A 144,179-nucleotide genomic window follows, 5' to 3' on the forward strand; every position below is an offset into this window, starting at 1 on the left:
CTTGTGTTCGAGTAATTATTGCAAATCGAGCTCTATGCGCTTAATCAGACTGAGTTTTTCCGTTATTTGAACATACAAGACCGCCGTGACTGTTAGAATCCTTTTTTAGAGAACACGACCGGTTTCGGAAATTAAATTTGCATCTTCATGTGCTTCAAGTCGAAGGATTACAAGTTCTATTTAAACCTTATAAAGCCATTCCCAACATTTGTATACAGGTATTTAGAGCTTCTGACTTACGTATGGGCAAGTGTCTACGATAAATTGCATCGGGGGCTAAGGTCATCCGCAACTCCACTGTAGACAGCCTGTGGAGGAAACGTCGCTGTTGCCGGTGCGCACTCATGTTGAGAAAGGCTAAACAGTTATCCACAGACAAAATTCCTGTCTAATACCTCACGAACCATTAAGAGTTCTGGCTTCAAAGACACACTTCAACGCTGAGAGAAATGCTTTCTGCAAGCCGACGCGTGCCGGTGTTGTGAACAGTAGTAAAGTACCTCTCTGCTGACCGCCCCGTCCTAAATGGACATCGTGTCCTGTACTGACACCGAGGAAACACAGGTTTTCCCAGTTACATTTCCTGTAAGTATTCTCTCACCCGGGGATTGCCTCACTTAGTAAAAAATTTTGTTCTTATCTGTTGCATCACGCAATGAAAAACGCCTGATTATAGCTGCAACTCAGGAATAAATCCGTAGTCGCTACCGTCCTCCGTCACAAAGTCCGAAGTATATGCTGCGTAGTGGGAACACTCGCGTCTTTATTTAAATAAATACCTTGACGGGAGAGCACACCATTCCGGGATCGTAAAGTTTACAATCACCAAGCAGGTCGAGGAGTCCACCACGGATCTGACGCGTAAATTCACCGATTTACGTGGAAAACTGATTATTTGCTGATTTCAGTGAGTTAAATGCAGTTCCAACATGAACAGAAATGTGTAACGTTACATCATCTTTATGTGGAAGTTTCACGTTATTCGCTGATTTTACAGTGAAAAGTCAGCGACTTCCTGTAAGTTTGTCACCTGATGTCATTTAGAAATTTGGTGGAGAGGTCTGATGTTAAGTATACATCATTAAACACGGATGGGTTCTACTTTTCGCGTGACAACATCGGAAAGTATCAATGCTGTCAGCAACATTGTCTTCCCGCGTAACACAGAATCGTCATTGTGATGTACACCGATATGATGTCCAACAGTCGTTCCCACTTTTTCAAGAACTGACAGTATATCTCGTATTTCTGACTTCTGTACAAATTATATCGCTTTGCTCTCGTATTTCGACGTTCGGCTTAGAAATCCAGTGGAAACATCTGATGTCATTATAGCGCAGGAGTCCTTATGTGGCACATATGGAGTACGTCGTATACTGCTGTTGTCGTTACCGTTGAGATGGTCGCGTTCGAGACGGGACCACGTCAGCTGCATGACTCATATAACAGTAATGTGTATAAACAGCAGCACTAGGCTTTCTTGGTAATGAGCGAGCCTGCTGGAGGACAACCATTCGGGCGCACTGTTTGTCACAGGGCGCATGACTTCCATCACATGAAGACGCTCGCTACTACTCTTGCAGATGAAAGCGGCCGCCACGCTTTGCACTATTAGTTGACGTGTTTCAAAAGTCAATGGAATTCGCGGTACAGTCATACTGACGGGAAAATTGGGAAACAAGACAAAGTCTTCACACCCTCCTTAAAACGGCATGCATACGAATACCCTGCAAGAGGCTGTACAGTGAATGGTGGAGGGTACATCACATCGGTATTACCGTTTATCCTTCTGTCCGAATCTCACACGCTGATCGAGTAAAAAATCGATTATATACATCCATACATACCCTAACCCACCCCTATGTTTCCGAGAGAAATACGTCGTCCTTCTCAGATTTTTCTCCCCTGACACAATTGAATGGAATATGCCAACGTATATGATACTAGCAGCATGCATATGATGCCTTTGCTTCACAAATCAGTCACGTAACACCAACAAATATGGGCTCACAGGACTGGTAGACCGCGTCTGTCCAGTGTCGAGCTGTCGTATCGATGTCACTGTTCACAAGTATGTATCGTCTACCGACAAACTTGTCTGTGCCTGTCAGCTTCGGGATAGCAGCTGACAGTGACCTCAAAGTTAGAATGTATAATGAGGTACGAGGGTGGGACTCGTTCAGATAGTGGGGGAAGCTGTACGGTAAACTGGCGTATATATCGAGGAGCTGTTGACGGCTAAGTACGACACATTCTGTCTCGGCATATCCGTTTTCGTCAGTAGCAATTACTCAAAGTGCTTAGTGTTGCCATTTTAAAATTAACAGCCTGAGATGCGTCGTTGTTGTTGTTGGGGTCGTCAGTCCTGAGACTGGTTTGATGCAGCTCTCCATGCTACTCTATCCTGTGCAAGCTTCTTCATCTCCCAGTACTTACTGCAACCAACATCCTTCTGAATCTGCTAAGTGTATTCATCTCTTGGTCTCCCTCTACGATTTTTACCGTCCACACTGCCGTCCAATGCTAAATTTGTGATCCCTTGATGCCTCAGAACATGGCCTACCAACCGGTCCCTTCTTCTTGTCAAGTTGTGCCACAAACTCCTCTTCTCCCCAATTCAATTCAATACCTCCTCATTAGTTATGTAATCTACCCATCTAATCTTCAGCATTCTTCTGTAGCACCACATTTCTAAAGCTTCTATTCTCTTCTTGTCCAAACTTTTTATCGTCCATGTTTCACTTCCATACATGGCTACACTCCATACGAATACTTTCAGAAACGACTTCCTGACACTTAAATCTATACTCGATGTTAACAAATTTCTCTTCTTCAGAAACGCTTTCCTTGCCATTGCCAGTCTACATTTTATATCCTCCCTACTTCTACCATCATCAGTTAATTTGCTCCCCAAATAGCAAAACTCCTTTACTACTTTAAGTGCCGCATTTCCTAAACTAATTCCCTCAGCATCACCCGACTTAATTCGACTACATTCCATTATCCTCGTTTTGCTTTTGTTGATGATCATCTTATATCCTCCTTTCAAGACACTGTCCATTCCGTTCAACTGCTCTTCCAAGCCCTTTGGTGTCTCTGAAAGAATTACAATGTCATCGGCGAACCTGAAAGTTTGTATTACTTCTCCATGCATTTCAATACCTACTCCCAATTTTTCTTTTCTTACCCTTACTGTTGCTCATTATACAGATTGAATAACTTTGGGGAGAGGCTAGAACCCTGTCTCACTCCCTTCGCAACCGCTGCTTGCCTTTCATGTCCCCCGACTCTTATTACTGCCATCTGGTTTCTGTACAAATTGTAAATAGCCTTTCGCTCCCCGTATTTTACTCCTGCCACCTTCAGAATTTGAAAGAGAGTATTCCAATCAACACTGTCGAAAGCTTTTTCTAAGTCTACAAATGCTAGAAACGTAGGTTTGCCTTTCCTTAATCTAGCTTCTAAGATAAGTCGTAGGGTCAGTATTGCCTCACGTGTTCCAATATTTCTACGGAATCCAAACTGATCTTCCTCGAGGTCGACTTCTACCAGTTTTTCGATTCGTCTGTAAAGAATTCATGTTAGTATTTTGCAGCTGTGACTTATTATACTGATAGTTTCGTAATTTTCACATCTGTCAACACCTGCTTTCTTTGGGATTGGAATTATTATATTCTTCTTGAAGTCTGAGGGTATTTCGCCTGTCTCATACATCTTGCTCACCAGATGGTAGAGTTTTGTCAGGACTGGCTCTCCCAAGGCCGTCAGTAGTTCTAATTGAATGTTGTCTACTCCCGGGGACTTCTTTCGACTCAGGTCTTTCAGTGTTCTGTCAAACTCTTCACGCAGTATTGTATCTCCCATTTCGTCTTCATTTACATTCTCTTCCATTTCCAGAATATTGTCCTCGAGTACATCGCCCTTGTATAGACCCTCTATATACTCCTTCCATCTTTCTGTTTTCCCTTCTTTGGTTACAACTGGGATTCTATCTATGCTCTTGATATTCATACAAGGGGTTCTCTTTTCTCCAAAGGTCTCTTAAATTTTCCTGTAGGCATGATCTATCTTACCCCTAGTGAGATAAGCCTCTACACCCTTACATTTTTCCTCTAGCCATCCCTGCTTAGCCATTTTGCACTTCCTGTCGATCTCATTTATGAGACGTTATTATTCCTTTTTGCCTCCTTCACTTTCTGCATTTTTGTATATTCTCCTTTCATCAATTAAATTCAGTATCTCTTCTGTTACCCAAGGATTCCTATTAGCCCTCGTCTCTTTACTTACTTGATCCTCTGCTGTCTTCACTACTTCATCCCTCAGAGCTACCCATTCTTCTTCTACGGTATTTCTTTCCCCCATTTGTGACAACTATTCCCCTATGCTTTCCCTGAAACTCTGTACAACCTCTGGTTTAATCAGTTTGTCCAGGTCCCATCCCCTTAAATTCCCAAATTTTGCAGTTTCTTCAGTTTTAATCTACAGTTCATAACCAATAGATTGTGGACTGAGTCCACATCTGCCCCTGGAAATGTCTTACAATTTAATACCTGATTCCTAAATATCTGTCTAACCACTATATAATCTATCTGATACCTTCTAGTATCTCCAGGCTTCTGCCTTGTACGCAACATTCATTTATGATTCTTGAACCAAGTGTTAGCTATGATTAAGTTATGCTCTGTGAAAAATTCTACCAGGCGGCTTCCTCTTTCATTTCTTTCCCCCAATCCATATTCACCAACTATGTTTCCTTCTCTCCCTTTTCCTACTCTCGAATTCCAGTCACCCATGACTATTAAATTTTCGTCTCCATTCACTACCTGAATAATTTCTTTTATCTCATCATACATTTCATCAATTTCTTCATCATTTCCAGAGCTAGTTGGCATATAAATTTGTACTACTGTAGTAGGTGTGGACTTCGTGTCTATCTTGGCCACAATAATGCGTTCACTATGCTGTTTGTAGTAGTTTACCCGTACTCCTATTTCTTTATTCATTATTAAACCTACTCCTGCATTACCCCTATTTGATTTTGTATTTATAACCCTGTATTCACCTGACCAAAAGTCTTGTTCCTCCTGCCACCGAACTTCACTAATTCCCACTATATCTAACTTTAACCTATCCATTTCCCTTTTTAAGTTTTCTAACCTACCTGCCCGATTAAGGGATCTGACATTCCACGCTCCGATCCGCAGAACGCCAGTTTTCTTTCTCCTGATAACGACGTCCTTTTGAGTAGTCCCCGCCCGGAGATCCGAATGGGGGACTATTTTACCTCCGGAATATTTTACCCAAGAGGACGCTATCATCATTTAACCATTAAATCTGCATGCCCTCGGGAAAAATTAGGGCTGTAGTTTCCCCTTGCTTTCAGCCGTTCGCAGTACCAGCACAGCAAGGCCGTTTTGGTTAGTGTTACAAGGCCAGATCAGTCAATCATCCAGACTGTTGCCCCTGCAACTACTGAAAAGGCTGCTGCCCCTCTTCAGGAACCACACGTTTATCTGGCCTCTCAACGGATACCCCTCCGTTGTGGTTGCACCTACGGTACGGCCATCTGCATCGCTGAGTCTCGCAAGCCTCCCCACCAACGGCAAGGTCCATGGTTCATGATTCATGCGTCACACGATGTATTTCTGAAGCAGCAATGTGATGTGAACATACATGGCCTGCAGAAAGTGGTATGTGTTGCAATGGAACGAGAGTGGATCTGTGGTGTTGTTTTCCTTAAGATGGTGCGAGCATTGAGATGGAGCAGTCTTGTACGCGATTTCGGTCATTCAATCATTCTAAGATCAAGTTCATTGCAAGATGGTGTACCTTCTCCAACAGGTGTTACATGAAATATATATGGAATTCTAAGCCTACAAGATAGTTAGTGAAATACTGTCGTATAATTTTCAAACGCCAGTCAGTGCTATTTAAGTACAGTGATGGTACGAGTGATTCTCGCTTCAACTGTTAACAAATGTTTAATTACAACTAGACAGTTCCATGCCACGTCTAATCTGCTTATGGTTAAAAAAAAACAGCCCATCCAACGAAGCAAAGGTATCAGATGTCTGCAACGTAGTTATCACATGTATGCAGTTGGACATTCACTGAGTCGTGACAACTGGCTTTCTCAGGTAACAGCCATTGACGAGAACGGCGAGAAACGTTTGAAAGCAAACACCGTGCTACAATCGTCGAAAGGGTCCGCCAGGAGGAGGGGTCGTTTTTGTCTGGGCAATGTTTTCTTGGCATCCCCTGGGTGATCTCGTCATTTTAGAAGGCACAATAGGTCCGGATACGTATGCATCTGTCCTTGAGGGCCATGTTCATCGCTACATGTAATATGCTTTTCGGAACGATGGCATCTACCAGCAGGACAATGCAGCGTGTCACACAGCTCGGACTGTACGTGCGTGGTTCGAAGAGCATTGCGATGAGTTTACCGCACTCCCCTGCCCATCAGACTTCCCACACTTCAATACAATCGAGAATCTGTGAAACCACATCGATCAGGCAGTTCGTGCCATGGATTCTCAACCGAGAAACCTAGTGCAGCGGGCCACAGCATTGGAACCGGCATGGCTTCACGTCCCTGTCGGCACCTTCCAAAACCTTATAACTCTCTTCCTGCACGTCATGCAATGGTTCGCTCTACAAAAATTTGGTAACTGAGGTTTTTGACAGGTGGTCACATCAAAGTGACTCGACAGTAAACATGAGTCTTTGAGACGTTGTTTGAAACCTCAGCATATGCTCTTTAAGAAGTTAAATGCTGAACATTAAGTACCTACAGCATGGCCCACTCAAAACAAACATGGAACATCCTTTACTGACGGTGAATTAGTAAAGGATTACATGATAGCAGCAATTTAAGGAAATATGCTTAAGTAAAGGGAATTTATTTAAGAACACCAGTTTGTCAGCAAACACTACGGATAGAGGATGTTTTTGAAATATATTCACTGAATTTTCTGAGAAAAATCAATATTCAGAGTGATTCTTCTTGACTCTGGCTGCGTCAACAGAAGTTTCATATACTGTACATGTATTAACTTTTATTCAAGAGATAAACAAAATTTATGAAGTTCGTAGCATTCATAGCACTGTAACGGCAGAAAAAAATTTAAAGGAGTAGAAAACGCTGTTCACGAAAACAACCCTCACTGGAATAACTTAAAGTGTATCATAACCGATCGTGGCAAAAACATGTGCGGAAGAAGTAAACGAGCTGTTGCTCTCGTGACACGAGTGGTAGAAAATGGCGGTGGATCATAACCATTAATCTATTTCTTTGTCATCAGTCTTCTGACTGGTTTGATGCGGCCCGCCAAGAATTCCTCTCCTATGATAACCTCTTCATTTCAAAGTAGCACTTGCAACCTCTGTCCTCAATTATTTTCTGGATGTATTCCAATCTCTGTCTTCATCTACATTTTTTGCCCTCTACACCTTCCTCTAGTACCATGGAAGTCATTCCCTCATGTCTGTACATATGTCCTATCATCCTGTCCCTTTTCCTTGTCAGTGTTTTCCACATATTCTATTCCTCTCCGATTCTGCACAGAACCTCCTCATTTCTTACCTTATCAGGCACCTAATTTTCAACATTCGTCTGTAGCGCTTTGATTCTCTTCTCTTCTGGTTTTCCAACAGTCTACGTTTGACTACCACACAATGCTGTACTCCAGAGATACATTCCCAGAAATTTCTTCCTCAAATTAAGGCCGATATTTGATATTAGTTGACTTCTCTTGGCCAGGAATGCCCCTTTTGCCATTGCAAGTCTACTTTTGATGTCCTTGCTCCATCCGTCATTAGTTATTTTACTGCCTAGGTAGCAGCATTTCTTAACCTCATCCGTAATCATACATTGCTTCATTGATCAACAACAGACAGTGCGGAAAATGCCTGGGTATTTCCGAAGTTTTAAGGACAATCACGTCAGCTATTAATTACATTAAGTTTCCTGAGTCATCGTCAGTTCCGCGAGTTTATTGAAGAGGCTGAAGAAAATTACACCGTATTACAAACAACTACGCTGGCGTAGCTGTGGTAAAGCTCCGGATCGATATTTGGAGCTTCGAACAAGAACAGAACTTTCCTTCAAAGTAATGACTGACCTACCTGAGTTACCAGACAGTGAGTGGTTAGGGAAGTCATCATTTTATACAGATTTAACTAAAAGTATGAGAGACTTAAATTTAAAAGTACAAGGAGAGCACCAGTACTCTCTGATGTGTATAATCAGATTAAATCCTTTGGACAAAATATCCTTTTGTCTGAACTGAACACAATATGTTTTAAGCATTTTAATACATGCTAAGCATTCAGTCAGAAATCAAAGACTACAGTTCTGATAGACTTCGCAATCGAAACATTTGAGTACTTTAAAAATAGATTTTAATGTTTTTCATATTTTGATACAACGATATCAAGATTTTTCAAAATCACTTTAACGCTAATATAGAAATTCCTGCCCAAATACTTCAAATGGAAATAGTTGATTTGGAAAGCAGCCTCTTTTATAAGGATACATATTTGAAATCATTTTTGCTAAAACTTCTTAAGACTCTTCCTGAGGTAGAGTCTTACCAATTGCATAGCTTTTCCTCATGTTCTTCCTTTCTGCTCTCAACATTACTTATCTCTGTGAAAAAAAATTTTCCATAACGAAATACACAAACTATATTTACAGATCTAAACTAACTGATCAGCATTTGAAGTCGCTGCTGGTAATTTCCACTAGGAAACTTGATCCACAAATGCAAACAATTGTGAGTGGAGAGCTCCAGCAAGCTAATTCTAATTAATCATAACTAGAAAGCTTAATTTCATAATTCATCTTGCGAATGTGTGCCACTTAGTTACGATCAACGTTCAGAAAATTTCATTTAATTAGTTACAGTTAAAATGTTGAATGACGTCCTATGTGTTCTTTACGTGTGTCTTAATTGGTCATAAAATAAAAACAGCTCATTATTATACGTATTTACATGATTTATACCCATTGTAGATTTTACACTGTATGTTGTTACGTCACTGAAAAAGCATGATTCACTTGTGAATACCACTCGCAATTAACACTCATTAAAGGTTCAAATGGCTCTGAGCACTATGGGACTTAACATCTTAGGTCATCAGTCCCCTAGAACATGGGACTATTTAAACCTAACTCACCTAAGGACATCACACACATCCATGCTCGTGGTAGGATTCGAACCTGCGACCGTAGCAGTCGCGCGGTTCCGGACTGAAGCGCCTAGAATCACTCGGTCACAGCGGCCGGCTAACACTCATTAACTGCAATGCTTTTTTCGATAGGAATTCATGTAGAACGGCTCATTGCGCTCCGGTCCAAAACTTTTGTACTCCAACAAATTTATAATAAAGTACTGTAACTTCTTATTTACAGTAACTTCTTGTTTATTGTATAGTACATTTCGTTTTAGAAGAAAGTTGTCTAAAGTCATTTGTTTATGTCTGTGCTTCAAAATTTGTCGAACGAGAGACCTAACATTAACGTTATTTAAATTCGAAATATGCATAGCTACTGCCTTATGACAAATCAGAATTGAAATTTACTACAAGAGAAAGGGCTACCATGTGCCGACGAAGAAAAGATTTAGCAACGTCGTTTCAGAGAATCTGCAACACCAACGCGAAAGCCTGAGCAGTGGTACGGGTGAAAACAGCTGCAGAGTGAGGCGTATTGCGATCAGTACTGCTCACCGAAGCTTCTAGTTAACAGAGTGATAATTTATAGAAGAATGCGTGACTTACTGTTCATGCACAGGAGCCAAAGAGACCGAGGGAGGCCAGAAGATGGTTTTTGAAACGGTTATTAAATACTGAAAAAAGTAACACTAAACCGACACTTTATGCGAAACATCGTTCGTTAAGAGATCCAGTTTCTCGCCTCGTATTCATGTGAGATAGTTTTATCAGCAAGTGCCAATGTTTGAAAGGAACCTCTTTATAGGTCCCCATTTCGTCGACTGCTTTAAATCGTGCAAGATCCATATTTGTGAAGCATTTGGACCTTGACCCAGTGCTGAACTGGGTAGGAATCTGTGCGCAGGTATACTAGTCGACATGGTTCCGCTGGACGAGCCCTGTCCACCACAAAGGAGAGCTAACGAGTTGTCCACCAAGTACATCGTAGCCTCTTCACATCTATGTCTGCCTCTCAGCTCGTAAGGTTTCGTTTCGTTTCCCTCTCCCCTTGCGAGTGATATTTTGAGAGAGAGAGAGAGAAGAGAAGAGAGAGGGAGAGAGAGATGTCAGGCATTGTAGATGTAAGTCCAAGAAGTGGTGAGAGACGGCTAATATACTCATTCAATGCGTATAAGAAGAAAGAAGGAAGAATAATAACTGAAATCCAAGAACAAATTTCTCAGTGAGACCGGGAGGAAATATTTAGTCATTACAGTTAAGTTTCTACATAGAAGAAACAACGACGGAAATAAAAAGGAAGAAAAGATTCACCATCGTCGGTGAATTTGAGAAATAATTACATGACCTGCTGTATGGAATGAACATTCTAATTAGAATATGGACGGGTGTAACCCGAAGGAAGACCAAAGGAATGAGAAGTTGAAGTAATGATACTACCTAGAGATATAGGAATTCTGTTAAGCAGTTGGAAGCGAAATAAACCATGACGGACAAAAAAGCAGACTAGCACAGCATCAGCATCAGTCTCAATTCGAAGAGGATATTTCTGTATTGTGCGTTCTGAGAACAGCACTGTGTGGGAAACTGAAAAGCTGGCCGCGGTGGCCGTGCGGTTCCGGCGCCGCAGTCCGGAACCGCGGGGCTGCTACGGTCGCAGGTTCGAGTCCTGCCTCGGGCATGGGTCTGTGTGATGTCCTTAGGTTAGTTAGGTTTACGTAGTTCTAAGTTCTAGGGGACTTATGACCTAAGATGTTGAGTCCCATAGTGCTCAGTGCCATTTGAACAATTTTTGAAACTGAAAAGGAGAGAGTCGGATCAGTCCTACCCGAGCATCGGTCGTAAGCGGAGCTAATTCTTCGATCTCAGTGGGTAAACGCCATACTCGTGCAGTTCCGTCGGATTTTTGCTTACAATAAACATACTAACAGTCAGAGTAGTGGTGTCTAAAGAGGGGGTAAACACCCCTGTTAGACAATCCATTAAATTTCGGGCATGCAGCCGCGCAAATAAAATTTCTTCTACTGATATTTCGGCCGCGTATCGTCCGGCCATCTTCAGAGCGAGTCACAAGACTGATGACAAGGTGCCAAGCGCGGCCTTATATGCTCCACCGCGGCGGTACTGCGCATGCGGGTCACAGATGCTGCGCCGCCTGTGGCGAAAGCGTACGGACGTTCGATGTGCTTATCGATGTTTGATCGGCGGCGATGACACGGTGACGACTTCTCTGCAATTTAATTAGTCCAAGAGCCGGATTCCATGCTTTGTCCAAATTGAAACCTTTATCTCTGTTTATTAAATTGTTGGCTAATCGAATTTCTATGGCTTCCTTGAATACAGAATCCCAAAAAGAAGAGGTGGATGTTAAAATCTTCACATCACTGTAATTCATCGAATGACCCGTATCAATACAATGTTCGGCCACAGCTGACTTGTCTGGTTGTAATAGGCGTGTGTATCTTCGGTGCTCCACACACCTTTCATGAACGGTGCGTGTTGTTTGACCTATGTATGACTGCTCACAATTTCCGCAAGGAATCTGGTACACACCCGCCTTACGAAGCAATAAATCGCCCTTTACAGAGCCGAGTAAAGCCGCAATCTTCGTGGGGGGCCGGAAGATCACCTTAACACTGTGTTTTTCTAGAATACGGCCTATCTTTGAAGAAAGAGCACCCACATAAGGCAGAAACGCCCTAGATCTGAAGAAATTACTATCTTCTTCCGCATCGTATACCTTCTTTTTAGGTTTTACATCGAATGCTCTACGAATTTGTTGCGGAGAATATCCATTCGATTTAAAAATACTCTTGAGGTATGTTAGCTCTCCTTGTAAATTGTCTTCATCGGATACACAGTGCGCCCGATGCACTAAGGTCTTAAGGACACCCATGCTCTGAGAAGGGTGATGGCAGCTACTGGCATGAAGGTATAGATTTGTATGCGTTGGTTTCCGATGTACGGCATGTCCTAATGTGCCATCACTTTTACGGCGAACGACAACATCCGGAAAGGGGAGGCACCCGTCTTTTTCTATTTCCATGGTAAATTTAATGCTAGCATGGATAGAATTCAAATGCTGAAGAAATCGATGTAATTCATCCATACCATGGGGCCATACCACGAATGTGTCGTCCACGTACCTCCAGAAGACCGTGGGTTTAAAACATGCTGAGTCCAGTGCCTTGTCCTCGAAGTCTTCCATGAATAAATTAGCTACCAGAGGGGAGAGGGGGTTTCCCATGGCAACACCGTCAATTTGCTCATAAAATTCACCATCAAACTGAAAATAAGATGATAAAAGCACATGTTCAAATAAGGCCGTAATGTTCTTATCAAAATGTTGGTTGATAAGAGCTAAAGAGTCCTTTAAAGGTACCTTGGTGTATAATGATACTACGTCAAAACTAACAAGAACATCCATACTATTTAGCCTGACATTGCTAAGTCTCTGAATAAAATCCATAGAATTACGAATGTGGTGACTACATTTTCCTACCAATGGTTTTAATAAGGAAGCTAAATATTTGGCAGAAAAATATGTTGGTGAACCAATAGTGCTCGTTATAGGTCTCATAGACAAGTCCTCTAGACGCTCATCCTTACCCATCTTGTGAACTTTAGGAAGACCATAAAATCTCGGTGGTACTGCACCTCGTACTTTTAAACTTCTTATGACTTCCTTCGGTAGTGATGAAGCGTTCAGCAAGGCAGCAGTCCTTATTGTCACCTTGTTAGTAGGATCTTTGTTAATCTTCCGGTATGCACCAGAACTAAGTAGACCACATATCTTTTCCTTGTAGACTTCCTGAGGCAAAAGGACGGTAGCATTACCTTTATCAGCACGCAGGACGACTGTATCAGTATCCTCACACAGCTTTCGTATCGCACGTCTTTCTTCCTTGGAAACGTTGCTTCTTTGTGGACGATGCTTCGTGATTGCTTGACAGGTTTCTCGTCTGATTTCTTCCGCAGAATCCTCTGATAGTGGTCGGACCGCTTCTTCAATGGCACTGATGAAAGATGATATCGGCAAAGTCTTGGGAGTAGGGGCAAAATTTAGCCCTTTACTTAAGACAGACAACGTAGCTTCGTCCAATTCCTTACCCGTCAAATTTATGACAGGGCGTCGAATAACTGAGTCCACCTGAGAAGGCTGGTCCAATCGGCTATACTTGGTAATCTGCCTTTTCGTGGCCACTTCGCGAACCCAGTCAGACTTAGCCCATGTCGTGCCATCGATCCAGTCCCAGGAGTCAGGAGATAAAACAGCTGCAACCTTCAGATGCAGATGATACAGATGTTCAGAAACATTGTCCAACTTCCGACGAGTAAAACGAATTCTTTCTCTGACAATAGCGGAACCAGCTCTATGTAAAATTCTATTTACTGCAGCATTCTTAACAAAGTGAACCAACCTTGCAAATTTTGGGACAACTCCATTGTCGCGGCACTTCAGTAAGAAACTCAAGGAGCTCAATAGTCTTGCTCTCTGGTGTCTTAATTTGTCCAAACTATGGACCCATGAAACCATTTCCTCCCCGAAGAGGTACTTGATGTGCATTTTCAACTTCTCGCGGCGTAATGAATAATCCATTAAATTTCGGGCATGCAGCCGCGCAAATAAAATTTCTTCTACTGATATTTCGGCCGCGTATCGTCCGGCCATCTTCAGAGCGAGTCACAAGACTGATGACAAGGTGCCAAGCGCGGCCTTATATGCTCCACCGCGGCGGTACTGCGCATGCGGGTCACAGATGCTGCGCCGCCTGTGGCGAAAGCGTACGGACGTTCGATGTGCTTATCGATGTTTGATCGGCGGCGATGACACGGTGACGACTTCTCTGCAATTTAATTAGTCCAAGAGCCGGATTCCATGCTTTGTCCAAATTGAAACCTTTATCTCTGTTTATTAAATTGTTGGCTAATCGAATTTCTATGGCTTCCTTGAATACAGAATCCCAAAAAGAAGAGGTGGATGTTAAAATCTTCACATCACTGTAATTCATCGAATGACCCGTATCAATACAATGTTCGGCCACAGCTGACTTGTCTGGTTGTAATAGGCGTGTGTATCTTCGGTGCTCCACACACCTTTCATGAACGGTGCGTGTTGTTTGACCTATGTATGACTGCTCACAATTTCCGCAAGGAATCTGGTACACACCCGCCTTACGAAGCAATAAATCGTCCTTTACAGAGCCGAGTAAAGCCGCAATCTTCGTGGGGGGCCGGAAGATCACCTTAACACTGTGTTTTTCTAGAATACGGCCTATCTTTGAAGAAAGAGCACCCACATAAGGCAGAAACGCCCTAGATCTGAAGAAATTACTATCTTCTTCCGCATCGTATACCTTCTTTTTAGGTTTTACATCGAATGCTCTACGAATTTGTTGCGGAGAATATCCATTCGATTTAAAAATACTCTTGAGGTATGTTAGCTCTCCTTGTAAATTGTCTTCATCGGATACACAGTGCGCCCGATGCACTAAGGTCTTAAGGACACCCATGCTCTGAGAAGGGTGATGGCAGCTACTGGCATGAAGGTATAGATTTGTATGCGTTGGTTTCCGATGTACGGCATGTCCTAATGTGCCATCACTTTTACGGCGAACGACAACATCCGGAAAGGGGAGGCACCCGTCTTTTTCTATTTCCATGGTAAATTTAATGCTAGCATGGATAGAATTCAAATGCTGAAGAAATCGATGTAATTCATCCATACCATGGGGCCATACCACGAATGTGTCGTCCACGTACCTCCAGAAGACCGTGGGTTTAAAACATGCTGAGTCCAGTGCCTTGTCCTCGAAGTCTTCCATGAATAAATTAGCTACCAGAGGGGAGAGGGGGTTTCCCATGGCAACACCGTCAATTTGCTCATAAAATTCACCATCAAACTGAAAATAAGATGATAAAAGCACATGTTCAAATAAGGCCGTAATGTTCTTATCAAAATGTTGGTTGATAAGAGCTAAAGAGTCCTTTACAGGTACCTTGGTGTATAATTATACTACGTCAAAACTAACAAGAACATCAATACTATTTAGCCTGACATTGCTAAGTCTCTGAATAAAATCCATAGAATTACGAATGTGGTGACTACATTTTCCTACCAATGGTTTTAATAAGGAAGCTAAATATTTGGCAGAAAAATATGTTGGTGAACCAATAGTGCTCGTTATAGGTCTCATAGACAAGTCCTCTAGACGCTCATCCTTACCCATCTTGTGAACTTTAGGAAGACCATAAAATCTCGGTGGTACTGCACCTCGTACTTTTAAACTTCTTATGACTTCCTTCGGTAGTGATGAAGCGTTCAGCAAGGCAGCAGTCCTTATTGTCACCTTGTTAGTAGGATCTTTGTTAATCTTCCGGTATGCACCAGAACTAAGTAGACCACATATCTTTTCCTTGTAGACTTCCTGAGGCAAAAGGACGGTAGCATTACCTTTATCAGCACGCAGGACGACTGTATCAGTATCCTCACACAGCTTTCGTATCGCACGTCTTTCTTCCTTGGAAACGTTGCTTCTTTGTGGACGATGCTTCGTGATTGCTTGACAGGTTTCTCGTCTGATTTCTTCCGCAGAATCCTCTGATAGTGGTCGGACCGCTTCTTCAATGGCACTGATGAAAGATGATATCGGCAAAGTCTTGGGAGTAGGGGCAAAATTTAGCCCTTTACTTAAGACAGACAACGTAGCTTCGTCCAATTCCTTACCCGTCAAATTTATGACAGGGCGTCGAATAACTGAGTCCACCTGAGAAGGCTGGTCCAATCGGCTATACTTGGTAATCTGCCTTTTCGTGGCCACTTCGCGAACCCAGTCAGACTTAGCCCATGTCGTGCCATCGATCCAGTCCCAGGAGTCAGGAGATAAAACAGCTGCAACCTTCAGATGCAGATGATACAGATGTTCAGAAACATTGTCCAACTTCCGACGAGTAAAACGAATTCTTTCTCTGACAATAGCGGAACCAGCTCTATGTAAAATTCTATTTACTGCAGCATTCTTAACAAAGTGAACCAACCTTGCAAATTTTGGGACAACTCCATTGTCGCGGCACTTCAGTAAGAAACTCAAGGAGCTCAATAGTCTTGCTCTCTGGTGTCTTAATTTGTCCAAACTATGGACCCATGAAACCATCTCCTCCCCGAAGAGGTACTTGATGTGCATTTTCAACTTCTCGCGGCGTAATGAATAATCCATTAAATTTCGGGCATGCAGCCGCGCAAATAAAATTTCTTCTACTGATATTTCGGCCGCGTATCGTCCGGCCATCTTCAGAGCGAGTCACAAGACTGATGACAAGGTGCCAAGCGCGGCCTTATATGCTCCACCGCGGCGGTACTGCGCATGCGGGTCACAGATGCTGCGCCGCCTGTGGCGAAAGCGTACGGACGTTCGATGTGCTTATCGATGTTTGATCGGCGGCGATGACACGGTGACGACTTCTCTGCAATTTAATTAGTCCAAGAGCCGGATTCCATGCTTTGTCCAAATTGAAACCTTTATCTCTGTTTATTAAATTGTTGGCTAATCGAATTTCTATGGCTTCCTTGAATACAGAATCCCAAAAAGAAGAGGTGGATGTTAAAATCTTCACATCACTGTAATTCATCGAATGACCCGTATCAATACAATGTTCGGCCACAGCTGACTTGTCTGGTTGTAATAGGCGTGTGTATCTTCGGTGCTCCACACACCTTTCATGAACGGTGCGTGTTGTTTGACCTATGTATGACTGCTCACAATTTCCGCAAGGAATCTGGTACACACCCGCCTTACGAAGCAATAAATCGTCCTTTACAGAGCCGAGTAAAGCCGCAATCTTCGTGGGGGGCCGGAAGATCACCTTAACACTGTGTTTTTCTAGAATACGGCCTATCTTTGAAGAAAGAGCACCCACATAAGGCAGAAACGCCCTAGATCTGAAGAAATTACTATCTTCTTCCGCATCGTATACCTTCTTTTTAGGTTTTACATCGAATGCTCTACGAATTTGTTGCGGAGAATATCCATTCGATTTAAAAATACTCTTGAGGTATGTTAGCTCTCCTTGTAAATTGTCTTCATCGGATACACAGTGCGCCCGATGCACTAAGGTCTTAAGGACACCCATGCTCTGAGAAGGGTGATGGCAGCTACTGGCATGAAGGTATAGATTTGTATGCGTTGGTTTCCGATGTACGGCATGTCCTAATGTGCCATCACTTTTACGGCGAACGACAACATCCGGAAAGGGGAGGCACCCGTCTTTTTCTATTTCCATGGTAAATTTAATGCTAGCATGGATAGAATTCAAATGCTGAAGAAATCGATGTAATTCATCCATACCATGGGGCCATACCACGAATGTGTCGTCCACGTACCTCCAGAAGACCGTGGGTTTAAAACATGCTGAGTCCAGTGCCTTGTCCTCGAAGTCTTCCATGAATAAATTAGCTACCAGAGGGGAGAGGGGGTTTCCCATGGCAACACCGTCAATTTGCTCATAAAATTCACCATCAAACTGAAAATAAGATGATAAAAGCACATGTTCAAATAAGGCCGTAATGTTCTTATCAAAATGTTGGTTGATAAGAGCTAAAGAGTCCTTTAAAGGTACCTTGGTGTATAATGATACTACGTCAAAACTAACAAGAACATCCATACTATTTAGCCTGACATTGCTAAGTCTCTGAATAAAATCCATAGAATTACGAATGTGGTGACTACATTTTCCTACCAATGGTTTTAATAAGGAAGCTAAATATTTGGCAGAAAAATATGTTGGTGAACCAATAGTGCTCGTTATAGGTCTCATAGACAAGTCCTCTAGACGCTCATCCTTACCCATCTTGTGAACTTTAGGAAGACCATAAAATCTCGGTGGTACTGCACCTCGTACTTTTAAACTTCTTATGACTTCCTTCGGTAGTGATGAAGCGTTCAGCAAGGCAGCAGTCCTTATTGTCACCTTGTTAGTAGGATCTTTGTTAATCTTCCGGTATGCACCAGAACTAAGTAGACCACATATCTTTTCCTTGTAGACTTCCTGAGGCAAAAGGACGGTAGCATTACCTTTATCAGCACGCAGGACGACTGTATCAGTATCCTCACACAGCTTTCGTATCGCACGTCTTTCTTCCTTGGAAACGTTGCTTCTTTGTGGACGATGCTTCGTGATTGCTTGACAGGTTTCTCGTCTGATTTCTTCCGCAGAATCCTCTGATAGTGGTCGGACCGCTTCTTCAATGGCACTGATGAAAGATGATATCGGCAAAGTCTTGGGAGTAGGGGCAAAATTTAGCCCTTTACTTAAGACAGACAACGTAGCTTCGTCCAATTCCTTACCCGTCAAATTTATGACAGGGCGTCGAATAACTGAGTCCACCTGAGAAGGCTGGTCCAATCGGCTATACTTGGTAATCTGCCTTTTCGTGGCCACTTCGCGAACCCAGTCAGACTTAGCCCATGTCGTGCCATCGATCCAGTCCCAGGAGTCAGGAGATAAAACAGCTGCAACCTTCAGATGCAGATGATACAGATGTTCAGAAACATTGTCCAACTTCCGACGAGTAAAACGAATTCTTTCACTGACAATAGCGGAACCAGCTCTATGTAAAATTCTATTTACTGCAGCATTCTTAACAAAGTGAACCAACCTTGCAAATTTTGGGACAACTCCATTGTCGCGGCACTTCAGTAAGAAACTCAAGGAGCTCAATAGTCTTGCTCTCTGGTGTCTTAATTTGTCCAAACTATGGACCCATGAAACCATCTCCTCCCGAAGAGGTACTTGATGTGCATTTTCAGCTTCTCGCGGCGTAATGAATAATCCATTAAATTTCGGGCATGCAGCCGCGCAAATAAAATTTCTTCTACTGATATTTCGGCCGCGTATCGTCCGGCCATCTTCAGAGCGAGTCACAAGACTGATGACAAGGTGCCAAGCGCGGCCTTACAAGGAAAAGATATGTGGTCTACTTAGTTCTGGTGCATACCGGAAGATTAACAAAGATCCTACTAACAAGGTGACAATAAGGACTGCTGCCTTGCTGAACGCTTCATCACTACCGAAGGAAGTCATAAGAAGTTTAAAAGTACGAGGTGCAGTACCACCGAGATTTTATGGTCTTCCTAAAGTTCACAAGATGGGTAAGGATGAGCGTCTAGAGGACTTGTCTATGAGACCTATAACGAGCACTATTGGTTCACCAACATATTTTTCTGCCAAATATTTAGCTTCCTTATTAAAACCATTGGTAGGAAAATGTAGTCACCACATTCGTAATTCTATGGATTTTATTCAGAGACTTAGCAATGTCAGGCTAAATAGTATGGATGTTCTTGTTAGTTTTGACGTAGTATCATTATGCACCAAGGTACCTTTAAAGGACTCTTTAGCTCTCATCAACCAACATTTTGATAAGAACATTACGGCCTTATTTGAACATGTGCTTTTATCATCTTATTTTCAGTTTGATGGTGAATTTTATGAGCAAATTGACGGTGTTGCCATGGGAAACCCCCTCTCCCCTCTGGTAGCTAATTTATTCATGGAAGACTTCGAGGACAAGGCACTGGACTCAGCATGTTTTAAACCCACGGTCTTCTGGAGGTACGTGGACGACACATTCGTGGTATGGCCCCATGGTATGGATGAATTACATCGATTTCTTCAGCATTTGAATTCTATCCATGCTAGCATTAAATTTACCATGGAAATAGAAAAAGACGGGTGCCTCCCCTTTCTGGATGTTGTCGTTCGCCGTAAAAGTGATGGCACATTAGGACATGCCGTACATCGGAAACCAACGCATACAAATCTATACCTTCATGCCAGTAGCTGCCATCACCCTTCTCAGAGCATGGGTGTCCTTAAGACCTTAGTGCATCGGGCGCACTGTGTATCCGATGAAGACAATTTACAAGGAGAGCTAACATACCTCAAGAGTATTTTTAAATCGAATGGATATTCTCCGCAACAAATTCGTAGAGCATTCGATGTAAAACCTAAAAAGAAGGTATACGATGCGGAAGAAGATAGTAATTTCTTCAGATCTAGGGCGTTTCTGCCTTATGTGGGTGCTCTTTCTTCAAAGATAGGCCGTATTCTAGAAAAACACAGTGTTAAGGTGATCTTCCGGCCCCCCACGAAGATTGCGGCTTTACTCGGCTCTGTAAAGGACGATTTATTGCTTCGTAAGGCGGGTGTGTACCAGATTCCTTGCGGAAATTGTGAGCAGTCATACATAGGTCAAACAACACGCACCGTTCATGAAAGGTGTGTGGAGCACCGAAGATACACACGCCTATTACAACCAGACAAGTCAGCTGTGGCCGAACATTGTATTGATACGGGTCATTCGATGAATTACAGTGATGTGAAGATTTTAACATCCACCTCTTCTTTTTGGGATTCTGTATTCAAGGAAGCCATAGAAATTCGATTAGCCAACAATTTAATAAACAGAGATAAAGGTTTCAATTTGGACAAAGCATGGAATCCGGCTCTTGGACTAATTAAATTGCAGAGAAGTCGTCACCGTGTCATCGCCGCCGATCAAACATCGATAAGCACATCGAACGTCCGTACGCTTTCGCCACAGGCGGCGCAGCATCTGTGACCCGCATGCGCAGTACCGCCGCGGTGGAGCATATAAGGCCGCGCTTGGCACCTTGTCATCAGTCTTGTGACTCGCTCTGAAGATGGCCGGACGATACGCGGCCGAAATATCAGTAGAAGAAATTTTATTTGCGCGGCTGCATGCCCGAAATTTAATGGATTATTCATTACGCCGCGAGAAGTTGAAAATGCACCCCTGTTAGACATTAGTGAAATGGTAGCGGCCAGAATTGCGGCTTGTTAAGCTGATCCCACTACTGTTTAGGTGAGTGTACCCTGTAGTCAGAGGTTTAGCTATACTGCCAATATTTACAAATCAACGAACAAGTATTGCAGTTACCAGGGCAACAAGTATTTCCATTATAACAGACGCAGAACCAATCAAATGTATTGCAACAAATCGATCAGTTGCAGAGGACTGTGTTCCGGGAAATGCACACTGTCGGCAGTGGCAACAACAACCACGGCAGCAGCAGTCCAGTCCTCCGGAGCTGCTGCCGCACCTTTACGGAGAATTTCATCAGCTGATTCGAGCCCTAGTGGGAGCTACAATGGCAGCTGTTGCAGGCAGGAGCGTGTTTCCAACTCTGCTAGCAAGGGCGTTCGGGAGCAGATAATGGGAGCGCCGTGCAGCAGGAAATGCGGCAAAAGCCTTACGTTGGGACGTCGTCGATAGAGGAAAGCAGGAGTGCCTAGGTGCGAAAATAGTTAAATCAACGTATCCTTTTGAATCAGCTCTACTGCCAGAAGGTAATGAGTATTAGAGTTCGCACCACAGTGAGGACAAAAGCACTTGCATGTGTGCTAGTGTTGTTTGTTCTGTGTACCTCGAAAATTCGACTATAATATTAGGCAAGTACAAAATAAACGTACAGTTAACATAGCTAAAAATAATGTTACGATTGCTTCGATAAAGGTGTCTATGTTGTCTGCATTAAGAGCAAATTCAGAAACGTGAGAAAACTCCATCCTATGGCAGTAAGCAAATTTTTATTTAAAGAAAGTTGCGACTGGACAAATGGTATTGCTGAATCAAGAGAGCCGGAAGGAATTGGTATACTTGCGACAGCATATGCTTCAAAACACAGTGCATCAAAAAAGGATTTTTCCGTGGTTCATACCTCGGATCCTATTGGTGGCAGAGATGCAGAGTCACTAGACGAATGATACTGTTGATATAAAGATAGCAGAAAGGAATTAGTGCGCATGAAATGGCATACGCGAACGATGTGTTCCAAAATATCGCGCACGAAAACGGGTTTTTCCAGGGCTCATACCTCTCACTACTAGTGATAGAAAGGTGGGGGTCAACTGTTTTCGGGAGTCGTTAAGCGGGGAACATTAGTATACTTGACAGAGGGCTAGTCTTAGTATAACTAGCCTACAGTAAAGAGCTAATTTTTGAATATTTCAGTCTTTCGCTAGCCCAGGCAAGTGAAAAAAAATCAGTTGGTTCTTCTGCATTAGTTGAGCTCTACGGTGCGCTTCAATGAAATTATGGAGACACAATTAAGTTCATAGGTGGTTCTGAGAAAGAAGTGTTTTTCCCCATTTTTCCACAGTCAGCAGCTAACTGTTCAACTAACTAAGGTATGTCTTCTACACATTTATCTCCAAACGCCATCTTTGCGTTTCAAAAATCTTTATGCATTATCAGGGAAACGTGTCATAATTTTAGTTTTTGATCACCAAAACCGCGGCGCGAATTCCGAGATAGATATGATCAGCAAATGGCTGTTATTTTTATCATAAATTTATACGATCCAGATCTCGGACAGCTCAAAGTTAACCTGCTTTTCCACATAACAGATGGACGTAAATTCCTGTGCGAGGTGTGAACTTAGTTTATAAAGAGAAATATGCTGCAAAGTATCTCCGTTATCATCAGAAGGGTTCTGGCAGCCCCATGTTAAAGTTATGAAACACATGCAAAAATTTTTTGCACGTAAAATCCGGTCTGATGTGTAATATCTGTATTGATCGTTATTTCAACGTCAAATATGTAAAATATGATTGTTTTACTAACCCATAAACCGCTTTTAATCCGCCTTACATGCCAAACTGTAGCAAGGAACGGAAAGGAACAAACAGAAAATTGCTTCTTTTAGATCACAATAAAGGCGAATATGCTCCTGTTTAAAAGAAATGGACTGAAAAGTGGGGTACCAGCTGCCTCAATCCACTTTTCTCAGCACCTTTACAAATTTTTTCCAAAACAGATTCGCGTGTTTTTACGCTGACAGAGAACGAGACAGCAACGCTGAGACAGAGCCGGAAAAGTAAAAAATATTGAAGATAGTAGACAATGGTAGTGGTATAGAAAGAGCGAACGAAACAATGGCGGTGTGAGATAGTGAAAGGTACATAGTGCTAGTAGAACAAAGTCGCCACTGACAGAATAGTGCTAGGAAATGAGTGAAGGAGACAATGCCAGTGGGAGAGGAATAAGGAGAAGGAGAAAGTGGGAGTCGGTGAGAGTCACTGATAATGAGAGACAGTCTATGACAGTAAGAACTAGGAGGAGATAGACAGTGACAGGGAGAAGAGAGAGAAGCAGGGGGAAGAAATGAATGAGACAGCTGCAGTAGGGGAGGGTAAGAGGGTGATGGTGACAGTGAGAGAGACGTACAGAAATAATGACAATGAATTGAACTATGTGATTTAGTGAGACTGGCCAAGTGAGAGTGAATGGGTATGAGCGATGGATTAGTGTGTGTGAGCGAGTTACAGTGGGGGACACTTGTACGAGTAACGGATGACATGTATGTCAAATAGAGCCCAAATATATTCGCATGCCCAAACATGTGAGGAAGTGTTGTGATGTTAGGAGAGTAGAAAGAGGCAGCTGGTATCTCAATTGTTAGTCATAGTCTTTCAAACTGGTTCGGATTTACCTTTTTGTTGCTCTGATAGGAACATTTTTCTCGTGATGGGACGGTAGTAGAACTTATGTGCGTCATCGTTATTGCTGATAGAGAAAATTTTGGAAAATTATGTAGTTACACAAATAATAGATAAACTGGTAATTAATCACAGTGTCCATGCGGATGTCAATGATAAACACGTAATAACTGAAATACAGTCCCAGTTTCCAGTTGTTAGAATTGAAAGATAGTCCACAAACCACGTGGTCTAGACCAAAGCCTCCTACCGACTGAACCAACAGATCATGTGACATTCGCGTAAGAGTGGCTCCCACCATGTGTCTCCATGTAAGGCTAGTTGAAAATTTCCTAATATGTACTGACTCGACGAGTGCCCCACAGTCTGTTACAAGAGCAGCCGGGGGAAAGGCAGCCGAAGGAAAAGCTTTAGATACATTTTCACACGATGTACTAGGAACTCTCAGTCGAGTGAACGGGGTGTGCCATCAGAATCATCTACATTGGATACCGGGACAAGTTGGTATTAGCGGCAACGAAGGTGCAGACCAGTTGACGAAAATGTCGCAGCATCTAGTTCCTACCGAGGTACTCCTACCACGCAGTGATTTTCGTCATCCACTCGTCAATGAAGCAAAACCGGAAATGGCAATGACCATGGAACAAAATATCAAAAACCCAATGGTGCTGGGCGATTCAGAACAGAGTCCTTCCCTTCGTTTCACAGCTCTGTGCTAAAGAGAAAAGTAATTGTTACAATAAACGGTCTGTGAACTAACCACAAGAATAATAATAAAATGAGACCTTTTTCTCAATTAATATCCTCTCCAACCTGTTGTACCTGCCTCACTGACGCTGACACTGTGAAAAATTCAGTCATTCAAGAACGATTACACCGTACACCAACGGGGATAAAGTGATAAATAGACTTACGCAGGAACAATTACGCTTAATTTTAAAAATCAAAGATTATTTTTCTCTTAGACTATCTCTTACTTCCGTGTGTTGGTCTGTTGCCAAATCTCCACTCTAAGAAAAAAGAGTAGGAGGGAGAGAGAGAGAAAGAGAAAAGAAAAAATAGGAAAAAAGGCGCACCACGAAGGAGTTACCTGAATGGGACGGAAATGAGTAGATGAGATGTACATCTATAGACAAACAAAAGACTGCAATGACAGACAAATTGGATGAGTTATTAAAGAGAAAGAGCTTTGCAAACTGAGCAAGTCAATAACGTGCTGGTCCACCTCTGGCCGTTATGCAGTTCTTCCGCATGGCATTGATTGGCAGACTTGTTGGACGTCCTTCTGTGAGGTATCGCGCCAAATGCTGTCCAAATGGTGCGTTAGGTCGTCAAAATCCCGAGATGTTTGCAGAGCTCTGTCCACAATGCTCAATTGGGTAGAGATACGCCTACCGTGCAGGCCTTGGGAGGGTTAAGCAAGCACGAAAGGAAACAGTACAAACTGCCGTTATGTGTAGGTGGACATTATCTTCCTGAGTTGTAACCCAGAAAGGCCTGCAACCAAGGACAATAAAATCGGGCATAGAATGTCGTCAACGTACCGATATGCTATGGGGGTGTCCTGGATGACAACCAAAGGAAATCTACTACGAAATGAAATGGCACCCCAAACCACCGGTTCTGGTTGTCGGTCCGTATCGCGACGGTTAGACTGGTACCCTATCCCCGTCCAGGGAGTCTATAGACGAGCCTTTCCTGGTAATGGGGGCTCTGTCCGAAGCAGTAGTGATCACTGAAGTCAATTCTACTTCAGTCAGTGAGATTACAGGCCGAAGACAGCCATCTGCGCTGAGAAAAGCACCTACTACCGTCTTTTTCGACACCTTTTTTCTCCCTTGGGCCGTCGAAATGGTGCCTGAACCACGCCGTGAAATACGGCGGCGTTCGTTGACCGCGGATTTACCACATGACGAGGGCGTGTTTCTACAGCTAACAAGGCGCCACTGAGCCAAGGCTAAAATAGTACCTACGATGTGTACCAGATGAACGCTCTTGATATGCAGATCGCCTCCCTGAAACTAGCATGTACTGTGATAAACTGTGTGCAGCGGAAAGCTGATGGGAATTAATGGTCCTGACAAGTGAGTCGCTGGCGTGGTCCTTGTGGAAATTAGTGACACTGCATGGAATAAAGGTGCTTTAGGCACTGAAATTAAAGATAGGTCTACTCTGACCACAGTTTATTGTAAAAAAAGCCACAGGGGAAACAACACATGATTAACAAATGCAATGGTTCACTCTGCTTAGCCAATGGAAGTGAGCGGGAGTTGGGTAATAAAGTCCTCACAGTTAATATAACTGACAAAAAGTAAGTGGCATCATCTGCTGGGAGGGTGAGAAAATAATCTGGCAACTAGCTTGCGATATAATCAATATTACGTAAATTTATGTGGGAGAAACATCCAACTGTTCATAATTTCAACTTCTGCTACCGCTGTACACAATTTTTATTATTGATATCTTACACAGCCCAATTTCGGGGCGACTAGTCTGGGCTGTGGTTTCTCTAACAAAGGTTTTGCTTGAAGGAAATTTTCACTCTGCAGCGGAGTGTGCGCTGATGTGAAGCTTCCTGGCAGATTACAACTGTGTTTCAGACCGAGACTCGAACTCGGAATCTTTGCCTTTCAAGGGCAAGTGCCCCAACGACTTATTTTGTTTAACTAAATACAGTAAACTCTGGATTATCTGGAGACTCGAAATACTCGGATAGTCGAATCCCGCAGATAATTCGCAATAAAGTACTCAGTAAATTATTAAGGTTGTTCCGAAACAAAAAATAATTATAATATCATAATTAATATCGTTAACTAATGTTTATGATAAATTCTGCGCTAATCATCATAATGTAGCTATGTGAAATACAATACAATACAACTGAATTTCACATTACATTACACTACTTTGCAACAAAATACAGCCCAGCATTTTAGTGTGAGAGCGGTACATTGTTCACCACACTCGTTTTGTAACGTGAGATTAGTGCTCACTTGCGACCACTTCTGGGTTCTGGGTTGGTCGAAAATTTTCAGCAAAAAGAAAAAAAAAAATAGACGAAGAAATAGACAGCACATAATAAGCAGAGTGGATAATCTGCCTGCGGGTAATCAAGAGTTTACTGTACTTCTATTTCTTACAACTATAACTTCTTCTTCAGAAGATTTTGTTCGTTTATCTATAAGGTTACATCAAATAAATTAATTGTTCTTCTGAAAGTAAAGCTTCTTTATGGTAAATACCTAATTATTATTATATGAAGATGATATCTCTTCTTTCGAACATGTCCGTCCAAAACCCAAATGATTCTGTTCAGATACCTGACTAAAGAACGAAAATAAAACACAGAAGACATATAACTGACGGTCTGGAACACCCCACTAAGATTTGATGACACTGCCAGTTACCTAGGTGTGTACCTAGACAAACTTCTTTCGAGCATAAAACCTTCCTGGCAGATTAATACTGTGTGCTGGACCGAGACTCGAACCTGGGACCTTTGCCGTTCTCGGGCAAGTGCTATACCATCTGAGCTACTCAAGCACGACTCACGCCCCGTGCTCGCAGTTCTGATAGCAGAGCACTTGCCCGCGAAAGGCAAAGATCCCAAGTTCGAGTCTCGGTCCGGCACACATTCTTCATCTGTCAGGAAGTTTCATACAAGCGCACACTCCGCTTTAGAGTGAAAATCTGATTCTTCTTTCGGACATGTCCGAAAGAACAGATTCCATTCGTGATCTCTCAGCTCTCGAAGAATGAAATTACAGTGTAATCTAGACCATTAGCTGCCTACAAGCGTTGATAAATATCAACGGGGACAGATGAAAATGTGTGACTCGACAGGGCCTCGAACCCGGGATTTCCTGCTTATATGGCAGACGCTCTGTCCGACTGAGCCATTAATTTTAGCAATTTCTACTGGGACAAAACCTCAAACAATACAAAAAATCTGCAGGATGCGTCTGGAGATTTTCTTTGCCTCCCTCCAAGGCAATCAATTAAAAATAAAACAAAAGAAGTCATTTCGACAAAAACAAAAGGGTTCAATCATAAAAACGTATATGAAGGAATATGGCGTTAATTTTAACGTTCCCAGACCTTTCTTCCTCCGTCACTTCTACATTATTTAACATTTAAATCCAAACAATAGTTTCCACAAATAAAGGGGGATTTCAACTCATTCAACTCCTTGTCGATGGAAAATAAGATACAGCATATTAGAAAAAAGCTATCGATAACGTGGCATCTTGAGCCACGTCCAATGGCCATATATTGGGTAAAGGTATTCGGATCAGCGTCATACCCACTCACCATCACGTAGTGGACATAATGTCCAACAAGCCACATGATGGCGTTGTTCTACGATCTGGGAAAGAAGGTTGAATCGGGACGCACGAGAATCTCCTCCGAGAAAGCCGCCTCCGACGTCCTGAGAAGAAAAGCCAGTTGTCGGTGAAGCCATCTTCAATGGCCATGACCACAGGAGATCAACGGATGATGTAATGTATCAGTTTCATGGCAACGATCGGAGCGATCCTTCACACTGAGGCTAATACGAAAAAGTTGCACGTTGGTAGGTGCAATATCATGAACAACTTGGTACCACTAGTACGCCACTTCCATCGGGAAAATCGGGAGGCTAACGTTAGACCAAACAATCTTCCATTTCGTTTCTGGCGACAGGGCTTCCACAGAGGGAATGCTATGAGGAATTTGCCAGGGACATAATAGCATTTTTAGGGAGAGATTTGCTTGGGAAAGGATATTTGTTCCTAAGTAACTGACTTCAAGAAAAAATTTCTTAAGTTGCCTTAGTTTATAACTAATCCTACCAATATCTACTGGAGGTGTTAAACTCGCCGGTCGGAAACAGTCATGAAGGCGAGCTGTTAGTGACTGGGGGGCGCGTAGACATGTTAAAACGGTGCGACGGATGAGGAAGGCAGAAGCCTTAACTCGAATTTCAGGGAAACTCAAACCACCCAACAGACCAGGGCGCGCCATTACCCCATAACGCACGCGAAATATAGGGTTGCCCCAGATAAACCTGCCAGTTAAACTTGGCAACTGGCGGTACATCATCACAGCAAATGGAAAGATTTGTGCAATAAAATAAGCCTTACTTAACACATACGTTTCCATAACCCTGACCTTATGAAGAAGTGAAAGAGAGCGACGCTCGTATTCAATGATTGCTCCCTTAATCTTATACGTGACAGATTTCCAGTTTATCGTTGCCATCTTTAGCGGACAACTGTCAATTAGAACATCTAACGATCGATATAGGGTGACTTTCAAAGCCCGTGGAATTTCAACAGCGTCAAATCCTCGCAAACTGAGTAAGCGACGTTTCTGATCATTAATCCGCGCTCCCATAAGACGACAAAAAGCGTCCAAAACTTCCTTCAGCAGTGGTATATCATCAGGGGTAGGGAGAAGAACCATAACGTCATCAGCATATGCACGAACGGTAAACCTTTCTCCCAACAGGGACTAGCCACCAAAACGAGCAGCTATATGTCGCTATAAGGGTTCCATAAACAGAGCGTAGTGCGACATAGATAATGTTTTCCCTTGAAGGACCCCGTGACACACCGCGATGGGGGAAGTAAGAAAGCCATTTACGTCAATGGACGCCCACATGCCAGTAATTAGAGAGGTGAGCCGACGGGGGAGGCCCAGCGATTCTAGGCGCTACAGTCTGGAACCGCGCGACCGCTACGGTAGCAGGTTCGAATCCTGCCTCGGGCATGGATGTGTGTGATGTGCAAAGCCATACCCGTAAACTTTTCAGGCGCGACATTGAAAAACATAACAGTATCCAGGAAGACAAACACACATATATTGGGAATCGTAAATAAACTGGTGTAAGGTAACAAGCCGTAATTGGGAACATATCGTATCAACATCGATGGTTAGAAATGTATATGCCTGCATCCGTCAGCACATGTAAGGTCAATGAAACAACGCTAAGGAAAATGCACTCATCATGTCCTTCTCTCCTCAACACCCGGAGGCGGTGAAAGAAGGTATAATTCTAATCGTCCCCACCGGAAGCCGAGGAGTCCTCGTTTTTATTTTTACCGCACGTCGTTGCACGTGCAGGTTGAAAACGCTGTTGCACACCACTCCGTGAAAACATACAGTCTTTATGTGGAAGGGTTGGGAGTGCGTGACGCTCCGATTTGATACAGGAGCCATCGAAAATGCACTCATCGGATGTCGGGGAGCACAACTCAGAACGACTTACAGCAACATCAGGTACAGAATACACAGGTAATGCAGTCCCGGTGTGCGATTGCATCGCCTGATTATCAGGATGAGAACCCGTAGAATACCGTTGCCCCACCGTCTCAGAGTGTGGGAAGGGTGGTACTTCACTGGAACCGCGAGACCGCTACGGTCGCAGGTTCGAATCCTGCCTCTGGCATGGATGAGTGTGATGTCCTTAGGTTAGTTAGGTTTCAGTAGTTCTAAGTTTTAGGGGACTGATGATCTCAGAAGTTATGTTGCATAGTGCTCAGAGCCCGCACCGGGACGCGCCGGTAACGGTGGAGATTTGCGAGAAGTAGGGGGTAATGTTTCCCCCTACATCTCTTAAAGCAGGAGATTGACTGTCAGTAGACTGCGAAGACACTATGTCTGCTAATGTTAAAGGAAGGCGTTTTTGATAAGACGTCAGGACAGTAGTATGGCGCGGACAATCGGATCTGAGATGACCGCTTTCGTTACAGAGAAAACAGGTTCCTTCTCACCCTCCATACGTAACATGGATCCTGTAACCACAGACAGTTAAGTGGGGACGAGTATTCTTTTTAACACACAAGTCCACAGCCCGGATACCATTATAGCACTGGAAGCGATGTTGTGCTGACCAGCGTTCCCATCGGATATGCCGTAATACTCCTAACAGAGGCAACGCTGTTTCAAAAAATGAATCGTCCACTTTAGGAGGAAGGTTTTAAACTCTAACCGGAGTATACTCGAGTGCGGAATTTTCTAGGAGGACTTGACTAACGGAACCATCTCGATGTGTAAACAACACTTTAGAATCAACTCGAGAGAGAAGCCGTTCTGCTTGAACGGTATCATAAAACTTCACAAAGAATGCATACAAATCAGAATCAAAGTAAACAGTATCCACCTGATCAGGGGGAACACGAATAACATCAGCCAACCTATCGTGAATTTCTAAAGAGCCGGGCTGTCAAAACTGAAACGAATCGTGGCTCGACGAGGAGCTCGACAGACACCATGGCGCGAGCCGAAAACGCCGCCGCCGAGAGAAAAACGACAACAAACTCCGCTACGCAACTACGATGTGACTCCGGCCGATACACCAACAGGACTTAGTAGCTTCGACCCAAGCGGCGCGGCGGCACAGGCGGAAGTTAACTATGACCTGCTCGCTCGACGCCCAAGGCGACACTAGCCATCGAGGATTCAGAGTATAGTGTGACTCCAGGGACTTTTCTCTGGCACGCACCTCGTGAGACCCACGTTTCCAACTTACTGTCCACACACTACATTTGTAGTGCTTCTGCCCACTGTACTCATTACTCGCGGCAGTCAATCTACCGATTCCCGTGAGAGTTTGAGCAATGTTAGTGCATCCGCACTGAGGTAAGCCTTATCTATGTGGAGATGGTATCTGTTCTTTCGGACATGTACAGACGTGTATCAGAAACAGAAAGTGCACGAGGTATGTCGGCGATGCGTCCTCTCAAGAATCCACACCTCAAGCAGGAGTGCCCCGTTACTGTACGCGCTTTACACAGCTGAGGTACCAACGACAATAACCAATTTGGAAACGGTAGGACTTTACTCTGACCACACCTCTTACTGGCGCACAGAACTGAAGATGACAACCATACAACGAAAGATACAGACCTACCTGCAACGACTAGAAACCTGGATGGCAAAATGGAGAAACCGTCCAAACCCATCCAGAACCCAAATGATTCTGTTCAGTCATAGACACCTGACTAAAAACGAAAATAAAAGACAGAAGAAGACAACTGATGCTCTGGAACACATCACTAAGATCCAATGACACTGCCAGTTACCTTGATGTGTACCTAGACAAATTTTAGAACTGGAAAACACACCTCGCATACCTGCTTAACAAGACAAGACAAGATGAGTACAAGGACGATCCGACGGAGGTGACGACCAAACCGCAATCCACACATACAAGACGTACATTAGACCCGTGGTGGGGTGTGCATAAACCGGTAGCAGAAAACGACCTCACTCACCGACAGACGACTTCTACGTAGTATCTCGTGAACTAAAATTCTACAATAGATCGATGTCAGAGATATAGGCCTGTGGTTTTGCGCATGTGCTCGACGACCCTTCTTGAAAACTTGCAATACCTGTGCTCTTTTCCAATCGTTTGGAAACTTCCGTTCCTCTAGAGACTTGCGGTACACGGCTGTTAGAAGGGGGCAAGTTCTTTCGCGTACTCCGTGTAGAATCGAAATGGTATCCCGTCAGGTCCAGTGGACTTTCCTCTGTTGAGTGATTTCAGTTGCTTTTCTATTCCTTGGACACTTATTTCGATGTCGGTAACTTTTTCGTTCGTGCGGGTGTTTAGAGAAGGAACTGCAGTGCGGTCTTCCTTTGTGAAACAGCTTTGGAAAAAGGTGTTTAGTATTTCAGCTTTACGCGTGTCATCCTCTGTTTCAATGCCATCACCATCCCAGAGTCTCTGGATATGCTGTTTAGATCCACTTACTGATTTAACGTAAGACCAGAACTTCCTAGGTTTTTCTGTCAAGTCGGCACATAGAACTTTACTTTCAAATTCACTGAACGCTTCACGCAAAGCCCTCCTTACGCTAACTTTGACATTGTTTAGATTCTGTTTTGTCTGAGAGGTTTTGGCTGCGTTTAAACTTGCAGTGAAGCTCTCTTTGCTTTCGCAGTAGTTTCCTAACTTTATTGTTGAACCACGGTGGGTTTTTCTCGTCCCTCCTAGTTTTCCTCGGCTCGTGGATCAATGGTCCACAAAACGGTGTCGCATGCGTAGAAGATACGCTGCCGATGTCAAGTTAATTTATACATCCAATCACTGTGTGATGTACATGAAGTAAACATAGTGAGCAATACCTCAAAGTAAATTTTGCTTGAGCCATCAGACTTCTGAGCGGTCTGTTGAGGCTCGCCACGAATTCCCCTGCTGTGTCAACCTTTTCGTCTCAGAGGAGCAGCTGCAACCCACGACCTCAATTATTTGCTGGATGTGTTGCAGTCTCTGTCTTCCTACACAGTTATTGCCCCCTAAAGAGTCCTCTAGCACCATGGAAATGTTTCCCTGGTTTCTTCCCAGATATCCTATCACCCTTGTCATTTTTTTCTCGGTGTTTATCATACATCCCTTTCCTCTCTGACTCTGTGGAGAACCTTCTCATTCCTCTTAACTTATCAGACAACCGACTTTTGAACATGACTCTGTAGCATCACATCTCAAATGCTTCGATTCTCTTCCGTTCCGGTTTCCCCACAGTAGATGTTTCACTACTGTACAATGCTATGCTGCAAACATACGTTTTCAGAAATCTCTTCCTCAAATTAAGAACTATGTTTAATACTGGTAGACTTCTCTTGGTCGGAATTCGCTCTTTGCCAGTGGCAGCCTGTTTTTCATGTCCTCCTTGCTCCGACCGTCACGTGATTTTTATTGCCTAGGTAACAGAATTTCTTAACTTCGCTAGCTTCGTGACCCCCAATTGTGACATTAAGTTTCTCTCCGTTCTCGTTTCTGCTGCTTCTCATTACTTTCGTCTTTCTTCGATTTACTCTCAATCCATATTCTGTCGTCACTAGACTGTTAATTCCGCACAGCACATTTCGTAATTCTTCTTCACTTTCACTTAAGATAACAATATCATCAGCGACTATTGTCATTGATGTCCTTGAACAATAATTTCAATTCCACTCTTGAAACTTTCTTTTATTTCCGTCATTGCTTCTTCTTCGATGTGCAGGTTGAACAGCAGGGTCTTACACAGTTTTTAATTGAAGCACTGCGTTGTCGGTCTTCCAGTCTTACTGTTCCCTCTCAGTTCTTGTACATATTGTATACTTCCCGTGTTTCCCTACAGTTTGCCCATATTTTTCTCAGAATTTCTATCACCTTGTAACATCTTTTATCGTCAGTCAGTTTCTCTAGATTAACAAATCCTACGAACGAGCCATGATTTTCCTTCATTCCTGCTTCCGGTATTAATGGCAACGTCAGGACTGGCTTTCTGGTGCCTAAAGCTTTCCATAAGACTCCTGATTGTCGTTTAATACATTCTCAAATTTCTTTTCATTTTTCTGTATTTTATTTTCGTCACCTACTTGGGTGCGTGAGCTATTAAGCTAACTGGCCGATAATTCTCGCACTTTTCGTCTCTTGCTTTCAAAATCAGTTGATGATGTTTTTTTCCGAAAGTCTGGTGGTATACCGCCACAATCTCGATCATTCTACACACCAATATTGTTAGTCGTTTTGGTTGTCATTTCCCCCTAAATGATTTCATAAATTCCGTCGGAATGTTATCAATCACTTTTGCGCTATTTTATCTTAAGTCGTTCAAAGCTCTTTAAAATTCTGATGCTAATACTGGATCCTTATAACCTCCATGTCAACGCTTGATTCTTTTTCTGTCATGTCATCAGAAAAGTTCACCCTCTCATTGAGAATTTCATGTTACGCTTTCCACCTATCCGCTCTCTCCTCAGAATCTCGCAGTGGAATTCCAATTGCACTCCTAATGTTACGCCCTTGCTTTTAATCTCACGAAAGGTTGGTTCAAAATGGCTCTGAGCACTATGGGACTTAACATCTATGGTCATCAGTCCCCTAGAACTTAGAACTACTTAAACCAAACTAACCTAAGGACATCACACAACACCCAGTCATCATAAGGACTAAAGGTTGTTTTGACTTTTATATACGCTGAGATATTCCTAACGACCATTATTTCTTTATCGATTTGTTCAATCGTTCGATGCAGTCATTTCACCATAGCCTCCCTGTACTTCCTGTTAATCTCGTTCTTAACATGAATTTCTGTATTCTTGAATATCCATCCACATCTTTGTACATCCTTCATCCGTCGATCAACTGAAGTATTTCTTCTGTTACCCGTGGTTTCTTTCCAGCTTCCTTGTTTTTACCTACTTTTTCTTTCCACCGAGTATGGTTGACCTTTAAAGAGGTCCACTCCTTTTCAACTAAACTTCCTTCTAAGCTAATCCTTATTTCAATACCTACAGCTTCAGATAAAATCAAGAGCACCTCTTCTTTCCTTACTAGTTCCGCATCCAACTTCTGTTCACACTGATCCTTCCTGACTAGTCTCTTAAGCTTGAATCAGGTCTTCATCATTACAAAATTGTGATCTGAGTCTATATCTGCTCATGCGTACACCTTAAAATTCAATATTTCATTTAGGGATCTCTGCCTGAGCATGATATGATCTAACAGGAATCTTCCCGTATCTCCCGCCTTACTTAAGAATACCTCTTCCTCTTGTGGTTCTTGAACAGGGTATTCACTATTAGTAACTGACATTTATTGTAAAACTCAATCAGCCTTTCTCCTGTCTCGTTCCTACTACCGATCTCATATTCTCACGTAATCCTTTGTTCTACTCCCTTCCATACAACAGAATTCCAATTCCCCATGACTACTAGATTTTCATCTCCCTTTACGTGCTGAATACACGTTCAGTATCGTCATACACATTCTCTACCGAGCGAGGTAGCGCAGTGGTAGCGCACTGGACTCGCATTCGGGAGGACGACCGTTCAGTCCCGAGTCCGGCCATCCTGATTTAGGTTTTCCGTGATTTCCCTAAATCACTCCGGGCAAACGCTGGGATGGTTCCTTTGAAAGGTCACGGTCGATTTCCTTCCCCATCCTTCCCTAATCCGATGAGACAGATGACCTCGCTGTTTGGTCTCTTCCCCCAAGCAATCCAATCCAATCCAAATCCTACACATTCTCTGTCTCTTCATCCACTGCTTGCGAAGTCGGCACGTATACCTGAGCTACTGCTGTCGGTGTTGGTTTGCTGTTGCATGTCATGAGAACAGCACTATCGCTGAACTGATCAACATAACTGTACATCTATCGTTGGAGATCATATACAGCCCACACATGAAGTCTGTTTTTTCTTGGCACGAAGGCATTACCAGGAGGACATTGAAACACGCACACAGCTCTCAGTCTTCGTGCGTAGTTCGAAGAGTGCCAGGATGAATTTACAGTTCTCCTCCGGCCACCAAACTCGCAGGATTTATACCCAAGCGAGAATCTGTGAGATTACCTCAACCGCTCTGATCGGACAATGAATCCTCAACCGAGAAACCAAACAGGGTAGGTCAACGCACTAGAATCGGAATGGCTCCTTATACTTGTCGGTACCTTGCAAAACCTCCTTGACTCTCTTTCTACACGACTCGAGGCAGACTGTGCTGCAAATTATTATTTGATTGGTGGTCGAGCTAATGTGACTCGACAGTGTACAATTCTAGGTCCGGACGGTCCAGTAGGTGACGACGTCTTTAATCATTATCACTGAAGTCAGCAAACCAGCAGACACCACCATTGGCGTCTAGGCTGATCTCTTTGCTGACGGGTAGCTGCTCACTGTGGCTGCCAAGTCATGTTGTCCAGTGTGGTGTAGCGGCTGGAACTTGGACTAACTTTCCACTCCGAGGCAGGAAGGTTGCCTAAACACTGTCTGGCGGTGAGGAATGGTACGCCCTACATAGTGACACATGTGACGGTGGAAGCAAATAGTGCCATGTTCGCAGCGTCTCCTAGTGATGATATGGTAAATGCCTGTAGGCGAACCGGATTCCAGTCGTTGTAAAGGCGGCCAGCCGATTTGCCGGCGAAAACCGCCTGGTGTTGGGAATCTCCAGGCTTTCCCGGTGTTGACATCTAGAGGTGGCGCGCGTTCTGGCAGATATCGCAGACGTTCACAGACAATATTTCGACGACGTGACTCTTTGTCTTCATCATTTGCTATTGTTGTCGATTGAAACGGATCCACACTTTATTACTACCGACTTCCACCTCTGTGGTTGGTTCTAGGGGTTCCCCTGCAGTCGGCTCTCACAGTAATCGTCCTATGACGTTTTCCGTCCGTTGGCCTGAAAGTAGAGTACGCTCGAATCCCGGTACGGTGCACACATTCCTGGGATTCGTTCCCCATAATCACATTCTCACTTCTTATTTCTGTAGCGCTCTGCTGCTGCAGCCTTTGAGTCTTTAAAAACTCCAGTGCAGTATCTCAGGATTTCCTTAACTGGTACCTACTATCAGGGTTCAGGAAGTTTTCTCCCATCTTTATGTCTAAAAAGTCTTATAACATAGCCCCAGTATCTGTGACAGAATTCTAATTTCTTCACAAATCGATATGATGGACAGCAAGTGCTAGCAATAGGTTAGAAAACGCTGCTCTTAAAAACGAGGTATTTCCGGGCCTCATTCCTCGGGTTCTACTTGTGATGGAAAAGTAGTGTCACGTGTTTTGGGCAGCCCTTTCGCTAGGGACCATTTGTATACCCAACACAAGGACTATTTTACTCTATCTGTTCTACACCACTGGTGCAAATTGTGAATATTAAACACTTCCTCCATCTTAGGCAAGTGGAGCAAATCGGTTGGTTCTCTGGCATTAGATTGGTCTACGTTGCACCTTATGGGGTTTACGGACGCACAGTTTAGTTCATGGTTGGTTCCTGAGAAAACCCGAAAAAAGCGTTTTTTACCATGCTTTCGCCGTCAGCAGCAGCTACATAAATAACTACCCGCAGCAAAGTGCTCCAATTTTAGTGCTATATTCTTTGGGCATTGTACCTAGAAGTACTCTAATTATTAAGAAACTTTCTGGCAGATTAAAACTGTGTATCGGACAGCGACTCTAATTCTGGTCTTTTGCCTTTCACAGACAAGTTCTCTACCGAATGACCGAGAGAAGCACAATTCGGAACACATTCTCACAACTCCACTTCCACCAGTACCTCGTCTCCTACATTCCACACTTCAGGGACGCTCTCCTAAACTAACACTACTGGAGGAAAGGATACTGCGGTGACAGCAGTAAGGGAGAGCAAGAAGGAGACAATGACAGTGAGGAGATATGGCACTAGGAGGGCACAACGAGGGGGACTGTGGCTGTGAGACAATAGACAGAGACCGCGCGGGATTAGCCTAGCGGTCTAGGGCGCTGCAGTCATGGACTGTGCAGCTGGTAACGGCGGAGGTTCGAGTCCTCCCTCGGGCACGGGTGTGTGTGTTTGTCTTTAGGTTGATTTAGGTTAAGTAGTGTGTAAGCTTAGGGACTGATGACCTTAGCAGTTAAGTCACATTGGATTCCACACACACACAAAGAGACAATGACGATTGCAAACACACCAAGATACAATGACCATGACTAGGGCTGAATGAGTAAATGGGAGTGGATGAGTATGACCAGCTTATAACGATGGATTAGGGGATGTGTTACAACTAGGGGACCTTGTGGGAGTGAGAGAACAGTTACATTTCCAAAAGAGCGAATGTCAAAATTTTGGTGAAGATATTTAAAGGTGCTGAGGAGGGATAGAAAGCGGCAGCTGGTACACCATTATTCAGTCACAGTCTTTTAAGCAGGAGCGTATTCGCCATTTTTGTACTCCGTTGGAGCATTTCTCCCCTGGTCATTATATGATTATGTTCCAAACAGTGATTAACGATGGATGATTTAGTTACCTGTCTCAGCAGGGTATGCCTCTAATATTCTTGGCATCATTTACTATCCTAGCTTTTAGCCAATGTATGATATTCCAAATATGCAGGCATGCTATCAGTTCCTGATTTTTGTAGACCAAGGTAATCTTTTACATTTCCCAGTAGTCTCTTATTTTGGTAGGTGTACCAGAAAACATACGATTGTCAAGAAGCGTAACATCAGGTCGCACAGATGCACACACACACAGCCGGCCGAAGTGGCCGTGCGGTTAAAGGCGCTGCAGTCTGGAACCGCAAGACCACTACGGTCGCATGTTCGAATCCTGCCTCGGGCATGGATGTTTGTGATGTCCTTAGGTTAGTTAGGTTTAACTAGTTCTAAGTTCTAGGGGACTAATGACCTCAGAAGTTGAGTCCCATAGTGCTCAGAGCCATTTCAACCATTTGAACACACACACAACTCGACTAGCAGTATCAGTTAGCACCTGATGGAGACGTCAAGTTACATTGTTTAAATATTGTGTATGAACGACACTGATATCCAGCGGAACAGCCGTCAGTTTAACATCTGTACACACAATATTTTCAATTTTGTTTCACTGGGTACTACGAGAGTCATACAGACACCAAGTAATTTACACGGGAAAATAACATAAAAACATACATTACAGATTGTAGCCTGCTCCTTCCTAAACGGCCTACTGGACTGTGATATAACTAACCGTGATCGCATATGCCTAATGAGATTTTACAGTGAGTAAGACTATTGTTACCGAAGGAAAATAACACCGGTTAACTGGAGGAAAGTGTACAACAGTCCCTTCTGAAGGAAGAAGTTATTCTAAACCTAATCTACATACTGATGATAATTCTGAAATGGATGGAACATACTGCAGTCGCTCACCAACCTCACAGGGGAAAAAGGGTACCACGTAAAATATACTACAAAAATTACTGACAATAAAAAGAAAACACTGATTAGCTAAAAAGACGATAATTAAACGGTCGCCAGCCTGCTAGGGCAAAGAATCTCTAGAATCTTAAGAAACGTAATGGTCAAATAATTTAAGCAATGATCTCTGGCGTCACAACAGAAGGTTGTCAGGCTTTTCCAGGGCACAGCAGTTCACCAGAAAATGGGTGAATCAGAAAACACTGAGTTTGCAGTTACTAATTCTGAACTCCTTAGTTTTCAAAGTAAGATTAAATGGAGTTACAGGTTAATAAATGTTACTAAAACTTCATTATGTAAAAAAAAAAATATTACTTTCAGTAACCTCAGTGTAATGTAACGCAAAATTTAGAAAGAGGCAAGCAATTTACTTTTCATTATTGAAAGATTGAAATACATTACTATGAGCAAACAAGCAACTGAATTTACTTTTAATATAACAACAATAAAATACATATCAATCCAGCAGAAGCCGCTCGCTAAGCTAAGTACAAAATAAATGAAACTGCGCACTCTTCATTTGTGCTGTTTCTTTAGTTGTTAGTTTCACCAGTGAAATTTTTTACTTCACTTTAAGTGAATGGAGTTAATACTCAATACTGCAAATTATTTAAGCCTCCCTACGCAAAACAAGAATGAACAGTTACTGAGGCAGAAAATTTAGACTGGAACTGGTCATTAGCAAACATACAAAACTGGCAGTAAATAGTTAGTCAATTTTCATATTCTTGCGACACTAGGTGACTGCATCGTTTGGAAAGGGACCCTACCTAGTAACAATGTTTGAGGACAATGACAACACTGGTGCCCTACAAGTTTTAACTATTGCAGGTTGTTATTCTAGTTAGTCATACTTTGTGAAAAACATGTCACTGGATGATGCCTACTTAAGTTTATAATTTTTCACGTAACAGCCTTACGATGTGGAAGGTGTGCAGACCACGAAGAATGAGGCCAACGACCATGATGAGCTGCTGCTGGACGAGAACCCCGAATCGTCTTCAGCTCCACGGACATTTATCGAACAGGCAATAGTTAGAATAGCATCTTCCTCCGACTGTCACTCCTATCGAACTCTCAGTACTCGCGGGTTAACGAATTAGGCGTGCCTACACTGGCGCCCAACTAACACTTTCTCACTCTTCATGACTTAGGCTGTTCAGCTTCTCCTCTCCTCTCTACGCGACAGGCCTCTCTTAAGCAAATGTATACAACGGCACACGTACTACCATTTCGTCGTTGCTACATTTAAACAAAGTTCCCTTGACTATTACCCAGCTATTTACAATATTTTCATTATTTCTGAAATCAATTATATACACCCAGAAACAAATACAGTATTACATTATTACGTATTAAATACAGTTTCTGTAATAAAACAGATTCAGAATCAGGGGTACAAGTTATCAACGGATATTAAACAGCGAAAAATTTAGGATCTTGCGGAAGATATTTTATCTGCATTTTCGGAGTTACAAGTTGCTCGATGTAACAGTCACAATTTTACTGTCGTAAATATTATATTCAAGTCAGAAAAACAAATTTAGATTATGGGAATACTACCCTCAGTGCTATACGCTGCTGAAAACTGTGAATAAATTTTAATGAGTTGTAAATAATCGAATTATCATTGGATACAATTGACTCAGAGGGAGAAAGTATTATATTTTGAAAATAATAGCTCTGGAAATGAAGAAGACATAGTGTTCCAATGCTCCTATGGAATGGTTTTGACCCCAGTGGCAATAGGAAGGGTACAACAACAGCTGAGGAAAGAGACCCTAACAATGGATACAAAACTGAGTGGGGAAAAATATTTTCATTATTGAAGAAGTCTCGTTTACCAGCTCTTCGGAGAAACAACTATCATTTTATTTTCAAAAAAAGTTGCATTTAAGAAGCAAACAATTTAAATTGGGGTCATGTTAACCCCAGCGGTTCTCAGAACAAAGATCGTGAATAAAGTTTAATGCCTTGTAAATATAAAAATGAACGAAACATCAGTGGACACAGTTAACTCATCCGGAGAAAGCCCTGTATTTTGAAAATAATGGTTTTGACAACAAGAGAGATATGTATTTGCAAAGGGCATACGGTGTTAAGATGTTGTAGTGTTTTTATATGGTTCGCAAAAACGTGTCGCCTGCGGGACAACGCTACTAAACACAATGGGCATGCCTGTTATGTTGGTGGGCCAAGTGTCCCAATACAACAGACACAGGTCTCCTCAGCAGCTGCCCCCCCCCCTCCCCCCCACATACACATGTTCCCATGTTGACGCTACGATATCATCTGTTATGACTACAGTGGACACAAAATCATTGCGATAAGATCAAGTTTCGCATGGCCTTAATAGATGTCACTTAACAGCATTTAGCACTGTATCTGATAATGGTATATACGCCGAAGTTTTGTAGTACAAAACATAAATATAATAATACATATTTAGATGGCGATTTACCCTTTTAAAAATTATTGCATAACTATGGCTCAACACAATGCAAAACTTTATTTGGTTCACTTAGGGCATGTCTTTGGCGTGAAACCACGAGAAAAATGTCAACATCTTCTCTGTCTCAGAAACAGTGTGTCCCAAACGTAGAATTGTCGCGATTTGACCTCAGTCAGATGCGTCGGTACCGTGCAAATTTTCTCGTCATTTCTCGCCAGTCACACCCAAAACCGCTACAGTGTCTGTCGACATCCAAGCCACGTGACAAGCGGATTACAAACTCCACGATGCAGCATGTTTCCCTCCACATAGTTCCAGTTCACCAGGGTACATACGTTTCCGCTTATAACAAGTTTACCGATCGTCCTGTAATACCAACCTAAGAGTAAACAAATAGCAGGTGACGTTTCACGTTTTCAAATTAAATCGCGAATTATCTCGAGTTCCTAAACTTCATATAAGCGCTAGTCATAGCTATAGCTAAGAAGAGGGTTGAGAAGACAGACGGAGAGACAGAGAGAGAGAGAGAGAGAGAGAGAGAGAGAGAGAGAGAGAGAGAGATAGAGGGCGAAAAGCTAATTATGTTTCTGAACTTTTTGGAAACTTTACTCTCCTTTTGCTTAACGAGAATGCCACCGGGTAACTGAAATTATTAAACTAATTACAGTGGTGGAAAAAGGCAGTTTGGAGTTCTTTTTCTTTGCGACCCGGTGGCCGTTGACGCCTAACAATGGCAGACCAGATAGAAATTAGGGTGGCTGAGAAGAAGCGGAGGAGATAACTTAATTGGACCCATCACCCTTTCGTTTTCCGGTGAACAAGACACTTTCTTCCCCACATAATCAAGATCAGCAACGTCAGTAGAAAATGTAGGAACAAGTTCGTCTGATGTTTCGTGGGACACTAACGACCCAGCTACGAAATGTGAGCGCAGTATGTTCTTCTCCTTAACAGAGACTATCAACGAGTTGGTCTTACTAAAGGACTTCGTGGCAGAGTATTCTTGCTCCGTGACTGCTCAACAGTAGTGTCACGCAACTGCATTTGCTCACATCAAAGAAAGTTTTGCATCACCTCGGTTCCGGGAGTTCCGGAACATGTACAGGAAATTGGAATAGGGATCAATATAAACATCATTTTCGCCATTTCTATTGCTCATGAGAACCACACATTGCATGTTGCACCAGAGGTGGTGGTCCGGATTGCTGTACTCACCGGTACCTCTGACACCCATTAGCACGTCATCTTGGATTGATGCATGCCTGTATTCGTCGTGGCATACTATCCACTAGTTCATCAAGGCACTGTTGGTCCAGATTGTCCCATTCCTCAACGGCGATTCGGCGTAGATCCCTCAGAGTAATTGGTGGGTCACGTCGTCCATAAACAGCCCTTTTCAATGTATCACCGATATGTTCGATAGGGTTCATGTCTGGAGAACATGCTCCTCGCTCTAGGCGAGCGATGTCGTTATCCTGAAGGAAGTCATTCACAAGATGTGTACGATGGGGGCGCGGTGTGCCGTCCTGTAACGTTCTTAAAAAAAAAAAAGAAATAATAAGCTTTATGATAACGTTGAATAAAGTCTGATCTGTGGAATGGATACAGAACTCGAATTGACGTGTTGCGTGTTGTAAGTGCAAGCGGTGTGCTTACTCTGTGTTACTGTTAGGAGAACTTTACACGAATCGAGTGGGCAATACAACTTCCAATACCAATAAAGAAATATAGTCACTGCAATACACATTAGGCCCTTTAGGCACTGAAGCCTCTGGCCCTGTTCAAAACCGATAACTTTGGTCGCTGTACACATAAAAAATAAATTAAATTATCTTACCTCTAGAGCAGCAACGGAGTAACGCGATATATTCTGGTCTCTCACAATTTATATGAATGCTAGCTACAGTCTCAGCAACGTGCAATGCTGGCCATAATACCTGAAATGCACATGAAATTCGTTTCGCTGATAAATGAGAACATTTAAGAAAATTCAACTTCTTCAAAAATATATGACCTGGACTCGGAGGCAGTACTGATTATGGTGAATTACTATCACTCAGTTTTTTTTAGCAAAATTGTATTGCAAGTTAAATTTGTCTTTTCAAAAACGTCTGACAACTGAAATTACATTAGTCACAACTGATTCACAAACAATGAGATTTAAACAGCAAGTATTTTCTAACTTCATTAATCCGACATAAATGAAAATCATTAAATTACACATAGCTCTGTTAACAAATCTTAAAAGCATTACAAAAATGAAATATTTAACTAGCCTCTTTCTCAAAGTCGTTTACGTACATTCTGGGGTTACTCAACAATTATAAATTATCAGTCAACTCATTTGTACTAACGTGCTGGCAAAAACAGAAATCATAGTTATTCAAATCCTTACATTATTTCCATGAAGCCTCCTGCTTCAATGTTCAACAATATTGACATACCTAAATTAATCTAACTCTTGGCGGCTTCACACAGCACACCACAGAAACTTCCTACTCCATTGTCTTTCCCTCACAGAAAGCTGCCTACGACTGAGCGCCCAGCGCTCCCTTGCTCCAACGAAACAGTACAGTACCTTTGGCTCTGTGGTCGAGCACAGTCATCGATCCACATTATCGAACCTATCAGAGACATTCATTCTTTATAGTACACTATTTTCATTTAAATTTATTAACATTCTTATCTCATTTTGGTGCCTCATACAAGTGTGTCCCAGTATACTCCTTTCACAAACCTCCAGCGGGGTTTAATAAATTTGGAAGTACCTTGTACAACAAATATGTGGTAAATTAATCTAATTCTGTAACATCATTAGACTGAAAAGAATGGATAGTGCTCAGTTGCAGTGCTATAAATCATTATCTGGTTATAACCTGAGTAAACTGTCTCGTAATCAATGTTGTTGGCAAATAAATCAAGTAAATCAGAATCAGTATACAATCAGATTGTCTGGTTGAAGGCACATGCGGCACTCATCGGTGATGTCAATCCTGAGCGGTCCATTCGGCATTTTGTTGGGGCCCATTTTTCATCGCGCTTCATGGTGTTGTGGTGTAAGTAGCCTGTTTATGTGTTTGTATGTTGGCAGCGCTACGTAGCGCTCTACAGTAATAAATCTGACAGCGCTGTGCGCACTATGAGACTCTGTGGCTGGTTGTACTCGCAGTTGGAAGTTGACAGTCAGTGGTGATGGAAGCTGGAGGTGAGCGGCCGCAGTGATGAGAGTTGGGAGTGGGTAGTCAGTAGTGAGGGAGGTTACAGGTTAACAATTAGCATTGCTGGAGGTTTGCAGTATTAGCGTGAGCGGACGTTCTGGACGTGTCCGACTTGGAGATTGAATACTGTTCATGATCATAGAATTTTTGGAACTGTATGTCACAGACGATTATAAATTTTTTGAACTGGATGTCACATTATTAAGGTAAAAGTACAATGTTTGGAATGCAACAAGATCTTTCCCTTGCTAACCACATGCCCGTCAGTAGTTAGAGCCTTCAGTGGTTTGAATCTTTTATTTAGCTAGCAGTATTGGTGCTTGCGGCACTGCTGAAGTTCGTGTAATGAAGATTTTTCTGAGGTAGGTCACTTATGAAATGTATAGGTTATAGTTAGGATTTCTACTAATTCAGGGCCATTCTTTTGTATTAATTATTTCAAGTGAGGTCATCAATTTTAAAGCAGTCGGATCGCGCTATCCTTGAATATGGTGAGTAATTAATGAATAGGAAAAGTTTGAGTTATGTTTTTCAGGGAAAATTCTGTAGGTCAGTGTTGAAATGATAAGGAACAGCAAAAAGACAGTACGTTCACAGTCACTCAGCAGTTCAAGCAGGTTCACTTGCATTTCATTTCACTCAGCAGTTTCAGAATTAAATTAAGAAGTTCCATCCTCTCAGTTATTGCAGTTTAAGTAAAATCTTAATAAAGAAGTTTCACCTTCTCAGTTATTTAAATTTAAGTGAAAATTTGACAAAGAAGTTTCAGTGGTTGCAAAGATGGACCTCGCCATGGACGTTGGGTGTGAAGCTGGATCATGCTGGCTGTTGCGCACAGTTTGAGTCGTAACACGACGTCCTGTGGCTGCACGAAAAGCACTACTCAACATGGTGGGGTTGCTGGCAGGGCTTTTCCGAGCCATAATCCGTAGGTAGCGGTCATCCACTGCAGTAGTAGCCCTTTGGCGAACTGAGTGAGGTATGTCATCAACAGTTTCTGTCTCTCTTTATGTCCTACATGACCGAATAATGTCACTGAGCTTCAATCCGAAACGCCTGGACACTTCCCTTGTTGAGAGCCCTACCTGGCACAAAGTAACAGTGCAGACTCGATCGAACAGCGGTATTCATCACCTAGGCATGATTGAACTACAGACAACGTGAGCCGTGTACCTGAATCCTGGTGGAATAACTGGAACTGATAGGCTGTCAGACCCCCTCCGTCTAATAGGCGCTGCTCATGCATCATTGTTTACATCTTTGGGCGGCTTTAATGACATCTCTGAACAGTCCAAGGGACTGTATCTTTGATACAATATCCACAGTCTACGTCTATCTTCAGGAGTTCTGCTAACTGGGGTGATGCAAAACTTTTTTGATGTGTGTAATACGAGGATACGATGATATACTACCATCTAAACTGAGTTAAGCAGCTGTGAGTGAAGACTTATTTTAATGCCTTAAATCCTCTGGCAAAATACTTCAAGTTGCATGAACGGGCAAAACGTAACTCCCGATGGCTAATACTATTTGCTCTCATACTCGAATACCTTGGTTCTTGCCCCAGGTGGGATGTCATGTTTTATTATCTCATTCCTTTAGGCAACTACGTCTAATAATATCACATAGTAGAACTGAGCCATGCTGCCGCTCGCGTTGGTGCTGTTTGTAGGTTTCCGCCCTCTATTGGAGGCCAGACGGTATCGTTTAGTTGGCAAGTTTGCTGTTGTTTGTCTTCTTCTCGTGTTGACTGGCGCCACTCGGTTTCGCAAGCGTTCCCTGTCCGCTAGAGGCGGCAGCGTCGGTTATCGATATGTAGTAACGGTTGCCCTATCTTCAGGGCGACGTCGTTGTTTTTCTGTGTCGTGTGAGTGCGCCAGTTCGGATGGGTACTCAGGAGGAGCTAGATCCGCGCAGGGCCAGAACACGTCGGGACAGCTGGTGGCACGCATGGAATGCCGGATGGAAGGGATGTGGTCACGAGCTTGCACGACCTCGTCGTAAACCGGATCCAGCAAGCTTTAAGATTAGTGCATTTCAATCCAAGTAGAGAAACCTCCAGCATTGTGATATCTAGTGATTCTCCAGTGACTTGGGTTCGTGTTTCTGCTCGTAGTGTCGCCGAGGCGAAGAACAGTGAGTGGAGTGCTTTGGAAGGCTGATCTGATTAGCTTTTCTCAACTTCTTATTACTATTTATTGCGTTCAACTTGTTACAATTTGCTAAGTTCAACCAACGCTAATTTTTCTCGCCTGGTGGCCGCTAACGCTCCAGTGACGTACCTTGGGGGCTGGTTGGTGATTCTTCTGCTCTCGTAGTAGTGCTTCCTTTCTCGTTCCAGGCACTCTAAGTACAGTATTCTAGGGATGTGGTGCAGACCGTTTCGGCATTGGCGTATTGTTCCATCGATGCATTTTATTTATCGGACGTCAGGTAGCGTAGGCAAGATTATCATTAGCCATTCGTCAGACTGCCACTAGTCTGAGTTACCATCTTGTGAAGTGAATACAACTCTTGGCTGCCTGTCTCATTGCCCGAGAAAGTGTTTGTGGCTGGATCTTCCTCAATGAATGGTTCCTGGAACACCTTCTGTGGCCCATTGGTTCTTGTAAGACATGTGTGTTCTAAAAGGACAATGGCTTGTTTTTTTAGTTAACCTTTGCTGTTGTTTTTGCTGTTTTACAACAGGTTTCTGAATTTTATTTATATTATTGCCGTTCTAGGCGTGTAAGGACTTCAGCTGTGATTGTGGTTCTTTGCCTTAAGATTCTAATTTGATATTTTAGTTTTAGCAGTAAGCTTTAAAACCTTGTTTACTGCCATTCCTGGCGTCTGATGCCTTCTGCTGGTTTGTGGCGACTTGCCTTTAATATTTCAAAAGTTGCAGCGTGTTTTAGACAGTTCCTAATTTATTGCCATTCTTGTCGTGTAAGGCCTTCTGCCCCCATCACAGTGGCTTGCTTTTAAAACATTATCTGCTGTATCTGTATTTAATGGTGATTTGCTAAATTGTAACTCACTGAAAATTTTATTGTTTACACAGTTGTTTATACCTTCATTAATAACGTTTGGTATTTTTATTTATTGTTGAGTCTGGAATTACTGGTTTAAAATGAATTGTGTGTAACTGTAAAAGGAAACCAGTAGTAACTGATTACGGCCCCATCCACAATCGTAACCGAATCCTGTCTCCCTTGACTACCTGGTATCAACTGGTAGCAGAGCGTGGTTGCAATTGTAATATCGCTATTTCAGTTACTGTTGGTTTGATTTGTTAAACACTATTAGTGTTGTATGATTCCTGCCTTTGGTATTCTGTTCAGTTTTAGGTGATCGACTCTAATGGTGGTCAGGCAGTGCCCCGGGATCGGCCTATTGAGGAAGGACGACCTCACTTATGAGCTGGCGATAAGAAGCCAGCCTATTGAGGGTAGCAGCCCGCTTGAATGCTACTGTTCTTCAGCCGGTTGACGTCATGCTGGATGTTTTGGGTGAAACAAAGGCAGCCATCGAGTTTTTGTATAAGGCGGTTAGGAATCTTGAGGACATCATCGGCTTTGTAGGGGGCACTCAACCTAGCGACAGTCAATTAGGCAGGATGCGTTGCACAGTTGATGCATTTAACCAACTGGATATCTGATTTAAGGGCATTAGAGGATCATGATAAGAAATCAACAACTGAATTGGGGTCCTTGTTTAATAAATTGCAGTTTAAGGTCACATATTTAGAGCTTGATGGGAAGAGGTCGGGGGAGTATTTTTATCATCCAGGTGACGTGCTAGCGAGCCCGGGAATAATGCCCTTATGTCCTCCAGGGGTTATCTGGGGCTTTTGCTAAATTGCCTATTCCCCTGGTGCATCTGTTTCAAGGCATCACAGAATTCGCTATAGAGCGACTCGAGCAAATTGAAAGGTTGTTATGATTTTTCGTTCACTCTGAGCAACTAGCTGATGTGTTTGGTGTTTCGCATCAGGTAATTTTGTCTCTATTGTATCCTTTAACTAGAGGCGAATTGAGGACTCTGGTATCAGGGGACATGGCAGAAGGGTTTTCATTGCAGTAGTTGAGGGAGCTTGTAATAAGCGAAAGATTGACCACGGTAGTGAGTAAACTGCTCTAGTGTCGCTGTATTTGGCAGATGCAGCAAGATAGGGAGCAGTTGCGTCAATACGTGGAGAGAGTTACGATGGCCTGTTTGGCCTTGTTAGTTGACTTGCCGGAATGGGAGTTAGTTCCAGTTGTCCAGAGGGGAATGCGAGCGGCGGATAAGTCACATTTAGTTGTTCGTGTTCCACCCTCCACTTGGGAAGAACTTCGTGCCGCCGTTGTAGCGATATCCGTGTTGCCGCTCTCGGACTATAGGCACCGTGAAGTTAAAGTTCAGCCAGTGGGCGTTACTGAGGGGAACTCCGGATTACCAACAACAGCTGAGTCTGCTAAAGGGTAATCCCGGTGTGGTTTCAGGTGTGGTCGTACAGGACATTTAGTTCGCACTTGCGTTCAGCTGCGGACACCCAGAGTCAAAAAACGATGCTCAGCTGGACAGCGACCCTGGGGTCGAGCCTTTAAACCCTGGTGTGCCCGTGTCGCTGCTCGATCATCACCGCCACTTTCTTATATTTGTTTGTCGATTAGGTGGCGAAGCTATTTGTGCCCTTTTCGATTCTGGTAGTTCCTTTTCATTGTTGAGCTTGGAATGGATTTTCGAATTTGGTCATGTAGCGAGACTTAGGCCGGTCCCTTCTTCAGTGCAAAGATGTCGGGTTGCCAGCCGGCAGATGTTGCCTCAGCATCGTAGGGTCCGAGGGAGTATCTCAGTTGGGGATTTCTCGTGGCCCTTGTCTTTGGCCTTGGTTAAAGTGCTGCCAGTCGATTTGATTTTGGGACCTTATTTTATCGGTATAACTGTTCTTGGATTATTTGGGGTACACCATTTTCTTTAAGTTTGCTTCTAGCCATAAATTTGGGTTCTGTGAGTGTACAAACGTAAGGTGCATCGAGATGCGGGAATACTGGCTGTTGATTCTAAGGTTAGTGAGTTTGATCTCACTCATCTTTCTTCTCAGCAGGTCTCTGAACTAGGGGATTGTTGGAGAGGTTCCCACAGCTTCTCTGTGATAGACTGGGGGTACTAAAGTTCCTGACTACCATATTCGTCAGTCTGGCCATATTTCCGTCAGGCAGTCCCCATACCGCCTAAGATGAAGATACTAACAGGAAAGATCTCCAAAATGCTTGAGCAGGGAGTTATTAGGCCTTCTACATCCGCTTATACCTCCCCTATATTCCTGATCCCTAAGGATCAGGGATGAGACTTTCGTCCTGTTGTTTGCTACCGTCTCCTAAATAAAGAGGTTCTCCTCAAATATGTTCCTTTACTTGATCTTCAGAAATCTTTTACTTGGTTTGCCAGGGCTAACTGGTTAACTGTGGTCGACCTGAATCGAGCCTGATATCATATTCCCTTAGCTGAAGAATGTTAACACCCTACAGCAGTTTGTACTGATTGGAATCTGTTTGTGTTTAAGAGGGTTTGCTTTCGTTTGGCTTCTGGCACAGCCGTCCTTACAGGTTTTCTAGATAATATTCTTGGAGACTTGAAATTAGTCTGTGTTTACAATTACCTTGTAAGTAGGCTGTTGGTAACGTCGCGTAGCGCTGTGTATGAAAGTCACTGGCTGTGCTGTGTGCAGTCTGTGGCTGGTTGGTATTGTTGGAATATTCGCTATTGTAGTGTTGGGCAGTTGGATGTGAACAGCGGGTAGCGTTGCGCTGTTGGAGGTGAGCCGCCAGCAGTGGTGGATGTGGGGAGTGAGATGACGGAGTTTTGAGAGCGGATGATCTGAACGTTGTGTCTATTAGAAAGAGTAAATTTGTAAGACTGGATGTCATGAACTGATATACATATTATGACTTTTGAACACTATTAAGGTAAATACATTGTTTGTTTAAGTGTTTGTTCCATTGAGTCTAACTTTTGAAGCTTTTTCTGTGTTTGTCTCTGATTTTGTTCCATTGTTGTGTCTAACTTTTGAAGATTTTGTTCCATTGTGTCTAACTTGTGAAGCTTTTGTCCCATTTGTTGCATTAATTGTAATAACTATGCACTGGTGTCTGAAACATGCTCCTTAGTGCTATACTGCAGTGCATTTGAAAAGCCAATATTTGCATTTTGAAAAGCAGAAAATGTGTCTTGACTTGATTGAGAAACGGGAATTGACGCAAAACCTTAATCTACATTATTTGCAAAATTGTGTCCTGTCGTTTCGGATTCCTGTAGCGAGCTGTTGCCGATCAACCGATCGACAACACTACCCTCTTCACTAACTGTTTAACTGTCTACACGGTTATTTATTGCCTGATACATTCCCCTATGCAGAATTACCAAATTACTATGTTGGACATTAGTTAATTGATTACATGGTCGCTCTAACACACTGCTTTCGTCTTCACTATCATTTCTCAGTTTACTTTGGAGCCTAGTATTACGTTTTTCACACGCCATTATTGTCACAATATTTCACACGATAATGCAGAAAAGCACAATTTGAAGAGCAAAATAAGAAAACACATTAACACAGCATTGAAAATAATACACTCCTGGAAATGGAAAAAAGAACACATTGACACCGGTGTGTCAGACCCACCATACTTGCTCCGGACACTGCGAGAGGGCTGTACAAGCAATGATCACACGCACGGCACAGCGGACACACCAGGAACCGCGGTGTTTGCCGTCGAATGGCGCTAGCTGCGCAGCATTTGTGCACCGCTGCCGTCAGTGTCAGCCAGTTTGCCGTGGCATACGGAGCTCCATCGCAGTCTTTAACACTGGTAGCATGCCGCGACAGCGTGGACGTGAACCGTATGTGCAGTTGACGGACTTTGAGCGAGGGCGAATAGTGGGCATGCGGGAGGCCGGGTGGACGTACCGCCGAATTGCTCAACACGTGGGGCGTGAGGTCTCCACAGTACATCGATGTTGTCGCCAGTGGTCGGCGGAAGGTGCACGTGCCCGTCGACCTGGGACCGGACCGCAGTGACGCACGATTGCACGCCAAGACCGTAGGATCCTACGCAGTGCCGTAGGGGACCGCACCGCCACTTCCCAGCAAATTAGGGACACTGTTGCTCCTGGGGTATCGGCGAGGACCATTCGCAACCGTCTCCATGAAGCTGGGCTACGGTCCCGCACACCGTTAGGCCGTCTTCCGCTCACGCCCCAACATCGTGCAGCCCGCCTCCATTGGTGTCGCGACAGGCGTGAATGGAGGGACGAATGGAGACGTGTCGTCTTCAGCGATGAGAGTCGCTTCTGTCTTGGTGCCAATGATGGTCGTATGCGTGTTTGGCGCCGTGCAGGTTAGCGCCACAATCAGGACTGCATACGACCGAGGCACACAGGGCCAACACCCGGCATCATGGTGTGGGGAGCGATCTCCTACACTGGCCGTACACCACTGGTGATCGTCGAGGGGATACTGAATAGTGCACGGTACATCCAAACCGTCATCGAACCCATCGTTCTGCCATTCCTGGACCGGCAAGGGAACTTGCTGTTCCAACAGGACAATGCACGTCCGCATGTATCCCGTGCCACCCAACGTGCTCTAGAAGGTGTACGTCAACTACCCTGGCCAGCAAGATCTCCGGATCTGTCCCCCATTGAGCATGTTTGGGACTGGATGAAGCGTCGTCTCACGCGGTCTGCACGTCCAGCACGAACGCTGGTCCAACTGAGGCGCCAGGTGGAAATGGCATGGCAAGCCGTTCCACAGGACTACATCCAGCATCTCTACGATCGTCTCCATGAGAGAATAGCAGCCTGCATTACTGCGAAAGGTGGATATACACTGTACTAGTGCCGACATTGTGCATGCTCTGTTGCCTGTGTCTATGTGCCTGTGGTTCTGTCAGTGTGATCATGTGATATATCTGACCCCAGGAATGTGTCAATAAAGTTTCCTCTTCCTGGGACAATGAATTCACGGTGTTCTTATTTCAATTTCCAGGAGTGTATAACATTAAATTCAAGCACAGCTGCGAGATACTTGTTGCAAATCTACGTGCATGCTACATCTGTTTTACTGTACAATAATGAAAAACTACAACTACAAAGGAAATTAACTCTATAATTACACGCTAACAATAAACAATAGCTAAACTAATTACACAAACTACAAGAAAAAATCAGAAGATTCCAGTGAGGTATCCTCGAATAAGGGTCGACATATGGAACGTCCCCTTAGAAAAATTAATGAATTACAGTGCTGGTAAACCCCTTACATTATTTGATTTTCAAACAGCTGAGCAAAACTGAACGTACTCATACATTACTCTCTTTACTTATTCTGATCAACACAAAAGTGACACACAATATTTTTAGCGCAACGCAATCTGACTTTCAATAATCTCTACAAAAGAATGGCAATGACTAACATTAACCTATACCTTTCACAAATCACTTACCTTACAAAAGTCTTCGTTACTCGAACTACTGCAATACAGCGAGCGTCAATACTGCCAGCTAAATAAAAGTTTCTAACTACTGAAGGCACTAACTACTGATAGTCACAGTTGGCAAATGAAAGATTTTGATAGAGAACAATGTATCTACCTTAATAGTGTTCAATAGTCATAATATATGTATCAGTTCATGACATCCAGTCTTACATATTTACTCTCTCTAATGGACACACGTCCAGATCATCCGCTCTCAAAACTCCGCCATCTCACTCCCCACATCCACCATTGCTGGCGGCTCACCTCCAACTGCGCAACGCTACGCGCTGTTCACATCCAACTGCCCAACACTACAATAGCGAATATTCCAACAACGCCAACCAGCCACAGACTACACACAGCACAGCCAGTGATTTTCATACAGAGCGCTACGTGACGTTACCAACATAAAAACCTAAACAGCCTATTTACAAGGAATACAGTGGGTCTGCATCTTTGATGGCCCACCAATACCATTATTTCTACAAGGACTGCAGTGGGTCTCCACCTCAGGTGGCCCATGTGACGTACAAGTTTTAGGTGCCTACAGTGTCACGTCTTTCAGTGTCACACAAATTTTTGTTTTTAAAGGGGATCACTTAAGACTATTTCCATGGGTTCACCCCGCAAATTTCTCCCTCATATCACAAAATTGTCGTCTGATGTAGTACAAACTGAAAAAATAAATTCCTTTTAAAGCACAGTTTCGTATATAATTTATGTACAAAATCTTAAACCTGTGTCACAGAACAAATTCTACAACGAAAATGCTTTACACAAGTTTAAGGGAAGAAATGCTTTCGTTAATTATTACAGTATTTAAAGAACATGAAAATATGAACAGGCTGAAATGAACAAACGGTACATGAGACTATGTTATTCAAATCAACTGTAAAAAGCTAAGGAGCATATTATTAGTAAAGTGAGAAATATGCAAAAGTGAAATAGCAAAATGAGCACTTCTCATTTGGGAGTAAATCAAAACAATCAGAATGGCTGGAAGAGAGCACAATAACATGAGCCATAAACGAATAAGAGCTAAGCAACTAAGTAAATAAGAGAATAGGCAAAAATGAGATGCCAACAAAATGAGAGGTGGCCGACCTCCGTCGGCACTTATACTACGGTTGCGCTCGTGGCGGCACCTCGCGGCCCGTACGCAACTCGAGCGCCTGCGTTCGCAATGCACTCTCAGCGCTCACGGCGGCGTCTAGCGGCCCGTACGCAAGTTGTGCGATTGTTGTCGCAGGTCGGCCCTTAATCTATGATACTACACCCACCAATACCGTAATCTCTAACAGGACTACAGTGGTCTGCTCTGTGATGACCTACCTACCAATGTTCTTCAAAACTTCGACTGACTCTGCTGTAGGTTTGCTCTGTTGTGACCCATTACCTGTCTGCATGACAAGAGTCAGCATTGTCTTTCCGTTGGAAGAACAACACTACTTCGTCAAGACTGCATAGAAATCCGCTACATCCGTGTGCATTTTCTTTTACTGCTCAGACTTTGAGAAAAAAAAAAAAAACACTGCAATTTTACTGTGATGAATGATCAGGACTGTCTTAATGGACTGTGAGAAAATTTTTGCCTTTGGCAATCATTGTATCTATAAGTGTGTCCACATTTGATATCTTTGTTATTGTAATTATGAAAAATTTCTTCAAATCTGTATTGGCCACTGCCCAAAACAATTTGTAAAATTTTTTGTGGGGAGCATGGAGGCTATGTAAGTAGGCTGTTCAGGTTTTTACGTTGGTAACGTCACGTAGCGCTCTGTAAGAAAATCACAGTTTGTGCTGTGAGCAGTCTGTGTCTGGTTGGCATTGTTAGAATATTCGCTATTGTAGTGTTGTGCAGTTGGACATGAACAGCGCGTAGCGTTGCGCAGTTGGAGGTGAGCCGCCAGCAGTGGTGGATGTGGGGAGTGAGATGGCGGAGTTTTGAGAGCGGATGATCTGGACGTGTGTCCGTTAGAGAGAGTAAATTTGTAAGACTGGATGTCATGAACCGATACATATATTATGACTTTTGAACACTATTAAGGTAAATACATTGTTCTCTATCAAAATCTTTCATTTGCCAACTGTGACTATCAGTAGTTAGTGCCTTCAGTAGTTAGAAACATTTATTTAGCTGGCAGTATTGGCGCTTGCTGTATTGCAGTAGTTGGAGTAACGAAGATTTTTGTGAGGTAAGTGATTCATGAAAGGTATAGGTTATTGTTAGTAGGGCCATTCTTTTGTAGAGATTATTGAAAGTCAGATTGCGTTGCGCTAAAAATATTGTGTGTCACTTTAGTGATGATCAGAATAAGTAAAGGGAGAAATGTCTGAGTACGTTCAGTTTTGCTCAGCTGTTTGAAAATCAAATAACGTAAGGGTTTTACCAGCACAGTAATTCATTAATTTTTCTAAGGGGATGTTTCAACCCGGACGATTTGGTAATTTATAGTCGTTCGTTTCAAGAGCATTTGGAACATATCCAGGAAGATTTTGCTAGGTTGTAGGGCGCCAGTTTTACTGTTAAACCCAATAAGGCGACATTAGCCAGGCAGAAAGTATCCTTCTTAGGTCACCTAGTATCAGGCGAGACTATTCGCATTGATCGGGAGTGGACTAAGGCCTTGACAGCCCTTCCGCTGCCCACTGGTAAGAGAGGAATTGCCAAGTTCATAGGGATGGCGAATCATTTTAGGCGTTTTGTCCCTAATTTTGCTCAGCTGGTGGCTCCTTTATATGAACTACGCCGAAAAAGGGGTGCGTTTTGAGTGCTGACCTGCTCAAGAAGCCGCGTTTGAGCACATTAATGCGGCTGTAGCCAGTCCTCCGGTTCTCGGAGTGCCTGATTTTAATAAGAAATTTATTGTCGAAACCGACGCATCTAATGCGGGAATTTCGACAGTCCTTCTCCAGGAGTTGAAGGGTTAAAGGCACCCATTTTCATATGCGTCTCGTCGGTTAGCAGCGCCGAGTTTAAATATTCTGTTTACGAATGTGTGGCATTGGCCTTATTGGTCGGTTTTATCTCGAACATACAGTATTTCAGCTAGAGACCGAGAATCAAACCTTAAGCTGGTTGCTAGTCAGGCCGCGTAAAACTGGCCGAATTGCGAGGTGGGTGGTATGCATTTCGGCATTTTAATTCGAGGTTAAGCACATTAGAGGCAATGAGAATGTGCTCGCGGACATCCTCAGCCGTAAGTTTACTGAACAACCATCTAGCGAGGGCACCCAAGAAGCTTCGGAAGAAACTCTCTCTTACTTCAAACTAGGAATTAACTGCATCGCTTCGGAAGAGAATGTTAGTTATGTCGATGTAGGGCGCTATTCCTCATTTGTTTAGTGACATTGCCGACCATCAGGCTCAGGACCCCACTTGGGGACCCGTTAATAAACGGCTTTCGGCCGAGGAGCGTTTGGATGAATACATTATCAGGAAAGGCATTTTGTGTAGAAGGTTGGGACGTACCAAGGAGATTAAAATCTGCCTACCAGGCACACAAGTATGCCCCGTTTTCCATAATTTTCACAACTCGTTGACTGGCGGGCATTTAGGATCCTGTAAGACCTTGCAGAAGATTAAGGAGCATCTGACTTGGCCGTCTATTGACTGAGACATTAGAGAAATTGTTTCTCGGTGTCAGTTGTGTCTTGTGGCCAAACCTAAAAACGCTCTTCAACAGGGGTTCCTTAGTTCTGAGCGTGAATCTTGCCCCACGGACAAACTCTGTATCGACTATGTGGGGACCAAAAAAGGTCATTGTTATGTATTAGTTATTATTGACGCGTTTTCGAGGTTTATCTGGCTTCTTCCAAGTCGTAATGCGACTGCTGCCACCACCATTGCGCATTTCAAAACGTATGTAGTGCTTTCGGATCTCCTAAGCTAACCGTTATTGATAATGCTCCAGCCTTTCTTTCGGCTTCCTTCAAGGCCTTCTGTTTTCAAAGCGGTGTTAAGCGTGTAACTACCACTCCGTATTATCCACAAGGGTCCTTTGCGGAAAGTGTCAATCGTAAACTTAAATCCGCATTGATTATCCATCAGAAGTGTCCAATTAAGTAGGGTTCTAGTCTGCCTTGGCTTAGATTTGCCTTCAATACCGCCAGCCACGAGACTTTGAAGGCTACTCAGGTTTTCTTGATGTTTTCTTACCCTGTTAATTCCCCCCTATCGTACTAACAGGTGATTCAAGATCTAGTTCCCGAGGAGATCACCCCTCAGGTCGTCAAAGAAAACTGGAATCCTGCCAGGCGCAATATTCTCAGGGCCCACAACAGACAAGCTGGTCCTTATAACCGTAATCGACGAGCCTTCAGGGGTAAACAGGGAGATCAGATGTATGTCCGTAATTTTCCCGGGAGGGAGGTGTGTGTTGGCTACCTTGATAAATATACTCTCCGTTTTCTGTTTCCGTGTACAATTATGCGGATTTTAGTCCCAGTTAATCTTCTGGTTAAGGACAACTGTCCCGGTTACCAATACCAGGTCCAACTTAATCAAAGTAAGTTTGGTTAGTCAGCAAGTTGATTTTGTCCTTGAGAGGGGGAGGTTGAGCCGTGCTGCGGCTCGCGTTGGTGCTGTTTGTTGGTTTCTGCCGTCTGTTGGAGGCCAGACGGTATCGTTTAGTTGGCATGGTTGCTGTTGTTTGTCTTCTTCTCGTGTTGACTGGCGCCACTCGGTTTCGCAAGTCGCCTGTCCGCTGATCTTTGGGGCGACGTCGTTTTTTTTACGGGTCGTGTGACTGGGCCAGTTCAGTTGGGAACTCAGGAGGAGCTAGGTCCGCGCAGTGCGAGAACACGTCGGGACCGCTGGTGGGACGCATGGACTGCCGGACGGCAGGGCTGTGGTCACGAGGGTGCACGACCTCGTCGTAAACCGGATCCAGCAAGCTTTAAGATGAGTGCCTCCCATTATTTTTTAATACATCGTGGGAGCAGACAGTGAACAAAGTTATTACTAGAGGTTACTATTAAAACCAGTCATGTTCACATATTTATTTATACTGGTAACTGGTTTCGACCACGCCTGTGGTCATCTTCAGCCCAACATGTCAAATACAAAGTCTGATCAGTGGGCTACATACATTAAAGAAAATTATATAAAACTACCAAGTTATAAAACGATGAATTACCAAAATGCTGTATGAGCAGGAGCCTCCTTCTGGTGGGAAATCAGTCCTAGATAGAGGTTCGGCCCACTTTTGAGAGAATGATGTCATTGCTAACCACTGGGTTATAAGTCAAATAAGAACGTAAAATTTCGTAATTAAAAGAACAATGACTTGAATGAAAAATAAAAGTATATGGAACCAATCGGGTTCAACAGCTGTTGCCAGAAGATGTATGTAAAAATATTAAACATATCAGATAAATAAAAATCGTTTCGACAGTATATGGGTTGCCCTCTCTGGGCCTGTTGGAAGACTATTTAGAAGCTACTGCTTGCCATGGTAAGTATAGACCCTTTTCCAAAGATGTGGCACCAGACTACTGTTCAACGAGGTTGTTGTAATATCGATAGGCAAACACTTTCATTTCAGACGACGTACCGTGAACAGCAGCATGTTGTTTTGGAAACGATAGACGCCCTACTAGGTCACTTTCCATTAAGGCGCGTGCAAAAATCGTTGACTGGCGTGTTGTAGTGCATTTCCATCCAAGTAGAGATACCTCCATCATTGTGATATCTCGCGATTATCCAGTGACTTGGGTTCGTGTTGCTGCTCGTAGTGTCGCCGAGGCGAAGTACAGCGAGTGGAGTGCTTGGGAAAGGCGAATCTAATTAGCTTTCTTCGACTTCTTGTTACTATTTACTGCGTTCAACTTGTTGCAATTTGCTAAGTTCAACCAACGCTAATTTTTCTCGCCTGGTTGCCGCTAACACTCTAGTTACCTGCCTTGTGGGCTGGTTGGTGATTCCTCTACTCTCGTAGTAGTGCTTCCTTTCTCGTTCCGGGCACTCTAAGTACAGTATTCTGGGGACGTAGTGCAGACCGCCGGGTCCGGCTTTGGCGTATTGTTCCATCGTCGCATTTGGTTTATCGGACGTCGGATAGCGTCAGCAAGATTATCATTAGCCATTCGTCAGACTGCCACTAGTCTGAGTTACCATCTTGTGATGCGAATGCAACTCTAGGCTGCCTGTCTCATCGCTCGCGAAAGTGCTTGTTTCCGGGCCTTCTCGAAGGTCGATTCTGGGAGCACCGTCTGTGGTCCATTGGTTCTTGTAAGACATGTGTATTCTAAAAGGACAGTGACTTGTTTTTTTAAGTAACCTTTGCCACTGTGTTTTCTGTTTTACAGCAGGATTCTAAATTTTACTTATATTATTGCCGTTGTAGGCGTGTAAGGCCTTCAGCCGTGATTGTGGTCACTTACTTTAAAATTCTAATTTCGTATTTGAATTTTAGTAGTAAGCTTTAAAACCTTATTTTCTGCCATTCCTGACCTCTGATGCCTTCAGCTGTGTTTGTGGTGACTTGCCTTTAATATTTCAATACCTGTAATTTGTAGGTTGCAGCGAGTCTTAGAAAATTCTTAATTTATTGCCATTCCTGTCGTGTAAGGTCTTCTAACAAGATCACAGTGGCTTGAATTTAAAACATTATCTGCTGTATCTGTATTTAATGGTGATTTGCTTAATTGTAACTCGCTGAATACACAATTATTTACACAGTTGTTTATTCCTTCATTAACAACGTGTGGTATTTTTATTTATAGTTGAGTGTGGAATTACTGGTTTAAAATGAATTGTTTGTATCTGTAAAAGGCAACCGATAGTAACTAATTACGGCCCCGCCCACAATCGCAACCTAATCCTGCCTTCCCTGGACTACCAGGTTTCACGAATCTAGTTCTCTCAGATTGTATTGACGACTGTGAGTGAAAATTTATTTCAGAGACGCTGGCAACATACTGAACGCTGTATGGACGGGCAGCACAGTAGTCTGAATGACTAGCACTACTCTCTGCCTTATTCGAATACGTTGGTTCTTGCCTCATGTGGGAAGTGACGTTGTCCCATCCCTTCTGCAGTCAGAGTACTTCTTTGTACTTTTTTGCGATGTTGAATGTTCTCTTGCAACTCCTGTACTGCTGTTTGTCTAACACTGTAGCCTGTTACATTGTGAATGTGTAAGTAATTGAGATGAAAACCTACATTTACGCTCCTATTAATTTATGACTATGTATTACTCAAGTAATCAGTTCCTATATTTAATCACACAGTAAAGTGAAGCGAACTGTAAAATAAATGCTTGCCTGCACATGAGTTGGACAGTGCAGTCAAGTTGTCACACTCAACATCTGTGCACGACTGAGTTTGTACTGAAATGCGCTTAGAGAGCAGGTAAGCAGACGGATGCTGGTGTTCTTCCTGCTCGCCTTCCAGAATTTTATCTCAAATTATGCTTTATGCTAGCACTCCCTGCAGCGACGCATTCCTCCCGCGCAGCTATAAAAGTAAGAGGGGATTTCGAAAGGTGAGTTGCACATTATTATGACAGGCTAACGAATGACTTTTATGGAATGCCTCACTGCACTTCATAGTAACATGACACTATCTTTCTACATAGTCACCAAGTCTCGGTAAATAACAGTCGGGTTTTTATAACAATTCCTCGGCGATAGAAATGCGCTCTTTAGTCACGGAGCCATTCGAGAACCGCTCCGTGAATGTCATCATTGTTACATAATCTCTTTGTCAGCAGATGTTCCCCCTCGACTGCCTGAACGTTGTCCTCTGTAATTTTAGAGAACATTTCTCATGGGAAACAGCGATTTATCTTTATCCTTTAAAACGAACGTAAACAACCTTGTTCGCAAGAAATCATTATTTTGTAGTTATCGGTTTCTGTCATTTACTGACCGCCCTCAGACTTCATACCATGTTGCTGGGCGGTGGCTGTGAACGGAGCAGGTGTTACCAACTCCACGAACGTCAACAGCCTGGGAGGTAACCACAAAAATGATTTTTTACGGTCGAGACTGTTTATGTTCATTTTAATAGTCCTCTGTGGTCTATAACGATGTGAGTACAAGTGTGGCTTTGGTCAAATTGTTAGCACTGTTCGACTTTGGCCAGACGCCACTCTGCATTTCATCCATAGACCGGGGGAATATCTTGCTGAATCTGTGTGTAATGTAGGCGTTCTGCCAACAGGAATCATATATCCCGCGTGCTTTGGAATACGTTCGCAGTTGCCACGCCATTTGACTCCTACACTGCTCCTATGCGTAGTACTGTACAAGTGTGTTTGCAGGAAAACGTAACACATACTCTGTTGTGAAAATGTGCCCCTCTAGTCGCACAATGGTCTGACGAAGGCACGCCGTATGTAACTTACGTTACGAAGATACTACTTAAAACAACGATGCTGGACACACTGATTCTCTGTACTGAGTGTTGTATCCTGGGCAGGTTCGGAGCTGGGACCAGCTCGTGGTATCGTTTGCAGATCCCACAGACAACAGATTTTCAAAAATGACCAACCAGGACATGGGGCAGGTGGAGCTCCGGGAGCAGAAACAAAACCAAACTGTCCTCCCAGAGATGGCTGGTAAAAGACTGTGCACCAAATGCCGTCACAGCATATTAGAAAACAGTCATTTACATACGTCGACAATTAAAATTAGCACACTTGGACGCAGTAGCTTAGAGAAACTTTAGCTGACCAAAGATAAAAGGAATTTAAAAGAATAAATACTAAAAAGTATCCAAGGAATGTGGCGTGCCCTGTAATTGGCTGGTGCCTCTGAAGGACTGCTTGCTTCACCTCTAAATCTACATGAGTACTCTGCAAGAAACCTTATGGCATGTGGCCTAGGATCCGTTGTACACGACTGACAGTTCCTTTCATTTCCTGGTCTAGACGAGTGTTGCGCGGAAGGAACGACTGTTAGTAGGCCTCTAATTTTACCTTCATGATCTTTTCACGAGATAAGTCTAAGAGAAAGGGTCATCTGCCCATGAAGCTCTCTCTCTTTCCAATGGAGACATGGTAAACCTAAATCTAGAAGAGATTTGTTGGCATTCACTTCGTATATGGTCTTCATAGATTGAAGATACGTTCTCTATACGAAGCAGTATCACTTCTTAGCGACTATCACTGATAGTGAAACTCATTTCTCCCCGTAAAACTTACGACACCTTTATATTTCTCTTACAGTTGTGAGATGTTTACTCCTAGGCTTACTGTGGGCCGACCTGAGGCACTGACGTTTGTAATACTGTGCAAAACCTTTTCCAAAAACGTTGCTAATTTATATGTAATAAACTGTAACGTATGAAACCTCATATTTTAATAAAGCTTTCACATTCCATACGACCCAGTCGTAAATAAGGACGTTATGTAATTATGTAACCTCTGTTTTGCCTTGAGAAAACACTAATTCTTCTAGTTTAAAACCAAAACACCTTTCGATGAAGATTCGCCATCGATAGTCGCTTCATTTATTATCTTATTCTCACACATAGATGATTTGTCAGACATTTACAGTACGTGTGATATTTTCCTCCAGATCGTTATTTTTGTTTGCTCCGATTTTTTATGTCCCTGTAGAGTGTATAAACCGTCTTTTCTAACACGCTCTCCGACAAAGATTATCAGATATTCAGGTAATATAATGACGCTTTCAGTGTGACTTCGAACTAAGTGCTGCGTCGTATTTGCTGTTGTTTCACTTTCGTTTACGCTGAATGCTGCTACCATTGCGCAGATATTCTTAGGTCTCAGCCACGACTTGTCTTTTATACTTCGTAATGGTTCTTTAATAGTCTGCCGTTCTACATAAATGAGGCTTCCTCCACCACAGTATGCTGCCTTTTACTCTGGGTGTCTGTTGCATCCCGGCTGAACTAAGTGACTTCATTTTCATCTTCCGTTGTTGTCGGAGCACCATTTAAGTTGCTTTTGCTGAATTCGCTGTAGGTATCTGTGCTGACAAATGCTCTTGTTGAAGACGTTCCTATTATCAAGAGTTCCTGCGTGCGAATTGAAATGTATTTCCATTGTTTTCTTACAAAACAGTGCACTGTCATTATTGTGAACAATGAAGCGAATGTGGTATTAAATGGATAACCAGGGCAGGATCCTAGTTGTAGGTTGCCCACGTAACGGGTTTTTTGAGGAAAAAAAATTTAATTTTTAATAATAGCCAATTTAAAATGTTCTCATAATCTACTCATTAAGAAGTATAATGTTACCTTAAAGGTTCTACACAATAAATCAATCATTGCTTTTAGAAACTTCGTGTAATTACTCAGGCAGTGTACCTCACAGAAAGCAAATTATGCAACGTATATTTATCCAGTATTTGAGAATGAGAGCACTTAATAACTTCCAACGTATGCTGAACATAATTTGGATCCTCCACGAAACTATTTCTTGCTGACACCTTCAACAAAATGAAGAAGGGAAATAAAAGTTTATCGCCTAATGCATTTTCACTCCTCGTGCAACAAAACTTCAGCATGAGACCTGACCAGACAGTATAAAAATACATCATTTAATGTATCTGCAGAATTATATAATAATACGACAGATAGTTCAGAAAATTTTTGATATGCAAATTAGAGAGAGTTTGATATGTGAATTATTAAGAATGCAATTGCATCAAACCGAAATATGGGAGATTGCATAAACCTATATTTCTATTTACAAGATAATTACAGTAATAAGGTAGGCAATTTCTTTCCTCTTCTTTCATTTCTTCATATGTAGTCAGACACTGCAGGTTACTGGGCACAGCTCAAGATGACTTCGGCTTGCTATATACGCCAGAAAGTAGACAGGGCATCCCTCTTCAGGGACCATCCTATTCCCCCGCCGAGCTTAGGAGCTGGGCCAAGCGCCAGACCACTGGGCTCAGTGCCAGTCACTGTGCTGAAGTATCTTTAGACACATCCATTGTCTCAAAATAATGACTACTATTTTTGGCTGCCAGTTTAGCACTCTAGACCAACATTTTTTACTTCCCTTAGTGTTCCCATGCTAGAGAACAGCATCGCAAACGCACCAAAAAATTAGGCATAGCACTTGTCTGCAACTTCGTGGCGTAATTTTTTTTGAGCGCACGTTTGGGACAGCTTCATTTTCTCTGCTCTTTTGGGAGTACAGTGGTGCGAGCTTCATTGTTTCATTCGCGGGACACTAAGTGTATGTTGTTGATTGACAACTGCTACACGAGGTGCGAAAAAACTGATATAGAATGAGGGAATGCGCACACCTTCCACACATCCGATTCTGTTCTCAGTTGTGACACTTCAATCAGGACGCTTTGGACGGGGACTTCACTAGCAGGCTAGTGGTTCAGAAGTTGTCCCATGCCCAGTCATCACATTACTCTTCAGTGATGGTGAGATTGACATGCAGCACTGGCAGAATAAATTAGGATGAATTTAATAATCCCCCATAAAATCACTTTTAGATTCGACTGGACCCCTGGGGCAGGTACAGTTGCACAATAAGTCCACTTCTCATTTGAGAATCATAAGCAATCACTTCCGTTCAGCAGCAGAGTTTGGTTACTCAGTTTCAATGTTTTAGGAAGCTGAATTAACCATCATATACTTCGGTACCCTATACTTACCACAGTCAGATTTTGTTCCTTAGTTTCATTATTAATGTTTGTCATATCAGGAGTGAGTTTCTACAGAAGAATTCGCTGATGTATGGAAATAAATTGTTTTTCACAAACTAAGGGAAATATTATAACTCTGAATTTCATTTCACAGTTAGTCATCCTTCTCTATAATTAGTTCAAGTTTAATTAGCAATGTTTCACAGGATAGAGTAATTAACATTTTATCAGAGCAGTAGTTTTGCGTCAACTAGCGGACCATGCCAATGGTTGCGCAAATTTTTTAAAAAGACCTTTACGTATTTCGTTAGACAGTCACGGTCGAAAAACAGTCAAAATGGCTTCAAACATTCGATCGAGGATACATAGTTTGATCGTAGCCAATTGAACATTTTTGTTTTTCCATTACAAACTGACTGGGAAACATTAGAACCTCGATATTACAATTTTAGATTACGGTAATGGTAAAAACATTTTATATATGTATTTTGCCTTAGATACGTTCTGTTGCTTTGTGGGATACTCTTCCACATACCGTTTCATATTGGCCTCGATAACAACGCTGTAACTTTTGATCGCTTTTATTCATATTCGTATGCGTGCTAGGCATTTTTTTATAATTTACAACTTTGTTGTAGTACGTTTTCCTAAACATATTTGATCACTTAGTGGTCTGAATGAGAAGAAGAAGCTAGTCGATGTTAGCGAGGGCTCAGGCTAAATTTACTAAACTGACAAACATGGAACAAAGTCAGGAATTGGAAAAGGAGTACATAACTTTTCCAAAGGAACAGGCAACTCACATTTCGTCGAAATATGAAACGGGTAAAATAAAACACGGAGTTAGCTGGCACTGTGGGTTATGAGAGCGAGGAATCTGTTACAGTTGCTTCACGACTTGTAGACGCTGTAGTGAAAATTAGAAACTATGAAGTAGGGGACAATGATAGGGAGAATACTCCTTGAGAGACGTTGTTTGCAGGCACCAACTGCAAGTAGAACAAGCTTGCTGGGAGGCACATATTTTACTACATTAGAATTTTTGAGGAAAATGGTCAAATACAATAGGTTTTGGAAAGAAGACTTCCCGAAGATGGCACAAAATTCAGAAGAATTTGGGAAGGATATTCAGGAACAGGTACAATGAGCAAAGGAAGAAGTAAAGGCAAAAGAAGACAAGACCAGCAGAGAAGCGAAAGAAACTAGGAAAGTAGCAAAAAAGGGAAGGGAAAAGTCTAGTGGGACGAGAAAAGAAACAAAAATGAAGAGAACAATAGAGGCTCTATTGGAATAAATAAAGAAGCCAGAGATGAAGCAAAAGCGACTAGAAATAAAAGTTAGGGAAAATCGGTACTAGCCACTACAAACCGAGAAATGTCAGAAAAGTAGCGAAAGAAGCGAAAGAGGAAGCCGCAGAAGCTAGGAAAGAGACGCAAGTGGTCAAAATTATGGCTATGGAGACAAAAAAGGCTCAGGAAGAAACTAATGTACGATTAGAACAACTTACAGTCATAGTGTAAGACATTGTAAACATTGGTGAGAAGCAGGAAGAACAGGAGGAACGTGTAAGCAGGACAGAAGAGCGGATAGATAACAGTGAAGAAAGGATCGTCACAAATGTGTCTTTAGTTGCAGTACAGTTGGAGTCTCCTAATCAAAACACTATGGAATGAGAATTGCGCAATGGAGGAAAGGGATCAAACAGCTAAAACACAGCTTTGACTGTAGAATCAGAAGTCAAATCTTTATTCTAGTTCAAAAAGGCGCAAGAGTGAAGAAACCAAAGTGTTGATAGACTCTGAATACAAGTAACGCAAGTGCTTGTGTAAGAAACTATCACTAGAAAAGTACACGGTTGTGTACCACTGAGGAGGAGCTACATGGGAGAAATGAATGTGTTCAACGCTAGCGCAAGATGCAATGGTGAGCGTGCAGCATATGCAAAGTATGAGGAAGAGAACTGAGAGTCGCTAGTGCCAGCTATAATACGACAGGGAGGATGGGGCATTTGATTCTAAGCACTTGCTCTCCAGAGACACATTTCGGAAGTACAAAGATGGTGGTAATGCCTTCCACCCTATGGCGTGGGTATCTTCAGTTGATTTGTCATTTCCACCATTGCAGCCACTACATTATACATTAGACTATCTACGTATGTGCATATTTATGAGGGATGGCTAAAACGACAAGGACAATCGCTCTAACTTGCATAAAATACAGTGTGTTCGTGGGGGCATTCCATGTGATTTGTTGATCAAATGGAACACAGAATCGAATTACGCAAGAGACAGCAATGCGTAAAGATCTGGAAACGTCAGAGTAGAGGAACCCAGAGAAATTTTTTTATACATTGCTAGGAAAGAATCAGTTCCTAATTGTGCCCTGTAGCGCTAGTGAAATAATAAAATATTGCTACATGGAACTGCCTATTAGATACCACTATGTACTGGCGGGTGAACGTGACAACGAAACTGAACTTCTCAAGAATGTGTTGCGTGAATTAGATTTCTTATTTGATGGGAATTTAAGAAGATAAGCAGAGAGAAAGAGAACAATTAAAGACACAAAAGCTTTCGTGCGGTGCCATGACGGAATAGCGATAGGAGGACCAGTAGGAATAGAACAACTGGATGAGGCATAGCATTCAACCTTTACCCATCAAAAACGGAAGTGGAGAATTACTATCAACTAAGTAATGAATCATCTTTCGTAGCCAGCTGGCAAGAGACAAGCAGAAATAAGGTGGAGACGGTAAAAATCGGACCGCTGAATCTAAGGGATAACAATCACTTCGGGCATCAATCATAACAGTAACTGGTTACGGATACAAGCACAGCTTCAAGAGCACCTGCAGAAGAGACTGGACGTAATAACTGACGTAGTAGCTTACATAAACAAAAGGAAACCTTGCAATACGTGGAGAAGGAAGATGAACACTGAGACGCGCAATGTTAATAGTAACAATGTGGAAGACGAGCAGTTCAGAGAATATGAGAAAGATATATTAATTAGTTGCGTGCTAGGTCACATAGCATAGGAGACAGAGGACAGTCAAGAAGATGAGGTGGAAGGTCAAGTTGTGGACGACACTGGGAATCCATTCTGCATGAAAAGAATGAAGAAAAGGCAGGATACATCTTAGGTTATTTTAGACTTATGTAAGAGGCTGATGAATTGTGTTCTGGGCACCGCACTGCACGAGAAATTAGAGCAAACCTGCACAACAGCACAGGAGACTCCTCGGTAGAAGAAACAGGTTAGGAATCAGCTACTGAGACTTCGGATGTACATGAGACGGAAGAAGGCGAATTAAACCAATTGAACTTGATTAAATATGAAGACATGACAGAAGTCTCGTTAGAGAGAAAGAAGGCGTCGACCAGACAAGATCTGTAGCCTGTAATCAAAGTGACACAAAAGTGTGACTGAAAAGTATTTGGAACAGTGATAGCCAGTTCTTCATGATTTACGATACAGCATTTAAAAGACGTGAGGAAAAGTTGGTTCAAATGGCTCTGAGCATTATGCGACTTAACTTCTGAAGTCGTCAGTCGCCTGGAACTTAGAACTAATTAAACCCAACTAACCTAAGGACATCACACATATCCATGCCCGAGGCAGGATTCGAACCTGCGACCGTAGCGGTCACGCGGTTCCAGACTGAAGCGCCTAGAACCGCACGGCCACAACGGCCGGCTGAGGAAAAGTATTGGTGGTCGGTATTGCCGTTATGGAATACGCAAATTAAAGGCTTAGTTTTTGGAAAAATGTGATCAGGGAGACGAGGTTACAGTTTATGTGGCAAGGACACGCACTAGAGGAAAACTTCTTCGTGGTACCGAATCTCGCCACAGACTTAATCATCGGCATGTATTTCATAAGAGAGAATGAAGCCAGAAAGTACTCAGTGTGGTATGGCGGATTGTCATGTTGCAGACGGGGATGGCAGAGCTTATACATTTTGAAGACTAAGCAGACAGGGTACAGATTCCAGCTAGTTCCTTAAATTTATGTTCAGAGAAGGAAGCATACAGTATGTACACCAACAAGAAAGGACGTATAGCGGCCATAAAAGGCAATTTGAGCAAGAGGGGATGCTGTTGTGGTTTTAAATAAGGCACGAAATGTAGGAGAAGGTGTCGGCAGAACATGACATAGAGACCCACACTAATGGGGAACTGAACACTATACTACACAATAATGAAGCAACATTTCCACAAGAGCTGGAGGCAATTAAAAACTTACAGTTTAACTTCAAATTGAAACTGCTTTGGAAATTTGTAGTACCATCGTATTTGATTCCACTGGCGCACAGGCTGAAGGTTTGCCAGGAATTACATATGATGTTGTTGTAGAATACTAGATCACACCATGTCGCCCTACAACAGCCCCTGCATGTTGTGATAAAGAAGAATGAATCAATACCCCTTGAACTGGAGTCCCATCAGATTAATGCTATAAGTGCACCCCAGACAGAGCGGCTGGAAACGATCGAAGACCAACTGCGAAAGGGTCATTGTGTGCGAATTTTTCCTCATAACATCTGAGTTTGAACTTTTGGCAGATCAGGTTGCATCCATCATGCCGCAAATACACAGAATTTCTCGCATTCGGCAGACCTTATCAGCTTAGATGCTTACCGCTTATCTTGAACGTCTTGATAGGCCATTTGTTCACAGTTTTGGTGGGACCCTCGACAAGTCGTTGAAGAGACAAGTAGTCAATGACCTGCTGATGCAACTGAGCAAGTGTTTAAGGTGCTGCTCACCACGTTAAAAATCATGGTGTGACTTTAACATCGAGAAATCTTTTATCGGAAGGTCACGTGTGATATTCTAGGAGTACGTTATTACGACTCATTGGATACTGCACGGCCATGATATAATTGGGGCTGTTTCTCATCTAACACTACCCAAGATAGCGGCAGGAAATGAGAAGCTTACAAGGTCTCATTAACTTCTAGAAATCATAAGTGTTTGTAGGAATGTTAGCATCACCACTCCTCTTTGAGCAAACAGGATGGAATACACCACTTGCATGGAATCAAGCTACAGAGAAGGAGTTCCAGGCTCTAAAGATAGCATTAGTTACAATTCCAGGATCTAACACTTGAATTTGGCATGGTCACAGACAGTGTCAAAAAGATTTGGGTGTGGATATTTTTCAAGAATATGGGAGAACGGGAAGACTGAGAAGAACGACAGCATTCCGTAGCTAAGTTCTGTGGAAATGTGAAAGGAACTATTCAGTAACTCAGTTAAGGCGACTGGTAGTAGTCTGGACTTTTCGGAATTCCGTTACTTCATGTTTAGGGAAAGACGATGATATACACTGGCCATGATATACACTGGCAGATCCTACTCATAACTAAACTAAAGCACTGACGATTGGCAATATGGGCCTGATACACCCAGGAGTTCGATTTTGCGGCCATCTAGAGCCTGGGTCGCCGGATATTGTGGCAGATGCGTTGTCACGACTTCCTATTGATTTAACAAAAGGCGTAAATGAAGATATTGAGGAAATCCAGTCCAGTCTGTTTTGTCTCAAGAAGGTGGCATTTAAAACATTCATCGCTACATCTTTGAAAGACATTGCCAAGGAGCAAGATAAGGACCTGATGTATCTAGCAATAAAGAGCAAGTGGAAAGACGGAAGTCAAGTGAGCTTTACGCTATATTTCTTATTTAGGAACGGAATTTGTTTTTATCGAAGGAGTATAGACGAGTCACTGTGGCTTCTTTGCTTACCCGAAGAAATTATCAGTAAGACTATATGGCACGCATCTGAGCAACTCATGGTTTAGGACTAGAGAATGTTTCCTGAAACTGAAAACGCTGCTCCATTTTGTCAACATGTAACAGTGGAGAAGGTTAGTTTTACCTTTCTGCAAAGAGTATCACATGGCGAAGCTTTCATCTTAGTTAGTGAGAAAATTAGCAGCATTTTTCTTTGTTAATTTGAACTACTGTTTTATATAAATGATGTAGAATGTGTCAGTTTACAGGATATGAACACATGAGTAGCGTTAACATTAATTAACAAATCATATTTTAGTGCTACCCATGATACTATACTTAAAAACAAGGCTTTATTTGCTCGATACCATATTTCAAGTATATATTTGTCAATGGAGAAAACGGGGTTGTTAAGGAGATATGAACTTTTAATTACATTTTAATATTGCATACTAAGTGGTTAACTGGGCTTTATTGGCATGTTTTTAATACATAACCTTTTTTACAAATTAATTAAATTAATTATATGAGGTAAATAGCCAATAGAATCAGAAAATATTAGATACACATTTATTGAGTTCAAATAATTGTAGTTAATATTCTGTGTTGTGCATCAAATGTGAGATTCTCCTTTTCATACATAATAATGTAGAAGATGGTGTCCTTCAGTATTTTATTGATGAATGTTGTACATTGTGTAACAGCATTTCTCTGAGCTGTAATAGTATTCCTTTTGAAAGTCATGTTAATCACATAGATAGCACAGTTCATTGCGTAACTAATGGGCTTATATGTATATTGCCCTTGAACCATGTAACTCATTTAAAATCATGAAATGCATCATATGCCTCCAGATAACTATTTGGTGGATATAAACGAAGTATTTTTGGGGAAAAATCTCATTCCTTCCATTTTGATATAAATATAAATATTTAAATTCATCATATAATGAAGAATCAATCAAGTCATTATTCTTTTCGTTAGTTTGAAACACAACTAAAATAAAATAAGGCATCACAGACTCTACTGAATTATTGTAATTCGTGATATTTAGCTCAAAATTTTTTTTCCCACTTAATCTTGCTACCTCAGCTCTTTGCAGCTCATAGAAAGATGTTAGCATTTTATGGTTTTTCGGTATATTTTCTCATTGTTCAAGCTTATAATCTGGTTCATGTTTAACAATAGATACAGGAATTTCCATAGGGACTACTAAAATTTCACCTTCTTTTGGAAGTGTACCTTTCACTTCAGCTTTAGCACTGTTGTAGTCAGGCCATCTAAGAAGAGCATCTTTAGTGCTGGAATTCTAAATGAAAATTATAGTAAGATACCTTTCCCACTAAATTTGTTTATAAACCTTAAGGATACAATCAAGCATAGTCAATGGACAGAACACTTCGCTTTTCTTACCCTTTACTGTACCGTTATTAAGTATATGTCCTTCTAAATTTAATTACCTTTAAGAGATGAAGTCATATACAAGAAAACTAATGATGAAATGAAAGAATACTCTGTTCTAGACATAATATTGTTACCTTTCTTTATGGTTATAAAATCCAATAGCTTTGACACATAATTATCTGTTAATTATTTATTAGATTTTGCATCATAAGTTCAATAATCTCTACAATCAGCTTCAATAATACTGAAGCTCATGTACAACTGAGCATGATTAGGATGAAGTCATCCATCTCCTATTTTTATGTTAATTTCTGTATCCTTGTTAGGAATATTTAGATAATTTTTTGATTTCTCATTCACAGGCAATGAACATGACTGATATCTATCTATTTTCTTCATTATTTATTAAATATAAAAATATATTAAACTATTAATAAAATAACTGTTGCAGCAGAAGTCAGTCAAATTATTACTTTAATAAGTAACAGTTACCTCATATTCCTGTACAGTATTTACAATTGGAATATATGCAGGATAATGTGGTTCAGTAATTACACTTGAGTTAAGTAGCAATATTACAGTCTAGATAAAAATGATCAGTATCTATGATAAACATTTTACCAGCTAGATTAATTTTTACATTCATTAATTTGAATGGAATAAATTTAGGAACACCATCAGCAACAGTTTTTATCAGCTTCAGTAGCTTTGTTACAAAGTCCAAGCACACTGTCTTTTACATGCATGTGTGAATTAACATAACTCTCAGTAATAATTCTGGTTTAATTCGAATATTTGGCTTTTTCAAATGAATAAATTTTTCCTAGCTTTTCAGACTATATTGGAAAACAGAACTTTTAATCGTTTGTCCATCAGAAATAATTTTTGTTTTTCGTGTAATATTTGTTCTTATAATTGTTGTATAAAAACTAACTAGTGCAATATTATTTAAAATCTTCTTGCAAAAGTACAATCAAGTTTTTTAAGAACAGATGAGTTTCCTGGCAATTCAGATAGGCAATTCATTTAATATTAATAAAATTTTACTTAATCAATTGAAAGCAGACTGGGAACCAAAAATAATAATTCCAGAGAAGTAATCAAAAAAATAAACACAGTTAGCTTTTATCTAGTTCTGTTCATTGTGATATAACACGTCCAAGTGGTTATGGGAAACAACATTAATGAATGATAGTTATATTCTAGTTAGTGGCTATGTGAATTTGAATAAGATAAACCACTTGTATGTCTATCAAAACACTTAGATTAACAAAAATATCGAAAATTTTTAAAAATGTGTAAAAAGTTCATAAAAATAAGATTACTATGTTTATTGAAAATAATGATGAATCTCTATCACTAGGTCAATACCTCAATAATCTGCTTATAGTATTCAATAATTTAATTTATAAAAATCAAGTTCTAGCTAAGGAATATTTTACTAGAGGAATACATAAAAGAATAGGTAGATTTTATCTAACCCAGATAAATACAAAAACATGAAATCAATTAATAGGTGGTGATCAAAATATGTTAAATAATTCTTAAACCACATAAATTCAACTCACTTAAAATTCATTGAGTTAAAGATATATTTAATAAATTCTGGATTGGTCAGTTTGGATTTTATACACTAGACATGACAAGGAAACCTAGTGGAAGGAAATACAGATATACAATAAAAGATTTCCTTATTACATGAGTTCTCTAAAAGTACAAACTGTATATCTATTACAGCACAGTGATGTTATTTTATATGAACATATAAATGAATTTAGAGAAGCTCTTGACTATAGAATAAAATATGAACATGTAGAAAAAGTTGGTCAACATTATACTAGTAGTTAATGGTCTAGTAAAGAAACCAGTTGTGGGCCACATTCCTGTGTTTGTTATTATTTTGATAAATGTAAAATCAGTATGCATCACCTGACTAATTTTTATAAATCCATGCATAAAAATATATTTCATACATGTCTTAGAAATATGAGATGGAGGTTGTAAAAAAAGTGAAGTGAAATAGAAAATGAAGATTTGAAAGAAGGATTCGTGTTTTGATGAAGAAAATCAAGAACAGAATAGAATGAATATGAAAAATAATTTCAACCTGTTACTGAATAAGTAAATGAAAGAAACGAAGGTTTAGGTAATAATGTACAAAAGCTTAGTGAAGAAAGTAGAAAAAACAAATTGTTTCTTGTGCTCATCATCACCAAGAAGAACTTGGAAATATACCACAAATTAAAGACTACTTTAGTCCTCAATGTGACTGTACACTAAGTGAGCTAGAAATATAAGATTTCTTTACAAAATATGTCAAGAGTTTGCCATAGAAAAAGGTAGCTCAAGGTCAATATTCTGTTAAAAATATAAAACAGTGTGACGACAGAAAAAAAGTAAATAAAATTATGTTAAAGAGTGTCACCCATAGGGAAGAAGGTTTTTGAGTTAGACATGTTGCGACCTTTGAGTACATTGGCAACAGACCAGTAAAATTTGATGAATTATCAATGGAAATGAATATGGAGGTACAGACCTACTAATGGTTCTGTCAACTGAAAAACCCATTATTTGAGATGATATAGATTAAAAATTTGATGGTGTTCATTTATCAAATCGTGCAGATGTATTATGCAGGATGAGTCACTAACTATTGAAACCAAGAATAACTCCAAAGGTATGATAGGAGCTGAAACGTTTGTCAGACAAAATTTGCGTGGGACATCGAAAGCCATAATATGATATTGGTTTTTTGTTGCTAGGTGAGGTCGCTTCAGGGATATGAAGGTCAAATTTGTTTATTTAAATGGGATGCTATACTTTGTTACTCATTTTCTGATACTGGCTGTCGAAAAGAATCCAATGATGTTTAAAAGTGGGGTCTTTGAACGTCAATGAAGGTCACAATGATTGCATGAACGTCCATTTAAAGAAAGTGTTTGAATTGATGACCATTGGTGTCAATGCAGTGCTGCAATCTTCTTATTAAGGACTGAGTAGTATTCCTTATCACATCGACACATATCGAAGCACATGTTCTGACTATTCTCTCTCACATATCTTAAGGTGTAGTTGGAATGCCTTTATAAACTATGTCTGTTACGAATCCCTACAAGAAAAAAACCTAGAGGGGTTAAGTCAGGCGAACGAGCTGGCCACGACATATCTTCACTGCTTCCAATCCAACGATTTCGGAATTGTTTCTGCAACTTATTTCGCCATCACCTAAAAATGTGCTATACACCCATCGTGTTGATACTGTTTTCTATTCCTTGTTCCTAAAGGTATTTCCTCCAATAACAAACCTAATGTTTCTATCAGGAATGTGGTGTACTTCCTACCATTAAGATGTCCTTCGACGAAATAGGGGTCTATAATTCTGTCCTCCAGTGTCCAACACCATACATTCACTAACCATGGTTTCTAGTGTGCAACTTGCTGCAACCAACATCGATTTTCTGCTGCCCAGTAATGCATGTTATTCAAATTAACATTTCCATGATTTGTGTAAGTGGCCTTGTCAGTAAATAAAATCATATTAATAAATGTGTCATACCTCTGAATCTGAACCATCAGTAGAATTCAATGTCCAGATTAATAAATGTGTCATACCTCTGAATCTGAACCATCAGTAGAATTCAATGTGATGCATAGAGTCAGTACCTGTTAATTCTGGGTGGAGACTGATACTGTGCAAAAAAGGTTCAAATGGCTCTGAGCATTATGGGACTTAACACCTGTGGTCATCAGTCCCCTAGGACTTAGAACAACTTAAACCTAACTAACCTAAGGACATCACACACATCCATGCCCAAGGCAGGATTCGAACCTGCGAACATAGAGGTCACGCGGTTCCAGACTGAAGCACCTAGAAGCACATGACCACACCGCCCGGCACTGATACGCTAAGGATATTTATAGCGATGCAGAAGACAAACAACACTACTCTGGTTCATGCCAGATTCCCTTGCTATTTGATGCGAACTATAACACAATGGCAAGAGAATCAACTTCCTTTTCCTCGTTAGTAACTCTGCTATGCCACGTATGTTTTCAATGTGTTAATGATCAAATTATTCTCAATTTATCATACACATATGTAAATGAACGACATGTAAAGTGACTATGTTGAGGATACTTTCAGCATATAATTCTCTATCTCTCATTGAATTTCGTTGGCATTTTCCATAAATGAGATGCATATCGACTTGTTCTTCAAAGGAATACATCATTCACATTTGCTTGATTCAACCATACTAGGCTTCCCATTCCTATTAGCGTTGAATTGAGAAACTATCGAATGGTGTTTACATGTCAATAGCACGTTAAATGGATAGGCCATATTCGGCGCAAATTTACTATTTGCACGATAGACGAGAGAGAATTGTCAGAGCGTGTGCTTCAATAAGTGCCAATGTGATAAAGAATACCACTCAGTCTATGTTAATAAGATTGCAGCATTGCACTGATATCCATGGTCATCACTTCGACGTCTTTTGTAAATATACATTCAAGCCACCTTTGTGACCTTTCTTAACCTTCAAAGACCTTACTGTTACACATCATTGGTACCACACTATAGCATCCCATTTAAAAAACAAAATTTACATACGTATCTCTGATGTGACCACACCTAGCAATATAAAAACTAACATCTAATTATAGCCTACTTTGTCCCATACAACACTGGCTCCACAAACTTTTCAGCTCCTATCATACTTTTGGAGTTCTCATAGGTAGCAGTAATTATTGACTCACCCCATACAATTCAACCCAGTATAAAGCAACTAAAAGCTGAAGCATAAGAGCTAGGATTTAAACAATATTGTAAACTGGGAAAGGAAACACTTACTGCATTTCCTAATTCTAGTTTTGAAAATTTGTGTTTGGAGGAATTATATAAACTGTATTCAACAAGAACTGAAAAATATAATAACGAAATTAGTGATGGTATAAGGAATATTCATCTATGAAATTATATAGAATGCATAGAATATGTGTCAGGGCATCTCTCATCAACTCAAGATTTCATGACAAATTTGAAGATATATTTGATTGGGAACTTTTATTAATACTATGCCAAATTTTCTGAAGATTTTCTTAGAGAAATTTAAGACAAAATTAACTGGTATACTTTATTGCAGACACGAAATTTATCACAAGATTTTGACAGAATTTAAAGACAGATTATACTGTACTCCCATGTCATGTCAAAACTTTAAAAAATTAATAGGAAAATTTAAGATAAATAAGATTGGAGCATTATACCAAATTAAAAAAAAATTACCTGTAGATGTTATGAGACAATTTCAAGATAAAACTGAATGGGATAGTACATCAAATAAAGAAAAAATTGTCTGTAGTTCTAAACAGAGGATTTCGAGGTAGAATGAATAAGAATAAACTATCACATCCTGGCCTGACTACAAATTTCTTAAGAAATTTTCGGAATAAATTAGATATGTCTTATATATTCAGTAACCGATTATTATACGTAAAATTTAGAGGAGAATTTGAGAGTAAAGTAGATGGGAATAACATATCGACATATCAAGAATTACCCAAAGACTTACTACAAGAAATCCAAGATAAATTAAATTGAAAATATTTGTTAGTTGATTATGAATTATCTGCAAACTTTACACGAGAATTCCAAGATAAATTAGATTCGGATGAATGGCATAGAATCGAAAAATATCTCAAGATCTTCTGACAGAATTTCAAAATAAAATGAGTATTGTGTATCACATACACGAAAATTATCTGAAGATTTTATAATGGAATTTAAAGATAAAGTTCAGTGGAAAAATATTTTAATTTGTGAAAAGTTGTCTGAATCGTTCATTCAAAGAGTAAAAAAATCTAATGAAATATTATTAACGCAGCAGAAGATTGTTCTACTGTTAAAGTCAAGATTATCAGTTTAAAAAAACTTGTGAGTTAACAAGCACTGCGATCTCATTTAAATATATGGCCAAAAGAGTCAGCCTACAGGAATTGTGAAACGAACCATGTCATCCAGTGCATGTGCCACAAAGGGTAGAGATTCACCATGAGATATGGAAACTGACAGTCATCTATTGTCTATTGAGGTCTAAGTGCTGTAGCGTGCAAGTGAGAGAGATGAGAACCTAAGCCATAGCAAAACCCTGTATCAGGCGTTTGTACCAGGGATATGAAGCAGTGTTAAATATGGCGGATATAAGATTGGCCATAATGGGAAACATTTGTGGAAACTATTTAATTCTGCAGTAATTCAGGGAATGAAGCCACAGTAATTTTAATGTGCCACCTTCTTTAAATTTTCATTGTGATTCCAGCAGAACTTTAATATTGTTCATATCTACAATAGTTTAGGATTTACTGGTAAAGTGAAATTAACATGTTTTCTAAGAAAAGGACTGAATGCCAAAATCGGAACCTTTTGCATGATCTTAACGAAAGACATTTCATATATAAGTGCATCTTTTAAGTTACAAATGTTGTAAATATTCATGCTGTAACTTTATTTGTTTAAAAGACATAGTAAATTTAAATTATCGGTATTATCAGTTAAGCATCAGATCAGCATTTCCTCCACACAAAACACATTTAACAATGACACCATGACACCTTATAGAATCATAGAATATTTGTTGTAAAGTTTAGTGAATAACATTTACTTTTGTTCTTCATTTAATTATCAGAAAGCACATAGGTGGAAGGCTTCTGGCTGTGGTCTTCAAAGCTAAGGAGGAAGGTATATTGGTTTTATGTAAAAGAATTAAACGTTTATTATGTAATTGATATTATTGTTACCTTCTTTAGAATATGAAAGTGGTCAAACTTTGATTAATTAAATATCTTAAAATGTAAAATTATGAAGAGAAACCTGTAACCAATCAGATCGACAGCTTCAGGGAAGGGAACTGCCCTAGTCAGTTGAGCAACAACATTCAGTACATGGGAAAAGCGGTCAGGACGCACAGAGGGGCAGTGCTGGTTCAGACGCGAAAGCGGACTTTTGAGCTGGAGACACCAAAGGGTACAGTTTGGACTCAGATGTTAAAGTGGGCACTTGGTCTTTAGGCAGCTATGAAGTGAAACGACATAGAAAATTTCGCGTTGTGCGGTATCGTGTGACTTAATCTCTGAGCAGTGAGCAGCCACACGCCTAGTGGGAACTCATGCAAATAACGAAGTGGAGTGTGGACTTGTATTTTGCAATGAGATTGTGAATGCTCGAACTGTGTCAAATGGTAATAGTGGAAGGTAACTGTAACTCTAAGTACGACCACTTTCACTATTAGTTTTCTTTCTGAATAAACATTATTCCAACTGTGTGGGCTACATCATTTACGGGTCGTTAATTTAGTTCCTGAGATTATTATCACTGTTATTATATTTTACATTAACTTTGTTTCATACATTTTCGCAAACTTACCATCAGCCAGACAATTTAACCAAAGGGTCACAGATGTCTAATTTAGAGCTTGTAATGTGACATGTGCGGTTCAACCCCTACACGAGTTTGAACCAACATATTTCGAAGAAGGGGAACTGCATGTGAGCCCAAATATATTTGGGATGTTAGCTCGCAAACTTTATGTAATCACACCTATCGTAAAGAATGTATTAAAATGGTTAGCAGATCCTGATCATTCTGCTTGTCCAATGTATAGAAATGACGTTAAAAATTATAATTGATGAAGAAGTACTATATCACTGACAAGTTTTCTTATGTATAGTTGTCCAAAATATTAAATAAATTGAGCCAACAAGCAGTTCTAAAAGTCTCTTTCACTCTTTGGTATGAATTTACTGATTTAGGGTTATAGTGAAGTCACAACATTTCTCCAAAATTAGGGACTCCCTCTTCTATTCCACATAACTTCCTTTATAAATTTTGTTCATTGTGCTTTAACGACATAATAATTATATTCAAAATTTGTATCAAATGATTTTAAATGAAAAAGTTGCTCTTAAGTTCTGATCAATTGTTTGAGAAACTGCATGAGGCAATAGGCTATCTGTTTCTATGTTTCTCTCTTTTATTGTTACCATAATATTATCAACAATACCATTTAAATTTTCTATATATTCATCCTTAGTTTAGTTTGTAAGTGAGTTGTCTGAACTCAATACAACTATTTAATTTTATTTCCTCCATGTTTATGAATTGGTGGTAAAATTTCTTCATTACTCCAAACTTGACAATATTCTGCTAATAACATTTTTGATTTCATGATTGATAAATATTTGCCAGGTTCATCAATATAATATTCGCCTGAATGCAAATGAAACCAAATCCTTACACATTTCTTGCACTTTTCCCTAACATGATCTGATATTGCCTTTTTTGTGTTTGTAAATTCTAGAAGCTTAGCCACATCTTTAGCTTTTAACTAAGGTTTATTCTGTTCATCAGTAGTCACAAGCAGTTGCTTACTGTTATATGTAAACTTGTAGTTGATGCCGTCTGTTTGACTCAAATTAATAGTTATTATTTTTATTACAGATATTATTTATATACTATTTTATAAACATGTTTCATTCATAATGTCGCCTGCAGTTCCATTATAGTTATTTCTCTTAATTTCTTTAAATATATTTTTATGCATTAAATTGATGATAGCATAAATATCAAAATTTTGCTCATCAGGATTAAAGGGAAGGAATTTACAAGATATTTGCTCTTTTATGTATTATATTTCGATCATTTTGACCATTTCGATCATATTCAATTGTTGTTCCATATTCTGTAAAGTATAAATCAATTCTGTACTTCTCCATACAGAATTGTGTCTCAAAGTTTTCAGTTTTAAATCAGTTGATGATGGTACTAACACATTCCTCTTCCTTTGTTCATGAAACTAAATTTAGCTTTAAATAAAACTCACTAATGAGTTTTTTATTGCTTTTCTTTTAGCATCATTGTTTTTGTTCTAATGAAGTTCTGCCTTTTTTTAACGAGCATGCTGAGAGGGCATGTGTATTTACCTAAATGTGAGATATTTTTCAGTTCATTAAAAGTTTTCCAACCTTCTTCATGTAATTTCTGTTGTAGCTTCTCGAATATTTCTGTGTTCCATTATTTCAGCCAAATCTTTAGTTTTAAACCATGGACTATTCCTTTCATCAATAATCATAAATGCTGACTTCTCTTTGAATAAAATGTTGTTGTTGAAGAGGTGGATGACTGACTCCATTTAATAACAATAATTTTTGTTAGAGATATATATTTTTTTATTTTATAATATTTTATCTCTATATAAATAAAGTTATTTCTATAGTTGCTGTTTCTGGAAATAGTAGTTCCCCATGAACAGAGTAAACTAACTAATATTTTAATGACTATGATTACTTATATATTCAGGATCATAAAATTTACCCACATGTGTGACATTGTATATGGAGAAGCAATTGTGATATTTCAGGACATACATGGTCTTGAAATAAATGGTGAGTTAAGTGAAGAAACTCTAATTTTTATGAGTAACAGTAGATGTACTGTAAAAGATATAAATACTGGCTATAGAACTGCTATGTGTAATGGAATAAGAAAAATGTATGATAGTACTATAAAGGTGCAACTGAAAAAGTATTACAAGTGAGATATCTAGCATCTTATTTATGCCAAAGGTTTATTGCCAATCAGTTTTATAAAGATAACCATATTTCAGATATTTCAGATAGAAATAAAAGACATGCACATAGTTACGAAATATATTGTCAATGATGTCCCAAGGATCTAACTAGAAATGATGTTGTGTTAGGTATTTCATGGTTTCAACAGTGATTAATTACTCATAGATGTGCATGATGAACAATTGTGCCATTTCGAAATAGATCGGTCATACAATACATTTATAACACAGATGTTCATAGAGCAATAATTTAGCCACACTGTAATGGTTCACATTTAGAATTATCTCAAGATGATATCTATGGTATTCAATGTTTGTATGGTAAACTATATCAGCATCATTATACCAACCTGTACTGAAAGGAATTCCTGTTGTTTCATCTGAACAAATTGACCCTTTATGTCAGATCTACTTGGTTAAAATTTTTATCACAAGATATATAAAAAAATAGACAGAACATATCAATGACAAGACCCAAAAATAGTTTTATTTGTTGACAATAAGTATATTTGGTTAATTGGTATACATTACTAATTGATACTAGGATATTGTAAGCCAATAAATAGTATGAGATTACATCAAGATTTTAAAATAAATGGTGTACCAACACCATATTCAGGAGGAACGTTTTTATTTGTTAGTGAACGTTTCCTTAAGGTGATAGATAAATATGAAGGACGAGGTGTTACAACTAGAAAGTTTCCAGGAGAGCCAACTGGAATAAATTCTACATTTCTTCAAGGTTATTACAATCTATGAAAGTAATGGATTCACAGAGAAGATGTTAGAACTGGTGCAGCTGATTTATCTATATTTGGTATTGATTGCAATAAGATATCAGCATTGGTTGCCTGAGATAGTAAATATACTAATAATACACAGCAAAATTACAGCTTTTTATTTGTTCTTAATATTTTTTGTCTATAATTGGAGCAGGTTCAATGTAAAGTGCATACATATTTTAGAACTGAGAAGCCAGCTGATACTTATACTTCAGAGAAATATACAAAAGATGGTTACAGGATAGTATGCACACAAAGTATAAATGACTATGATATAATGGCATCCGTCCACCCTTGAGGGATGAAGGTGTAACATGCTTGGTTCAGAGTCTGCAGCATCTGCTGCGGCTAAAAAGTCACACTCGAGAGCGGCAGTCCCGACTGCAGTTTGGTCATGTGAAATTTGAGGGACTTCGAACACAAGCAGCTCTGTCTCTTCGCTTTGTCCTCTTCCTGATTTGTTCCTGTGTGCGTTAGTCCTCTGAGAGCTTGACGCCGTTGCGCACAGTTACTCGCCACTTGACATGGTCATCTGCAGTGCTTTCCCAGCGACTTGGATTGATTCTGGTCTTGGTCAGGTCTCTCTTGCAGACGTCCTCGAAACGAATATGCGGTCGTCCCACTGGCGTCACACCCTCCTGAATTTCTCCGTACAGCTGTTGTTTCGGTATCCGTTCAGGATCCATGCGCCTGACATGTCCCAACCATCTTAGACGTCGATGACTCAGGAGTGCAAAGATGCTGGTTGTGCTTGCACGATGAAAGACTTCGGTGTTGGGTACTCTATCTCTCCAAGAAATCTGAAGGATCTTCCAGAGACAGCGGAGATGGAAGCTGTTGAGTCGAGATACATGCTTAGAAATAGTTGTCCTTGTCTAACAGCTACGGTCGCAGGTTCGAATCCTGCCTCGGGCATGGATGTGTGTGATGTCCTTAGGTTAGTTAGGTTTAAGTAGTTCTAAGTTCTAGGGGACTGATGACCACAGCTGTTAAGTCCCATAGTGCTCAGAGCCATTTGAACCATTTTTAGTCTCACAGCTATAGAGAAGGGTGCTTATAACACAAGCATTGTTGACCTTTAATTTAGTTTTTGTGGTAAGCAGTCCGTTATTCCCTACACTGTTTTTCAATCTGGCCATGACAGATGATGCCTTTGTGAATCTGTTATTAATATCAGTGTCCATGGACAAGTTGCTTCATATTGTGGATCCCAAGTTGGTAAAGTCATCAACTACCTGAAGAGGACTGCCATCAATGCTGATGGATGGAAAGTTGGTAGTGCTCTGCGCCATGATCTTAGTCTTTTGGAGGCTGATGAGTAGACCAAATTTTTCACAGGCATTTGATTATTTGTTGATTACATACTGCAGCTCATCTTCTGTGTCCGCTACTAGAGCTGCATCGTCCGCATATAACAACTCATTGATAACAACTGTTTTTACTTTGGTCTTGGCCTTGAGGCGAGCAATGTTGAAAAGATTTCCATCAGACCTCGTGTGCAGATACACTGCCTCCTCACAGTCTTCAAACGCTAATCTGAGCAGAAGGGAAAAGAAAATCCCAAATAATGTAGGAGCTAATACACACCCCTGTTTCACACTGCTATTAACAGGGAATGCTTCTGATATTTTACCGGTGAAGCAGATTGTTGCTTATGTTTTCTCATGGAAAGAGACAATCACCTGTAGTAGTTTAGGTGGGCATCCAATCTTCTGCACAGGTTGAACACTCAATTTCTGCTCACTAAATCAAGCGCTTTAACAAGGTCAATGAAAGCAATATAAAGTTGCCTCTGCTGATCACGACATTTCTCTTGTAGCTGTCTTAAGGAGAAGATCATATCTACGGTTGATCGGCCGGCCCTGAAGCCACACTGAGATTCTGGGTAGATTCTGGTTTGTAATCGCGTTAGGATGACTCTTGCATAAGCTTTCCTGGGTACACTTAGTAATGAAATGCGTCGGTAATTGTTACAGTCTCTTCTTTCCCTTTCTGTTTATATAGAGTAACTATCCTCGAATTCCGCATGCTCATCGGGACATTACCTTCTTCCCAGCTGGTTGTGATAAGTGAATATAAATGTTTGAGGAGAACAGACTTGTTATACTTAATAACCTCTGCAGGGATCCCATCTTCACCTGGGGTCTTTCCGTTAGCAAGAGAATCTATTTCTCTACTAAGTTTTTCCATAGTAGGCATTGCACCTAGTTCTTCCATAACTGCCATTTGTTTTATGGCGTCACATGCATCCTTGCTAACTTCATTCTCGGCTGCATACAACTCGAGGTAGTGATCAACCCAGCGTTCCATTTGTTTGCCTTCATCAATAATGACTTCACCCGTCTTGGACTTCAGAGGAGCTGTTTTTCTGACAGTTGATCCAATTGCTTTCTTAATACCATCGTACATTGCCTTAGCATCCCCAGAATCGGCTGCTTTCTGTGTACTTCTAGTTATTTGCGCACCTCCTGGATTTTGCTGTGCCGTGTTCTTTGCTTTTCGTAGATCATCTCTAGTTCTTTCATTTGGGTTTCTTTTGTAAGCAAGCAGGGCTTTCCGTTTAGCCTCAGTGACTGGTTCCATTTCTTCCAAATGTTGCTCGTACCAGTCCTTATTTCTTTTTCCTTTTATTCCGTAGGCCAATACTGCTGAGTTGTAGATTGCACCCGAGAGTTTTGCCCATTTATTATCTACATTCATTTCTGCATGCGTGTTTCCTGGGAAAGCACTTACAAAATTACTGGCAGAATCCTGATTCCTTTCTGTGTCATGAACATGATCTGTTTTGATCCGGGGATGACCTCTCGGTTTAGCGTGGTGACATTTCTTTAGTGAGCCTCAATGTGCACGCCACGAGGGCGTGGTCAGTGTTGCAATCAGCGTTATGATAACTTCGTGACAGTAGCACATTTTTGAGACCAGTACGCCTAGCTATGACTAAGTGAAGTTGATGCCAGTGATGAGAGTGCGGGTGTCTCCAAGACAACTTGTTCTGATCCTCAAGCTGGAAATATGTGTTCGTAATGCAGAGTCCATGAAAGCAGCAAATTTCAAGCAGTCTATGGCCATTTTCATTAATTTTTCCCACCCCATGATGTCCCAGGCAACTCTAGCATTAAAGTCCCCTAGAATATACAGTGTCTCGATGCTAGGTACCTTGGCTATTTGTCACTGAGTAAATCATATAACAGATCCTTCTCTTCCATTCTGGATGATAAGGTGGAAGCGTACACATTTAGTATGTTGACAGCGCCACTTGAGGAGCGTATTTTCAAAGCAATAATTCGCTCTCTTCCACCGGATGGTGGCACAGTACAGTCCAGGAGGGTGTTTTTAAAAGCAAATCCTACGCCATGAAGTCCTGTCTCGTCTTGAGAATTCCCTTGCCAGAAGAATGTGTAATTATCCTCGCTGAAAGAGCCCGCATCTGGAAGCTGAGTCTCCTGCAGTTCCGCGATGTCAACATTCAAACGATGGAGCTCTCTGTCAATCATGGCAGTCATACGGATGAAATCAACCTCTTGGGCATCGTCAATGTACCTTGGACACATGGTCCTAACATTCCAGGTGGCAATACGAAATAGTGATTTCTTCATTATTTCATTTTTGTTGTTGGTAGGTGTACTATATCAACCCACTTGTCGAAGATTACTTCTAAACTCCACACATCCCGTGAAGCAGGCGGATAGTGGCGGACAGCACTTTATTGGCTGGGGGCTGCCCAGCTTGAGGCGGGCGGTAGCTGTCCAATGAGATGCAATGATCTCTCCCACCGTCGAAAGTGGCCCCTGGCACTCGAGTCTTACGCCAATCAGACATAGCTTATAACCGGTAACTGCCTCTTCCCGTGTTGTGCCGAAGTCCTTGGACGTCGCTGAAGTGTCCTCTCCAGGGTGCTGCAAGCCTGAGCGATAAATATGAAGACACGTGCGTTGCCCAATCATCACGGTCTCCCTCTCGACCTAAATGATAATATCCAGAGGAAAGGGAAGCCAATACGTCTGGTATCACTTCAGTTGCAGGAGTTGTTAGAAGGGGATGTAGTACGCCTTCCAACCGCCTTTGGGGCCCCACTCCATATTTTCTTTCAGGGTTTTCTCCCTTAGCCTTCATCCCTCCCAAGACCAACCACAAGGCAGTGGTGTGTTAGGGTAATTAGAGAAAGAAAAGGAATGGTAACTGAGGAGAGGGTAGGGAATAGGATATATAGGATATAGGATATAAGACAGGTCGTTGAGAGGCACACGTTGTCTGGCTCCTGTGCTGAGACCTGCCCAGCTGGGTTGGACCTACCAGCAGCTACGCTACCGCCGATATAGCTCTCAGCTTCCTTGGAGCACACAAACTCTCCCGCCCACACGGACAGTGCTACGATAAGGCTGTGCCTCATGGGAGAGAAATGACTACGATAAAAGAGTGTACAACAGTAAACAAATTCCTTTACTATGTGGAAAAAATGTTTGTTTGTATTATCATCAAAATTATTTACAACAAATTCCAAGTGAAGGACATGTGAAGATATTTTTGTCAAGAAAAATGATGAACGACAGACTGAGACAGATATCACAAGAAAATGAGTTGATGGTCAAGAGTTTACAGAAATCGAATATTGTTACTCAGAGCTATAATGTAAACAAGACCTCCAAAACAGCTGTAAGACATATACTGAAAACTACAAAAAGAAATAAGAAATGTGGATGATCCTTTTTAAAAATTTCATAATAAATTATTTTGTATTAAATAAGAGACGAAAATGGAGGAATTCACAATTGACCAACTTTGTGATTATTATAGAAAAAATAATATAACCTATTACAGCAGATTAAGAAAAAATGAATTAATTAATTTAATTATATTACTTAATTTACCTATTCCTACAAGAACTCTCGATTATATGGGAATACCTCCACTCAAAATTTGAGCTTAAAATCGTGGTATTAGAGGATACAGTAAATTTAAAAAAATCTGAATTTATTAATTGCATTATTTTACAAGATTTTCAATTTCATCAAGAACAATTCCAAAAGACTAAAACAAGTTAAAAATGTGTAACTAACATAAGTTATTTTTACACTTTCACCAATGAGGTTCTTGGAAAAACTCAACCACCAAGACAAGATAAAACAGTAAGACTAAATCAAATTTATCCATTCAGTTGTAAACTATATGAGCTACAAAATGAGAACAAACTGTCAAACGCGATTTATTTGAAATTAAAGAAACCAAATCCAAACATAAATGTAAATTTAAAGCCTGGTCTGTTAGCTATGAAACTGTGCTTAACGATACTAATATTAAAAAACTCGATACCACTAGTGAGAAAACACTTACAAAACGAAAACACTTGATTCTACATTATAAGTAGGAAGACTGAGAACTAGTTTTAGAAAAGGTACATCCAAAAATGTTTTATCCAATTTCTAGAAAATGGTTGGTTGGTTTATGGGATTGAAAAAACCAGACTGCTACGGTCATCGGTCCCTTATTCAAAAACCTTCAAACACTCACAAAGAATAAAAACAAGAACAATGGACATGACAACAGACGACATAGGACAAGCAAGACGCAGACTGAGACTGAACAAAAGGAATTAAAATCACGCAGAGTGTGAAAGTGGATGGCCGACCATAGAGACAAGAAAGGAAAAGCCAACCACTGAGAAACACACTAAAAACTCAGTCAAAAATCGTAGCCCAAAGGCCAGAATCAATAAAAAAAGACGAACACTTAGATTAAGTGCTAAAAGCCCTCTGCCCGAATAAAACGCAAATATAAGCCTGCCATAGCAGTGTCATCTTTTAAAAGGGCAGGGAGCGCATCAGGCAGCGCATACGTCTGCCTGAGCACAGTTAAAACGGGACAGGCCAACAAAATGTGGACCACTGTCAAAGCCGACCCGCAGCGACGTAGAGGCGGGTCCTCATGGTGCAGTAAATGGCAGTGTGTCAAGCAGGTGTGGCCAATGCAGAGCCGACAAAGGACTACTGAGTCCATGCGAATGGCTTGAATGGATGACCGCCACACATCCATCGTCTCCTTGATAGGACAGAGTTTGTTTGGTGTGGTTAGGTTTCGCCATTCAGTGTCACAAAGTTCGAAAACTTTGTGGCGTAAGAGCGCTCGCAAATCAGTCTCTGGGAGGCCAAAGTCCAGAGAAGGTTTACTGGTGGCCTGTTTGGCCACGCGGTCTACATGTTGATTGCCTGGTATCCCAACATGGCCTGGGGTCCACACAAAGACCACAGAGCGGCCGCAACAGGCAAGAGTATGGAGGGACTCCTGGATAGCTAGCATCAGACGACAGTGAGGGAAACATTGGTCGATAGCTCGTAAACTGCTCAGGGAGTCGCTACAGATAATGAAGGACAACCATGAGCAGGAGCGGATATTCTTTAGGGCGCGAAAGATGGCGACCAGCTCAGGAGTGAAAACGCTGCAGCCAGCCGGCAATGAATGTTGTTCGTAATGGTCCCCTAAAGTGAGAGCATAACCGACACGACCAGCAACCATCGAACCGTCAGTGTAAACAACGTCAGAGCCCTGATATGTGGCGAGGATGGAAAGAAAGGGGCGGCGGAAGGCCTCCGGAGGGACTGAGTCCTTTGGGACCTGTGCCAATTCGAACCAAAGGCAAGCGCGGGGTACACACCATGGGGGTGCACGCAGAGGAGCCCGGAAAGGAGGTGGAAGAGGGAAAACCCTACACCCGGAGAGAAGCTCTCTGACGTGAACCGCAATCGTACAACCCGACATGGGCCTATGTTCCGGGAGATGGACGACCAACTGAGGGAACAGGAGACGATAATTAGGATGCCCGGGCAAGCTACAAACATGTGTAGCATAAGTGGCCAGTAAACGTTTATGCCGTAACCGCAGTGGAGAGTCACCTACGTCCACAAGTTTGCTGTCCACAGGGCTGGTCCGGAAAGCTCCAGTGGCAAGTCGGATCCAGCTGTGAAGGATTGGCTCCAGCTCCTGCAACGCAGATGGGGATGCTGAACCATAAGCCATGCTCCCATAATACAGACGGGACTGGATTAATGCCTGGTAGAGCCGTAAGAGGTTACATCGGTCGGCCCTCCAGCTGGTGTGGCTCAAGCATTGCAGAGCATTAAGATGCCACCAACACATCTGTTTAAGCTTCCGAATATGTGGGAGCCAAGTCAACTGGGCATAAAAAACCACACCCAAAATCCGATGTGTCTCCACCACATAACGCAGGTCTTGGCAGCCGAAAACTGGAAGCCATGCACTACAGCCCAAGACTGCACCTTGCGAATAGTGCCCTGCAGCTGACGTTCAGCAGCTGCAATGCCAATGGAGCTATAGTAGAGGCAAAAGTCGTCAGCATACAAGGACGCTGAGACAGACGTTCCCACCGCCGCAGAGAGCCCGTTAACTGCAATTAAAAACAGGCAGACACTTAACACAGATCCCTGTGGTACCCCGTTTTCCTGAACTCGGGAGGGACTATGGGAGGCCATGACTGGTATGCGGAAGGTATGATGCGACAGAAAATTTTGTATGAAAATCGGCAGCAGACCACGAAGACCCAACCATGAAGCGTAGAGAGGATGTGATGGCGCCATGTCGTTTCGTACGCCTTCCGCATGTCGAAAAAGACAGGATCAGGCGGGTGTGAAATGAAAGGCTTCGACGTTCCACCCGCTGTTTAATGGAGTGGATGGCCAGTGGGCAATTCGCAGAAGCGGAAGTCAGAGTAGAATGCTCTGCCAAGTGATTTGGAATTACGTCGGATTCAGTACAAACTACTCCATTCAGTGAGAGTGCAGGGATGCTGACAGGGGTCCAATAACCATAGAGGTGCCTAAACTTGGCCCAAACCTGCGATGGAGAGATATGGAGCCCAATGGTGGCGAATAAGGCGGCGGGCCCGCGCACGCAGCCGTTTAAAGGCGATGATGTGTTCTACTGAGGGATGTCGCTTGTGGCGCTGGAGCACCCGCCGGTGATCTTTAATCGCCTTAGTGATCTCAGGCGACCACCAAGGCACAGTCCTCCGCCGAGGGGACCCTGAAGAACGGTGAATGGCAGATTCTGTGGCAGTAACGATGCCAGTGGTGACCAAGTGAACCACCGCATCAATCGCTTCATTAGAAAGAGGCGCAATAACGGCCATGGAGGAGAACAAGTCCCACTCAGCCTTATTCATAGCCCATCTGCAAGGGCGCCCAGAAGAGTGACGCTGTGGCAGTGACAGAAAGATCAGAAAGTGGTCAGTGCCACACAGGACGTCATGCACACTCCATTGGACAGACCGTAAGAGGCTAGGGCTGCAGATCGAAAGGTCGATGGTTCAGTACGTGCCATGTGCCACACTGAAATGTGTAAAGGCACCATCATTTAAAATGGAAAAGTCGAGCTGTGGCAATATTTGTTCAACGGTGGCAACTCGACCTGTTGCCACTGAACCACCTCACAGAGGGTTATGGGCATTGAAGTCGCCCAGTAGCAGGAACAATGGCGGCAATTGAGCTATCAGCGCAGCCGGGACATCCTGTGGGACATCACCATCCGGTGGAAGATAAAGACTGCAAATAGTAACAGCATGTGGCGTCCACACCCGAACAGCGACAGCCTATAAAGGTGTTTGTAGAGGGACAGACTCGCTGTGAAGGGAGTGAAGAACGTATATGCAGACACCACCAGATTTCCTTTCATAAGCTGTCCAGTTCCTATAATAACCCCGATAGCCATGAATGGCTGGGGTTCGCATTGGCGGAAATCAAGTTTCTTGAAGAACAATGGAGAGGAAAGGGTGAAGGCTGAGAAGTTGCCAGAGCTCAGCAGGATGGTGGAAGAATCCGCTGCAGTTCCACTGGAGGATGATATTGTCCATGGCTGAGAAAGGCGTGAAGGGACTGGGGAGGCAGATTACGCCGCTGGGTCACCTGCTGCCCCCAATTAAGCACCTGTGCAAGTGGTATCCATTGCGTCTGAGTGAATGGTGATATCGAGGTCCTCTGCAGACGCCAGAATCTCCACGTCCTCAGACACAGAGCTGTAAGGTTGCGGTGGGGTGGGTGCCACCGCGAATTCCTTGGGCTTAGAGCTCTTCTTCTCGGATTTCCCACACTGCTCCTTGGGTTTCACTGGCTGGGAGGGCTTCACCGATTCAGTCTCCGCGACGGAGGAGGATTGCGAAGCCCTACGACCAGCTGGTTGTGGGCACTTCTGCCACTGTCGGGCGTCAGCCTTCCCGCTTGCGGAAACCTGGGAAGGGTGGGACCCAAGGGACCCCTTGCGAGCCTGAGAAGCCGAAGAAGTTGGACACTTCTCCTGCAGAGAAGCGGTGATGGATGTCTCGATGTGTCTGTGGGGGGGGGGGGGGGGGGGGAGAGGTGCCTCCCGAGGTAGGTGGTGTAGGAGCAACAGGGGGTAAAATGCCCCCTACGGACAAGGGGGCATGTGTTGTACGGTTCGGGGAACCGACGGAAAGTCGCGTAACTGATGGGGCTAACGCCTCAGTACAGGTGTCGGTCCAGGGTCTTATATTCGATGATTTTGCGCTCTTTCTGTAAGATCCTGCAGTCTGGCGAGCAAGGTGAATGAGGTTATCCACAGTTGACACGGATGGGAGGCGGTGCACATGGAGTATCGGGATGTGATGGGCGTCCGCAATCTCGACATGTGAGGCTGGAAGTACAGCGGGAAGACATATGACCGAACTTCCAGCACTTAAAGCACCGCATTGGGGGAGGGATATAGGGCTTGACGTTACATCGGTACACCATCACCTTGTCCTTCTCTGGTAATGTATCACCCTCAAAGGCCAAGATGAAGGCAGTTGATTGTCCGTCGGACCCCAATGAACGCGCCAGACGAAATGAACACCTCGACGCTCTAAGTTGGCGCGCAGCTCGTCATCAGACTGCAAAAGCGGGTCCCTATGGAAAATAATACCCCGGACCATATTTAAACTCTTATGTGGTGTGATGGTAACGTTAACATCCCCCAACTTGTCACAAGCAATTAACATGCGTGACTGGGCAGAGGATGCCGTTATTATTAAAACTGACCCAGAGCACATTTTGGACAAGCCTTCCACCTCCCCAAACTTGTCCTCTAAACGCTCTACAAAGAACTGAGGCCTTGTGGGCATGGAAGACTCCCCATCAGATCTCGTACAGACTAGGAACCGGGGCGAATAACTGTCACTGTCATTCTGAGACTTACGCTCCTCCCACGGTGTGGCCAGGGAGGGGAACGTTTTCGGATAGTATTTCTGAGCGTTAAATTGAGCCCGCGAACGCTTCGAGACTGCTGGCGGCTGGCCACCAGCGAGAGGTGATGTACCACGTTTCATTGCGGGTCATCCGCCCCCATTCCACCCACTCCGGCCAAGGGCCCTCCCCACGGGCACCACCCAGCCTCAGCAAGAGCCACCTGGCAGGATGGCCATTGCCGGGAGTCCCGATGCCCCAGGGAAATAGGCATCTACTCCTTGGCATACGTGGGGAGTTAACGGCGCTGGCATCAGCACAGCGATCCCTGTGTTGTCATGGGGCTACAACCAACAGGGTAGAGGGCGGCACCACCACAATGTACTGGCTACCGTGCTGGATCTTAGGTGCAAAAATGTCCAAGGTCGTCGTCGCAGCAAAAAGCAACACTGCACAGTGCAGCATGGTAATGGCACCCATGGACGTATCATCGCCCAAGAGAGGGAAAATGAGTGTGACAGCATTGCAACGACGATAATGCCAGCTAAACGTCTCAACGCACGACGGATACAACGCACCATCTAAGGTGCCCTTCCCTAATTGGCTCGCTCTTCGGAAGAATTTAGAAAGATGGAGGTCAGACCCGAGAGAGGACCATCACATAACGCCGAAACTTTTGAGACTCCTTTTAGTCACCTCTTACGACAGGCAAGAATACCAGGGGCCTATTTTTACCCCCGGAGCATCTAGAGAATGCAAAAAATAAAATACTGATAAAAATCTGTTCAGGTTTTACACAATGAAATGAGAGATATTAACATCTAATGAGTCTATCGATATAGCAAATACTACATTTTATATTCAACTACAGACAATTTCAAAAGGTAGCAAAGGTAATAAAATAACACATTTAGGGCATGTCAAAAGTATTAAAAGACGCATTACTGGAATTAATAAAGATGAGAACCGGGGTTGTTCTAGAGCAACAATAGTTGCATTAACATCACACAGATTTTACCTTATCAGACCCCTATCTACTGGTGAAATTAAGAAAATTAGAGAAGGAGATACATTAGAACCAAGAGAAGAGTTAACGAAGATATTATGTAACCAGTAAGGCGAAACATCGAAGAAGAATTTTCTCGAGACGATATTAAAATGTTGGGAAACTATTGGATATTCAAATAAAAGTTTTATGTGCTGACAGTTTCAATTCCGTTGTCTATAGTGGTCCTGAGAAAATTTTACAAATAGAACTGTATAAAAATCACAGAAATTATGATGTTGGTTGGTTGGTTGGTTTGGGGGAAGAGACCAAACAGCGAGGTCATCGGTCTCATCGGGTTAGGGATGGACGGAGAAGGAAGTCGGCCGTGCCCTTTCAAAGGAACCATCCCGGCATTTGCCTGGAGTGATTTAGGGAAATCACGGAAAACCTAAATCAGGGTGGCCGGACGCGGGATTGAACCGTCGTCCTTCCGAATGCGAGTCCAGTGTGCTAGCCACTGCGCCACCTCGCTCGGTAATTATGATGTAAATAGCAGTATGTTAGCATTCTTATGATCATCATATTTCTGTGATAAATGTAACACAACATATAACAACAACGAGGAACATAAATGCAACACAGAAAGAAAACTATGTATGTTACTCAATCGTACAGAACACAGAGTTGTAGAAAATAAGCTACATAGTTAAAATGTAATAGATACTATTATAATCAAGAATAATTAAACATTCACCAATAAGTTTGTGATGTAGTTTATAAATGTGAAGAATGTAGAAGGATTAGCCTCAGATCTAAAGAACATATATGCGGCTTTGATAAATGTAGAAACTCTAATCTAGAAATAGAAATTAAAAATCATAAATACTGCTCGGACGTCTTTTCCGGGTGTGGATAGCTACCCCAGTTTCTTCCTCTGGACAACCTCCAAGAAAAATTGAAGATTGGTGATTTTATTTTGGTGCATCTTGTACATTAATCTCCAGTGTAGTGTAACAGCGTTTGTTCAGTTCTGCATTTAAGTAATAACATTCCGTTAGCTGAATCATATATCTGTTGTGATCTGGATTACATGCTGTTCCTGTACGGATGCACTTGGTAAGACAGTAGCTATAGTTCACTTTTCCCCGTTTATTGCAGTCACATAGGAAAGATACGAATGCCACACTAATCCATTGCCTACATATTGGGGCTTATGTGCCCATGTCGAAATCACGCTGCATTGCATATGCGCTACAGCCACACCCTCAAACTGGGACGTTTTAATCTCCCTTTGTACACTGAAACACCAAAGAAACTGGTATAGGCATCCGTATTCAAATACAAAGATGTGTAAACAGGCAGAATACGGCGCTGCGGTTGACAACACGTAAATATGACAAGTATCTGGAGCAGTTGTTAGATCGGTTACTGCTGTTGCAATGGCAGGTTATCTAGATTTAAGTGAGTTTGAACGTGGTGTTACAATCGGCGCAAGAGCGATGGAACACAGCATCGCTGAGGTAGCGATGAAGTGGGGATTTTCTTGTACGACCATTTCGTGAGTATACCGTGAATATCGGGAATCTAGTGAAATGTCAAATCTCCGATATTCCTGCGGCCAGAAAAAGGTTCTGCAAGACGGGACCAACGACGACTGAAGAGAATCTTTCAACGTGACACAAGTGCAACCCTTCCGTACGTTGGTACTGATTTCAAAGCTGGGACATGAGTAAGTGTCAGCGTGCGACCCTTCAACGAAGCGTCATCGACATGGGTTTTCGAAGCTGAAGGCCCACTCCTGTACCCTTGATGACTGCACGACACGAAGTTTTAGCTTCGCCTGGGACCGCTAGCACCGACATTGGACTGTTGATGACTGAAAACATGATGCCTGATAGATCGAGCGGATGGATGTGTACGGGTGTGGAGACAACCTCTCAAGCTGGTGGAGGCAATGCAATGGCGTGGGGCGTGTACAGTTGTTGTGATGCGGGACCCCTGAACCATCTAGATATGACTCTGACAAGTGACACGTACGTAAGCATCCTGTCTGATCACCAGCACCCATTCACGTCCATTGCACATTCCGACGGACTTGGGCAATTACAGCAGGACAGTGTGACACCACACATGTCCAGAACTGCTACAGAGTGGCTCCAGGAACACTCTTATGAGTTTAAACACTCCCGGTCGCCACCAAATTCTCCAGGGATGAACGTTATTGAGCATATCTGGGATGCCTTGCAATGTGCTACTCAGAAGAGATCTCCACCTGTCGTACACTTACGGATTTATTGACAGCCCTGCAGGATTCATGGTGTCAAATACCTCCAGCACTGCTTCAGACATTAACTGAGTCCATGTCACGTCGTGTCGCGGCACTTTTGCGCGGTCACGGGTGTCTACACAATGTTAGACAGATGTACAAGTTTCTTTGGCTCTTTGGTATGTATTCAAAGTTTTTTTTTTTAAGTGTATACGTTTCGAGTGTACCTCTTCGCTGGAAACCATTCTCTTGATTTAATTCGGTGGATCAATGGCTGCAATAAATTGTTCGAAATAGTCAGTGCAGATTTTATGTGCTACAGAACTAAGAAGGGAACCCACAGATACGCTACCAGATGATCTTTATCCTGAAACACGAAGCAATTCTGTTTTAGATAAGTTTGAGTCGCAAAGATTACGCGATGTATGTTTCCAACACTCACATTAGTAAGTTACGACATTCAATTGTCACCTAATAATTGCCTAATATGCAGAAAGCAAGGCTATGAGTACACAAATAATACTTGGAGAAAGTCTGAGAATGCTTTCTGGTTTCATATTAAAGTAAGAGTTTTTCAAATCATTTGACAGGATTAGTTTCGTTAAAGAGTAGTATACTGGGAGTGCTAACTGTCCTTACCCCTTTGTAATTAAAAGTTTTTCATCTAAATTTTCCTGGGGATGCAGTGATGGAATATTCTGCTTCACTTTGAACAACAAATTTCCTATATCCTTCGAAGGTACATTATTTCTACATTTTTGACGTAGGTTGTATAATATTCGTGACAATATATGTTTACATCAATTCAGATTTAATCTGGAAACAATCTGTTGATTTCTGTTCTGATGTTGGTGGTATTTATTTATTGCCAAATTATACACCTGCTACCTGATGTATTAAAACAGGTCGTACATCTTACAATTTTCGTTCTTCATATTTTTACAGTTTTTTTTCTTTCGTTTCATCTACAAAATTTACAAAGAAAGACGCTTTTCAAAATAAGAATAATTTAAGGTTGAAATATAAATAATTTTTTTTTGTTTTTCAAGAAGAACATAGAAAGATGATAGGATAGAGGAGAGAGATGGTAATACCTTCATCGAATGTGACTGACGGTGTATACCACGGAGCTGTTTCGTCGAGCCGTTGACTGCTAGTCACACACACACTCACACACAGAAACACACTCGTACGCACGCGCATACACACACACACACACACACACACACACACACACACACACACAAAGGTTTTCAGTAGAGAGTACTGCCTATCCTACTTATTGCTAATCCTGTGTATTAACTTTAGGTGCCCATCCGTGTACAACATTTAGTGATTTCTTGGATAGATCGCCAGCACTATCACATCTCGCTTCCTCCTCCTGTTCCTCTTCATTGTCACTGTTTTCGCTGTTTGTATCGCTGTCACCCTCTGGAGATTGTTATGTTACACATAGGCATGTCTGTTATGTTGTGTCCGCACGTACTCTTCATGTGTTGTTTTTGAAAAACTCTTTGTCAGTACGTTTAATTGTACCAATTGTTGTTCTTCTCTTATTGCTGTGTACGTATATATATCTGTATCTATGTAGTCTAAGTGTAGTGTATGTCTATTTGTTCGCCTATTGTCTGCAGAAAAAGACAATGTCCTCTGGGGAACCGTCACGTCCGCATGTGCATGTAGGTGTCTGCTTCAGACTCACACGTTTTAAGAGCGTGGGATAAGGTCCGTGTCCGGTTAAGAAATATACCATACCGCGGCTGGGATCGAGATGTTTCATCATCGGCCGCTCCCTTACGTAAGGGAGGAAATCGTGCAGTCCACTTCCCTTATCACTTACATCCTAGCTACCTCGCCACGTATGCAAACGCCAACTTTTAAGGTGACGTATCGTCTCTATCGGCACACCAGTTACTGTGTGTGCCTTATCTAGTCCCTCCATCTTTAACCAGTACTTTGCAGTTCTGTATTTGATCGTGATATCTATGGGGCATATTCCGAGCACCACACACAGCGCGTCCACTAAGATGGTGCCGAAGGCTCCAGAGAGCTTAAGTAGGACACTTTCTGCCCTGTTCTGACCGATGCTTTGTAGGTGACCACGTTCAGTCTATGTGCCCAAGTGCTGGCTGCAAAGTTGAGTACTGATTCGAAGAGCGCACAATGGTATGTCCGTATGACTGGTAGAGGTAATCTGTACTGTTTTGAATTTAGCCTCACCAGTTTGTGGAGTATTTTTTCTGCTTTGCCTGTTGTTAGCCTTATGTGTTCGTGAAAATTCAGCTTTGCACCTATGTGTACCCCTAGATAGCGCGTGACGTGTGCTCGTTTCATGTTTGTGCCCGCAATTTTAACAGAAGGATTCCTTTGGAGTGATGTTTTCAGTTATGTGTATGTAGTTTTGTTTTCGGCTATCCTGAGTTTATTGTTGTGACACCATTGTGTAATTGTTTGTGGTATTCCACTGACTTTCTCTTGTAACTGGGCTCTGTTGTTTGCAGTGACTACAACTAATAGGTCATCTGCGTAGGCGACAATTCCGTCTGACCAGTCATCCCCATCCAGAAGTTATATGAGGGGTTCGATTGTTATGTCCCAGATGATGGGATCGCCGATCGTCCCTTGAGGACGGCCTTTGATAGTTCTTTTAATTACTTTTCGGCTGCCCATCTGCCATTCGACTACTCGCTCCTTACAGTAGTGTAGGAAGCTGTTGTACAGTGACTGTGGTACCTCCAGACGTTTTAACCTTTGAAACCGTGCAGGTCACCAGAGATTATCGAATGCTCCGGCAATGTCAATCAGTATTACCATGGCGTATTTCTGTTTCGTAGTATTAATTATGTGTAGGGCGTGGCTGATCGCATCATCTATTCATCTGCCAGTTCTGGAGCCAAACTGGTGTTGGCTCATACCCCTGAGAGCTCTGTGTGTTTGCAGGCGCTTACACAGTAGCTTCTCCTGAATCTTTGCTAGGGTGTTTATTAGGCATATTGGCCTGTAAGTCTTTTGATCTGAAGGATCGCTGTCCGCAGATTTCTTAATAATGACTGCTTTGGAGGTTTTCCATACTGCATGTACCCTGCCCATCGGTACCCAATCGTTCAGTAACGTTGTTAGGAACAAGGTGATCTGCAGTGCTAGTTTTTTCAGTATTTAAAAGTGGGTACCATCTGGTCCAGGTGCTTTCTAGTTTTTGAGCTCTGAGATTTCTAGCGCAACCTCTTCTTGCGCTAAAGGACAGGTGAGAGTTGCAGTGTTGTGTGGTGTGTGCAGGTTTTCTCGTAGTGTTGCATGATATTGTGTGTCCGTATCGATAACGTCGTCAGGGAGCAGTTTATACAGCAGGATCTTCGCTGTATTACTCCGTCCCCTCGTCATCGTGCCGTCATCCTGCCTTAGCGTTCCCAGATCTAGTGGAGTTTTTATCTTCTCCGTCTGTATTTTGCATGGTTCCACCTATATATTTTTCTCTGCGTGTGTTGTTACAAATAGCTCCCAATGTTGTCTATACGTGTTGTATAGGATCTGTCTGTATAAGCCTTGTCCATGCCTATATGTTTCTAGTCTTATTCGTCTGTCCCTATCTGCGATATATATATAATTTTCGTTTGCGTCTTGCATCTTATTTAAGTCTCGGGAGTTCGTTGGTCCTTGGTACTAGTGACCTTTTTGAGTTCTTTGCTGTCGGTATTTATGTGTTTTGTGTATGTTGTATTATCTGTGTTAACTTGTGTGCTTTGTAATCGGTACTTCCATTGATGTTTCCTAGATCGTGTTGTTGGATGATTTCCGTTAATTAGTTCTAGTCTGCTTTGTGTCACAATAAGTGTCTGATGTGTGATTTGGTCGTTGTGTTCTGAGTGTGAGTTAGTGTGTATGTTATGACTTTGTGATCATTATTGGTTATGTTGTCGTGTACAGTCCACTTTGTTACGTATGCCATTGCTGCATTATTCGCTAGCGTAAAGTCGATATTACTGCTCGTAACATGGAACCCTGCATGTATTGGTATGGGTCGTTCCGTATTCATTATATGTAATTGTGTTTCTTGTATTAGGTCGGTGATCATGCGTCCTCTGTCATGTGTTCTGTCTGAGTTCCAGAGGGTCGATCAGGAATTAATGTCAACACTTATCACAATTTTTTTTCCTCTGGCATACATTACTGTCTCTGATGTAGTCTACGTACAGCTCTATTTGATGGCTGTAGGGCGTACTTGGATGGAATAACCCATGTGACGTTCCCATTAGTTATCTCTACGGTAACTAAGTGTTGACTGCATAACTGTGTTACCTTAATTATGTTATAAGTTCTATTTAAAATTAGTATTGCAACCTTACAGTCATTGCTGCCTGTTCTTGTGGTAGCATGTTTTGGTATACATATCAAAAAAATGGTTCAAATGGCTCTGAGCACTATGGGACTCAACTGCTGTGGGCATCAGTCCCCTAGAACTTAGAACTACCTAAACCTAACTAACCTAAGGACAGCACACACATCCATGCCCGAGGCAGGAGTCGAACCTGCGTCCGCAGCAGTCGCACGGTTCCGGACTGCGCGCCTAGAACCGCGAGACCACCGCGGCCGGCGGTATACATATCAGTTGCCCTTTTCTATTATAACGTTCTTGTTAGCACACGATTTCTTCCTGCAAGTCTTGTGCTACTTTAGGGATTTCCGCGCTGACTGTCGTACTGTTTTATGTATTACGTCGCCAGATATTCATTTTTTGTCTATGTGTTCTGGGTGCCTTACGCCTACAAAAAAAATACTGCCTGTCTGTGGGTAATCGAAATATGTTCGTCGGTGTGCTCTTACGTGATCTGTGTATATTTTGTCCAAGTCGAATGATTCTGACCTGCGCAGGCAGACCTGGAGCGTGAGGTCGAGCAGCGACTCTGCTGATGTACGAATAATTTCTGTCCTTAGGATAATTCTGTCTGTCTGCTCAGTTACTGGAAAACAGAGAGAATCTCCCTTTGGATGATACAATCTAAGTAGCATCCGCTGTGCTTTCTGCAGTATCTTTTTTTTTTCTCTAGCCTACTTAAAAATAAGTTAAATTCTAAAATATCATAATTAAGTGTAGCTGGCTTGCTGTTGGTGATGGTTTATGTTGCGGTTTCTGAGGCTTGATGTTGGATGCTCATTGGGAGACACTTAAAGATCTCTTTGGGATGTCAAACGGTTACTTTTCGTTTTGTCAGACGCTTCTTCTTTCTGCCTTCACACGTTTTTCACTGATGTTGGTGTTGCTCGCTGGTGTGGTGTCGGCGCTGGTGATGGTTTGTGTGGGACTGACTGTATGTGGTATGTTGTCTTTGTTGATGTTTGGAGTGAAGGTTGTTTCTAGATGCACATTGACATCGTTGCAAATCTCACATGTGTCTCCCTCACTTTTGTCCTCATCTAATTTGTCTACTTTTATTAGTCTGGGTCCCTTAGTTCTGAGTTTTGTATTGGTTTGTGGCCTGATTGTTTCAATGTGTATTGATTCAGGTTCCACGTATCTGTCTGTTTCTTGCTCCTTTGGCCCGGGGTGAAGAGTGCCCCCCGAGACAAATCTGACTGGTTTGATTTATTGTTCACATTTACGTGTGTCGTAGGGTTTTCCATGTGATGATGATTTTGGTTTGTGTTCATCTTGCGTATGTGTGATGTAATGTACATCGCTTGGGAGAAATTGTGAAGGAATATGTCGGTTTTGTTTGCACATTTACTTGTGCAAAATGTATGTAAGTTCATATTCCTACTCATCTGTCCTCGGCGATAATTTTGTTTGGAAGTTTATCCAGTGTTGTAATTGTCTTTTAATTTGCTTTGCCACCTGGTAGTGGATGGAGCCACCGATTGTCATGTCATAATATATTCTATCGTATTGATGCAGCTATCCTGTAACGTCGTTTAGTGTATTAGGGGCGGGATGGGTTCATTATCGTCGTCATTCTCCGGCAGATCATTCATTTGTCTTCTCCAGGAAATTGCTCTTTGGTTAGCTTCTCTGTAATGATGACGGTGATTTGTATTTATGTGTTTTGGGTGATTGGCTTTGTGTGTTCGTGTTCCTTGTGTGTATGCTGGTTTTAGCTGCCATAGTCTATACTGTCCAGGAGCCGGTCATGAAATTGTTTATAGGTCTGACAATCATCTCCTTTTGTTTTATTGCAGACGCGGCCTCTGTATTTGCAGGGGATGCAGACGCATACCGCGGACGTGCACTCAATACGCTTGTGTCCTTAGTTATCGCACTTGGCACACTTAACCTTTCTGTATCATTAGTCGTGTGTGCTAAGTCACAACACTTAAAACAGTGGTTTACTACTGTATAGTCTTTCACAGAGAGTGATTCGACGTCTGTGTAGACTCTCTGTCTTCGTGTAAGTACTGTGTACAGGTGTGGGCTGACCTCCAGTATCTGGTGACTGAAACCTCTTACCTTATAGCCTGTTTTAAACCTTCTTTTGACTTCTCTGTCAAAGTCTTCTTTCGTGGTGTCACCGCTTAGATTCAGCTCGTAGAGGCTTTCTAGAAAATCCTCGTCGGTAAGTGTATCTGGCACGTGATATACTGCCACGAGTGGCTTGCGTTTTCGCGGTCCTTCACAGACAATGGTGTGCAGAATGATATTTTCACTCTGCAGCGGAGTGTGCGCTGATATGAAACTTCCTGGCAGATTAAAACTGTGTGCCCGATCGAGACTCCAACTCGGGACCTTTGCCTTTCGCGGGCAAGTGCTCTACCATGTGAACTACCGAAGCTTGTGCTATCGAAGCACAAGCTGTGCAACAGACAATCACCAAGAACGTAAAACCCAGGAAAGAGATTATACATATCAAGTCAATCAGAGTCACACAGACTGCAGTTATAGTAGAAACGGAAGCACAGGAGGATTGTCGAAAAACAATGAAAAAGACTGAAGACCTGCACACCATTGAAACTTCCTGGCAGATTAAAACTGTGTGCCCGACCGAGACTCGAACTCGGGAGCTTTGCCTTTCGCGGGCAAGTGCTCTACCATGTGAGCCACCGAAGCTTGTAGCTCAGATGGTAGAGCACTTGCCCGCGAAAGGCAAAGGTCCCGAGTTCGAGTCTCGGTCGGGCACACAGTTTTAATCTGCCAGGAAGTTTCAATGATGTGCAGGTCTTCAGTCTTTTTCATTGTTTTTCGACAATCCTCCTGTGCTTCCGTTTCTACTATAACTGCAGCCTGTGTGACTCTGATTGACTTGATATGTATAATCTCTTTCCTGGGTTTTACGTTCTTGGTGATTGTCTGTTGCACAGCTTTGGCGTCTTGATTTGTTATCGATTTGATATATAGCGTTGTGGCCCGTTTTGGTTTAGCCTGTTCTGTTCTTCGAGCCTCTTTGGTTTTGGTTCAGATGGTTCAAATGGCTCTGAGCACTATGGGACTTAACTGCTGAGGTCATCAGTCCCCTAGAACTTAGAACTACTTAAACCTAACTAACCTAAGGACATCACACACATCGATGCCCGAGGCAGGATCCGAACCTGCGACCGTTGCGGTCGCGCGGTTCCAGGCTGTGGCGCCTAGAACCGCTCGGCCACTCCGGCCGGCTTTTGGTTTTGGGATTTATTGTTAATGCGGCAGCATATGTCAGTGTCTGTGCTCGTGTTTGCGCTTGTTGTGTGACTTAATTAGTTAATTCTATAATTTGTTGTTGCAAGTCTTGGTTCGCTAGACTGAGCTCCCCGTTTCCGACCAGTGATTTTTCAGCCTTCTCTTGGAAAGTTTGTATTTGTAAGTCTTTGACTGGATTCGATGCACTCTGTAGTTCAAGTCTTAATCGGCTATTTTCAATGTTTAGGCAGGGTAATTTAGCTTCAAGGCTAGTTATTTGGAAAGCTAAGGGAAACACCATGTCTCTAATGACGGTTAAGAGGCCAGATGAAGCATGCTTAGCATTTAACTCTACTCCTATTTCTCTCAGTATTTTCTCTATGGCTGCTATCTTTTGACTGGAGGACATAGGCCCAAGTTCTTTCTCCGTGTGTTCCATTCCGGATGTGACGATGATGGCTCGAGCTAGCATCTTACCCCACGCTTTCCTTCTTCTTCCGTCGGCCTCTGGTGTGGTGGTGTCGCTGCTTCGTCGGCTGAAATCCAGGGCCGAGCGTAGGCAGGCGGTTGTTTATCAACACCAGGGAGCACAGCTGGTGGCCGCTACTGCTAATGTCGTCGGTTGGGCGCGGGGCAGCCGGTGGCCGCTATTGCTGATGTCGAATGGCGCGTGGGGCAACTGGTGGCCGCTGCCGACGCTTCGGATTCCGCTGCGGCTAGTGAGGTGTCGCAGCGCGCTGCGATGAGTTGGTGGTATGTGGAATTCATCAAAGACACCTGTTTCGTTGATTCTAGTGCACTATCACAAATTTATCTATCGTATAACTTATTGCGCATTTGTGCCGTTGCAACCCTTAGCATATACTTCATAGAGTATTCTCACTAAGTTCTGTGTGCTTGGGACGTTCAGCAAGGTAGTATTAGCATCGTATAATACAAGTGGCACAGGAACTGAACGTACGATTAGCATCAATGGACCAATATTTAAATTCCCTCTGTCCTCGTGCGTGTGTCTGCTGATTGAATACCGTTGAAGCAAGTAAAAGAGACTACCATCGTTATTTAATATTGAAGCTACAAAACCTTTATCCAAAATAACACTGTGATGCTGATAAGGTTCCATGGAATACGGACGCATCTGATAAGATCGGGCTAAAGGAGACATCGATTCCTCAGAGCCCATTCAGTTATCCCACAACGGTAACTTAAAAAATCTAAATTACTCGCTCTTGGCAAGCGAGGTCACTGTGATACGTTTGTTTCATATCTGTTGTGCCCAGTGTAACTGATTCCTCCGTCCCTTCATGATTGAATAACACGATTGTAGGCCTGAGACCACAAACAGTGTTGTGTTCTCCAGTTATCGTTTCGACTCCTCCATTTGCAATTCGTAACTCTTCGAAACGGTACCCTGCACAATAGTGCACTATTCTTGACGGCAGTTTCACTGCTACTATTCTTGAACGGTTAGGGGAACAACGGAGGAGCCTCTTCTCCCGAGCTTTACCCATACGAATACCTTTACAAAATGCCACACTACTGGCCATTAAAATTGCTACAGGCACGAAACTTAACCGACAGGAATAAGATGATGTGATATGCAAATGATTAGCTCTTCAGAGCATTCACACAAGGTTGGCGCCGGTGGCGACACCTACAACGTGCTGACATGGGGAAAGTTTCCAACCGATTTCTCATACACAAACAGCTGTTGACCGACGTTGCTGGTGAAATGTTGTTCTGATGCCTCGTGTAAGGAGGAGAAATGCGTACCATCACGTTTCCGATTTTGATAAAGGTCGGATTGTAGCCTATCGCGACTGCGGTTTATCGTATCTCGACATTGCTGCTCACGCTGGTCGAGATCCAATGACTGTTAGCAGAATATGGAATCGGTGGGTTCAGGAGGGTAATACGGAACGCCGTGCTGGATCCCAACGGCCTCGTATCACTAGCAGTTGAGATGACAGGCATGTTATCCGCATGGCTGTAACGGGTCGCCCAGCCACGTCTCGATCCCTGAGTCACCAGATGGGGACGTTTGCTAGACAACAATCATCTGCACGAACAGTTCGACGACGTTTGCAGCAGCATGGACTATCTACTCGGAGACCATGGCTGCGGTTACCCTTGACGCTGCATCACAGACAGGAGCGCCAGCGATGGTAAACTTAACGACGAACATGGGTGCACGAATGGCAAAACGTAATTTTTTCGGATGAATCCAGGTTGTGTCTACAGCATTATGATGGTCGCATCCGTGTTTGGCGACATCGCGGTGAACGCGTGTATTCGTCATCGCCATACTGGCGTATGACCTGGTGTGATGGTATGGGGTGCAATTGGTTACACGTCTCGTGACCTCTAGTTCGTACTGACTGCACTTTGAATAGTGGAGTTACATACGAGATGTGCTACGACCCGTGGCTCTACCCTTCATTCGATCCCTGCGAAACCCAACATTTCAGCAGGATAATTCATGACCGCATGTTGAACGTCTTGTACAGGCCTTTCTGGATACAGAAAATGTTCGACTGCTTCCCTGGCCAGCACATTCTCAGGATCTCTCACCTGCTGAAATCGTCTGGTCAATGGTGGCCGGGCCACTGGCTCGTCACAATACGCCAGTCACTACTCTTGATGAACTGTGGTATCGTATTGAAGCTGCATGGGCAGCTGTACTTGTACACGCCATCCAAGCTCTGTTTGACTCAATTTCCAAGCGTATCACGGCCGTTATTAAGGCCAGAGGTGGTTGTTCTGGGTACTGATTTCTCAGGATCTATGCACCCAAATTGCGTGAAAATGTAATCACATGTCAGTTATAGTATAATATACTTGTCCAATGAATACCCGTTTATCTTCTGCATTTCTTCTTGGTCTAGCAATTTTAATGGCCAGTAGTGTACCTTTTACTAACCGAGCTTTTACAAAAAGTATGTGTGAACCCAAGACTCAGCCTGCTGATGTGAGATTCTGCAGAGCGCATTTCATCAGCTTCGTCTACTAAGTACCACAATTTTGTCATTAAAATTCTAATAAAATTCGTTGGTGAGTATTAGAAAAAGAACATGGGCAGCACAGACAAAGACGAGTTAGTCCGTTTGAAAGTATTAGGTCACCCTTTCTCAATCACCAGTCTGCTAAAAGAGAGATGTAACATGATAGTCCGACACCGTATGCTTTCAAATGCGTCGTCACAAGCTACTCCCCTTGAGAGCTAGGTTTCTTAGTGAGCAAATATCAAAAGGCTCTACTGGCTTTTTCCACAAGTTTGTGTCCTTCGCTGTGAATCCAGCACTGCAGGGCTACTTCTTTGACCACCCTTTAGACATTGCCGACTTCGCTAACGTACCCTCTCACGCAGTAGAGTTTCCAATTTATTTATTTTTTTACCCTTGGGACCGACCCTTTCTGGGCTACAGTGCACTTCCATTTCTTCAGTATCCTTGGCTGCTTTATTTAATTCTGCCTCTGCCACACTGACCGGCTCACATTTTTCGTCCTCCTTCCCGACGCCCGTGACACGAAAACGCCACAATGTGGACTCCTATCGACAGAAGACGTCTTCATACTTTTGTTTTGACCTACAAAAATCTTTCTACAGCGTAAAATGGTTCAATATATTTGAGCTTTTCAGAAAAGGTGGTACAAGTTGTTACTGTGACTTACAAAAGTACAAAAAGTAAGAGACAACAAAAACAACTGACTAAAGAAGGAGAAGTTCCTCTCTTAAAAACAGCTTAATGCGATTCCATCGTACTCCTGTACCGATCAGTTTACAAATGGTAGAAGCATTAAAGGATACAAATAAAAGGTACAAAAGGTGAATTAAAATTCAGGGTGGACAGGATACCAAAGATAAATGGCGATCTTACCTACTGCTGAAGTGAGGACGAACTACAGCGCTCGAGTAATGAAATGAACAGGCTAAAGATCACAGAATATGGATTAATGTGAACCACAGAAAGAATACAGTTGGCACAGGACGGGTGCTAGCGCAGAGTATCAAGAAACCAGTAAAAAATCTGACGACTGCGAAAACAAACATACTCATTGACTTCTGGAAATAAATTAATTTCTTGTGTTCACCTTGCATGTTTTCGTAGAAGACACTAGGTACTTGTCACATGACCATTGTGCATTGCAACGTATCATCCGGCGGTCTACAATTGCGTAGCTCTTCGCTGCCAGACTCAGTTAACATGAGAATTTTCTTGAAGTAAAACAGCGACGTACTGTAATTGTGATCTGTTTCTTTTACTGGGTGAGAATACAGAGCTAGATTAAAACGTATTACGAGGAATCGGAGCCGGCCGGTGTGGCCGAGCGGTTCTAGGCGCTACATTATGGAACCGCGCGACCGCTACGGTCGCAGGTTCGAATCCTGCCTCGGGCATGGATGTGTGTGATGTCCTTAGGTTAGTTAGGTTTAAGTAGTTCTAAGTTCTAGGGGACTGATGGCCTCAGCAGTTAAGTCCTATAGTGCTCAGAACCATTTGAAACATTTTTTTTTTTTTTGAGGAATCGGATAGCACCATGCCAGTTGTTTGTTTAAGCAGTTTATATGGAAACTGGCTATCTCTGGAGAGAATTGTTTCATCACTGTGTCTTTATATAGATACCACATATTCATAGCAAAAATCGACACAATGTGTGCAAAAGCATATATTTTGGACCTAAATATTTACGTTCGAGCAACTGCACACTATATGGAAAGGAGTACTTTGTATAATTGCTAGATATTCCCTTCATGTTCCACTAGCAAATTGGGTGAGACAAAAATTATTGCGTCAGAGCCTTGGCTATGCCCTATTCTCCGATATTTTGCCCTAACTGCTGTAATGCGAAACGGACGTTGCATACAGTAAAATCGCTGTGCAGTCTGTCGCAAATGGTAGTTATTCTCTCCACGGATTCCTCTCGTAGAATTTTAGTACGCAACGAAATGTGAACTGTTCCTATGTCTTATAAAGTAAAAGGGCTCTGATCGTTTCTTCTCGTGCTTCTCACTGAATGAATGGCACGGATAGATCTTTTAATAAATAACACGTCACATTTTACACGAAGTGAAGGTGTAAATTTGAATTACACTTCTTAGCATTCGAAATTTTATTTACGATACGTAAACATTACACTTAAGTACTACGACTCATTTTGCTACTGTTCAGGGGATAGGGTCAAATACCAGTCCAGTAAATGTAAGAAACCACTTTAGGTTAGTAATGGAATTGTTCCTTCGGTAAGATCGCGGCCGAATCCTTTCCCCTTCGTCGTCCGGATTTGCTGATTTTCCTCTAGTGCCATCATGTGATCGTAATGTAAACTTTGTGTCTTGGTAATACTTCCAAGAAATGTTTCTCTTCGGAATAGCCCTATCACTTTTATAATATACTTGATTCTCTTCCTAGTAACACATACAAGGACGCAATGTTAACAAAAGCTTCGTGCTGTTAAAACAGATGAACTAAGGATAAGTGTAATATGGAATGGAAAAATTGTTTTCAGAGTTAAAGGAGAAACTGTGTCATAATAAATCTGACATTGGTAACTAGATTCCAGTCTGGAAATCTTCCAGACGACTGAAGTACAGTAAAATGCACTTTTCCAGAAGTAATTTTTCGCATGATGTGTCAACGTCGCGAAATTTCACACACGTTACTAATACGCGTTTACAGTAGTACACCACATTTTCTTTAGCAATGAGGATTGGTAATATCGTATAAACGAACTACAACAGCATTCCAATGTGGACCAATATGATTTTCGGGGCATCGGTAATAACGTTGCAGTACCATAAATCCAGAGTCAGAAGTTAATTTTAAACAGACATTTTGAGTATATCGTTTTAAAAATACTAAATGTATTCTTCCTTCTATTATAAAAATCTTGACAAAAAGAAAAGTGAAGCACGCAGAAGAAGAGGAGAAAACGACATGAAACTTCAGGGACTGAGAGGTTACACTATGTTAATGGAAAGAAGACTGGGAATTCTGGCCATACTAATATAGAGCAACATCACTCGAACAAGAGTAGTGTTCGTTATGAATATAAGGTAGGACATAGCGTGATTGACAGTGAACAGTTCGATGATAGACTTGGGCTCATCAGAATCGACAGCAAACCACCACCGACGACAAAGATACACATGGCGACGTGGCATGCAGAAATGAAGGGACAGAGAAAGAATACGAGGATACTGAATGGGTAATTCAGAACGAAAATGGGAGATGTAAATGTAATAGTCATGGGAGATTAGAACGCGGTTGAATGAGAAGGAGCAGAAGAAAGCGTTACCGGAGAAGATGAGCTTTGTTGTAAGAATCAGAAAGGAGAAAGGCTAATTGAGTTCTGTAATAAATTTCAGCTTTTAATAGCAATACTTTGTTCAAGAATCGAAAGAGGATGATGATGATGTTCGGTTTGTGGGGCGCTGAACTGCGCGGTTATCAGTGCCCATTCAAATTCCCAACCTTTGCTCAGTTCAATCCCGCCATTTTCATGAATGATGATGAAATGATGAGGACAACACAAGAACCCAGTCATCTCGAGGCAGGTGAAAATCCCTGACGCCGCCGGGAATCGAACTCGGGACCCCGTGCTCGGAAAGCGAGAAAGCGACCGCGAGACCACGAGCTGCGAACTCATAAGAAGAGCAGATATACGTGGAAATGGATGAGAGAGAGAGGAATATTTAAGCTAGATTATATAATGGTCAGGCAGAAATTCCGAAATAAGATACTGGACTGTAAGGGGTAGATATATATTCAGATCACTATTTGGTAATGATGAAGAACAAACTGAAGAATTTATGCGCAAAAAAGTGGGATATGGACGTACTAAGGAATGAAGAGATACGTTTGAAGATATCTCAGGATACATATATTGCGATAATCAATTGCTGAGTCGACAGTTCCGTTGAAGAGTGGACATGTCTAAAAAGGGCAATCACAGAAGTTGAAAAGGAAAGGAAGACAGAAGCTCAAGTTACTTAGAAATGAAACAAATAGGAAGAATCCAATTCATGGGGCACTTAGAAAGAATGGACTCAAACAGGTTAACGCACAAAATCCATACATTTTTAAAGAACAAAACTACAAGACCGAACTGGTACAAAAAGATGGGAAAAACCTGAGAGAATTAGGGTCTCCAAATCTACATGATAGAAATGAAATGAGAAAAATCACAAACACACGGGGTTTTGAGGAAGAAGAGAGAAAAACTAACCGACATACGTGGTTTACGCAACGAAAGCTAGCCCATTCGTTGTTTATGAAGGAATACTGGGCAAAAGGAAGGCCAACAAATGTTGATTACGCGTGGTCCTAAGTGATCCATCCGCGAACAAGAAGAAGGAAGTGAGGCGAAATAACTGCATGAAAAATGCCAAGAAATCGAAAAAGAAATGATAGTCGGAAGAACTGACTTAGCACGTAGAAAAGTGAAAACAACCTTCGGTTAAATTAAAAGCAAGGGTGTTAACATTAAGAATTCAATGGGTATCGCACTGCTGACTTCAGAGGAGAAAACGGATAGATGGGAAATGTACACCAAGGGCCTCTGTGAGGCGGAAGAGGTAAGACATCCATTACTAGAATCGGAATTTAGAGGAGCTTTAGAAGACTTTAAATGAAATAAGACTGAAGTTTTTCATAAGACTCCATCTTAACTTCTAACATTACTGGTGTAAGGGGCAACAAAACGACTGATTAACCATCAGACTTTCCGAAAAACGTCATCCATAGAATTCCAAAGTTTTTAAGAATAGAGAAGTGAGAGAATTACAGCACAATCATCTTGCATCCAAGAGTCTGACGGGGGCAATACGCAGAAGAATGGAAAAGTAAACTGAGTATCTGTTAGAAAACCACTGGCTTTAGGAAAGACAAAGGCACGAGAGACGGTTTTCTGACGTTGTGTCAGATAATGGAAACAAGAGTGCGGAAAAATCGAGACACTTTCATAGAATTTTTCGACCTGAAGAAAACGTTCGATTATGTAAAATGGTTGAAGATGTATGAAATCCATTGGAAAATAGGGCGCGGCAATTGGGAAGGACGGGTAATATACACTATGTACAAGAACGAAGAGGTAATACAAAGAGTGGAAGAGTGAGAACGAAGTGCGCGGATTAAAATGGGTGTAAGACAGGGATGTTGTTCTTCGCCCCTGTTGTTCAAACTATGCGTTGAAGAAGCAATGGTGGAAAAAAGAAAGGTTCAAGAGTGGGATTAAAATTCGGGGTTGGAAAGATATCAATGTTGAGAATCGCTCATGACATTGCTGTCCTCAGTGAAAGTGAAGAAGAATTAGAGGATCTGTTGAATTGAGTACAGATTTTGGAAAAGGCGTAAGACGAAGAAAGATGAAAATATGAAGAAGTGGCAGAAATGAGAAAAGCGACAAACTTAACATCATAACTGGTGATCAAGACGTAGATGAAGTGAAGGAATCTGCTAAATAGGCAGAAAAATAACCCATGACGAATGGAGCAAGGAGGATATACAGAGAAGACTAGCACTGGCAAGAAGGTCATTTCTGGCTAAGGGAAGTCTACTGGTATCAAATGTAGGCCTTAATTTGATGAAGAAGTATCTGAAAATGTACGTTTGGAACGCAGCATTGTATGTCAGTGTGACATGGACCTTGTGATAACCGGAAAAGAAGATTTATGTATGTTTCCAGGTGCCGATATTCAGCCGCCAAATAATTGTTAAAATTCATTGTGAAACCTTCAGCTGCCATATATTTTACACAATTTACTACTAGGCTGTGTGATTTTGTTTTCTACTTGACATACAGTTTTCCTCTCGGTTAGGCATGAGCTCTCAAATCGATTCCCGACCGAGCACACCCCCCTGGGTCCCCATGCCTTGTATTGTTTTATTTGGTTATGTCTTAGCCGGCAGATCCTAGAGGTTGTCTGTAATATCGATAAAAAAAATTGCCTATCCACCTTTATTCACACCTGTTGAGGGTCGGTATAATTATCGTCAACATTTAAGCTGTAGATTTACTCGACTGTTCATCCCCGTCGGCTGTTTAGAAAATTCACCACCCCCCCCCCCTCCCTTCAAACAGTCCAACCCCCAACATTTTCCATTGGGTTTGTGGACTTAAAAGCGCAATAAAATAATAAGGTTGTAATCTCTGTTATGTTTTGGTATAGGATACTGTGTGAGACTGGCTTCTTTTTTCTCAATGCGCTGTTTTTTGAGCTGATGATTACTTGCTAGTATATGCTATTGGGTGGTTTGTCTCTGTTTACAACATCCTAGCCCAGGAATATGTCCTACCGGAATTACTTTTCGGCAGTTACGATGCTTTGTAATATACAATATTTTCCCATTTTGGCTTTATCTGGTGTCTTTATGTCATTAAATTGTTTTCTGTGGTTTAAACTGATATATTTTCGGCAGTTTCGATGTACCGTATTTTAGATTGCAAAGGTCGCAGGTATGGCGTTTCTTGACATATTACGGTTGCAAATATGGAATTTCGCGGTCTAGCTCACTAATGCACAGTGTTTACTTGGAACCAAAGATTATAAAGTACTTCCTAGTAAACTGATACTGGAATTGCTTGCATTTACTGCCGTTTTGTCTCTGAAATGGCATTGTCTTCTACTGTATCCTTGACTGTTTCGCCCAGTTACATCTGTTGGTGTGTTACTAGCTGTCGATGTGGACTTTGTCCCTGACGAAAATTATCGTACACAGTTATTATTGTGAGAAATTTGTTACGTACTATGGTGGGCTTAGAAGAACAAATTACTTTTTTTCTAATTATGGTATAACTTTCCCGCCTATTATGCCAGTGAGTGAAATACTATTTAACTTCTTATTTTCCTGTAAACTGCGGAATCTCTAACGGTTTGAATTATTCGATTAGACTAAGCTTTATAATGGTCGTAGACCGAAACTAGTAGCGAACTGTGCAAAATTAATGACAGATGAACTTTTCATCATGAGTTTTAACGGAAAAGAAGGGACTGTAAGCGTTTGAGATGTGACCCTACAAAAGGATGTTGAAAATTAGGTGGACTGATGAGGTGAGGAATGAGGAGGTGGCCGCAGAATCGGCGAGGAAGAGAATATATGAAAAACACTGACACAACTCTGGGACATCAGGGAATAACATTCATGGTACTAGAGGGAGCTCTGGAGGGCAAAAGCTGTAGAGGAAGACAGAGATTGGGATATATGCTACAAATAACTTAGGACGTAGGTTAACTGATGCCTCAAAAAAATAATTATGGTGTTGATTCAGTGATTAAAAAATCAATTCAAACTGACAAAGAACTTGGTTGTACGAGCCTGCTTATCAGTATGACGTTGCATCCCCCTCTTATTTAGACCAGTGCTCTGATTTTGTCGGGAGAGGTGTCTAAAGCCGTTGTAACTGCTCTTGATTCAAGTAGTCCCACAACTGTTGTAAATGGATTTCATATCCTGATACTCGTACTAGCAAGGAATTGGCGTCCGAGCTGGTCCTTTACGTGTTCTGTCAGGGACGGATCTGGGAAGTTTCCTGACCATGGGAGTACCTCATTATCACTAGGATAGTTCACGTAGGCGGGTTTCATTTGTAGACGAGTACTGTCCTGTTGAAAAATGATACCACAATACTGTCGCATGACTTACGATGACGCAGGAAGCTGTGACGTACCATTGTGCCATCAAATATCTCTCCGTCCGAAATCTTTATCGATGACACATCCACACCATTACCCGAGGAGTGACACCAATGTGCCTCCCGATCGGCCTCTCTTCGACTATAGTCATCAGTGGTAATACATCTCTGGACACCTGCAATCAGATTCGCATGCTGTCCAACACTCGGCTCATGCCACATCCAAATACCCCAAAAATCTGGATATGGTACGAATCTACTAGCAGGCCGTATGGAGACCCGCAATGAGACTCCTTTCAACTCTGACAGTACTTGATAATACAGTCTGTGTCCCCCTCAGTGACCCCTTAGCATCTGATGCTATTCAGGACCCTACCACACCGGGTAACAGTACTAAGCACAGATAATACTAAGCAACAAATTTGTCCGTTCTGTCTGCCACGGAGAACCGGAAACCTAATCATTTACATACAGGCCTACAGTTTGTATGCGCGCGAAGTTACGTTGACATCCGACCATGTCCTGTGTGCAATTCGGATTTTTTTCAGGCAGTACAACTCGTCGTACAGTTTTAAGGAATACATTAGTTTCCCTGCTTTTATCTCAGTCACTAATTCACCCTTTTTTAGAAACTGAAATTCTCACTCATGACTAATTTCCTACTGTTGTACAGTAATCTTCATCCTTTCTATCTCGATTTTATCTGTATGGCACATTTTCATTCTTCCCAGCTACGACAATGGCTTTCTATGGATATTTTATATTAAGTTCAAATGGCTCTGAGCACTGTGGGACTTAACATCTGAGGTCATCAGTCCCTTAGAACTTAGAGCCACTTAAACCTAACTAACCTAAGGACATCACACACATCCATGCCTTCTATTAAGTCAAATAATGTAACTGCATATCGTTCACAGTCCTTTGTACACGAATCTGTCTGCTAGAAGTATCATCCGCTCTTCAGTGGTACCTTTTTGCACGTCACTAGTCAGATGAAACATAAATATTCGTTCCACCTCGCCAGTGAATTTCCTCTGAAATCGGAAGAAAAGAGCCCCGGGCGAAATCCTTATAACAAAGGAACCCTTACTTTCCGCCGTCTTGCAGTCGATACCTTTCAGGTGTTCCCTTGCAAGTGCTTTAATGCTGTGTAAAATAAGTAAAGCCGAAGAACGTACAACGTAAAATTGGTTCGCTAATTTTTCCCCTATTAGTTACAGCCAGTCTTCTTGAAACGACGATGTATTTATTGCAGCTGTTCGAGAGAAGGTTTAGGCTGTCAGCTTTCCTCATTGGCAAACGCCATCAATCCTTAGGCTGTTTCTGCAGCTTCGAGCAAAAAACAACTCTCTTTCTGCAAATGCGTAGTTTTAAATGTTGGCGAAACGATTTTGTTGCTGTCCGTGAGTAATGCAGAACTCTTTGTTAATGGCCACCTGGTACTAGAATTTGAAGTATCACGTATTTACATTCAATCAATTTCTGAGAGAGACGATTTTATGGTTACGTCTCCCTAGATTGCATTTCCATGAACGAGAGCGTTTCGTGCATGTTCTCGTCGCTCCAAAATCGGATCCATTTCGTCGCTCGTTAGAACGCGGTCTGCAAATCGATTCAAGTCTGTTCATACGAAACAGCGATTCGTTGAAAGGTGTCCGATGATGACTGTGTCCAACAAAGACTATTTCTGAACAGATAAATGATATTCACGATTTTATGCTTTGGTGAATTTATCGAATGCAGGCGCCTTCCGAAAGAAAACTCGCTCTGTGTGGCTCTTTCATGATGATGAACAGTTGAGCGAAATTACACAATCACAGTAATGTTTAAATTTACAAGTATCAATTTTACTCGACGATAATTCATCGCACTTGAAGCTAGGAACCTCCAAAGGTGCTATCGCTATAATTTGCCACATCGTTACGTTAGAAGATATTTTCCTACTTTGAACTGAACTCCGCCCTAACAGGTCTCGGCATACCCAACGGTACTGGCCCACCATTGTGTCATCCTCAGCCTACAGGCGTCACTGGATGTGGATATGGAGCGGAGTGAGGTCAGCACACCGCTCGTCAGGCGGTAGTCAGTTTTCGCGACAGGAGCCTCTACTTCTGTGTCAAGTAGCTCATCAATTTTCCCCACAAGGGTTGAGTGCACCCCGCTTGACAACACTGCTCAGCAGACCCGACGGTCACCCATCCAAATGTTAACCAAGTCCGACAACGCTTAACTCCGCTGTACTGACGGGAACCGGTGTTACTATTGCTGCATGGCCGTAGCCATATGTTCCTACTTTACAGATCTAAAATGGAGGAATGGACAAAGCTGCTTTATGAGTAATTATATGGTATACTGTCAACAACTTACGGGTATGTTTAAGCCTGTAGGTAGCCCACTGCTCCTTGTACACGTCCACCGTGGCGCTCGGGGGTCACAGCACCAAGTTACGACATCTGAAGATGGGCATATGAAAAGCTGAAACCCGTCGTGTGATAATAAAAGAACTTTACAACTGTAGCTGTATTTTCAACCTCTGGCCAAAGAGAATATGTGATGGTTAAAAAGTGACTGTCAATAATTCGCTCATGGAAAGTGTGGGCGAAATATGGCTAAAAATTTCCAATAAATATGGGTTCGCAAATCAACTGTTCTACATCTGCATCTACATTTATACTCCTCAAGCTACACAACGGTGTGTGGTGGAGGGCACTTTACGTGCCACTGTCATTACCTCCATTTCCTGTTCCAGTCGCGAATGGTTCGCTGGAAGAACGACAGCCGGAAAGCCTCCGTGCGCGCTCGAATCTCTCTGATTTTACATTCATAATCTCCTCAGGAGATATAAGTAGGGGGAAGCAATACATTCGATACCTCGTCCAGAAACGCACCCCCTCGAAACCTGGACAGCAAGCTACACCTCGATGCAGAGCGCCTCTCTTGCAGAGTATGCCACTTGAGTTTGCTAAACATCTCCGTAACGCTATCACGCTTACCAAATAACCCTGTGACGAGACGCGCCGCTCTTCTTTGGATCTTCTCTATCTCCTCTGTCAACCCGACATGGTACGGTTCCCACACTGATGAGCAATACTCTAGATCGAACGAGTGTTTTGTAAGCCCCCTCCTTTGTTGATGGACTACATTTTCTAAGGACTCTCCCAATGAATCTCAACCGGGCACCCTCCTTACCAACAATTAATTTTATGTGACCATTCCACTTCAAATCGTTCCGTACGCATACTCCCAGATATTTTACAGAAGTAATTGCTACCAGTGTTTGTTCCGCTATCATATAATCATACAATAAAGGATCCTTCTTTCTATGTATTCGCAATACATTACATTTGTCTATGTTAAGGGTCAGTTGCCACTACCTGCACCAAGTGCCTATCCGCTGCAGATCTTCCTGCATTACCGAGGTATCACATTAATTCGATTTGGGAATCAACTGTAAAACCCCCGGACACCGCGGTATTTACGATGGAATCTCAAGGTTTGGGATCGACTATCTGTTTTTCACACATGCACAGCTACTCTCCTTCCCCCCTCCATGCACTATGCCGTGCCGGCCTGACAATCAGTTACAACCGTGACGGCACCATGAACTGAGGTTACACCAATGAAGAGTACGATGACATGAACTTCACGTATGGCGAAGCAAATGGCAGTGCCCTTGAGGCCGCACAGTTGTATGAAGCTTTTGCTCTCCGCAGGCGTACATTTGGCCAGCTACATCAGCGCCTGGGACTGTTGCACACTATGCAGGAGAAGGCGACCCAGATTCATAACACCTGATGATGAGGACACGATGTTACTCACTATAAGCGGTCTTCCAAGTACTTCAACTAGAAGGACTGCTGCCCTAGAGCGTGTCCTCAGTCATAGCGTGTGTGGCGGGTCTTACATCAGCAGGTACTCTATCCATATCATATCCAGGGAGTGCAAACCCTCAACAACGCAGACCTCCCTCCTAGAGAGAATTTCTGCCAATGGGTGCCACAACAGTGTACAATGAGTCCCCCGTTTTAAACTGCATTCTGTTCATTGATGAGGCTGGGCTTACCCATAGCTGTCACAAATGGGCGGATATCAATCCTAACTCAACACATATATCACGACATCAGCAGTGTTATTCGTTGAACGCTAGGCAAGATTCCTAGCAGCCCACATAATTGGATCACACCTCCTACCACAGAGACTAACCGGGCGGCAGCGCTTACCGGTCTGAAATTCCAAAAAAATGGTTCAAGTGGCTCTGAGCACTATGCGACATAACTTCTGACGTCATCAGTCGCCTAGAACTTAGAACTACTTAAACCTAACTAACCTAAGGTCATCACACACATCCATGACCGAGGCAGATTCGAACCTGCGACCGTAGCGGTCACGCGGTTCCGGACTGAAGCGCCTAGAACCGCACGGCCACAACGGCCGGCCCTGAAATTCCAGATGTGTATGATGATACCCCACTGAACAAACACCTGACCATGTCATTCATGCATAATGGTGCACAGCACATTCTCGTTTACGAGTGCGCCGGCTTCTAACTCGGACGCATTGTCAACATTGAATAGGTAGAGGAGGGCCTGTGCCATGACCTGCAGAGTCTCCGGATTTAAGTCTCATGGATATTTTTGTGTGGAGTCATATCCAAAGCCTGGTCTTTTGCTACCGACGTCGTCTCTCTTGAGAAATTACGCTTGCTGATCGAAGCACCCTTCCAGTAATTACAGAATTACCTAGAACGGCGTGAGAGGATTCACAGCTCATTTCAGAGACGAGTTAAACGTTGAGTTCATGTATTCAGACACATGTACAACTTTTTGAACACCTAATTTAAAGTTTAGAGATGACATGTGTTACTAGAAACTGATGAACCGCAACAGAAAACGTATGTCGACAACAGTTGATTTGTGGACCCATGGTTATTTGAGTTTTTAGCTGCTTTTGGCCTGTACTATCCGTCATTTGTGAATTATTGGCCATCACTTCAGGAAAACCCTATAATTAGAACAAAATTAAATCAGTATTTAAGTCATTTATAAATTAATAATTACAACCATTATACATCGTACACTCCTGGAAATGGAAAAAAGAACACATTGACACCGGTGTGTCAGACCCACCATACTTGCTCCGGACACTGCGAGAGGGCTGTACAAGCAATGATCACACGCACGGCACAGCGGACACACCAGGAACCGCGGTGTTGGCCGTCGAATGGCGCTAGCTGCGCAGCATTTGTGCACCGCCGCCGTCAGTGTCAGCCAGTTTGCCGTGGCATACGGAGCTCCATCGCAGTCTTTAACACTGGTAGCATGCCGCGACAGCGTGGACGTGAACCGTATGTGCAGTTAACGGACTTTGAGCGAGGGCGTATAGTGGGCATGCGGGAGGCCGGGTGGACGTACCGCCGAATTGCTCAACACGTGGGGCGTGAGGTCTCCACAGTACATCGATGTTGTCGCCAGTGGTCGGCGGAAGGTGCACGTGCCCGTCGACCTGGGACCGGACCGCAGCGACGCACGGATGCACGCCAAGACCGTAGGATCCTACGTAGTGCCGTAGGGGACCGCACCGCCACTTCCCAGCAAATTGGGGACACTGTTGCTCCTGGGGTATCGGCGAGGACCATTCGCAACCGTCTCCATGAAGCTGGGCTACGGTCCAGCACACCGTTAGGCCGTCTTCCGCTCACGCCCCAACATCGTGCAGCCCGCCTCCAGTGGTGTCGCGACAGGCGTGATTGGAGGGACGAATGGAGACGTGTCGTCTTCAGCGATGAGAGTCGCTTCTGCCTTGGTGCCAATGATGGTCGTATGCGTGTTTGGCGCCGTGCAGGTGAGCGCCACAATCAGGACTGCATACGACCGAGGCACACAGGGCCAACACCCGGCATCATGGTGTGGGGAACGATCTCCTACACTGGCCGTACACCACTGGTGATCGTCGAGGGGACACTGAATAGTGCACGGTACATCCAAACCGTCATCGAACCCATCGTTCTACCATTCCTAGACCGGCAAGGGAACTTGTTGTTCCAACAGGACAATGCACGTCTGCATGTATCCCGTGCCACCCAACGTGCTCTAGAAGGTGTAAGTCAACTACCCTGGCCAGCAAGATCTCCGGATCTGTCCCCCATTGAGCATGTTTGGGACTGGATGAAGCGTCGTCTCACGCGGTCTGCACGTCCAGCACGAACGCTGGTCCAGCTGAGGCGCCAGGTGGAAATGGCATGGCAAGCCGTTCCACACTACGACATCCAGCATCTCTACGATCGTCTCCATGGGAGAATAGCAGCCTGCATTGCTGCGAAAGGTGGATATACTCTGTACTAGTGCCGACATTGTGCATGCTCTGTTGCCTGTGTCTATGTGCCTGTGGTTCTGTCAGTGTGATCATGTGATGTATCTGACCCCAGGAATGCGTCAATAAAGTTTCCCCTTCCTGGGACAATGAATTCACGGTGTTCTTATTTCAATTTCCAGGAGTGTATATCTTTTAGTAGGTTAGTACCTTCAAGCGCATATGGCGAGAGCGAGCAGATCATGCTTATGTCCCCTGGGCGTCAGATCAAGTGTTGAAGTGAGGTCACGTGGACGCAAAACGATCAGCCTATAATGACAGGAGGATTCCAACAAAGGTTGCAGTACGACTAGGCAGAAAACATCAGATCGTAAATATTGTTTAGTGATGTGTTTGTGGGATGACTGTTCGATCCAGAGAAAGACAACCAACACACTGATGTGTGTACATATTCAGGCACTACATACAAATAATCTGTACTTATACCTATTACACCCTGTATATATCCTCCCCAACCACTCTGTTTCTCCTACTCCTTTTTAATGTTAAAGGAAGGACGTGGCGGTCAGATGAGGTCTATCAAATTACCTCAAAAGGAAAGCCTAATGTCAAACCCTTTGCAGGGTAGAAGAGAGAGCTGAAAGTGGTCACACTCAACGAAAGTGCGTCTGTGATGCAACAAATACTGGCGGGTGTCATGTGAAAGTCTTCAGAAGTTCTCAAGTTCAGTGTGTAGCATAGCGACATGCCTTGCCAATTATGGAGGGAAGATTCTCCTTTGTTCACCTCAATGGCCCAGTGCACTACAGAGTAGGGTCCTACGCTGATATGCTGTCATATCTTCTCCCTGTGTTCGGATACAGCAGGTGAAGTCTCGCACGTGTACACCTTGCAGGTTGAAAAATGTCACAAGCCAACCTGTGAAATAATAAAGTCAATATCGTTATACCACTCACCAGAAAATTTTAAGAAATCATTCACATTAAAAATAGCTAAAAGCTTGGCGAGTTTCAGTTCTATCCATGAAAAAATTTCTCAAATAGTAAAAATTACCTAAACCCTAAATTTCTATAACTTTTTATTAATAGCAAATCCTGAAACATAAATACAGTTTTTTGTGAATGCGGCAGAAGAGAATTTGAACTCTTTGCTGTTAAAAAGTCAAAGAACTGGTATTTTCAATAAATTATTACCGATACTATTTTCAGTTGTTTTAGATTATTATCATCACTTGTTATACTGTGAGAGTGAGTTAGGGGGTGAAAGCAGGATTATTTGAAGTTTTAATCTTGGAATTTGTTAATAATTAATGATAATTGAGTGTTTGAATCACATTCTATAATCGTACAGTAAATCGTATATATGCTTATTGCAAAGTAGCCATTTTACGTATGCTACAAAGGAAATATTTACTTTTGTCCCTACGACAAGTAAAGATTGAGTTGTTTTCAGGTTATTAGACCTTCGAATGAAGTAGGTTTTAGTTAAGGAGAAAGGCAATTAAGCTAATTACCTGCAACGCGTTACAGTCAATAAGGAGGAGAATGCTACCGCGTTCTCGAAACTGGAGAGATTTCGCACCCCCGTCTCGACGTGTCGTGATTCAGCTCCAGTAGCATCATGGCAGATTGCTCGGTACTCCTATAGTTTTAAAATATTTTAATCTGATTCTGATGAAAAGCTGAGTATTTTGTCAGCTAATGAGATCCTTTGACCGTGACGTTTCGGAAACTTCTGATATTTTAGAGAAAGCTGCGATTTCTTCCGATGGGATAAAAATTTCACGTAACCTATTATGAAATCTGAATTCTGCTGTTTCAGATTATTAATAAATAATGGTGAGCTTTGTAGTATTGAGCGGTTATTCTGACGTGATAAATATCATCTGAACTTTCAAACTTTTTTTTATCTTTCCAAAGTTGTTGTACTGTCGACAATAGGCGGCAAAATCTGTATTGGCGATGGCTTTTAGTGACAGAATTTGATGTCAACGATTACAATGAATATACTGTGGTGAAATATTTGTTAGAGTGATAATACAGACAGAAATTTGAGCCGGTAACTAGTTTCATTTATTAGTTTCAGGCAGAGGTGATACAATGCAGTGCCTTTCCATTTAATACGGTAGAGTCTTAAAGCGCGTTTTTTGACACATAAAGCGTGGTCTATGCTTTAAATCGCTTATTCACGATGAATCGCTTTGTCGCTCTAGGGCAGCGGTCAGTTGTTCCCAAAGAGCTCACTCTACTAAGGGAGAGAAAATGAAGAGAAACGGACGGACGCCACTGTCTTTAGAGTCTATACAGAGAAAAATGTTGCATCTAATCTACGCAAATTTCTTGAGTGAGGATAGATGAATGTAGCCCGCTTGTACTGAAATTTGACATTAAAAGCAAACTGTTTTGGTTAAGTTTAAGATTTTTACTTTGCTAGCAACGGATTCACATTTATTTGAAATACATGTTTTATCTTTACGCCTAGATCGCGCTTTCTCTATTGATAGTTCTGTTTACGTGAAAACCTCGCAATGGATCGCATTAACGATGTTTCAACACCACCATTTCGTTTACTGACGGCAAGGCAAACAGTTCGTACTGAAAGTGTGCACCAATAGCTGCGTTCGGGTGGTCGTTTGTCATTCGTAATATCGGCTCATCTTTCACCGTGTCTGAATGGTGACAAGTTGAGAAGTCCCCGTGATTGACGAGTCAGTTTTATCCAACTGTGTAGGGGAGCAGAGACCTCTAACTGTCTTCATATTGTGGGGTGGGAAAGGAGAGAAGCAAATTAGCGCTTAAGATACGTAATACATTCGCTAATTTCGTTTAATTACGTGAACATAGTGCTAAACAATATACGTCATATAAATATATTCAGTAGTTGGCTGATCTGGAAAATACAAAATTTGTGGAAAAGTTTGTAAACAAAATTAAAACACCTGCAGCCATTTCTTGTGAATTTAATTTATCGAAGCAACCAGTTTCGGTCTTCCATTACATAATCTTCACACCCTCGACCAATGTAATTTGGAAGAAATCCAATTTCATGTAAATACATAATGGGATCCTCGGTTTACACCACACTATTCCTTCGTTCATGGATCGAAGAAGGGATAGTGTCGTGTAAACTAGGGACCTAAAGTCACCGGATATATAATATCGACTCCTCTTATGATTACACACGAGATTAGATTCCGCCCAATTTACGTTGCTCAGTGTGTCTGAAGATCGTGTAATTGAACACCAAAACAGGTACCGAAATAAATTGAAGGCAAAAGAGACGGCTGCAGGTGTTTTAATTTTGTATTCAGCATCAAAAGTCCCTGTACCCATGTATTACAAGGATGAACATACAATGAGATCTGTAATCAGTTGGTGTACCGCGTTCACAAGTGACTATAGTGTTTGAAGGTGAAGACCAATTTCCCCAAAACAAAAGCAAAGACACTTGCAATAAATCAATGCCACATACTGTAAGCGATGAATTATACAGTAATCCAGTAAGTTCCAGTGGCAGAATCGTTTACAACCAAAAGTACATTGGCAGAATGATTAAAAATAAAATGATCTACGTAAATGTAATTATGTACTTATTTGAAGTCTATCAAGATGTTTCGTAGCAAACTGTGGTGAAAGGCCTGTTTCATTATACAAATTGCATTTATTCAGTTGCACTCAGACGTAGCCCCGTTTTACTACAACAATCACAGCATTAATTTCGTTTTCCCAGTATTTCGCAGTAGTATTATTCAATAAAATCTTCTCAGTTTATTAGGAACGACGGGGCTTGAAAATCAAGAACATTTTATTGAAGATTATGTTTCCTTCAATAATTCTGATAAGCCTGTGCTCACCATCTGAATGACTTTTGTGACATTTCTCAGTAAACATGCTGTTAATATGCGAATCTTTTCTAATAGTTCTCCATAAACAGTTCAAAATTAGATACGCATGTGGTGTGTATTAACGTTATGTAACGGAGCTCTTCGTTCGCAGTACGGCCTATCCGTGAGTGTTCGGTAACTCCCGCTGGTAATTGAACTGGTATGATCGCAATGAAAAGTGAACCTTTTAGCAACATGGTCACATCTTGCTGCTGTCTGTTAAAAGTAATGTCATATGGGACACTTTCACCTATCGCTGAAACTTCACCACTGTACATTATCAGTATTTTAATATTATATTTGGTGGTTTTCTTATGAGTCATGCGTTGTTCCTCAATTTGTGTTAATGTAAGCACGCGTAACGCCCCTCTTCCATGAGAAATATTAAATAATGCGAGTATTTAAAGTATTTAGTTGAGTTCGAGATCATCGTTTAAGGGCTAGTAGTTCAAGCTACTATAAGAAATAAGCAGTGGGCATGTTGACGAAATACTCCATGAGAAGTCAAAGGAAGATCTGATACGCTTTAGTTGTCATCACAGTAGTTTCGTCGTCTTAAACAACTGGCGCAGTAGCACTGCAGGACATGTTTTGAGTATTATTCATCTGTTATTTTAAATATTTGCTTAAATGTGATCGTTTAAATATGTTGCAGGATGCCAAAGCACAAGGAATGACGTGCATCAACGGTAAAATCGATGACCAACAGCTATAACAGTTTGACTGGCAAAGATACTACAGCAGTGGAGCGGAGCACGAGAAAAAGATACGACGACTACCTGAAATAATTATTTAATTGTTAAAAGCAATGGCAGCGCTGTAGGTTCGTTTGCATAGGTGGGCCCAAAACGGTTTCACATTGGTCCTAATGTCAGTTATAGTGGAGAAGTGTTGGACAATGAAGTTCACACTGAGGCGTTCTCAATGGAGGTGGTTTGTTGATAATAATAGTTAGCCGTGGGACCGATAGTCGCTGCGGAGCGGTGAAACTTGTAACAGAGTTTGTGTACTTACTGATCATAGTGGTTACTGATCCACTATACTTGTTTTGTTTAGCTCTACGAGTTTCTGCTGATGAGTTACTGTTTGGGGGTTCCCTGTGTTAATCTTTGTATCATTGGTGGTGAGGCAGAGCTTTCTAGACAATGGTGTACAGAGTGGGACTAAATTATTTGTTGGATGATAGAAATATTCACTGAAACCAAGCACTTATTGTTCATGCGCTAGTTGAGTTACAGTTAAATACTATGACAGTGGTGAGGCATCACAAGTACTCCATACAGAAACCCAATTCACATCGAATTTTAATTTAATTTAATTTAATCAATTAGTAGCGAAAATGTCTTCTGAAGTGTTCTGATGGTACCATGCATTTTGAAAAATTATTTGTTCACACTCACGCAGGGTGACACACCTAGCACACATCAAGTGTTTGTTCGTTGACTCCTGAAAGTGAATGGACTGAGCGTTAACCTCGTTGTTGCGTGCTTTAACTGTAGTACAGTGGGAACTATAGTCACTGAAGTTGAGCAGTAATCAGTGTTCTTTTGAACTGTGCTGCCACCTCTGTTATAGTGTACGAATTACGTGAAGTTTGTCAGCTGGCACTCAGAAGCTATTCTATGTCTATATTTCTCAGTCATCCAATGCCGAGGCACTGTTTCTGAATGTAACGAAACCATTATTTTGACCACATCAGCTTGTTTTTGTATTTGTGCATAGCTATTTTTTTGTACAGTGAATTGTGTTACATTCTTCTACTTTTATATTTACTAAGTGGACAGTGTAAGTTTGTGTTGACCAACTTTCTCTGAAAATCACGGAAATAGTGCAAGGTAAATTAGTGGGAACTATTTATCCCAGTGAACTGTGTGTGGTGTGCATGCTTTGTAGCAGTGATATCGGCATCGTTTTTATTGGACGTTTCTCGTTGTTTGATTTCCCTAAACTGACGTCAGAGTCTGAGATTTTTACACTCCTTACGTTTCAAAATTTTCCTGTGGCGTTAAAGGAAATCCAGTAAATCTACCTAGTTTATCAGTAATCATCTTGGGGTTGAAGCTCTTCTGTCCATATGTGCTTACAAATGTATTTGTTCTTGGACCGGGTCTGCCTTGAGAAAATAAAAATAAAACGTTTTGCTCAAAGCGGATCCTCTCCAAAATCGAATATACTTTCTCAGTGCTGATAATGAAATAATTTTTTTCTGGTCTTTAGTTACAGTATATCTGTTGCTACAGATCTGCAATCAAACAAACTTACATACAAAGCAACAACTCAGGGAAGAAAACAAGTAAAATATACTCCATATGGCCGAACATTAAAGCTTCTTGGCTAAAAACGGCAAAACAGGGAAGAAAACAAGTAAAGTAGATACCAATTGGCAGGATGTTACCGCTCCTGTGCTAAACAATTTCATGGGAATGTTTACTTCGCCAGGTATACATCAGTTCCACAACTAGGAAATTGTTGGAATACTGATCCTTTGCTTGGTGAATCTGCTGTCTCATCCATGATGACAGAACTGATTCAGAAAATTGTTGAAAATCTTCAATGCCATGACAACAGCATGCGTGTCAAAGAGGAGCCACTGTGATATGACAAACTGCACAAAATCTCACGTGTTATCATTGCTGTATCAAGGAAGCTGTGTGGTGTCTTTTATCAGTTTATCAGTTGACGAATGTATGGTGGTCTTCAAAAGGCGTTAAACACTGAAACAAAATATGCCAATGAAACGAGTCAACCTTGGCCATTAAGTGTGGACCTTAGCTGGTAAAAGATTGGGTGTATTACAAACATTGGCATCTTCACTAGAAAAAAGGAGAAAGACGGTGGGTCTGAAATTTCTTTGGCTGAAGACTTTGCGCTTACTGCAACAAATGCAGTGGCAAGAAGCAAAAGGCTGCTGAAATCTGCTAACTATTTTACAGTGCGTCAAAGAATGGAGAGCTACAGTCTCTTGGACTCTGTTCAAATAAGAACTATTTACCAGACATGCTGAAAAAAATTTCAAAACTTAGCAAAGAAGAATTTGAAACCGCTCTCAGGACATGTTTTGCAGCATTCAAGTGGCAGGATAGTAAACTTATGTGTATATTATCAATGTATCACAATCTCAAAAAGAGAAATGTTTTGAGAACGAATAGGGAAAGCGGCAGAAGTGAAGTATTCTGCCCTATGACTACGGCAGAGTGAAATAAAATAATGGGACAGGCTAACAGATTTTGTGAGCTGTGAGAATGGTACACTGTAGGTAGCCATTCACTAAAGTGATGGTACAGAGAATTTTTGTTTCTATTAGAGTTGACAGTTGATAATTTCAACATTATTTGGGACGTTCAAAATACAGAAGCAGACCAGCTGACTTTTCGTTTCCACTTAGCTAGGCAGTTTATCTCTGGCCTCTCAAGTCATAACCGAAGAGGAAGGCCTACACATTTCCAAGTACCAAAATGATGGCTGTCTGGAGTTCCAGGTAAAGATCGCCTGTAGAAAATTGGGTTTAATTTGCCATCAAAAGGTGCAACAAACAGAAGATGCCACGAATGTTGCAAAAGAACAAAGAAAACAGAACAAAAGCAATGTGTAACAGCTTGTACCTTTGTGTAGAGTATTGTGCATCACTAAACCTCACGGTACAACACCTCAGTGAACTCAGAGGACAACTCAAGTTAATATACATAAAAATTTATTATTTAAAATGTTTTGCGCTGGCTGAAAAATAAACAATAATTGTTTCCTGAAACTCATTTTTTTGTACCTATAGGCTAGTCTAAGAGCTTCAAGATTTAATGTATGATTTTATGTGTGGTTTCTTAGCCCAGTAAAATGTTCATATGAAGTTTACAGCTTCTGTCAACAATTTAGTCATGAAACGGTTAACTGTTTTCGGGTAGCCCCGTCCAGTACGGTGTGTGATCAAAAAGTAACGGGAATTTTTTTTTAATTTTGGGGGATTTATACATCTGATTTTCTATTTTTTGTATGTTGTTGGCATACATCTTCCTGATGCTTGTTTGAATTTTCAGTTGTAGTTTATTGTTGACTGTCGAGAAGGCTACACGCGTTTTAGAATGTTCTGACGTGATTTGCTTTCGAAAAACAAGGATCAAAGAATTTGCATTAAATGTTGCTTGAAAAATGGAGTTGAACGCAGCACTGCATTCGAAATCTTCACTGTAGCTTTTGATGAATCTACAATGAGTAAGAGAAGAAGGTACTAGTGTTATGAACGTTTCAAAGGGGGTCGGGAAGACGTCGAAGATGACGATCGCCCTGAACGCCCTAGCACATGAACTAAGCTGAAAATGTGGAAAAAGTAAAGGAAACTGTTCTGGAAAATCGCCGAATCACCATCAGATGATGATGATGATGTCAGAGTATCATTTGGCCCATTTAAAGTTTTTTTCGGATGTGTAGCAACAGTATTTGTCCGTAAATTGTTGAACTTCGAACAAAAACGACGTCTCTCAGAAATAGCTCAGGAATTGCTGAATGTAGCTGACAAAACTCATGAACTTCAAAAGAAGGTTGTAACAGATGACGAAACATGGGTATACAGGTATGACGTCGAAACCAAGATCCAATCGTTCCAATGAATACTGCCTGAGGAGCGAAGGCCTAAGGAAATGGGACAAGTTCTATCATATGTGAAGGTTCTTCTCATTGTTTTGCTCCGTAATGATGGAATAGGGAATCATGGGTTCCTGCCTTATGGTCATATGATCAATAAGGAATACAACCTCGACGTTAAACGACATTTGCGTGAAGCACTCCGAAGGAAACGACCAAACTTGTGGCAAGTCATCATATTCACCCGACATGGCCCCTGCGACTTTTTTCTGTTTGTGAGCCTGCCGAGAACCGCGAAATGACATCGTTTTGCCACCGTGTGTGAGATTAAAACAAAGTCGATGAAGTAACTGAACTCTATAAGGAAAAATGAACTCCAGATGTTCCTCCAAGATTGTCAAAATCGCTGACTCAAGTGTATTATATTTGAGTGGGATTACTTTGGAGATAACAAAGTTGATGTTGCTGAATAAACGAAAATTCTTTAAGAAAAACCAATATTCCCATTACTTTTTGATCACACCTTGTATTTTATGACAGTTCAAGTAACATGTGAGCTGTTTGAGCAAATTAACAGTACGTTTATCTTTGCAGTATTCTGACAGAAATCATATCATTCGCAGTATGAAAACACTACCAGCACACCAGTAAACTGGATATTTTCAGACTTTACGAGTATGTTGAACTCAGAGAACATGCCCACAACCCGACGTCGGCTCCCACTCATATTTAGATTATGTCTTACAGGGTATACCATCACTTTAATATGCGCATGTGCCGTCGTAACCATCTTATGAGCAATGCCGAAAATGGAACTCAATCTTTGAAGAAGACATATGCGCTGCTACTGCTGCTGATGCTGTGGTGAAAACGTGAAGTCTGGGAATCATTTCTGTGTGTCCTTATATCACTAAACCGGGGAGCAGACTGTGTGCTGATGCTGCTATACTGCATCACCAGGGCCCGTTATACTATAGGAGAAATAGTAAATGACAAAAACATATAATAATAATGATGATAAATGAGAGAGATGGAAACATTAATAATACCAATATACACCAGACTTCTTCTTCGTTTTAATCTAGGTGTGGGTTTTGGATGATGTCTGCTGCTGCTGATGATGATGATGCTCCATGGTGATCTACTTACGTACAGAGCACGAATGACGAACCCATTTTATGATGAGGGCTACCATACCCCAACTACTGGTGTAGAGGCATTGGTGGGAGACAGATCCCACCATAGCGTAATGATACCCGCATTACAGGAGTGGAGGTGGCCATTCTTTGAGTCATTAGCTATGATAACAGATGGGCTAAAAGAAACTTAAACTCACATTAACGAAAGTGGGACACATGAAGAATGGATGCGAAAAGTGGCCACTTTGAGTCATAAATTATGGTAATTGAGATTAGGCTAAAAGGATCTGGTAATAAATTAAACCTGTATGTACCCATTTTGTTGGCATTCTAGTAATCAGTTAAACTTCGATAAACAAAAACAAAAAAGATTTGTTTACAAAAGCATGCAATGCCAAATGGCCAATTTATTTGCATAAGGAGATAAATGGGCTCTTTGTGCCAGAACCTGCGCTACTATACCACTACCCCATAATGAACTGGTGTAATATAAAAAGTTAAAGATTGCAGAATTGAATACACAGTAATGTCACATATATTACAATTTATTGCTTAAAAGCAGAGACACTAAAATCTCTTGTGTGTCAATGTGATGTTCAGCTGGAGAAATAGCAGATGATTATTTTTTAGAGCCTCATAAACAAATCAACTACTTCATTTAATTTAATGCTTGCTGAAAATTTGTGAAATTAAATCATTAAATACGTGCCATTTCTAGGCACAGTGACTTTCCACAGCAATATAATGCCAGATGGTTCAGTACCTAATGGTTTTGTGTAATGGAACTCCCTTCTGAATTAGAGTTGTGGACGAAGAATTTACTTTTCATAATAGCGATGGGGGTCTCTTTGAAAAATTGTGTACGACCTTTAGAATCCACCAGGTAAAACGCCTGTGATCTTCCTATGATATGTTTCACCAGAAACGCAATTCACGAAAAAGTGGAAGTTATTGGCCATGAAACTGGAAAGTTTGTACTTGTAAATTATTACTGAAAAACTGTTATCTCTACATTTTAACCACGTACAGGCCCCAAACCAGAAGTATTTCAACTATTTGTGAGAGAATCTGAGATTAATTATTGAGTCTCAAAAGGAAAAAAAGTTCTGTGATAATAGCAATGTAGGCTTTTTAAAAGGATTTGCCATATAAAATGCTGAAAACAGTACACTGTTAAAATCTACTTGCAAAAGTATATCTTCCAAATAACGTACAGCAAAACGACACGTAATTGAGTCGTTAACTTTGCAAAGGTAATATTTAGACAATAAACTGTGTGTGGCATTACCATTATGGGTACCTAGTGTAACTGGAGAATTTAGTTCTATCTCTGAGACATGTGTGCACAAAATTAAGGTTAATGATAATGGATACATTGCATGTAGAGATTCAAGTGTATGTAATGGATACATATAGGCAGAGTGGCTGTTGTGTACTTCAGCGTACTTGATAATACATTAGTGTTTTAAAGTAAAAGTAACTTGTTTCAAAAATTCTTGGAATTCCTTAAATATTGCTTAAACTTTATCTGAAAAGGAAAGTTAGTGCAACAGATACAAAATATTTTATGCCCTAAATTTATTTTACTGTCGTTGATTTATACGAGGGTTGGAACTTAAATAGTGAAAACTATTTATTCAAAACCGTTACAAAAGAGTTCCATGTTTGCCCCTGTTACTGTCCTTCAAAGTAGTCACCAGCGTTGTGTATAGGCCATTGCCAGCGATGTGGAAGACATAGCACACGGTTAGCAGAGCCTGTTCTGTTGATGGTACAAATGGAGCGGTCTGCTGCCTGTCGACTCTCTGGAACAGTTCTGAAGCGAATGCCAAGAAGTGGTTCCTCCATGTTCGGAATCAAATCAAAGTCACAAGGGCCTATGTCCGGGGAGTATGGTGGATGGTACAGAACTTCCCAGTCGCATCGACCGAAGAGAGCAGCCACAGCTTGCGCTGTATGCGCCCGCGCTTTGTCGTGCAATATGATGGGAGGGTTATGTGCAGAAAGTGTCGCCGTTTCTTTCTCAAAGCTGGTCGCAGGTTATGCTCCAATAACTAACAGTACTACTGTTCATTGTCGGTCTGCGGTGGAGGAACGTAATGCGTTAGGATAGCACCATCATAGTCGCACACGAGAATCACCATAACTTTAGACCACTCCATTCGCACCATCAACAGAGCAGTCTCTGCTAACGGCACACTACGCCTTCCACATCGCTGGCAACGGGTTCTACACAGCGCTGGTGACTACTTTGAAGGGCAGTAACAGGTACAAACACGTAACTCTTCTGTATCGGCCGTGAATAAGTAGTTGCCACTTTTTAAGTTCCAACCATCGTATATGAACAGTTCTTTTAGGTATTTCAAATTGGATTTTTCTTTTGTATGCGTGCAAAGCTTCGACCAATCCCGACAGAAAGCAGAGCTAGTCTTGAGCCATCACAATGTCTTCTACCCAAGACATTCGTTGCAAGGAAAACACCAAAACGTCTCAGATTTATCATGAGAAATTAAATGAAATGACATGTGGCTAGGGCCTCCCGTCGGGTAGACCTGTCGCCTGGTGCAAGTCCTTTGAGTTGACGCCACTTCGGCGCCTTACGCTTCGATGGGGATGATATGATGATGATAAAGACAACATAACACCCTGTAACTGAGCGGAAAGGATCTCCAACCCAACCGCGAATGGAACCCGGGCCCCTTTGCATGGGATTCCGTCGCGCTGACCACTTTTTTTTTTAAAGAGCTTTACCATCTTCTATTTTTTTATTTTTTATTTTAAGGAATACTAGACCTTTGGGGACTCAGTGAACCACTCACCTATAGAGGCGGACTAAAATTCTTCTTTTAAAGTGTAAAATTCTTCAGGGGGAGCAGTTGCGAACTGTGAGCACACCTTATGCGTCCTCAGCTGCAGACTATAAAGCAAACAAAAAATTGCATTAAGGTAGCATATTTAGGATGCTGAGAGTCATATTAATTACGAGAATCAGTGGTTGCTTGGATTTTGAAGAAGTTTGCTGGTCAAGGACTAACCGGAACTCGGAAAGAAACTTAATGAAAATAATGGGTACGTTGATATGTTTGAGAGATAAAATAGTACAGATGAAGAAATAGGCCACAAGACAAGACACTACAGAAATTTCTGGATGATATATCGTGCATTACACTTGGTTGATGAAATAAGAAAATATGAAGTATAGAAAATGAAGCAGATAAAATGAAACACTGAAGTGTAGATAATGCGGTTGATAGAAGGGGCAAAATGATAATGCAGGAATACGAGAAGAAATAAGTTATATAGGCACACATGAGTACGGGAAGTATTAGTGCAGGATAGCTGAAAATAAAGAAACCGTTGCTAAAAGAGAAACACTCTGAGACAGCTGGTATGTATGAAGAAAAGATGGCCCACCTCCATAGCTGAATGGTAGGTATAGCTGACTGCTATGAGGAGAACCCGAGTTAGATTTTGGGTTTCGTCAGGGATTTTTCTTGGTAGGAGCATGAAACGGAGGGCACTCAACCTCGCGGTGCGTGTTTAGGGGATAGAATACTAGCGGCTTCAGGTCTCTGAAACTGCCGACAGCTTGGAGAGCTGTTCGGTGATGCCACAGCCCTCAGTATCGCATACGATGACGCCAGTGGTGGAGGTATTTTTAGAAGGGCCCCATAATGGACAGTAATTTGAAGACAGTACTGTGGACAGGCTAGAGAAAGGGATGACATTAAGACTGGGATTTTGATGCTGAGGATCTCATGCTTACAGGTAGCCTTCTCTTATGCAACAGATACATAAATTTTTGTGAAGATGTTTTTGAAATAAATGGTTGAAGCTCCGTTGTAAGGTGTATTGAGGAGTACCTTTTTTATTCCTTGATGCTGAAATATTTCTAATAATATTTTTACTCTTATAAGATACAAATTATAGGGCGGTCGTTTTCTGTTAATCGCAATCGATGGGCAAATAATCCAGAAAAAATGCTAAGCAAACGATTTTTTGTTACTCTTGTGTTATGCGTACTTATTTGTTATTTATACGGTGTGGTCCGTCTGAAGTTTCGCATGAGATTACCTCGAAAACTATACATCGGGTTAAAATAATGGGTAAGACGAGTTCGTAATCTCAAAGGGGGACATCGAATGATACTACACGTGACCTCCAGCCCCCGCCCCCTTGGGTGGGGCGGGGAGGTACTTTTAAATCTTAAATGGAAACACCTATTTTTTTATTGCGTATTCGGATTCTCCATAAAAAGTTGATCAAGTTTCTCCTGAAACATTTTTTAAAACCATTGACAGATGGCACTGAAATCGATAAAAATGTAAAATTGGGGAAGAACTCTGATTTATTTAGAATTATCCTAGAAAGACGTATCAAATCGATAAACAATGTGCACCAATTCTTTCGTTACGCCAAACTAAGCTATTTTTGTACAAAATACTACTTTTAGCGTTACCCAGATACAACGACGTGGATGTAGTAGAATGCTGTTCCCATGGGGTGCTTCATTAGTGTGAGTCCCCTTGCCTCTCACATGTTGGAGTGATTGATTAGTGTGAGTCCCCAAGCCTCTCACATGTTGGAGTGCTTCATTAGTGTGAGTTCCCTTGTCTCTCACAATTTGAAGTGCTTAATAAATGAAATTAGCCACGAAGATATTGTTCAAAACTATCCCCATTTTCTTCAATGCATAAAGTCAATCGTCTACGAAAGTTGTCCACAGTTTTGAGCAGCACATTCTGTGGTATGGCTGCACACGCTCTTCGAATGTGTTGCTATATATCGTTTCGGGTTGTGGGCTGTCTTTCATAAGCAATACTTTTTAAATAACCCCACAAGAAAAAATCAGGAGATGCTATGTTTGGTGAAAGTGGACGCCACCGAATTGGTCCACCGTGTCCTATCCACCGACCAGGCTACCGTAAATTTAAAATGGTCTGCACATTTTTTGCATAATGGGGAGCTGCTCCATCCTGTTGGAGCCTCATTCATTGCCAAGTTTCTAAATCAGTATCTTCCATTAGCTCCAACAAATCATCACGGAGAAGTTGTCAATAAAATTCCCCAGGAACATTTCGGTCACGAAATACGGTCATATCAGGTAACCGTTCAAAATTCCACACCAGACCATCAACAACCATTTTTGTTGATTGTCAACGGGTCTGTGCGAGTGTGGATTGACAGGGAACCAATAATGACAATCATGACAATTTAATTCGCCATTGTTTTTAAATGTGGCTTCATCAGTGAACATAATATATCTAAAAAAATCATTGCCGCCTCTTATCATTTACAAGACCCATTGGTAGAAATGCATAAGTATTTGCATATCTTACAGCATTAATACCTGTGTCAGTGTGATATGAAATGCATTATATTTATGTGCCTTCAAAATCCTCAAAACAGTTGATTTCTGTATTCCAGTTTGTCTCTGAATCACACGACCTCATTTTTGGATACAGTTGAACACAGGCTAGATCGGTAAGGGTACGGGGTGCGACCGTCATTTTCATTTTATTAGCGATGACGAGGTGAACGGTACATGTATCTATTTCGAGCTCATGGAGCAGCTGCAGCGTAATTTATATGGCATTAACCTAAAATAAACATCATATCAACAATCTCTGTAGGAGGATAGTGAGCCATATTTCGCTAAAGAATAATTTACTTTCGTCAGTTGATGTTCACGGTTCACAATCAGAAAATGATATGACGTCTGATCGCATTGCACCGACCTTTATACTGAGTCATAGGTCGCAGTTAGCCCACAGTAGCGCCACAGTCGGGTGAGTAATGCAATTGTGAAGAGTTCCCTATAGAGATTTTAATACCATTCCGCCTCCCTCCATCAAAAACTGAGGCGAGGAGGATACATTTTGTAAAAAAAATATCTTAATTTTACATAATGAGAGAATTCGTGCACATTTTGTATCGATTTGATGCGTCCTTCTCGGATCATTCTAAACAAATCGTTCTTCTACTTTAATTTTTCTAGATTTCAGTGCCATTTGTGAATTGTAAAAAAAATGTTTCAGACAGAACTTGATCACTTTTTTATGGAGAATCCGAATCTGAAATAAAAATGGGTTTTCCATTTAAGATTTAATGGTTGCCGCTCCGTCCCACCCAAAGGGGCGGGGCTGGGGTTTACGTGTGGTATCATTTGATGTCCCCCTTTGAGCTTATGAACTTTTCTTACCCATTATTTTTACCCGATGTATAGTTTTCAAGATAATCTCATCTGAAACTTGAGATGGACCACCCTATATGTCTCAAAGCACGTAAATAAATTGAGAAAACTATATGGATCTACAAATTATCTTCATGTAAGCAGTTTACTGTACTGTAGTAGGGAAACGGAAGGAACAAGCGGGAAAAATCCTCCGGTGCTGAAAAAGGTAAATATGTTCGTCTTGAAAAGACTCTGCCTGAAAAGTATGGAACCCGCTGACTCAATCCTCAGTCCCTGTTCCTCACCAAAAAATTTGGCATCCAAAAGCTTTTTGCCCTGAGAGACAGTGGCAGACAGTGACGGTGATAAAAAAAAACGAACGGAGACAGCAACTATGGAAGAGAAAGAGGGAGATATTATTTTGTTACCCAAATACTACTGTCTCATATGCGGCCGAGCCTCACACGCTTCGTATTCTTCCTTCCTTCTGGAGTAAATTGTGAGGATTTCATCAGTGTAAGTCAATGTTCCGTAAACGATATTGGTACCATCTAACATTAACAGGAAGGGTTGGTGAGTGAAGCTTGTCTTTTGATCCATATGGAAAGAATTGGTGATTTCGCATGTTAAACTCATGAAACATCATAGCGACCAATTCAGTCATCGTAGTTTTCTATTTTATCCCTTTACAGTTTACTATATCTTTATACTGTGTTCTGCTTGTGGGTCCTTTTCTTTCTCTGACCTTTGAACTATACTATTTTATGTTATGTACCAGCCTTAAGAGACTGATACTGCAGCAAACGAATAAACGGATTATATTTATACAAAACCCGAAGGAAAGGGTTTTTAAGCCTACGTAGTAACTTACAATGCTACTTGTGGACCGGAATTACGAGTAAATAAGTAATTTACTTTGCAGAAAGTGAGGTACTCTCAATAAAAAGCGAAATCGGCTCTAATGTAAATGGAAAGGCCGGCAAGGTGGCGTAGTGGACTCGTATTCGGGAGGACGACGGTTCAGACCCAATCCGAGGTGTAGATTTAGGTTTCCCGTGATTTCTCTAAATCGCTCCAGGCAAATTTTGGGGTAGTTCCTTTGGAAAAAAGACAAGGCCGATTTCGTACCCGTCGTTTTGTGATCCGTCCTTGTGCTCTGTCTGTAAACAAATCGCCTTGGACAGGACGTTAAACTCCAACTTCCTTCCCTCCGTTCTAAATGAGAAACTGGAAACCTGTGAACTATAAGAAACGCAATGAAAAGCAGTTTATTAGAACATGTTTATGCACTACGCTGCAAAACGTATACAGTAAAATCTAGAGTAGTTTATTATTCGTTTAACAGTGGATCCTAATATATCTGCATAATTTATTTGCTGCCACGTACTGTGGCTGATCTGAATTGTAATGGCTGACATTTGGAGATACAGACAGTAATGCCCAGAGTAATATGCAAGCTAATGGCAGTGTGTAGCTACTGACTGGACCGACCGCAGTTCCTCTGGGAGGTGACCTATTCCGATCAACTGGGGGAACACTAAGTACAACCGCTGATAGAAACAGTGCTAACCATAAATTGAAATCCGAGAGTGGGAATGTTCCGACGCGAGTTGTTTCACCGCAGGTATTACAAGGTGAACAGTCTGGTTACCGTTCGTCGATAGTGAATGGAAATCAATAATCTCAAGTGTGACAGATGATTTTCGGATGGTGCTGAACAGCGTGACTGCCTACCACTAAGGGAGTAAGAAGTGAAGATATGTTTAATGCTTATTTCTCCCATGCTCAGCACAGTATGCAAGTAAAATGAAAATAATACTACAGCAAGAAAGAAGAACAACTGAAATAAATACAAATCATTCAGTGATATTGAAACTGACTAATTTTGGAACGAAGCTAAATTACAGAGAAAAATTGGAGGAAGAAGATTATTGGAAGATTAGGGACGTAGTTTCTACGAACGTGTTGAGTAGCAGATATTGATAATAACCCATTGATTCCTTTTTCGGAAGTGAAGGTTTCTTTTGATTTCCGGTGGAGTCTCCTATCTCCTACAGTTAAGTAACCTGCTAGAGAACCCATTTTCAGATATTTTAGTCAGCATTCGTTAGCCACGTTTGGGGAAAAACTACGTTGGTCTGATGTACAGTTAAACGTAGAATGTATCGGTTTTTTGCTGTACTGTTATTTAGTTGAAATGTTGTAATTAGCAATATGGACGTCCTGTTAGAGATGTATTGCCCTTGCATTTACAACGAGAGTACTGTGTGGTGATAAACGCTTACCAAAACTTCTGTCTGTTCACTAGAATGCTTTCTACAGCAAGACGGCTTTGGTAGCAGATTTTCTAAAGCGATAGTTCCAATATTAATGCGCGTGTGATCTTGGGCGCTAATCACATACCATGTAGTTTTACTCCACACTTCAAAAACTTGAACTACGCTCAGTTCACCAGCTTTGTTCCTAATAATCTTAGACATTTAAACTATAATAGGAACTAAACATGGCGCATACACAAAGACATGTACCATTCACAATCTCTCTTTCTCAGTCGACCGAAATAAAGAAGACAGTCAAAGACACTGGTCCGTGCACACAGTGCACGGTGAAAATGTGTTCAAAAATCAAGCGGGCAAATATGCGATACTTCATGGGACCTTATCATGACCTCTATTTTTCACAGAGAGGGGGTCAAGCGTTTAGGATAGTCCCTGGTCGAGCAGTCATAGGTAAACCTATCGGGGGAACTGGCATAGAGTCAAAATGTAAACGCTACACCCTTTCTACAGCCCAGGAAAGTTCAGCAATTCGGTTGGTTCTTGTGGGTTAGGTGTGAGCTGGGGTGGATCTTGGCGACTGATAAAAGCACCATTTGTTCCTGGGTGACTCCCTAGAAAATCCCGAAAACCATGGTTTTTGAGTACGGAAAGTACCAAATTCTAGGGCTAGCTGTATCTAAAATTTCTGTTCATGGATGATCATAGCAGTTTTTACCACATATTCTTCGGTTGACTTTCTCTGGGAACGAAGACACGTTTTTCGATATAATTATAAGCTACCGACATCCAGAGGTTGTTAGAACACTTACGCATGTAATATCCGATCAGTGACGCAAATGTAGTTTTAACTGTCGTAGACAACACACGGCCACGGTTTAGTGGTCATCGTAAGGTAACTGAAGTCACCAAACTACGTTCTCAGCCAACATATTCTCGCCAATAATATTTTCTGACAAACTGTCTCTGTTGATGGGCACGTAACGCCTATGCAAATATGCATAAAGTAGTACAGCAGTGACAAAAACTGGGCTAAAAGGATCTTAACATGCTTGAAAAGAATTTAAATCACTGCTAAAAATTATATAAAGCGCGAAATAGTTAGAGAATGGGAGGTGAACGAAGCCAATAGCAATGGGACCCGAAGAGAGAGAAGGTACTGATGGTCATGGGAGACAACAGCATGTGATCGGTGAGAAAAGTATCCAGAAAAAGTGTAAATATGCGATTTTGTGTTATCCTTACATCATGCATACTTGTTTGTTGTTTATGCCTATACGTGTCAAAATTTTTATTTGTGTCCTACTATATTAATAAACTGTCAAAACTTTACTGAACACTGGAATCCTTTTATCCAAGCAGCACAGCCTGCTGTAGCAGGGAAAGGAAAGGAACCAGGGGAAAGTGCTCTCGTCAGACCACAAATATGTCGGATATGTTCTTGTTTAATAAACTAAAAAACATGAGACACCAGATGCCTCAGTCTTCATTCCGCCTTCTTCACAGATAATTTTGGTACATGAACGTATTCACGCTTTTTTGTGCTGAAATGGAGTAGGAATGAACATTGGTGGTGGAGGAGAGAGGAGGCACTTCCAGTAAGAGAGAAAGAGGGAAAATACGCTGATAGTGCAACAGAGAAAGTGTCAGTGAAAGAGGACGAGAAATGGGTAAAGACAGTAGCAGTGGGAGCCAAAGAGAGAAAAGATATCGACGGTCAGTGAGAGATAATGCCAGTAAAAGAGAAAAGGAGATGGGTGAAAATAGAAGGAGTGGTAAAAAAGAGAGGAGATGGTGAAACTGAAAAATAGAGACGTGTGGAGGCTATACATAGACCTGGAAGGGTGGGGGGGAGGGTGAGGGACCCTGCCAAAGCGGCGAACATTAACGCGTTGGTGTGGAGGAGGACATAGTTTGGACCGAGATTTTAATCACCTCGATATATGGGAGAAACCAAGTTGGACCTCCAGAATATTTGACCAATCATTGTATGGTGGAGACAGTGGCATAGCGGAAAATATGGACAAGAGAACATAGTGTAAGTGAGGGGAGACGGTATTCTAGCAATAGTAGACACTGAAACATCTTGAAGAAAATCCCAGCAGAGGGGTTGAAAAGTCGATTATCTTAGAAGGATATATGATGCGACCTGACAACCCAGAAGTTTTTAACTTTAGTGGCAAGGGTCACGAAAGCCTGCAGGCTTTGATAAAACGTTTATATAGGAAAGAGCTTCATACTACCATCGGAAGACTGGAGAACCTTCGCAGAAGAAAAGGTAAATTACTAAGCGATCTGGTCTTTCTCTCCCGGTGTCGTGATATGATGTTATTCCCAAATTTGCCAGAATTATCCACCACGTGCAGACAGTGGAAGCCAAGAGGATCTTCCAAAGGAAGAGCCAAGCACTTCTTCGTGAAAGGATCCAGCAAATACGCAGAGACTTGAATTAAGTTAGCTCCGTTTTAATTTATCTGCATTTTTCACTGGCTGCAACTCTCTCAACCCAGAACTGGGACAAAGTGGACAGAACAACATTTGATTATTCAACAAGGCTTTCGGATTTCAGTGCAATGAAACAAAAAGAGAAGTTCGAAAAACTATCTGTTAGAGTGCACAAGGGAGACGCTACTGTGGATCCGAAACGAATACTGGTGAACCTTTCGTCAGAAACACTCGCTAAAGCCGCTGTTTCAGTTCTGGGCAAAGGTCTGGATTTCGCAACTAAACCGAAGAGAATACCTATTGAAGGAATCGTAGGTGCCGTCAAAGCATCGTTGTTGCGTATTTTGAAGGTGTATGCCGAAGAATTAAAACAAGATGTGTCGAGAGTTCTATGGAAATCGAAATAGCCCAAAAGCAACATATCAGCGCAGGAAAGGAAATCTCTTAACGAACTCATCAGAAGCAAGATCATCGTTGTAACGAAATCGGATAAGGGGAATGCTACCGTTGTTTTGGACGCTGTGAATTATCAAAGGAAGGTGGAAAAAGTACGAGCTGATTTTGGGTGACACAAGTTAAAAAGCGGTCCGACGAACATAAGCGTTCGGAAAGTGAAAACCGTGATATCAAACTCCAGATTGTACAGCTCTATTACAAATAATCTAACACCTCGAATACTTGTATCACCCAGAACGTATGGACTACCCAAGATATATATGGAATAGTTTCCTTTGAGGCCTATCGTCAGTGGGATTAACTCGCCATCTTCGTTTTAGCACGTCGTTTGTCCGGTAAACCGAGACATCTGGTTGGTAAAACAAATACTTTTGCCAAAGATGGAAAACGTTTTTTTAGAAATCACAGGCACAATAAGGATATCTGCAGACGACATTCTTGTTAGCTTCGATGTGACATCGTTATTTACTAACATCACAGTGTCAGATACAATGGAGACTGTAAGGGAGAAAACTTAACTGAATTATGTCTTCGTTCGAGCTATTTTAAATATAATGGTGAATTCTACGAAAAGGCTGACGGCCTTGCTCTGGGCTCACCCATATAGCCAGTTGCAGCGGACGTTTTTATGGAACATTTTAAGCAACAGGCATTCAGTAATGCTCCTTAAATGGAATTCATCCCAAAATCAAATTTGCCTTGGAGGTTGAAAGTGAGGTCGGCCTCCTGTTCCTAGATGTTTTGGAATACAGAAGATCTGATAACACTCTAGGTCACAGAGTGTATAGAAAGCCTACCAACGCAAACAGGTATTTAAATGGCGCTTCGCACCAACATCCAGCCCAGAAGCAAGTAGGGCTCAACACTCTGTCTTCACGTGCCTTCAGTATCAGCGATAACGACAACTTGTTCAATCGACAAGGCTTTTAGGCGGAATATTAATCACGCTGGTAAGAATGATGAGCAACCGCTTCATTACTCCGTTAGGCTACCGTTCGTTTCTAACCGCATAAGCAGAATTATAGAGAAAAAGGGGGTATCCAGACATCTTACTTTAGTCAAAATAAAATAAAAGGTTTTCTCTGGCGATAAACGGATGCACCTGGTTGCCTCGACAATGCAGGCATCTATCAAGTGACATGTGACTACAGCAAAGTGTGTATAGGCAAAACTGGAAGAATGTTACAGAACGCATTAAGGAACACGAACGGCACACGCGGCTAATGCAAAGTGTTAAATCGGCACTAGCGGAACATCATGAGAACTGTGGCTTTTTGGGCAGGCCGGTGTGGCAGAGCTGTTGTAGGCGCTTCAGTCTGGAACCGCGCGACCGCTACGGTTGCAGGTTTGAATTCTGCCTCGGACATGGATGTGTGTGACGTCCTTAGGTTAGTTAGGTTTAAGTAGTTGTAGGGGACTGATGACGTCAGATGTTATGTCCCACAGTGCTCAAAGCCATTTGAACCAACTGTGGCTTTGACATCGTTTTATATACGTTTAAAGAAGAAAGGTTCGATAAGTGGTTGAAATTTCCAAGAAAGCATATAATGTCATTAGGGAGGACGATTATATGCTTCCGGCATCGTGGCTTCCCGGCATCAGGGAAGTAAATATGTGGCCGCTGTGTGCGAGCAATACAAACAATGCTCTGCTTGTCACCTCGGCGCCCAATAATATTTTGTGTAAATATTCCCCCTCTCTTGCTCTGCCCGATTCGTATCTAGCCAATGACGGTGGCCAACCAAAGGCAGTATGAGAAATTTCAACCAATAACACCTGAAACGTCGATTTTTTAGAAGGAAATACGACGCGGGCTAACAATCCAGACGACTTTAACTTAATGGATATTACGTTTCAACTTTTTCCGGAGTATGCACGACCGAAAGCTTTAAATGTGGAACGTTCCCTCCCGTGAGGTGGCGAAGATTCGGCCATCGGAAGTTCTGGGTATCCACCTTTCGATTCTCAGCACTGTCATTTCGGTTAAAATGATCAACGACGCTGCGTGTGAGCGCATATTAAACCCGACTATACACGGATTCCGTTTCCGTCAGGCTGACGGTTAAGTCGGCGTGGTCAAAGCCGAAGATGTGGGATTAAGCTTTAGAACTACAGATGTGTTGGAACTGCCATTCGAGGTACCTGCAGATGACGCCATAGCCGCTCTCCGGCCTTACGGAATTGTTCATGATCATACGGCAGAACGTTGGGCCCACTTACGCACTGCCCTGTTCTTAACAGGGTGCACCAGATCACAACTGATCTGCGGAGGTATGTTCCCTCTTATCTGACTCTCAGTGGACAGCCGTGTACTTGTTCTGGGTGAGGAGAATAGGGACACATCAGGCTGAATGTCTGCGGCGACGGATATCGCAGCTACAAAATGGAGGAGTGGTACTTCCCTCGTCTGCGGTATTTCCGATCACTTAGGCTATGGCGCTTTAGTCGCCGCCGGCCGCTCAGCAGTTCCCGGAATCACATCAACAGCTACTGGATAATGTTCCAATACTTCCTGAACCGGTTACGGATGAGGTGACTGATGATGTGACTTCAGCCATTTCCTCAGTTCC

The sequence above is a fragment of the Schistocerca piceifrons genome, chromosome 3 (assembly GCF_021461385.2).
Source record: "Schistocerca piceifrons isolate TAMUIC-IGC-003096 chromosome 3, iqSchPice1.1, whole genome shotgun sequence".
Lineage (NCBI taxonomy): Eukaryota > Metazoa > Arthropoda > Insecta > Orthoptera > Acrididae > Schistocerca > Schistocerca piceifrons.